General features: G+C 43.2%; 5 protein-coding genes and 1 long non-coding RNA gene across 10 annotated transcripts; 2 read left to right on the top strand and 4 right to left on the bottom strand.

Annotated features, from left to right (window-relative positions):
* Nucleotides 1-49,099: 49,099 nt before the first annotated feature.
* On the bottom strand, nucleotides 49,100-63,374 carry LOC110525361 (mevalonate kinase). The gene is made up of 11 exons (XM_021605402.3): nucleotides 63,203-63,374; nucleotides 63,005-63,101; nucleotides 60,760-60,907; nucleotides 58,612-58,759; nucleotides 57,099-57,254; nucleotides 56,432-56,535; nucleotides 56,026-56,071; nucleotides 55,523-55,613; nucleotides 54,895-55,014; nucleotides 54,282-54,435; nucleotides 49,100-53,334 (listed from the first exon to the last, which is right to left on the bottom strand). The coding sequence occupies exons 2-11, from the start codon at nucleotides 63,080-63,082 to the stop codon at nucleotides 53,183-53,185; spliced, it is 1,197 nt and encodes a 398-aa protein (XP_021461077.3). The 5' UTR covers nucleotides 63,083-63,101; nucleotides 63,203-63,374; the 3' UTR covers nucleotides 49,100-53,182.
* Nucleotides 63,375-63,501: 127 nt separating this feature from the next.
* LOC110525359 (uncharacterized) lies at nucleotides 63,502-66,340 on the top strand. Its single transcript, XR_002473742.3, has 4 exons — nucleotides 63,502-63,627; nucleotides 63,874-63,958; nucleotides 64,155-64,223; nucleotides 64,329-66,340. It is a non-coding gene; the product is annotated as an uncharacterized LOC110525359 (long non-coding RNA).
* Nucleotides 66,341-69,952: 3,612 nt separating this feature from the next.
* Nucleotides 69,953-80,579, bottom strand: aldh3b4 (aldehyde dehydrogenase 3 family, member B4). Of its 5 annotated transcripts, XM_090237086.1 has the most exons (12): nucleotides 80,002-80,128; nucleotides 79,420-79,490; nucleotides 79,110-79,204; nucleotides 77,349-77,544; nucleotides 73,182-73,292; nucleotides 72,867-72,987; nucleotides 72,648-72,733; nucleotides 72,468-72,549; nucleotides 71,955-72,347; nucleotides 71,531-71,697; nucleotides 71,345-71,444; nucleotides 69,953-70,850 (listed from the first exon to the last, which is right to left on the bottom strand). In XM_090237086.1, exons 4-12 carry the CDS (start codon nucleotides 77,520-77,522, stop codon nucleotides 70,651-70,653), a joined length of 1,434 nt encoding a protein of 477 aa, XP_090093212.1. In that variant the 5' UTR covers nucleotides 77,523-77,544; nucleotides 79,110-79,204; nucleotides 79,420-79,490; nucleotides 80,002-80,128; the 3' UTR covers nucleotides 69,953-70,650. The 5 variants fall into 5 exon arrangements, with proteins under 5 accessions (XP_090093212.1, XP_090093211.1, XP_090093210.1 ...); XM_090237085.1 differs by lacking the exon at nucleotides 79,110-79,204 and having other exon boundaries at nucleotides 80,002-80,141; XM_090237084.1 differs by lacking the exons at nucleotides 79,110-79,204; nucleotides 79,420-79,490 and having other exon boundaries at nucleotides 80,117-80,579.
* Nucleotides 80,580-81,915: 1,336 nt separating this feature from the next.
* Nucleotides 81,916-96,237, bottom strand: LOC110525357 (ubiquitin-protein ligase E3B). The gene is made up of 28 exons (XM_021605394.3): nucleotides 95,870-96,237; nucleotides 95,280-95,436; nucleotides 94,876-95,045; nucleotides 94,669-94,780; nucleotides 94,386-94,445; nucleotides 94,190-94,294; nucleotides 93,968-94,064; nucleotides 93,758-93,843; nucleotides 93,413-93,495; nucleotides 93,025-93,130; nucleotides 92,720-92,840; nucleotides 92,118-92,295; nucleotides 91,755-91,918; nucleotides 91,365-91,532; nucleotides 91,110-91,281; nucleotides 90,732-90,850; nucleotides 90,462-90,576; nucleotides 90,015-90,114; nucleotides 89,768-89,887; nucleotides 89,411-89,587; nucleotides 89,174-89,284; nucleotides 88,826-88,963; nucleotides 88,423-88,488; nucleotides 88,279-88,337; nucleotides 86,186-86,368; nucleotides 85,820-85,931; nucleotides 85,593-85,685; nucleotides 81,916-85,132 (listed from the first exon to the last, which is right to left on the bottom strand). The coding sequence occupies exons 3-28, from the start codon at nucleotides 95,034-95,036 to the stop codon at nucleotides 84,941-84,943; spliced, it is 3,198 nt and encodes a 1,065-aa protein (XP_021461069.1). The 5' UTR covers nucleotides 95,037-95,045; nucleotides 95,280-95,436; nucleotides 95,870-96,237; the 3' UTR covers nucleotides 81,916-84,940.
* Nucleotides 96,238-99,072: 2,835 nt separating this feature from the next.
* On the top strand, nucleotides 99,073-105,925 carry kctd10 (potassium channel tetramerization domain containing 10). The gene is made up of 7 exons (XM_021605393.3): nucleotides 99,073-99,363; nucleotides 101,037-101,250; nucleotides 103,061-103,230; nucleotides 103,621-103,707; nucleotides 103,823-103,875; nucleotides 104,187-104,382; nucleotides 104,682-105,925. The coding sequence occupies exons 1-7, from the start codon at nucleotides 99,361-99,363 to the stop codon at nucleotides 104,892-104,894; spliced, it is 936 nt and encodes a 311-aa protein (XP_021461068.1). The 5' UTR covers nucleotides 99,073-99,360; the 3' UTR covers nucleotides 104,895-105,925.
* Nucleotides 105,926-105,930: 5 nt separating this feature from the next.
* On the bottom strand, nucleotides 105,931-127,948 carry LOC110525354 (unconventional myosin-Ih). Its single transcript, XM_090237083.1, has 30 exons — nucleotides 127,811-127,948; nucleotides 127,469-127,584; nucleotides 126,962-127,160; nucleotides 123,868-123,948; nucleotides 123,567-123,746; nucleotides 123,381-123,479; nucleotides 123,057-123,170; nucleotides 122,854-122,925; nucleotides 122,555-122,674; nucleotides 122,388-122,455; nucleotides 120,311-120,416; nucleotides 120,006-120,086; nucleotides 119,761-119,852; nucleotides 115,549-115,643; nucleotides 115,360-115,406; nucleotides 115,041-115,121; nucleotides 114,300-114,709; nucleotides 113,905-114,018; nucleotides 113,747-113,823; nucleotides 113,597-113,665; nucleotides 110,888-110,972; nucleotides 110,513-110,675; nucleotides 110,318-110,401; nucleotides 108,805-108,898; nucleotides 108,647-108,702; nucleotides 108,410-108,545; nucleotides 108,121-108,191; nucleotides 107,827-107,924; nucleotides 107,544-107,643; nucleotides 105,931-106,586 (listed from the first exon to the last, which is right to left on the bottom strand). Exons 1-30 carry the CDS (start codon nucleotides 127,934-127,936, stop codon nucleotides 106,560-106,562), a joined length of 3,261 nt encoding a protein of 1,086 aa, XP_090093209.1. The 5' UTR covers nucleotides 127,937-127,948; the 3' UTR covers nucleotides 105,931-106,559.
* Nucleotides 127,949-144,179: the final 16,231 nt, after the last annotated feature.

The raw sequence follows: 144,179 nt of genomic DNA, 5'->3' as shown, positions 1-144,179 counted from the left end.
CGTGTGTGTATTTATTCGAGGTACTCCTCGCTCTTTTGTTTGGGTTTCAACCCTGTGTTTTGTGTTCTTGTTTGTTGGGTCTTCGTCCCTGTGCCTTTACACGGCACGCCGTAAAAAAAACCTATTACGCATTCCTGCGGCAGTCTCTCGAATCTCTTCATGTGAATGTGACAATAGACATATCTGATATGGGCAGAAAGCTTAAATTCTTGTTAATCTAACAGCACTGTCCAATTTACAGTAGCTATTACAGTGAAATAATACCATGCTATTGTTTGATGAGAGTGCACAATTCTGAACTTGACCATGTATTAATAAACCAATTAGGCACAATTGGGGAGTCTTGATACAACATTTTGAACAGAAATACAATGGTTCATTGGATCAGTCTAAAACTTTGCACATATACTGCTGCCATCTAGTGGACAACATTTAAATTGCGACTGGGCTGGAATAATACACTCAGGAAAAAAGAAACATCCTCTCGCTGTCAACTGCGTTTATTTTCAGCAAACTTAACATGTGTAAATATTTGTATGAACATAACAAGATTCAACAACTGAGAGATAAACTCAACAAGTTCCACAGACATGTGACTAACAGAAATTGAATCAATGTGTACCTGAACAAAGGGGGGGGGGTGGTCAAAATCAAAAGTAACATCAGCTGCATTAAGTACTGCAGTGCATCTCCTCCTCATGGACTGTACCAGATTTGCCAGTTCTTGCTGTGAGATGTTAACCCACTCTTCCACCAAGGCACCTGCAAGTTCCCAGAAATTTCTGGGGGGAATGGCCCTAGCCCTCACCCTCCAACCCAACAGGTCCCAGACATGCTCAATGGGATTGAGATCAGGGCTCTTCGCTGGCCATGGCAGAACACTGACATTGCTGTCTTACAGGAAATCATGCACAGAACGAGCAGTATGACTGGTGGCATTGTCATGCTGGAGGGTCAAGTCAGGATGAGCCAGCAGGAAGGGTACCACGTGAGGGAGGAGGATATCTTCCCCGTAATGCACAGCGTTGAGATTGCCTGCAATGACAAGCTCAGTCCGATGATGGAGGTACACCACCCCAGACCATGATGGACCCTCCACAAGCTACTCAATACTGCCCCTGCAGCCATAAGAAGTTAAATGAGGATCATATCACCTCTACCTTTAATATTTTTTTATTTTACCTTTATTTAACTAAGCAAGTCAGTTAAGAACACATTCTTATTTACAATGACAGACTAGAAACAGTGGGTTAACTGCCTTGTTCAGGGGCAGAACGACAGATTTTTACCTTGTCAGCTCAGGGATTTGATCTAACAACCTTTCGGTTACTGGCCCAACGCTCTAACCACTACCTTACCTGACACCCTAAACCCACTTCAATTTGCATACCCTCCCAATAGATCCACAGACGATGTAATCGACAACTTACTGCACACTGCCCTATCCCATCAGGACAAGAGGAATACCTATGTAAGAATGCTGTTCATTGACTATAGCTCAGCATTCAACACCATAGTGCCCTCGAAGCTCATCAGTAAGCTCGGGGTCCCAGGGTCTGAACCCCAGCCTGTGCAACTGGGTCCTGGACTTTCTGACGGGCTGCCCCCCAGATGGTGAAGATAGGAAACAACACCTCCACTTCGCTGATCCTCAACACAGGGGCCCCACAAGGGTGCATGCTCTGTCCCCTGCTGTACTCCTTGTTCACCCATTACTCAGTGGCCACGCATGCCTCCAACTCAATCATCAAGTTTGCAGACGTCAGAACAGTAATAGGACTGATTACCAACAATGGCGAGACAGCATACAGGGAGGAGGTGAGGGCCCTGGCAGAGTGGTGCCAGGAAAATAACCTCTCCCTCAACGTCAGAAAAACAAAGGAATTCATTGTGGACTTCAGGAATCAGCAGAGGGAGCTCGCCCCTACCCACATCGACGGGACCGCAATGGAGAAGGTGGAAAGCTTCAAGTTCCTCTGTGTATTTTTCACTGACAATCTTAAATGGTCTACCCATACAAACAGTGTGGTGAAGAACAGAGCCTCTTCAACCTCAGGAGGCTGAAGAAATTCGGCTTGGCCTCTAAGACCCTTCCAAACTTTTACAGATGCACAATTGAGAGCATCCTGCCGGGCTGTATCACCGCCTGGTACGGCAACTCCACCGGCCGCAACCGCAGGGCTCTCCAGTGGGTGGTGCGGTCTGACCAACACATCACCGGGGCAAGCTACCTGCCCTCCAGGACACCTACAGCGCCCGATGTCACAGGAAGGCCAAAAAGATCATCAAGGACATGAACCAACCGAGCCAAGGCCTGTTCACCCCACTACCATCCAGAAGGCAAGGTCCGTACAGGTGCATCAAAGCTGAAAAACAGCTTCTATCTGAAGGCCACCAGACTGTTAAATAGCCATCACTAGTCGGCTACTACCCAGTTACTCAACCCTGCACCTTCGAGGCTGCTGACCTATATACTGTACATAGACATGAGATCACTGGCCACTTTAATAATGGAACACTAGACACTTTAATAATGTTTACATACTGCTTTACTCATCTCATATGTATATAGTGTATTCTATTCTACTGTATTTGAGTCAATGCCACTCCGACATTGCTTGTCCTAATATTAATATATTTCTTAATTCCATTCTTTTACTTTTAGATTTGTGTGTATTGTTGTGAATTGTTAGATACTACTGCACTGTTGGAGCTAGGAACACAAGCATTTCGCTACACCTGCAATAACATCGGCTAAATATGTGTATGTGACCAATAAAATTTGATTTGATTTGAAATTTGATTTGATTTGATTTGAGTATAATGGCATATTGTCGGAAATGGGGCTCATGAGACTGTATCAGATGCAATACAATTCTCACAAATACCTATTGGAAAAATCTAATTGCCCCCATATAGAATCTACAAATAAACACTTGCCAAGAGGAGGATGACATTCAACAAAAAGCTCTGAGAAACAAATGGACAAGAAAAACACAGTTCCTCCTTTTTTCTGTGGTATGGAACAACATTCCAATATTGACTGTCAACGTAGTGTTAACTAGAGATCCATAAGCCTGTAGGAACCTGGGCCCGCATTCACAAAGAATCTCAGAGGAGTGCTGTTCTAGGATCAGGTCCCCTGTGTCCATATAATCTTATTAATTATGATCCTAGATCATAAACTGATCTTAGATCGGGACTCCAGTGCTTTATTACTGATTACTGTATTGTAGGGTTTAAAGCTTGCAAGAAAGGCATTTCACTGTACTTGTGCACATGACATTAAAACTTGAAAGTTATGAATACAGGCACTGAACTCAGAAACCCAGCAACTGCCATGTCACCTGGTTGGCGTGTGAGAACCCGTGTGGTACGCCTCATTTCCTCTGTGTCTTCATGCCTGTTGGCAGTCAAATGACTCGGGCACACGATCAGCCTCTACGCCGGAGGCTGCGTGTCATTTCCACCCCTGCATGTGGAGCATGAGAACAGTTCTCTTTCTCTCTCTCTCTCTATTAATCAGAAGGGCTTCACATGGAAATGTTTCTCTCTTTGAGTCCAAGAGGAACCCTAGCCTTGGCTTATTTCTAGTGGACGTGGTATCCAGTACATAATGGCACTGACCTCTGTGAGATGAAGTTTGAGATACTCTCAGCATTTTGATCTATTTTCAATATATTGGAAGAGGTACCTTCCGAATAATTTGTTAGTAAAACTGATGGCCAAACCACAAAGCCCAGAGAATACATAACATCTAGGAACGGCCTGGGTTAGAAGTACAAGATTAGTAGTTCAGACGCCACCACTGAGGGGGATTGAAGTCTACCGACTAGCTTAAATCCTGCAGCTCTCACATCAAATAAAATGGATGGAGCAAGACAAAGTTCTTTGTAAAAATGTCTTCAGTAACTACCACAGAGATAAACGGCAGAGGCATTAAAAGTGTGTTGTAAATACGTCACAGTCTGCAGCGCACTGTTTGCTTTGCAAAAAATCTATATGGGGGCTTTGTCAGCGTTGAGTGATCAAGGAGCACACAGAACCCAACAGTGAATAACTTAACCGCTGCAGCATCATGGAGGAAGAGCTAACAAACAGACTTGTGTGATGAGAAAAGGACCACATTGCTAACATTGTTTATGAAATTATTCTATATCTGACTGAGTTTATAGTTTATTTTGATATTTTCCTTCTATGAGGCTGGTACTGTCTCCTCAGCACGTGTTGTCTCCGTGTTTCATCATTGGGCTGTAAGCACGACAGTAACTTGATGCAGGGGCCAATAAGGAATAAGGGAGGGGGGGGCTGAAATGCCACTTTTCAGGCAGGAGCTCCTCTTCCTCCTCGCCATTCTGACAGCAGGGTAGAGAGTCTCCCAAACCTTCCCCCTTGACTCCCCCTACCCCAAAACTGTCCTCCCTCCCTATGAGAGATCAGAAGATAGGGCCTTTGTCCCGGCTCACCTTACCTAACTGCACCCCCCAACTTCCCCCTCCACCACAACATCCTACAGCTGTGAACTCAGAACACTGCCCGCTCTACAGGGTGTGAAAGAGGTTAGAGGGAGGGGAGTCTCGATGACGGTGGTCTCTGCTCTCACCGCCCTGGCTATAGCTTCAGTCTCAACCGGCAAGGCTGGATTGATACCAAACAGAAGCCCTCAACTGAACTGCTCCACCCAGCCGTATCAAAACATTCCCATTGTTTTGTAGAGAGCCGACTTCAATGCAGAAGCCACAGGGTGTAGAATGTGATAGCCCTCATCTGTTTTTAGGGTCAGAAACCAAAGATTTCATGCTTGCTTTGACAGAAACTCAAATCCAGACAGCCCATCAAAGGCAGCATGACTTTCCCCCATATATTTGAGGGATTCCGCAGTGGCACAAAGGGCTCTGTAAATCATTACTAATCAGACATCAGAAACCAAATTAAATGGGCTGAGCAATCAATGGAATCCAATTGATCCAGTCTAATGGACAGCTGATTCCCCTCAGAGAGCACTGGAATTCCAATGGCAATTCTATAGAATGCCATGGATCTATTTCCACTTTATAGCCGCAGCTGTCAGACTCAATTTTGATCAATCCCAGACCTTTGCGTCTGAGCGTGGCTTGCTCGTGCTTTTAAATATATATATATATTTCACCTTTATTTAACCAGATAGGCTAGTTGAGAACAAGTTCTCATTTACAACTGCGACCTGGCCAAGATAGAGCAAAGCAGTGCGACACAAACAACACAGAGTTACACATAGGATAAACAAACGTACAGTCAATAACACAATAGAAAAGTATATATACAGTGTGTGCAAATGTAGTAAGATTAGGGAGGTAAGGCAATAAATAGGCCATAGTGGTGAAATATTTACAATTTAGCAATTAAGCACTGGAGTGATAGATGTGCAGCAGATGAATTTGGCAAGTAGAGATACTGGGGTGAAAAGGAGCAAAAAATAAAAACAAATATGGGGATGAGGTAGTTGGGTGGGCTATTTACAGATGGGCTATGTACAGGTAAGCTGTTCTGACAGCTGATGCTTAAAGTTAGGAGATATAAGACTCCAGCTTCAGTGATTTTTGCAATTCGTTCCAGTCATTGGCAGCAGAGAACTGGAAGGAAAGGCGGCCAAGGTAGGGGTTGGCTTTGGGGGTGACCAGTGAAATATACCTGCTGGAGCGCATGCTATGGGTGGGTGCTGCTATGGTGACCAGTGAGATGAGATAAGGCGGGGCTTTACCTAGCATAGAGTTATAGATGACCTGGAGCCAGTGGGTTTGGCGACGAATATGAAGCGATGGCCAGCCAACGAGAGTATACAGGTCGCAGTGGCGGGTAGTATATGGGGCTTTGGCGCCAAAACGGATGGCACTGTGATAGACTACATCCGATTTGCTGAGTAGAGTGTTGGAGGCTATTCTGTAAATGACAGCGCCGAAGTCAAGGATCGGTAGGATAGTCAATTTTACAAGGGTATGTTTGGCAGCATGGGATGCTTTGTTGCGAAATAGGGAGCCGATTCTAGATTTAATTTTGGATTGGAGATGCTTAATGTGAGTCTGGAATGAGAGATTACAGTCTAACCAGACACCTAGGTATTTGTAGTTGTCCACATATTCTAAGTCAGAACCGTCTAGAGTAGTGATGCTAGACGGGCGGGTGCGGGCAGCGATCGGTTGAAGAGCATGAATTTAGTTTTGCTTGCAGTTTGTTTTAGTGCTTAACTAAAACAAAAGCTGGGAGTGCAGTAGGAATATTGGGAACAAACCAGTCTCATGGAATCATGCTGACCAGCTAGATAACGTTCCCTCGTTCTCTCCCTGGAAGTCGATGACGTTTCCGACGTTCCTGTCTGTCCTGCAGATGAGAGACAGATGGCTCCTGGTTCAATGATGGAGGGTTTTGAACTTCTTTAAGATCAGACGAAGACAACGTTTTGACCAAAAGACAGTGAAAACACCACACACACATGACCACTATAGATAGGTCAGGATAAGATAGAGCATTTCACAATTCACCTTGAATGTTGTCATGGTGTTTTGAATTTACCCGGTGAAGAACTTGGTCATCTGTTTACACAAGCTCTTCATTGATTGCCACTAGCTATGGAAACAGTGAGAACACATTTATTCTACTGTAGGTCAGCAGGAGATCAATTGGGCAATGAACAGGGTTTAGGGGACTGCTCACAGGAAGAACATTAATCAGAAGGATAACAGGGTGTGTTCTCATTCCCCCCATGCAGTACATGAATAAACAACTAGCTAAAACACTTTTCACCAGTAAAATGAGCAACTTCCAAAAACTAGTCAGCTAAGTGGAAGAAAACATCTCTAACTCAAGAAGATTTGGAAATCGACAAGGGAAGTTGGTATCTGCTACCTACTGGATCCATATTCATCTATAGTTATGCTCAGTTGATTAAATTATGTTTATCAACATTACAAAATAGTAATGAGTGTTAATCATGAATTAATCATGTCAATACTGTGTGCACTTCTGCTTTGAATATTCACTGTAAAAGGTTGCTGTAAATTCTACCAATGTTCACCTTGTTAGATGCCTACAACTATGGTAGACCCCTGAGGCATACAAGTCCAGTAACCCAATCTGAAAGTGAGAAGAAATCTCCTATCATATCAAGTGAAATTACTCTGAGCATTTCTCAGCCTATTCCGATAAGATATGGATCAGCAGAATAGATTGGCTTTTTTTTCATTATCGGTTAGGAGATCTTGGAACACATTGGGTAGATAATTTGTTAATGTTTCTTGTGACCTCCCCGGATTTAAATGATGTCTTTGGCTACGCGTCAACCCAACCCTTATACTTAGCAGAGAGCATGCACTCCTCAGCACAGTGTACATTTTAGGTTATCCTCAGCTTCAAGCCTCAATCCTCCTTGAGTCAATCGTGCAAGGCTTGAGGCTGAGGATATCCTAAAATGTACACCGTATCACAGAGCCATATTTTCCTGCAACATATAGTAACTGTCCTATATTCATTTGCTGTTATGAGAGACTGTAAGGAGAGTTTTGCATTCCACATGAAGGGTATGAATTGACTCTGTACCGGTTGTATATAGCCGCGTTACTGTTATTTTATTGTTGCTCTTTAATTATTTTTCTATTTTCTTCTCTAATTTTTTTTACTTCAGTTTATTTTAGCAAATACTTTCTAACCACTTATTTTTCTTGAAACTGCATTGTTGGTTAAGGGCTTGTAAGTAAGCATTTCACTGTAAGGTGAATATATTTGGCTCATGTGACAAATAAAATTAGAATTTAATTGAATTGAACCGGGAGAGTGACCTCTGTGGTCACTGTGGTGTGTTCGAAGGGATGGGGAAAGGAGGAGGCGGAGGAGGAGGTTGAAAATGGAACGAACATATAAAAATGGAAATTCACCTTCAGCTGAGTGAAATGTCAAGGCAAATTATTTAAAAAACTTGATTCACTGATTGTTTAAATTTTTTAAGTAATGTTCACATTTTATCGAAGTCGGTAACACTGTAGATGCTCCATAGACTATCTACAGACTATCAGTAACATTTCAATTAACTATCTACTAACCCTAACCCTAGCTCTAAACCTAACCTAACCTTATCCTAACCCTAAATGTAACCCTAACCCTAGCCCCAACCTTAACCCTTACCCTAAGCCTTATTCTAAACCTAACCCTAACCATAACCTTAGCAAGCAGTTGCTTATCAACAGATAGTTTGTTGATAGTAGGACGATCTGCAAAGAATCTACAGATGGAAAATCCAGACTATCCAAATAAAGTGTGACCTCGAAGTGTAATTAGTTCCATTTAATAGGCTTTTTTAATCTGGGAATATATGGAAAGGAAATATATATATATTCTAATACAAAAACATTTTATTTATATTAATACATGCCGTCGCTATTTCTTTCCTCCTCAGACTGTGTTTTTCTGCAGCATACTACTTTATGAACTATTTAGGCTGAACTAAGTAACTTTGACACTGCAATTAAACTGTTCATTGTTTCAAACAAGTGAGCAAAAGACAAATAAATGCACAAAGAGTGATCTGTTTTGGTCTGACATTATTCTTTGATTATTTCACATTTCATCTAAGTACAGTACCAGTCAAAAGTTTGGACACACTTACTCATTCAAGGGTTTTTCTTTATTTTTTACTATTCTCTATATTGTAGAATAATAGTGAAGACATATAAACTATGAAATAACACATAGGGAATCATGTAGTAACCAAAAAAAGTGTTAAACAAATCTAAATATTTTGTATATTTTAGAGTCTTCAAAGTAGCCACCCTTTGCCTTGATGACAGCTTTGCACACTCTTGGCATTGTCTCAATCTGCTTCATGAGGAATGCTTTTCCAACAGTCTTGAAGGAGTTCCCACATATGCTGAGCACTTGTTGGCTGCTTTTCCTTCACTCTGCGGTCCAACTCATCCCAAACCATCTAAATTGGTTTGAGGTTGGGTGATTGTGGAGGCCAGGTCATGTGATGCAGCACTCCATCACTCTCTTTGGTCAAATAGGTTGGGTGATTATGGAGGCCAGGTCGTCTGATGCAGCACTCCATCACCCTCCTTGGTCAAACAGCCCTTACACATCCTGAGATCCCGATTTACAATTCTCAGTTGGATAAAAGTTCAAAACGTATTTTCTCAGTCGTAGCTAGTTCCCAGTTGTCTTGAACTCACTAAAGTCCGATTTTGCAGTTCCGAGTTTCGAGTTAACAGTTGTTTTGAGCGTGGGCACACGTCATGCTTCATTGACAGCATGGCCAATGTTGAATGTTTACACTAGGAAAAGGGACCCTTGATCTTAGACTTGGGACTACACAGCCACAGCCACTCCACTGAATAGCAGGATAATGATTGCTTTGCAATGCCAAACCACTCATTGTTGAATTTGCGATTTCCAACTTGTGTCATGTTTATCTCCGATGGTCGATGAGCACCGATACGTTTTATCTATAACTTCTCTTCATTATTTCTCTTCATATGGCAAGGATTAAAAAGGATTTGACAGTAGATTGTCGACTTGATTCAGGATGATGACTGCTAGCTAAGATTTTGAAAGTAAGATGTTGACAGTCCAGTCAAAGCTACTGTAGATATAACGTGATTTGACGTAATTTTATCTGTGGCCAATGACCTTGAGCCTTCTTGGATGGGCACTTCTAATGTAACTCTATGGCAGCACCGAAGAGGATATAATTTTCTGTCTACCCTTAGACTTGGCGGTGACGTAGTGTCCCCATGAGTGACAGAACACTGAGCCAATCACGGCGCAACGCTCCTTATTTTCTGCTGGCTTGCCCCACCACCACAGAAAGCACTGAGCTAGGCTGAAACACCTGCATTTTGGAGCCGCCTTACTCAAGAAAACAAAAAAGAGAAGTGTGTTTTCAGCTTTATTAACTCAATGACATATATATATATTTTTTACATTGTTTGAAAACTGATATGTGACACATATTAATGCCAAAATAACAGTGCATTCAGTACAGTGCATTCAGAAAGTATTCAGACCCCTTTACTTTTTCAAAATGTTCTTACATTACAGCCTTATTTTAAAATGGAAAATGGATTTTCCCTCATCAATCTACACAAAATTCCCCATAATGACAAAGCGAAAACAGTATTCTTTGCAAAAATGTCCAAATCCCTTTTTTCGATTTGTCATTATGGGGAATTGTGTGTAGATTGATGAGGAAAAATAACTATTTAATCCATTTTAGAATAAGGATGTAATGTAACAAAATGTGGAAAAAGTGATGGGGTCTGAATACTTTCCAAATGCACTGTACGTTTCATTTCAACATCTACTTTTGATTTGCGTTTGGTTTAGTTGTCAACTAACGTGAATTTAACAAAAAAATTCACCATGTCTTTGGATTTGGGTCAGGTGAAAAAAAGAAAAAAAATCCTTTATGTTATTAATAACTTTTTTCAAATCATATTAGTTTTCCACACTGATTCAACGGCATCACATTGAATCTTTCTGTTGAAATGGCATGGATTCAACCAGTTGTTGCCCAGGATGAAAATGCCCCCATCCACAGGACACTAGTGGTCACTGAATGGTTTGATGAGCATGAAAACGATGTAAACCACATGCCATGGCTGTCTCAGTCACCAGATCTCAACCCACTCATGGGAAATTCTGGAGTGGCTGGCACAGACAGCTCCAATCAATGTGGGAAACTGATTGGATTTGAAAAGTAATCACCGTAGGGAATTGTTTTGTCTTTTTTTCACCTGATCCCTCAAAGAGGACCTGAATTCCCTTTGCTCCCAGCATTAACAACTAGGGTTGCAAAATCTGTGAACTTTCAATAAAAAATCCATCTGGGATTTTGGGGAAACCAGGGAATTTATTGAAAGTTCACAGAATTTTGCAACCCTAGTAACAACCAATGAGAATATAGAAAAAACTAGAGAGAAGCAGGCAGATGCATTCCGAGCACACAATACAGTAGGTCAGGGGTTCCCAAACTTTTTTACTCAGGTCCCTCCTTCCATCATTGGGGAACATCTCGAAATTGCACCTTGTACATTCTAGTATTACAACATTCAAAAGTAAATTGAAAGCTGGACTGAGTTCCTTAAAAAAAGGGGGGCGCACCCCAGGTTGGGAACCACTGCAGTAGAGGCATCACTACACCAGGTTTGATAAAAATGGGCCTGACATTGATTGAGTGACAGCCAAAAATTGTGCTCAAATGTTAATTTAGCCCCCCCACCCCACCCAGTGCAGCTCTGTCACATGCCGTATTACAATGCCAACCCCCTCCCATTACCAGGTGCAGTGCCTGTGACTTAAACCTTTGATTCTGTTTAAATGACAACAAAGGTGAGCCTAGAGCTGACGCTACCAATTCATCATTTCCTGCATGATAAGAGCCGGGATTAATGACCCTGACGCGGGCAATCATCCATTCCAGCCCATTGATGGTCCCCCGGGGCAGCTGCTAAAAAGCGAAAACACCTGAAACACCAAGCTGGGGAAGGGCAGAGTCAGGCTGTGTCTGAAATGGCATCATATTACCGAAATTGTGCACTGCTTTTAACAAGGGCCCGCTTAGGGGATATTTCAGACACACCGGGACTGGGCTAATCTGATGTGAGCTCCATGGTGTGTCTCTCTCTCTCTCTCATATTGCAGCCTTCTCCCTGGGATGCATGGTGGCGTCCTCCTCCAGAGTGCCAGAGCAATGCCCGCCTGCCCTGTGGCCTTTCCTGCATGCCGGTCCTGTGGCCCTTCCTGCCTGCCAGCCCTTTCTGCCTGCACTGTGGCCCATCGTGCCTGCCTGTCGGTCCTGTGGCCCTTCCTGCCTACCAGCCTGCACTGTGGCTCTTCCTGCCTGCCTGCCCTGTGGCTCTTCCTGCCTGGCTGCCCTGTGGCCCTTCCTGCCTGGCTGCCCTGTGGCCCTTCCTGCCTGCCCTGTGGCTCTTCCTGCCTGGTTGCCCTGTGGCTCTTCCTGCCTGGCTGCCCTGTGGCCCTTCCTGCCTGCCAGCCCTTCCTGCCTGCACTGTGGCTCTTCCTGCCTGGCTGCCCTGTGGCTCTTCCTGCCTGGCTGCCCTGTGGCTCTTCCTGCTGCCTGCCCTGTGGCTCTTCCTGCTGCCTGCCCTGTGGCTCTTCCTGCCTGGCTACCCTGTGGCTCTTCCTGCCTGGCTGCCCTGTGGCTCTTCCTGCCTGGCTGCCCTGTGGCTCTTCCTGCCTGGCAGCCCTGTGGCTCTTCCTGCCTGGCAGCCCTGTGGCTCTTCCTGCCTGGCAGCCCTGTGGCTCTTCCTGCCTGGCAGCCCTGTGGCTCTTCCTGCCTGGCAGCCCTGTGGCCCTCCTGCCTGGCAGCCCTATGGCTCTTCCTGCCTGGCTGCCCTGTGGCTCTTCCTGCCTGGCAGCCCTGTGGCTCTTCCTGCCTGGCAGCCCTGTGGCTCTTCCTGCCTGGCAGCCCTGTGGCTCTTCCTGCCTGGCAGCCCTGTGGCTCTTCCTGCCTGGCAGCCCTGTGGCCCTCCTGCCTGGCAGCCCTATGGCTCTTCCTGCCTGGCTGCCCTGTGGCTCTTCCTGCCTGGCTGCCCTGTGGCTCTTCCTGCCTGGCTGCCCTGTGGCTCTTCCTGCTGCCTGCCCTGTGGCTCTTCCTGCTGCCTGCCCTGTGGCTCTTCCTGCCTGGCTGCCCTGTGGCTCTTCCTGCTGCCTGCCCTGTGGCTCTTCCTGCTGCCTGCCCTGTGGCTCTTCCTGCCTGGCTGCCCTGTGGCTCTTCCTGCTGCCTGCCCTGTGGCTCTTCCTGCTGCCTGCCCTGTGGCTCTTCCTGCCTGGCTGCCCTGTGGCTCTTCCTTAAGTTATTTGACCACTATACCAGAAGCAAATGGTCCAAGGACCTGGGGCGTGGTTGACCCTCTATAACCACTGTGATTACTACTGTACCCTGCAGGTCATCTATGAACGTTTGAACATCTTGAACAGTTTGAACATCCCACACGCAAACCCTCGGTCTCAACAGGACCTCTCTGAAGAGGGAAAGCCTTTTGTGGAATAACCCTTTTGGTTGACCAAGTAGCTTTGTAAGTGATCAAAATGCATCATGTGCAGTAATTTTTTATAGACGCTTTCCCCCATTCCTTAATAGCTAATTTTGCATTCACTCCACACTTAACATATCCTGCCCCCATGCACAATTTCAAGTGTCGGCTGGAGTGGTGTAAAGCTCGCCGCGATTGGACTCTGGAGCAGTGGAAACGCGTTCTCTGGAGTGATGAATCATGCTTCACCATCTGGCAGTCTGAAGGACAAATCTGGGTTTGGCGGATGCCAGGAGAACACTACCTGCCTCAATGCATAGTGCCAACTGTAAAGTTTGGTGGAGGAGGAATAATGGTCTGGGGCTGTTTTTCATGGTTCGGGTTAGGCCCCTTAGTTCCAGTGAAGGGAAATCTTAACGCTACGGCATACAATGACATTCTAGACAATTCTGTGCTTCCAACTTTGGGGAAGGCCCTTTCCCGTTTCAGCATGGCAATGCCCCTGTGCACAAAGCGAGGTCCATACAGAAATGGTTTGTCAAGATTGGTGTGGAAGAACTTGATTGGCCTGCACAGAGCCCTGACCTCAACCCCATCTAACACCTTTGGGATGAATTGGAACGCCGACTGTGAGCCAGGCCTAATCGCCCAACATCAGTGTCCGACCTCACTAATACTCTTGTGGCTGAATGGAATTCCCTGCAGCGGAGTGGAACGCCTTCCCAGAAAATTGGAGGTTGTTATAGCATCAAAGTGGGGACAAACTCCATATTAATGCCCATGATTTTGAAATGAGATTTTTGACGAGCAGGTGTCAACATACTTTTGGTCATGTAGTGTATGTGGTGAAAAGGTGTGTTTTTATACAGATGTGGGGAACCTAAGTGTGGACTCTTTCAGTTCCCCACAGTCCACATTGGCTTGCTCAGCTGCTCAAGCTGGAAAATAATTCACATGCACTCCAAAGCCGACAGTATTCTATTGTTCATGAGTTCTGACTAAAAGGTACAGCGCTTTGGGCTGTGCTTTGAGGGGCAGATCCAGCCTCCATGGTCGATTGTACGTGAGTCTGTGGGTATCTGTGTCTGTGTGCGTGTGAGTCTGCATGCTTCGACCTCCCAGGACAGCTGACCTCTCAGTGGCCCCACTCCAAAATAGACATGGCTGGGTCATTCACTAACTAACAAGATCCAGCAATAAGTCAGGCGGTTTCATCCCAAAGCCAGGTTAACCTCTCAGTCCAACCTGCCTCCTTATCTTTAGTGGCCTTTGGAATGATGTAGAATTCCTATCTGTGTAAAGCATAAGTACGTCTGGTGATTCTCTATGGTGCACTTGTTTCCACTCACAAACCCCCTCAAAGTTACAGCTTCCCCAATTCCCTCTCATCTATTCTCTGTTCTGCTGTGTATTGTATTTGCTAGCGTTTTTGCAACATACAGTAAATAGAAAATGTATGGTGTAGCAGATGTTGAGAGCGTCAGACAACACTCAGTCGGTTAGGATAGGTCGTTGCATGGGAACTAGGTCCCTATCCAAGCCCACCAGGATGTGTTGGCTGTTTCAAGTGACTATTGATTTTCTGACTAAAGCAATGACTTCATTAATATCAGCATTTGTCTGCCATCTGACGCTGATGGCTGGGAGGGGGAGCATGCAGACAACAACACAGTTGAGTAGACTCAAAGACATTATTGGACATAAGAAAATCCAACAGACATTTTACATTGTAAAGATTTATGCACATAAGATTTGGAATGGCAGTTGGGCTGATATCCACTTCTTCTGATGCAGCACGGTGTTCAAAATTAAATCCATCCAAAAAATGAAATCGACTAACCTGAGCCAAAAAGGAGATTTCCAAATAAATGCAAAACCTAAAACCCGGAAAGTAAAACAATGTCAACATTACCCCTGCCTAAGCACCCACAAACATAAACAGACATTAGCCTCAAATTCTCCTTTCATCGTTCAATTTAAACTTAATCTGTGAAATAGGAGAGAAAAATCAACAGATCGCTTTTCAGCGGGCTTTCAAAACAAAACCAACAATGAAAGAAATATTATTTTCCTTTTAATCTGGGGGCACCAGTTTAGCAAAAACAAAAGCACGATCATGGGAACACTGAGGAATGAGACCGCATACTCTATCCACCGAAGCCAGCTCTCCATAAAACTACAAAAGAAGAACAAAGAGAGATAGGGGGAGAAAAGAGAGAGAGGTAGAGGAAAGGGGGATTTGAGATCTATATTAAAACTGCAAATAGCTTTGAAAAAGATTAGTGATGGGCAGACTGCAGTGACAGCAGTGGGATATGTGAAATGTGGATTGTCACTCCCTTCTGTGTGCATGTTTTTGATAGCAGTACGTTTGACAAGCATCAACTTGACTGAAAGTATGCAACGCATGCTGAAAAGCCTTGACAAGTTTCTTTGAGGCGTGTATTCATCTTTTGGTGACTGAATAGAACACAAATCGGGATTATGAATTACACACTGCAACTCAAACAGCTGGCATTTGGGAGCTGATGTATATTTTGGCAAGAACTTCAAGAATGGATGTCTCTATGACTATGTAATTACTGAGATCTGTGCCTTTGGAAAATGCCACCTTGCTTAAAGAAAAGGTCGAATAGGGGGTGCTTATATTTGTTCTGTTCACACATGTAAAAGTGTGGTGAAATGGAAGTGTTTTTTGCATATCCCACTCAAATACCCTCGGAGAGTGGGGTCACAGCATCAGCCATTATTGATGGCAACCGGAAAACAATTAGGGTTAAGTGCCTTGCTCAAGGGCAGATTGACATATTTGTTTACCTAGTCGGCTGTGGGATTTGAAGGAGCAACCTTTCGGTTACTGGCCTAACACTGTAACCGCTAGTCTACCTGCCACCCCTATAAACCTTTTGCTTTTGTTTTTCACTAATGTCCCACTGACGGACTATATAGTAAACCCCAAAAAATTCAGAATCTAAAATGAATCATTCATTAAGTCTATTTCATGACTCTGTCATTACAATGTGGGATTTTTTTTACACAAAAAATTCAAAATACATATTATTTTCAGCCTAGCGTGCAAAGCCGAAGCATCCTGTCACGCCCTGACCTGAGTATTCTTTGTTTTCTTTATATATTTTGGTTAGGTCAGGGTGTGATGAGGGTGGTATGTGTGTTTTTGTCTCATCTAGGGTGTTTCGACTGTCTAGGGGTTTTGTAGATTTATTGGGTTGTTTCCATCTAGGTGTTTATGTAAGTCTATGGTTGCCTAGATTGGTTCTTCGTGTTCTTCATTAATAAACAAGAATGTATTCTAACCACGCTGGGCTTTGGTATACTCCATACGACGATCGTGACACATCCAGAGATTTGCGTGGGCAAGTGTACGTCCTGTGCCCTGCACTTGTTTAAACCGATCACCATGGTCATCACAGTCTCTGCAGTTTTCTCTGTAGTCAGAGACGCGTCTCACTCGGCAGCATTTGTCAGGATTAGACAGAGGTAATCCCCAACCAAACTCTAGAGGATGTCATTTGGAGACGTGCGCTGGCACCGAAACTGTGTCGGTTTACCCCCCCAAAACCCCATCTTCCATCCCATCTCAGTCTAGATACGTACCCCTTGTCTGTCACATGCGCCAAATACAACAGGTGTAAACTTTACAATTGTCACGACTTCCGCCGAAGTTAGTGCCTCTCCTTGTTCGGGTGGCGTTCAGCAGTCGTCGTCACCGGCTTTCTAGCTGCCACCGATCTACGTTTCTTGTTCCATTTGTTTTGTCTTGATTGTATACACCTGGTTCCCATTGCGTTAATATTATTTCCTTATTTAACCCTCTGGTTCCCATGATGTTTCTTGCGTGATTGTTCCTTGTCTTGTGTATTCAGTCTTCTGTGTTATGGCGTGCTTTCCCTGCGTTGATTATTTTCAGAGTAAAGTACGTTATTTTACTCAGTTCTGTGTCCTGCGCCTGACTCCATACTCACCTCTGCATACTGATACATGACAGTGAAATGCCTACTTACGAGTCCTTTCCCAACAATGCAGAGTTAAAAAGTAAGATATATATATATATATATTTTTTTTAAAGGAAATAGTAACACAATAAAATAACAATAACGAGACTATATCCAAGGAGTATCAGTACTGAATCAATGTGGAGGGGTACGAGGCAGTTGAGGTAACTGAGTAACACAGTATGTACACAGTATGTACAGGTAGTGGTAAAAGTGACAATCAGGATATACTGTATAATAAACAGAGTAGCAGCAGTGTATGTAAAGAGTGTGAAAGTGTATCTACAGTTTACATACACTTAGGTTGCCGTCATTAAAAATAGTTTTTCAACCACTCCACAAATTATTGTTTTGGCAAGTCAGTTAGGACATCTACTTTGTGCGTGACATGGGTCATTTTTCCAGTAATTGTTTACAGACAGATTTAACTTATAATTCACTGTATGACAATTCGAGTGGGTAAGAAGTTTACATACACTAAGTTGACTGTGCCTTTAAAAAGCTTGGAAAATTACAGAAAATGATGTCATGGCTTTAGAAGCTTTGGAGAAATGTCTTCTGGTCTGATGACACAAAAATAGAACTGTTTGGCCATAATGACCATTGTTATGTTTGGAGGGAAAAGGGGGAGGCTTGCAAGCCCGAAGAACACCATCCCAACCGTGAAGCATGGGGGTGGCAGCATCATGTTGTGGGGGTGCTTTGAGGGGAGGGGACTGGTGCACTTCACAAAATAGATGGCATCATGAGGAGGTAAAATTATGTGGATATATTGAAGCAACATCTCAAGACATCAGTCAGGAAGTTATAGCTTGGTCGCAAATGGGTCTTCCAAATGGACAATGACCACAAGCATACTTCCAAAGTTGTGGCAAAATGGCTTAAGGACAACGAAGTCAAGGTATTGGAGTGGCCATCACAAAGCCCTGACCGCAATCCTATAGAAAATGTGTGGGCAGAACTGAAAAAGCGTGTGCGAGCAAGGAGGCCTACAAACCTGACTCAGTTACACCAGCTCTGTCAGGAGGAATGGGTCAAAATTCATTCACCCAACTTATTGTGGGAAGCTTGTGGAAGGCTACCCGAAACGTTTGACCCAAGTTAAACAATTTAAAGCCAATGCTACCAAATACTAATTGAGTGTATGTAAACTTCTGACACGCTGGGAATGTGATGAAAGAAATAAAAGCTGAAATAAATCATTCTCTCTACTATTTTTCTGACATTTCACATTTTTTAAATAAAGTGGTGATCGTAACTGACCTAAGACAGGGAATTTTTACTAGGATTAAATGTCAGGAATTGTGAAAAGCTGAGTTGAAATGTATTTGGCTAAAGTGTATGTAAACTTCTGACTTCAACTGTAAGTGTGAGGTGTCAATATGCATGTGTGTGTTTTGTGTGTGTTTATTTTTTTTCGTGTGAGCATATGTAGTGTGTGTGTGTGTGTGTGTGTTTTTTTTTGTTGTTGTATCAGTGTAGTATATTAGTATGGGTAGAGTCCGGTGTGTGTGCATAGAGCCGGTGTCTGATTTCTTGAAGTGATAAAAAATGTTAAACATTGAAAAAGACATGTCACAAATGGCACTATCAACTGCCCTTCAACCTACTCTCTCATCCCTCTCTCGCAGTCTCCCTCCCACCCCACTCCCATACACTGCCTCCTCCAGGGAAATAGGCAGGAGGGAAGGAGAGACGCTCATGGAGGGGGGGGGGGGGGGGCGAGAGGCCCTGTCGCTGACATCCATTACAATAATTCTTAACACTCCACCGCTGTCACATCACCACCCGGCATTAAGTCATCACATGTGTCCCACACAGGGGATACTCTGTGGTCCCAACCCCTGCCCCTCTCACAGGCAGCCTTGTGCCCTGTGCCTTCCCTGCAGCACTCCTCTCTCTCTCTGCCAGTAAGAGGACAGCCATTGGAAAAAATCCCCCCAGGGCCCTCTGAGGATGGGCTCATAAATCAAACATGTGCCTGAAGCCTCCCTTCTTATCGCCACGGTCAGTGCAGGCATTAATACACCGCGGTCAGTGCAGGCATTAATACACCGTGGTCAGTGCAGGCATTAATACACCGCGGTCAGTGCAGGCATTAATACACCGTGGTCAGTGTAGGCATTAATACGCCGCTGTCAGTGCAGGCATTAATACACCGTGGTCAGTGCAGGCATTAATACACCGCGGTCAGTGCAGGCATTAATACACCGCGGTCAGTGCAGGCATTAATACACCGCGGTCAGTGCAGGCATTAATACACCGTGGCTCGGGGAAGCTACCTACTGTGACCTCCCGAGCAGAAGGGCACGGTCCTCAGGAGCCAGAGTCAGCCCTGAGAGGGCCTACCTCCACCAGTCACTTTATATTACATCCACACAGAGTGAGAGAGAGGTAGGGAGGGAGAGGATGAGAGGGGGGAGAAAGAGAGAAGAGGCATGGGGAGAAGAGTTATAGGTAGAGAGAGTGGAGAGAGATCCAGAATATACAGAAATACTAAAGAAAGAAAAGCAGCAGCAGCAGTCCAGTGCAGCAGTCCAGTGCAGCAGTCCAGTGCAGCAGACAGTGAAGCAGTCCAGTGCAGCAGGCAATGCAGCAGACAGTTCAGCAGGCAATGCAGCAGTCCAGTGCAGCAGGCAGTTCAGCAGGCAATACAGCAGTCCAGTGCAGCAGGCAGTGCAGCATGGGTAAAATCCACTGTGTACACAGACCTTTCAAACACCACCAATCTTCATCGGCCAGACGGGAAGTGATATATGTGACTGTCTGCCAGCGTAAATTAGGCAGTCCAGCCCGCTGTGTGGTAAAGCATGACTGGGGCCGGAGAGTGCACTAACTCAGGCAGCCCGGTGCCATGCGCACCGGATTCTCCCGGTGCTTTTTGCTGGCCCATAAATCACCAGCCTAGGAAAATTAATCGGCGGCCGTCAGCGCTGGACGCACCAGCTGGCACCGCCATCACCTGACCAGCAGGAAGCCCGTACCGAGGAGCATCCATGCCGACATGGCGGAGAGGCTGGAATCAAGAAAAATGAGGCGAAGAGACCGACGGAGCCGAGCCTCTGTGGTCTCTCATTAGACTCCTCTGGGCCTCCTCCTGCTACTCCTTCTGCTCCTCCTCCTGCTCCTCCTCCTCCTTCTTGCAACTCGGGCTGCTCGCTTCTCGCATTTCCTAAGAAAAATGGGCTCCCAGATTGTATTTCACGAGTAACTCAAGGGAAGGAGGAAAAATTTACAGAAATGATCCCCCCTGGGCTCCTCACACGTCTAAAGTCAGACGTCTGGAGAGACCGCAGGCTTGAGGCAAAGCACAGGGCCTTTGAGGGGGGACAGTTTTGTATTCACAGGGATTAAAATGGGGTTATTTTACAGATAGTAATGACTCGACTAAACTGTGGATTCCACTCGGCATTCAGATGTGGTCAACAAAAAACATGTTGATGAATAGATTTTTTCGCAATGTAGCCGAGTTGCTGGTGGAGAGCCCACTTATATGCTGACCGCTGTGAATATGAGGAGCCGAGTGGGCGTCAGAGGCGAGGCACAAATGGGAGGAAATTACATCAATATACAGCCCTACAGAGAGAGTAACATGACCCTGAAACAACACTAACGTTATCCTCTTCGACGGGTGAAGATGCCACGTTAAAGAAACCCAAATGATCAGAGAAGATAGCTCTACCTAGCAGCATACCACCCTGCATCCAGCTGCTGGCTTGCTTCTGAAACTAAGCAGGGTTGGTCCAGGATGGAGAGACCAGATGCTGCAGGAAGTGGTGTTGGGGGGCCAATAGGAGGCACCCTTTCCTCTGGTCTAAATAAAAAATCCCAATGCCCCAGGGCAGTGATTGGGGACATTTCCCTGTGTAGGGTGCCATCTTTCAGATGGGATGTTAAACAGGTGTCCTGACTCTCTGTGGTCACTAAAGATCCAATGGCACTTATTGTAAGAGTAGGGGTGGTAACCCCAGTGTCCTGGCTAAATTCCCAATCTGGCCCTCACACCATCACGGTCACCTAATCATCCCAATCTTACAATTGGCTCATTCATCCCCTCTCCTCTGTAACTATCCCCCAGGTTGTTGCTGTAAATGACAGTGTGTTCTCAGTCAACTGACCTGGTAAAATAAGGTAAATAAAAATGGTAAAAATATACACAGCCAGAATTGTTTTCCCTCTGCTCTGGGATGGAGACGACTAGCTGACAAACAGCAATGAAACTGGGTTTAAAATAAAATATATTTTGCCTGATTCGTCTAAAATTGCCATTAACGTGAGACTGGTGCTACTGCACGTCACTCATCTTGACTGACACAGAAACTTTTCTGTAGTCACCCCCCACACACCACCAGCAGGTTTAGCTTAAATTATTTCCTGCTGCATCCGTCCTCTAGAGCGCCCTGTCTATCACTGTCTGAAGAGAGGATTAGTTAGCCTAGCCACCTCTCTTTTCCTGCTCAAATGAATACTGTATGTCATGGCCACCTGGTGATGAATGGTAGGAAAGACAATGTAAATAGGTTCTGGGATCAGTCAGGGTGGCAAGGTGAAGTCTGGCCGGGCAGACTGCCCCTGTCTCTCACCTCCCCTCTTCATCCTCCCATGCCACTGGTCCAGGCAGTGATCCCCTGTTGTGCTTCCAGGTGCACATCTACTCCACACACCTGTAGCCAGCCAGCCAGCCTACCTACATCATCAGCCCAGCATCTGTTTTGACAAGGTGTCCAATTCGATCATCACGTCTCAAGATCCTTGCTTGGACACAGTGGATATTGTCAGGCTAGTGTCTATTGCTCTTGTGTCCATATCCAAGAGGTGAGTTTCTTTGAGGGGTAAGATGACCTAACACAAAGTATCCTGCACCTACCTCAAGATGAAAGAAATGCACATGATCTTATATCGGCTGTATTTCATCCCACCTAAAGATAAGTTATATGAAACCACAATGTATGTCTTTCAGGAAGTACAAAGAATAGAAACTGTAGCTTAATACAGTCCAGATTATCTATTCTAGACTGTAGAAAGTTGCACAACTCCACTCTCTCCTTCCCCTCTCAACTTGCCTGTATTAGACGAGGCTCAGCGGCAACCAAAACAACTGCTCTCTAATTTCTTGTGGGTCCCTGGTCTCTGCAGCTGTTGCTGTCACCGCCACCCCCTTCCATTTCAACTGTAATCATGTAACCATGCAAATGCCGTGCGGTGAGAGGTTCGTGCTCCCCTCTCCGGGACATTATTCCCAGCTGTCAGAGCCCTTGACTTGACCACCCAGGGGAGGGGAGAAGGGGAAGTCATCAGCGCTATCACAGCCCAGGCTGGTGCACTCTGTATGCCGCAAGGCAGCTGCTCCAACTCGTAGTCCTTGACGACTTCACTAAAATATCCCATTTACAGTCAGACCCCATTTGGAAATGAAAATTGAAATCAATCAGTTGTTTTTTTCTAAATCTTCTTGTTTGGCTGACCGAAATGGCACCGGAGAAAAGGGAACCTTTTACTCCCATGGCGCTGCTATTCTACCCACATCTCCAGGATATTCATAATTCATCATCTTCCATTCCTGACATCTGCCGCTGATTGTGCTGTTAGGGCTGGCTGGAATTAGCCACTCCTGGGAGCAGGCGCTAATGTGCCAGTGGGCATGCCATAAGGAAGGTAGGGGGTTGGGGGAGCCTTTCACAATCCTAACGTGTAATTAGGAGCCATTTTGGAGCGCTGCCTTCCCCCACCAAAATTAGCTGTCTTTTATTAATCAGGCAGACCAGCACAATGGCATACTGTGTCCCCATATACTCTAACACCAAATGTTGTTCTTAATTACAGGGCTGGGGGTTAGGCAGCCCTGTTAGTAAGGAAAGGGCTGGAGCTCTTATGTGTATGACCCACCCCTGAATATATTCTGCTTTCCAAATCCATGCAGAACACACAAACATCAGACAAACTGAACACACACTCAACGCTCACACACACATACTCAGACATACAGTATAGAACGCAAAATGAACCTCACAAATGCATGGTCCATTAAATACATTAGCATATGTTGAATGGCAGCTCCACTAGTGAATGAGATTATCATATATGTGATTACAAGTACTGGCCCTCCATGTTTAGTGTAAGTGCTGTGACCCTGACTGTATGTGCCCATCAATGCTAATGCACTCATTACTAGTGATGAGGATGAACGTGTGTGTGTGTGCGTGTGTGTGTCTTCTAGGCTCATGTGGAATACATAGTATGTTGCTGTAGCAACAGGGCACACTGAATAATGGACATGGCAAAACATTACTATTCCAAAAAGTGGAGAGTACTTTTACATCCATGGGGGGAGAGCTAGGGCAATGATGAATCTCAGAATCTCTGAGTGACATGTGTTTTTTCTAAATCCCTAACACCTACAAAAGCTCCTTCCAATCTCTCCCAAATGTCCTTCATCGCTCTGCATCAGAAAAACTTTATCCTCACTTTCATTCCAAAAAGATATTCTGATTCCTTTAAACGGGCTGTGGATGACACTGGCCCTTCCTGTGTCCACTAGCTGCACTGCAGTGGGAGGTGTCACATCACAGAGGTCATTACCTCCTGTAAAACCTATAGTCTGCATCTCACATGGCACCCCATTCCCTACGTAGTGCACTATATAGGAAATAGGGTTTCATTTGGGAAACACCCATAGTCTGCTTTGGGATTCATCAGACAGCTCGCTTGACAAGAGAGCCTGTCAGTCAAAGCATTATTGACTGGATGTATACTAGTTGACAGAAGTGGGAGCAATGTGTCAATAAGGGTCATAGGTGCCTCTGGTGTTATGATCACAATGGAGTGCCAATGGAGCAGCTGCAGTCACAGAGAGCATTGGGACTAGGAGGCCCCTGGTGTAAGGACATTATACACTAAGCATATTATTAAAGGTATAGGATGACCAATTTGATAATAATTATAGATCTGGGTCCATTTTCACAAAAGGTTTCAGAGGGTCATGGCTAGAAGGGGTCCAGCTTTTGTCAGAATAGATTTGTCGTAGCAGGTTTAGGAGAACTTATGCAGCAGGTTAGGAGAATAAATGTGGCAGGTTAGGATAATTAGGTTAAGATTAGGAAAAGGGTTGGCTAAAATACTAAAGAAATAAAATAATTGTGACGTATATTTGACAAAAGCTGGATTCCATTTAGACATGACCGTCTCAGATTAGAGGAGTGCTGATATAGGATCAGATTTTCCTTTAGATCATAATGAATAAGAGGAGATGTATTGTCCCATGTAGCTCAGTTGGTAGAGCATGGCGCTTGCAAAGCCAGGGATTTGGGTTCGATTCCCCTGGGGGACTAGTAAGAAAAAAACGATGAAAATGTATGCACTCTGGATAAGAGTCTTCTCAATTACTTAAATAAAAAAAGATATGGACCTGATTCAAATCAGCACTCTTACTCAGAGCCCCTTTGTGAATACAGGCCCTGCTATTTAACCTTTTGCTGTAGTGGGCTAAATCAGGGTCTCACAGAGTGATTCTTGGTCGTCTAAGACGAATCTACTTTGAAACAAAATTATACACCGAGCACACATGGTTATGGGCTTAAAAAAGAAGGCATGTCAGTGTTGACATTTATTCAATTTTGAGTTTGCATCCCAATATTACACTTTATATTAATCACAGAAGACTGAAATATAACAAAACTGTTTGATATAGAAACTGTATTTTTGGGGTAAAACATTTTATAAAAATGTTTTTGTTTGTTTTGAAATTATGAAAAATATGAATAACATTCCACCCATGATGCCAAAGAAAGTACTTTTGGTCATTAACTGCAGGAAAGGAATACCCTCTCCCTCACCAAGACAGAAAACAGTTAGTTACTTTCTAAAATGGTCAAAACCCATAGTTTATTAGTATATTGTGCAGGTCTATATAGCTTTGCTGCAGTGATCAGGGTAGACTTTCCAGCATGTTTTAAAATGGCATTGACTGTAGTGCTCCCAAGTGCGCCCCCTCATTGTCACCCACCTCAGGTCTCCTCAGGGTTCCCCTGGGAGGGCGGAGAGGGCGGGTAGGGGAGCGAAGGAGCTGTGCTGTCTCTGACGGTGAGCCACTGGGGATTGGAGGCGACCGACGGCGCGCTGAAGCCTGAGTGTGCACCTGCGCTGTCTGTCACAGGGCTACAAACACAGACTTATGTGACACATGACAGGACAGCAGTTGAGGCTGCAGCACTGGAAGACCCGGGTGACAGTGTGGATGAGGTGCACGCAGCTAAACTCCATAACATCCCTCCCTCGACCACTGGAATCCCAGCCTCTCTCTCTCTCCTTCTGTCTCTCTCTCGCCTGCTCTACTTCTCTCCTTTAAAATATGTCAGGGTCCTGCTGGGTTCAAGCCCGCAGCCATAGGATGTCTGAAGAGACTGCCTGTGAAGTGTGACTGGCTCAGAGGAGGGGAGCTGATGTGCTGCAGTCTGACAGAGAGAGCTTCACGAGGAAACCGAAACGAACAGGCTCTTAAGATGAATTTCCCACTCTGCATTACTAAACTAAACTGATATCCAATTATGTTCCCCACATTGACAGGCTAACCTAGTGGTGGCGAGCCGCACCATAGCTCTGCAGCGCGGCAGTGTGGGCCTGGAGTGTCAGAATTGGCCAGGCATGAGGCAGGCTGAGAAACCCCAAGACCTTGAAGGAGATGTCATGAGGAGGCCGGAGTAAGTCTGCCGCTTGACCGAGCGATGGTCCACACGCTTGCCTGAAATCATGACATTGCTGAAGGGGGAAAAACACAATTTTATCATTCAGTGCCATTCGCACCCTCTCTCCCTGTCAAACATGCCATATGTCCCCATCACAGGTTGCCCTGCTGGCTTATCGAGTGTGACAGGGCTATTCACACACTGCTCCCAATCAGACAGCATCTCCTGCAGAAATAAGGGTGTGGGGGTTATGAAAACGCTGCCACCTTGGCACAGTGACGGGCTGTCAGACAGCGAGCACCAACCTCCACAGGGTTCTGGCTGAGGACCTGCCAGCCGGAGGAGAGGGGCAAAGGTCCGGGGTCAAGATTTGGAGACACAAAGTACACACACATACGTCACTAATGCAATGAAAGTATAACAACTGGGTTCTGGGTTCATGTGAGGGCATGCTTGTGGGTGTGTACAAAGATCGCAATCTAACCACTAGTCCATTTTCCTAACCACCAGTGATTTCTGGCACTAATTAGCATAATATTTACAAGACATTAAGATATTAATACATTTTCACACAGTAAGATGCATACGCGACCGTTTGAAAGATGGGGATCTTCCATTAAAGGCCAGTGCCTGCCCACCCACAACCTCCTTCTGAGGCTGAAAAAGATGACAGCTAGATAGGGACATGGGGAGAGTCCTCTGAGACATGTAGCCCAGAGGGAAAAAGTTACAACGATAGAAGTGACGCATGGAGAGGCCAGAGATAGCCAGACTGGTAAATTGGGATAAGGAACAGAAGTTGGGTTTTGGAGAGACGCCATCAGTGCATGCTTTGCACGGATAGACGTGGTAATGGACAGCGAGGAAGAAGGAGAAGAGCCGAGTGCAGTGGGAAGATGTGGGTTGAGGAAGAGTAGTGCCAAGTACAAACCATATTCTGCTGTCACTGATGGCTCAGAAATTGAACCTCATGAGAGTGAGGATGAATTACCTGTGGTGGGATGTGTGGTGAAGATATGAGCAAAGGATAATTCGGGCCCAGTGTGAGTGACATTTTTTGAGAAAGTAGACACGGTTTATTGGCTGATCCACATATAGTCTCAGGCTGGGTAGAAAATAAGTTGGGTACTAATAAATCGGTGAGGGTAGTGCGAAGTGGACTTGTGATTATTTTCCATGTTTCTTCGCACCACGCGAAGGTGATGCGAACACCCACTAAGGTGTTTCAGATGCCAAGCTTATGGTCATGTTGCAGCAGTGTGTAGGAGGGAGATTCTGAGATGTGAGAAGTGTACAGGAGGGCATGGGACAAAGGAATGTGTAGTATCGGTGGACAAAAACTGTGTGTGAGTTGTGGGGGTATCCATGTTGCTGGGGATCAGAAGAGCTCGGTGCGAGAGAGGTTAAGGTTGCCGGGGTCGGAGTAGAACAGAAGATGTCGTATGTTAAGGCAGTGAAGAGAGTAGAGAATGATGGGTCGATGGTGAGTAGTAGGCTTAGGCCAATACAGATTGATACTCATTTTTGTTTCAGTAAGGCTGGCTTCTTAGCATTCATTGCCATGGTAGGCCTGGTTTAGGATCAGTTAGGGTCAATGTAGTGGAATGGGGTGGTGATTTTTATTTGTTTGAAATAGTGGTAGGTCTATATAGGTGTAGGGTTAGTTAGTTGGGCAATTTTTTCCTTTTCCCCCTTTTTCATATCACAAAATGTGACGTGATTGACCACACACTACCATACGGTAGGTGGCGGCACACACAGACAAAATGTGTGAACACCATAAAACCAAATAAGAAGAATAAGAACCTCCTTAAATGGTGACGAGTTACACTTCATTCGTGGCGGAGAACAGAAAACATCCCAAACTTGTCATATTCTGAAAGCTGATAGTCTACTGATTTAGATTTCACCCCCCAAAAAGTATTTTATCATATGAGTTGTGCACTTGTCTGTGATTGATGAAAAGCTACAAATGGGGTATTAAATTAATTGTTAGGTTGTTCCAAACATAACCCGCCGGTTTGCTGAACAAACCGGACGCTTAGCTTGTGCAGGCGTTGCAAAATAAATGTACACATACATGTTATTCAATAATTTAATCGAAACTGTTTGCACGCGTCTGCATAGGCAGGCTCTAAAATAGAACTTGGTTCTACTATTTGGACTTGCTGCAAGTCCCACCTCTCCCATCTACTCATTGGTTTTTAAGAGCAAACTAATCCACATGTGCGATTGAAAGATGAACAAGGTCCACACTCCAGTTGGTGGCGGTATTGCACATTAAAGTTGGTTGCCAACTGTCCTGTAATATCCATAGAAGAAGACAAATGAAGCGGAGACCTTAACCAAAGACAACTAACTAAAAACTAACTAGGTTTCTCATTTTTATCTGTGGATTAATAGTCCGAGTAGAGAACACATGATTTTCTGTGACTAAAAATGGGTCAACATTATACAAAAATCCAACAAAAAAAGGACTATGCGCATTTCAGGTAAAATAACAACCCAATGTTGATCTCCCATGACAAATTAGCTAGCAACAGCAAGCAAGCAAAATGTCCATCAATGTTTCACGTGTGTTTTCGACCTGTCCCCAAATTGATATAGTTGGTTCACAGTTGGTTTTGGTATTTTAAACTGCGTGTTATGAAAGCGTCTGGTGGGGATAGACAAAATCAACATGTGCATGATGGCACACGCGCAGAGACAGTTTAGTCAGCATGGAAGCTTCAGGGCCAACTGTACGTGTGCCAAATAGCCTACACACCAATCACCAAATACTTTTGGGAACAAACAGAAAAAGTTAACGTCAATCCACGGAGACAGAAAGTAAATTGTTGAAGTTCAATTCAAAAAGAGAAAAGCTGAGAAATGGAGAGTTGAATATAAAGAGGGCCATAAAAGTAATGTTTGGAGAAGTGCTAAAAGAGGATGATATCAGTCTGTTATGTGATGATTGTGAGGCGCTATACAAATTCGACAGTAACACGACAGTGACTTCAAATGGGGAAGTTCAAGGGAACTGTAGCCTAGGCCTACTGATAAGATGGGTTAAATGGAAACTGAAAAGTATATAACAGGGGTCTCCAACAGGTCAACCTATGAGTAGCTCGATCATTTCTTCCCCATATGTTCCAACACAAACTGTCATAAACAAATCTCAAAAGTATCAGACAGAGCCAGCTCCTAGCTATTATCTATTCAAAGCAAGATGGTGCCGACAGAGATAGCCGCCTCGCTTTGAGTCCTTAGGAAACGATGTATTATTTCTTACATTGTTACCCCAGGAAATCTTAAGTCTTATTACATACAGCCGGGAAGAACTATCGAATATAAAAATGACATCAACTTACCAACATTACGACCAGGAATACGACTTTCCCGAAGCGGATCCTCTGTTTGGACCACCACCCAGGACAATGGACCTAATCCCAGAAGCCGACCCAAAACAATGGAGCATGCAGAAGGGACAGACGGAGCGGCCTCCTGGTCAGGCTCTGTAGACGTGCACATCGCCCATCGCTCCCGAGTATGCTACTCGCCAATGTCCAGTCTCTTGACAACAAGGTAGATGAAATTCGAGCAAGGGTTGCCTTCCAGAGAGACAATCGAGATTGTAACATCCTTTGTTTCACAGAAACATGGCTCTCTCAGGATATGTTGTTGGAATCGGTTCAGCCTCTGGGCTTCTCCATGCATCGCGCCGATAGAGATAAACTTCTCTCTTGGAAGAGGAAGGGCAGGGGTGTATGCTTCATGTTTAACGACTCATGGTGTAATCATAACAACATACAGGAACGCAAGTCCTTCTGCTCACCAGACCTAGAATTCCTTACAATCAAATGCATGTCATATTATCTCCCAAGATAATTCTAATCAGTAATCGCCACAGAGGTGTACATTCCCCCTCAAGCAGACACCAAGATGGCCCTCAAGGAACTTCATTGGCCTCTATGTAAACTGGAAACCATATATCCTGAGGTTGCATTTGTTGTAGCTGGGGTTTTTAACAAAGCAAATTTGAGAACAAGGCTACCTAAATTCTACCAGCATATTGACTGCACTACACGCGGGTGTAATAACCTCGATCACTGCTACTCTAACTTCCGCGATGCATACAAAGCCCTCCCCCGCCCTCCCTTCGGCAAATCTGACCACAATGCCATCTTGCTCCTAACGTCTTATAGGCAGAAACTCAAACAGGATGTACCAGTGACTAGAACCATTCAACGCTGGTCTGACCAATCGGAATCCATGCTTCAAGATTGTTTTGGTTACGTGGAATGGGATATGTTCCGGTCTGCCACAGATAACAACATTGATCTATACACTGACTTGGTGAGTGAGTTAATAAAGAAGTGCATTGGAGATGTTGTACCCACTGTACCCACTGACTATTAAAACCTACCCTAACCAGAAACCGTGCATGGATGGCGGCATTTGCGCAAAACTGAAAGAGCGAACCACTGCATTTAACCATGGAAAGAGGTCTGGGAATATGGCTGAATATAAACAGTGTAGTTATTCCCTCTGCAAGGCAATCAAATTAAATAAATGCCGGTACAAGGACAAAGTGGAGTCGCAATTCAACGGCTCAGACACGAGACGTATGTGGCAGGGTCTACAAGAAATCAGACTACAAAAAATTAACCAGCCACGTCACGGACACCAACGTCAAGCTTCCAGACAAACTTAACACCTTCTTTGCCCGCTTTGAGGATAGTACAGTGCCACTGTAGCGGCCAACTAACAAGGACTGTGACCCCCTCTCCTTCTCTGTGACCTACATGAGTAAAACATTTAAAACGTGTTAACTTCTTGACACTACCCATCCCTTTAGCGGGATAATTGTCATCAACAACCGCTGAATTGTAGAGCGCCACATTCAAATAATATTACTACAAATATTTATACACTGCTCAAAAAAATAAAGGGAACACTTCAACAACACAATGCAACTCCAAGTCAATCACACTTCTGTGAAATCAAACTGTCCACTTAGGAAGCAACATTGATTGACAATAAATTTCACATGCTGTTGTGAAAATGGAATAGACAACAGGTGGAAATTATAGGCAATTAGCAAGACACCCCCAATAAAGGAGTGGTTTTGCAGGTGGTGACCACAGACCACTTCTCAGTTCCTATGCTTCCTGGCTGATGTTTTGGTCACTTTTGAATGCTGGCGGTGCTTTCACTCTAGTGGTAGCATGAGACGGAGTCTACAACACACACAAGTGGCTCAGGTAGTGCAGCTCATCCAGGATGGCACATCAATGCGAGCTGTGGCAAGAAGGTTTGCTGTGTCTGTCAGCGTAGTGTCCAGAGCATGGAGGTGCTACCAGGAGACAGGCCAGTACATCAGGAGACGTGGACGAGGCCGTAGGAGGGCAACAACCCAGCAGCAGACCGCTACCTCCGCCTTTGTGCAAGGAGGAGCACTGCCAGAGCCCTGCAAAATGACCTCCAGCAGGCCACAAATGTGCATGTGTCTGCTCAAACGGTCAGAAACAGACTCCATGAGGGGGATATGAGGGCCCGATGTCCACAGCTGGGGGTTGTGCTTACAGCCCAACACTGTGCAGGACGTTTGGCATTTGCCAGAGAACACCAAGATTGGCAAATTCGCCACTGGCGCCCTGTGCTCTTCACAGATGAAAACACGTTCACACTGAGCACGTGACAGACGTGACAATCTGGAGACGCCGTGGAGAACATTCTGCTGCCTGCAACATCCTCCAGCATGACCGGTTTGGCAGTGGGTCAGTCATGGTGTGTGGTGGCATTTCTTTGGGGGGGCCGCACAGCCCTCCATGTGCTTGCCAGAGGTAGCCTGACTGCCATTAGGTACCGAGATGAGATCCTCAGACCACTTGTGAGACCACATGCTGGTGCGGTTGGCCCTGGGTTCCTCCTAACGCAAGACAATGCTAGACCTCATGTGGCTGGAGTGTGTCAGCAGTTCCTGCAAGAGGAAGGCATTGATGCTATGGAATGGCCCGCCCGTTCCCCAGACCTGAATCGAATTGAGCACATCTGGGACAATATGTCTCGCTCCATCCACCAACAGACTGTCCAGGAGTTGGCGGATGCTTTAGTCCAGGTCTGGGAGGAGATCCCTCAGGAGACCATCCGCCACCTCATCAGGAGCATGCCCAGGCGTTGTAGGGAGGTCATACAGGCACGCGGAGGCCACACACACTACTAAGCCTCATTTTGACTTGTTTTAAGGACATTACATCAAAGTTGGATCAGCCTGTAGTGTGGTTTTCCACTTTAATTTTGAGTGTGACTCCAAATCCAGACCTCCATGGGTTGATAAAGTTGATTTTCATTGATCATTTGTGTGTGATTTTGTTGTCAGCACATTCAACTATGTAAAGAAAAAAGTATTTAATAAGAATATTTCAGTCATTCAGATCTAGGATGTGTTATTTTAGTGTTCCCTTCATTTTTTTTTTGAGCAGTGTATTCATGAAATCACAAGTGCAATATAGCAAAACACAGCTGTTAATCCACCTGTCGTGTCAGATTTAGAAAATATGCTTTACAGCGAAAGCAATCCAAGCGTATGTGTAAGTTTATTGACCGCTCGAAAAAACATTATGAACACCTAGCATCAAGTAGCTTGGTCACGAAAATCAGAAAAGCAATCAAATTAATCGTTTACCTTTGATGATCTTCGGATGTTTTCACTCACGAGACTCCCAGTTACATAATAAAATGTTCCATAAAGATTATTTTATATCCAAAATACCTCAGTTTGTTTGGCGCGTTATGTTCAGAAATCCACAGGAAAGAGCGGTCACGATAACGCAGACAAATTCCAAATAGTATCTGTAATGTCCACAGAAACATGTCAAACGTTTTTTATTATCCATCCTCAGGTTGTTTTTAAAATATATAAATCGATAATATATCAACCACAACTGTCTTTTTCAGTGGGAGAGGGGAAAGGCAATGGCTGCCCAAACTTTGTTGCGCGAGCAAAACTCATGCGAACACCTGACGCAATGTTAGCTTTCTCGCTCATTTTTCAAAATAAAAACCTGAAACTATGTCTGAAGACTGTTGACACCTTGAGGAAGCGATAGGAAAAGGAATCTGGTTGATATCCCTTTAAATGGAGCAAAGGCAGGCTATGGAACATGGAGTTTAAAATAGAAGCCACTTCCTGGTTTGATTTTCCTCAGGTTTCGCCTGCAGTATCAGTTCTGTTATACTCACAATATTTTGACAGTTTTGGAAACTTGAGTGTTTTCTATCCTAATCTGTCAATTATATGCATATTCTAGCATCTGGTCTTGAGAAATAGCCCGTTTACTTTGGGAACGTTATTTTTCCAAATAAAAATAATGCCCCCTAGCTTCAAGAGGTTAATTAACCCTCGCAAGGCTGCTGGCCCAGATGGCATCCCTAGCCCCGTCCTCAGTGCATGTGCAGACCAGCTGGCTGATGTGTTTAAGGGCATATTCAATCGCTCCCTATCCCAGTCTGCTGTCCCCACAAGCTTCAAGATGGCCACCATTGTTCCTGAAGGCAAAGAACTAAATGACTACAGCCCCGTAGCCCTCACTTCTGTCATCATGAAATGCTTTGAGAAACTAGTCAAGGATAGTATCACCTCCACCTTATTGGCCACCCATGACCCACTTCAGTTTGCATACCGCCCCAACAGGTCCACAGACGATGCAATCGCCATCACACAGCACACTGCCCTGTCCCATCTGGACAAGAGGAATACCTATGTAAGAATGCTGTTCATTGACTACAGCTCAACATTCAACACCATAGTACCCTCCAAGCTACAGGGAGGAGGTGAAGGCACTTGGAGTGTCAGGAAAACAACTTTTCACTCAACGTCAACAAAACAAAAGAGATGATCATGGACTTCAGGAAATAGCAGAGGGAGCACCCCCCGATCCACCTCAGGAGGCTGAAGAAATGTGGCTTGTCACCCAAAACCCTGACAAACTTTTACAGATGCACAGTCGAAAGCATCCTGTCGGGCTGTATCACTGCCTGGTATGGCAACTGCACCGCCCTCAACCGCAAGGCTCTCCAGAGGGTGGTGCGGTCTGCACAACGCATCACCAAGGGCAAACTAGCTGCCCTCCAGGACACCTCAAACCACTACCATCCAGAAGGCGAGGTCAGTACAGGTGCATCAAAGCTGGGACCGAGAGACTGAAAATCAGCTTCTATCTCAAGGCCATCAGACCCAATCACTGGTTACTTTAATAAATGGATCGCTTGTCACATTAAACAATGCCACTTTAAATAATGTCACTTTAATAATGTTTACACATCTTACATTAATCATATCATATGTACAGTTGAAGTCGGAAGTTTACATACACATTTCAACTCAGTTTTTCACAAATCCTGACATTTAATCATAGAATAAATTCCCTGTCTTAGGTCAGTTACGATCACCACTTTATTTTAAGAATGTGAAATGTCAGAATAATAGTAGAGAGAATAATTTATTTCAGCTTTTATTTCTTTCATCACATTCCCAGTGGGTCAGAAGTTTACATACACTACATTAGTATTTGGTAGCATTGCTTTTAAATTGTTTAACTTGGGTCAAAAGACTCGGGTAGTCTTCCACAAGCTTCCCACAATAAGTTGGGTGAATTTTGGCTCATTCCTCCTGACAGAGCTGGTGTAACTGAGTCAGGTTTGTTGGCCTCCTTGCTCGCACACACTTGTTCAGTTCTGCCCACACATTTTCTATAGGATTGAGGTCAGGTCTTTGTGATGGCCACTCCAATACCTTGACTTCGTTGTCCTTAAGCCATTTTGCCACAACTTTGGAAGTATGCTTGGGGTCATTGTCCATTTGGAAGACCCATTTGCGACCAACCTTTAACTTCCTGACTGATGTCTTGAGATGTTGCTTCAATATATCCACAAAATGTTTCTTCCTCGTGATGCCATCTATTTTGTGAAGTGCACCAGTCCTTCCTGCAGCAAAGCACCCCCACAACATGATGCTGCCACCCCCGTGCTTCACGGTTGGGATGGTGTTCTTTGGCCTCCAAACATAACTAATGGTCATTATGGCCAAACAGTTCATTTTTTGTTTCATCAGACCAGAGGACATTTCTCCAAAAAGTATGATCTTTGTCCCCGATGTTCAGTTGCAAAACGTAGTCTGGCATTTTTTGAGCAGTGGCTTCTTCCTTGCTGAGTGGCCTTTCAGGGTATGTCGATATAGTACTCGTTTTACTGTGGATATAGATTTGTTTGTACCGGTTTCCTCCAGCATCTTCACAAGGTCCTTTGCTGTTGTTCTGGGATTGATTTGCACTTTTCTCACCAAAGTACGTTCATCTCTAGGAGACAGAATGTGTCTCTTTCCTGAGCGGTATGACGGCTGTTTGATCCCATGGTGTTTATACTTACGTAATATTGTTTGTACAGATGAACGTGGTACCTTCAGGTGTTTGGAAATTGCTCCCAAGGATGACCATTGTTTTTTGTCTACCATTGTTTTTCCTGAGGTCTTGGCTGATTTCTTTTCATTTTCCCATGATGTCAAGCAAAGAGGCACTGAGTTTGAAGGTAGGCCTTGAAATACATCCACAGGTACACCTCCAACTGACTCAAATGATGCCAATTAACCTATCAGAAGCTTCTAAAGCCATGACATAATCTTCTGGAATTTTCCAAGTTGTTTAAAGGCACAGTCAAGTTAGTGTATGCAAACTTCTGACCCACTGGAATTGTGATACAGTGAATTATAAGTGAAATAATCTGTCTGTAAACAATTGTTGGAAAAATTACTTGTGTCATGCACAAAGTAGATGTCATAACCGACTTGCCAAAACTGTAGTTTGTTATCAAGAAATTTGTGGAGTGGTTGAAAAACAAGTTTTAATGACTCCAACCTAAGTGTCTAAACTTCCGACTTCAACTGTATTTTATACTATCTATTGCTCCTTGCCTATGCCGCTCGGCCATCCATAAATGTATATGTACTGTACATATTCCTTTAGATGTGTGTATTAGGTAGTTGTGAAATTGTTACATATTACTACGCTATAGCCATCCAGCTACATTACATGCAACTAGCTAAACGAAAAGACAAGATCTTACATTTTCTGAGATGTTGGAGTCTGTTTCCCGGTGCTTGACATAGGAGCTCAGCTAAGATAGCATAAAGTAAAAAGACTGTACTGTTTTCCAACCTGCATCTCCATTCCAAATCTCCTAAATGCCCCAGTAAAATGTGCCTACATTTAGGCTATTGTCTCTATGTGTATTCCACCCTATGTTGAGGTAAACATCTCAGTATAATGCTTGTATGGATGTCAACCACAATATATGTTCATGTCAGCGTCAATCAACCAACTGCATTACAGTCCCCGATCTCTTTCCATTTGTGTCTTTCAAATCCTACCCGAGGTACCATAAATATGTTTTTTTTATTTGTGAACTTGTTCTGATATCCTTTTGTTAAAGTTCTCCATGTTTGTTGTCAAGTAAGTGAGTGTGTTTATACAGGATGTACCGCCCCTACCTACCGTCCACTAATCATGTCAATGCGGAGCTATACGGAGCCTTCCACATGGTTAATAAATGAGACGTGTACAGAGCTCGATTTCGCCGTATAGAGCTTGATTTGGCCTCTGGAGGCTTCGCAATTGCGTCACACCCTCTGTACGGACCTCCAGACAGCATTTCTAGATCAAGCATAAATTGGTTTTTAAAGGCTCTGCATGGTCAATACATTGGCTGTTCACAGTGGCGATTTTAGCACGTACATCTTGGTGGGGCAAATAGAAAAAGATGCATGCCAGCAAAGACAATCTACAACACTAAACAATACATTAATTGCACTATAACGGCAACAAGCAGTGCCCACAAACTGTTAGGGCTGACATAAAGCTGTCCCAACAGCAGAGCTTTCTTTCCAGCACAATGGAGTGAAGCCCTACGACCGCTACACCTGGCTATCAGCGGAGCCTTGTTTGGCAGCGAAACAATTAATTTAGCCTCATTTACTGCCTTTTAAAAAAACATAGCTGATATGGCCGACTTGCTTAAACAAATGTGGTTTCCACTGAAAATTGAGATGTACAAACTATGGCATAAGGGAACAATGAGCGTAAAAGAGACATTCCGTAATTTCGATTAAGATATTAATGAGCGAGCGACAACGGACATAGTCAATATAACTATGTGTTCAGCACTTTTGAAATGTACAGCGACAGAATGGAGAACATGGGCTGCTCTTACAGTATTTTCCCTGTATACCAAGTCAGAACCGTAGGATAAATGAAGGGGACATATAAGCAGACAATGAAACCCTTTACAATATTAGATGACATGTGCAGCACCACCAAGTCAGTTAGGTGAAATTAAGAGGTGAAAATAGACCACATTTTTGTGGTTACTAACAGCTTACACACAACATACACTTAGTATTACTTACTTAGCTACAGTATACATATCTCCCTTGCATATTACATCATGTATGCAGCAGCATACAAGACATTTTCGGACTCACCTTGGCTTGTGATGTGCTCACTTAAACTTGAAGGTAGCACGGCGGTCCTTTGAGGGCAAATTTTGTCATCAGTCTGGCATTTTCTGGATTTATGGTGGGAACTCGGGATAAAAACACATAGCCACTGCATTGCGGAGCGGCAGGTAGCCGAGTGGTTAGAACATAGGACTAGTAACCAGAAGGTTGCAATATCGAATCCCCTAGCCGACAAGGTAAAAATCTGTCGTTCTGCCCCTGAACAAGGCAGTTAACCCACAGTTCATAGGCCGTCATTGAAAACAAGAATTTGTTCTTAACTGACTTGCCTAGTTATTAAATAAAAGGTACAATGAAATGTAAAAGCTGGCTACTGTTTGCTTTGCAATGCTTGCAGTTAGCCACTGATTCCTTCCAAACTGTTGAATTTGCAATTTCCAACTTGTGTAATCTTTATGTCGAATGGCCAATGAGCACTGATACATTTTGTCTATAATTTCTCTCCATTATTTATCTCCATATGACAAGGATGAAAAGGATTTGCCAGTAGATTGTCGACTTGATTCATGATGATGACGGCTAGCTAAGACTTTGAAAGTAAGATGTTGACATGATCAGTCCAAGCAAAGCTACTAGATATAACGTGATTTTACGTTATTTTATCTGTGGCCAATGACCTTGAGCCTTCTTGGAAGGGCACTTGTAATATAACTATGGCAGGACTCAAATTTTGGATGTCTACCCTTACTAAGGACTTAAACTTGGCGATGACGTAGTGTCCCCATGAGTGACAGAACACTGAGCCAATCACGGCGCAATGCTCCTATTTTTTGCTGGTTCCCCCACCACCACAGAAAGCACTGCGCTAGGCTGAAACACCTGCATTTTGGAGCTGCCTTACTCAAGAAAACAAAAAAGAGACCATGTGGGTATGCGGCTTTATTAACTCAATGACATATTAGTTTTTTTACATTCTTTGCAAACTGATATGTGACGCGTATTAATGCCAAAATAACATGCAATCCCCTCAAAAATATATATAGCAAAAAGTAGATATATTTTTGCAAAGAATGTGGGACTCTGGACCACTGCCTCCGGACAACATTGCTGGATCAAGCATAAATCGGCTATTAGGGTCGGGCCTCAGATTTTCACTTGATCAAATATAGTCGGATGGGTTATTAGCAATTGAAGGCAGGTGCAGGTGAACAAAACAGTTGACCCGTGCACCACTACTTTACAGGGTTGTAGCAAATAAGATAAGCTTTTGAGACCATATCCACATCACAGGGGTGGAGTTGTCCCCTCTTTGCAAGAGGAGTGCTCAAAGCCGCATGTGAGTTATTTCCTCTTGCAGTTAGCCGTCGAACCCACGCACAGAGTAGCAGACACAGTTTTGACGCAAAAATATATTTGTACGCACTTTTGTACATATTTGGATAGCTAGCTAGTGTATTCCTATAGCTAGCTAGTGTAGGTAGTATCGATATGGCTAGTGGCAAAAATAAGTAATGGACTACGGCTACAACACAACAGTGGTAGGCTTGATTACCAACAACGATGAGACAGCCTTCAGGGAGGAGGTGAGAGCACAGGCAGAGTAGTGCCAGGAAAATAACCTCTCCCTGAAGCAGCTGATCGTGGACAACATGAGACTGCAAAGAGAACACACTCACATCCACAGGGCCGCAGTGGAGAGGGTCAAAAGCTTCAAGTTAGGCCTCCCATGTAGCGTAGCAGTCTAAGGCACTGCATTGCAGTGCTTGAGGCGTCACTACAGATTCGGGTTCGATCCCAAGCTGTCACAGCCAGCCGTGACAGGGAAACCCATGAGGCGGTGCCCAATGACTTGGGTGGCTAGAGTCTTAACAATTTTGACTGCCTTCCTCTGACACCACCTGGAACATTATGAAGGTCCTGGATGGCAGAGGTCAGCCCCAGTGATGTACTGTGCCATACGCACTACCCTCTGTAGCGCCATGCGGATAACAAGCCGTTGCCATACCAAGCAGTGATGCAGCCCATGAAGATGCTCTCAATGGTGCAACTGTAGAACTTTTTGAAATTCTGAGGGCCCATGCGAAATCTTTTCAGACTCCTGAAGGGGAAGAGGCATTGTCGTGCCCACTTCACTGTGTTGCTGTGTGTGGACCCTGATGCGTGCTCAGCCCCCCGTTTCCTGTAGTCCACGATCTGCTCCTTTGTCTTGCTGACGTTGAGGGAGAGGCTGATGTTGTTGTTCTGGCACCCCACTTAGTCAGTATATACTGTATTCCTATATAACTACTGCTGTACACACATGTTCTATTCATATACTTTCCATACTGTCTTTAAACACCATTATATAAATATATTTATACTCCGGTCTGACATTGCTCATTCTGATATACAGTAAAATAACATCCTAGATCTGAATGACTGAAATATTCTTATTAAAACCAACTTTGATGTAATGTCCTTAAAACAAGTCAAAATGAGGCTCAGTAGTGTGTGTGGCCTCCACGTGCCTGTATGACCTCCCTACAATGTCTGGGCATGCTCCTGATGAGGTGGCGGATGGTCTCCTGAGGGATCTCCTCCCAGACCTGGACTAAAGCATCCGCCAACTCCTGGACAGTCTGTGGTGCAACGTGGCGTTGGTGGATGGAGCGAGACATGATGTCCCAGATGTGCTCAATTGGATTCAGGTCTGGGGAACGGGCGGCCAGTCCATAGCATCAATGCCTTCCTCTTCCAGGAACTGCTGATACACTCCAGCCACATGAGGTATAGCATTGTCTTGCATTAGGATGAACCCAGGGCCAACCGCACCAGCATATGGTCTCACAAGGGGTCTGAGGATCTCATCTCGGTACCTAATGGCAGTCAGGCTACCTCTAGCGAGCACATGGAGGGCTGTGCGGCCCCCCAAAGAAATGCCACCCCACACCATGACTGACCCACCGCCAAACCGGTCATGCTGGAGGATGTTGCAGGCAGCAGAACGTTCTCCACGGCATCTCCAGACTCTGTCACGTCTGTCACATGTGCTCAGTGTGAACGTGTTTTCATCTGTGAAGAGCACAGGACGCCAGTGGCGAATTTGCCAATCTTGGTGTTCTCTGGCAAATGCCAAACGTCCTGCACGGTGTTGGGCTGTAAGCACAACCCGCACCTGTGGACGTCGGGCCCTCATACCACCCTCATGGAGTCTGTTTCTGACCGTTTGAGCAGACACATGCACATTTGTGGCCTGCTGGAGGTCATTTTGCAGGGAGTGCTACTCCTGCTCCTCCTTGCAAAGGCGGAGGTAGCGGTCCTGCTGCTGGGTTGTTGCCCTCCTACGGCCTCCTCCACGTCTCCTGATGTACTGGCCTGTCTCCTGGTAGCGCCTCCATGCTCTGGAAACTACGCTGACAGACACAGCAAACCTTCTTGCCACAGCTCGCATTGATGTGCCATCCTGGATGAGCTGCACTACCTGAGCCACTTGTGTGGGTTGTAGACTCCGTCTCAAGCTACCACTAGAGTGAAAGCACCGCCAGCATTCAAAAGTGACCAAAACATCAGCCAGGAAGCATAGGAACTGAGAAGTGGTCTGTGGTCACCCCCTGCAGAACCACTCCTTTATTGGGGGTGTCTTGCTAATTGCCTATAATTTCCACCTGTTGTCTATTCCATTTGCACAACAGCATGTGAAATTTATTGTCAATCAGTGTTGCTTCCTAAGTGGACAGTTTGATTTCACAGAAGTGTAATTAACTTGGAGTTACATTGTGTTGTTGAAGTGTTCCCTTTATTTTTTTGAGCAGTGTATATACAGTTGAAGTCGGAAGTTTACATACACTTAGGTTGGAGTCATTAAAACTTGTTTTTCAACCACTCCACAAATTTCTTGTTAACAAACTATAGTTTTGACAAGTCGGTTAGGACAGCTACTTGGATGCATGACTCAAGTAATTTTTCCAACAATTGTTTACAGACAGATTATTTCACATATAAAATCACTGTATCACAATTCCAGTGGGTCAGAAGTTTACATACACTAAGTTGACTGACTTTAAACAGCTTAGAAAATTCCAGAAAATGATGTCATGGCTTTAGAAGCTTCTGATACGTTAATTGATATAATTTGAGTCAGTTGGAGGTGTACCTGTGGATATATTTCAAGGCCTACCTTCAAACTCAGTGCCTCTTTGCTTGACATCATGGGAAAATCAAAAGAAATCAGCCAAGACCACAGAAAAGCAATTGTAGACCCACCCCACAAGTCTGATTCATCCTTGGGAGCAATTTCCAAATGCCTGAAACGTACCATGTTCATCTGTACAAACAATATTACGCAAGTATAAACACCATGGGATCAAACAGCCGTCACACCGCTCAGGAAGGAGACGTGTTTTGTCTCCAGGAGATTAACGTACTTTGGTGCGAAAAGTGCAAATCAATCCCAGAACAACAGCAAAGGACCTTGTGAAGATGCTGGAGGAAACAGGTACAAAAGTATCTATATTCACAGTAAAACAAGTCCTATATTGACATAACCTGAAAGGCTGCTCAGCAAGGAAGAAGCCACTGCTCCAAAACCGCCATAAAAAAGCCAGACTACGGTTTGCAACTGCACATGGGGACAAAGATCGTACTTTTTGGACAAATGTCCTCTGGTCTGATGAAACAAAAATAGAACTGTTAGGCCATAATGATGCCATTATGTTTGGAGAATAAAGGGGGAGGCTTGCAAGCCGAAGAACACCATCCCAACCGTGAAGCACGGAGGTGGCAGCATCATGTTGTGGGGGTGCTTTGCTGCAGGAGGGACTGGTGCACTTCACAAAATAGAAGGATGGCATCATGAGGCAGGAAAATTTTGTGGATATATTGAAGCAAAATCTCAAGACATCAGTCAGGAAGTTAAAGGTTGGTCGCAAATGGGTCTTCCAAATGGACAATGACCCCCAAGCAAACATCCAAAGTTGTGGCAAAATGGCTTAAGGACAACAAAGTCAAGGTATTGGATTGGCCATCACATAGCCCTGACCTCAATCCTATAGAAAATGTGTGGGCAGAACTGAACAAGCGTGTGAAAGCAAAGAGGCCTACAAGCCTGACTCAGTTACACCAGCTCTGTCAGGAGGAATCGGCCAAAATTCACCCAATTTATTGTGGGAAGCTTGTGGAAGGCTACCCGAAACATTTGACCCAAGTTAAACAATTTAAGAGCAATGCTACCAATTACTAATTGGAGTGTATGTAAACTTCTGACCCATTGGGAATGTGATGAAATAAATAAAAGCTGAAATAATTCATCCTCTACTATTATTCTGACATTTCACATTCTTAAAATAAAGTGGTGATCCTAACTGACCTAAGACAGGTAATTTTTAAAATGTCAGGAATTGTGAAAAACTGAGTTTAAATCTATTTGGCTAAGGTGTATGTAAACTTCCGACTTCAACTGTACATACACACACTACCGTTCAAAAGTTTGGGGTAAATTAGAAAAATCTTTTGTTTTTGAAAGAAAAGCACATTTTTTTGTCCATTTAAAATAACATAAAATTGATCAGAAATAGTGTAGACATTGTTAATGTTTAAATGACTATTGTAGCTGGAAATGGCTGGTTTTTAATGGAATATCGACAGGCGTACAGAGGCCCATTATCAGCAACCGTCACTCCTGTGTTCCAATGGCACGTTGTGTTAGCTAATCCAAGTGTCATTTTAAAAAGGCTAATTGATCATTAGAAAAAACTTTTGCAATTATGTTAGCACAGCTGAAAACTGTTGCTCTGATTAAAGAAGCAAAAAAACTGGCCTTCTTTAGACTAGTTGTGTATCTGGAGCATCAGCATTTGTGGGTTCGATTACAGGCTCAAAATGGCCAGAAACAAAGAACTTCCTTCTGAAATTCGTCAGTCTATTCTTGTTCTGAGAAATGAAGGCTATTCCATGCAAGAAATTGCCAAGAAACTGAAGATCTCATACAACGCTGTGTCCTACTCCCTTCACGGAACAGCGCAAACTGGCTCTAACCAGAATAGAAAGAGTGGGAGGCCCCGTTGCACAACTGAGCAAGAGGACAAGTACATTAGTGTGTCTAGTTTTAGAAACAAACGACTCACCTGGCAGCTTCATTAAATAGTACCTGCAAAACACCAGTCTCAACGTCAACAGTGAAGAGGCGACTCTGGGATGCTGTAAAGAAAAAGAGTTAAAGAAAAAGCCATATCTCAGACTGGCCAATAAAAAGAAAAGATTAAGATGGACAAAAGAACACAGACACTGGACAGAGATTTGTCTTTTTCTTTGCAACTCTTGCCTAGAAGGCCTGGAGTGATGGTTGCTGATAATGGGCCTCTGTACGCCTAAGGAGATTTTCCATTAAAATCAGCTGTTTCCAGCTACAATTGTTAATGTTGTAAATGACAGTCTACACTGTATTTTTGATCAATTTGATGGACAAAAAAAAAAAAGTGCTTTTCTTTCAAAAACAAGGACATTTCTAAGTGACCCCAAACTGTTGAACGGTAGTGTATATTGTGTAGTTTTTTTTTGCACCTGCAATAACATCTGCAAATCTGTGCACATGACCAATAAACTTTGATTTGATTTATGATTCTGGAGGATAGGGCAGCGGACACGTAACATATGGAGGATAATAGCGGCAACTTGGACAGCTGCATTTTTGCAGCGATTACATTTTTTTTAAAGGGCTCCCTGCATCCTCTTTTGGATTCTTGTAAGTACATTTGATTTGGATTTGTTCTGCATGTAGATCTTGTGTCTGCTTGTTTTTGGATTTGTATTTTTTTTTTAGAACAAGTCCCGAATTGCATTCTATTCCCCCTATACAGTGCACTACTTTTGTCCATGATACTATGTGCCCTGGTCAAAATTAGTGCACAAAAATTAGGTCCAGGCTCAAAGGATTACTTTTGTTTTGGTTTAGATAACTAGCAATCTTTATATTGTCACAGTAGGCTGTTTTGACCTTAGTTTGAAAAATGTGTAAGTGTACCACTGGGCAATACTGCCCAATGCTTCCGTGCCTTTGTACATATTTATATATATTTTTTAAGTGCACCTCTGTGTGTTTCAAATCAAATACATATTTCAGGCTTTCTATTTTGCACCGGTTTTCACTGTAATGTCGCTTCCAATATGATAATTTCTCCCCAAGTCAGGACACTGATGATGAATGGGAGCCAATAACCAGGCTGGGGGCCCAGTCAACTGTCCCTCCCTACTGCCACCCCTAGCACCCCCCATCCCCTTGGCCAACATCTCCAGCTTGATTGCTGCCAGCATTATTGATTGTTTTGTGTGAGTGCACCTAAGCTTGGCCCAAATCAAATACACTTCGATATGTCCCCAGGACACTGACTTATAGTGTATTGTTGAAAACATTGCCCTGCACCTCTGATATGTTGGATGTTTTAGGCCTCAGTTTTGAAAACGGTTAAACCATTTCAGTTTTTCTGTGAAGAAATGTTTGCAATTGTATAACTAACTGTATGTCATACTTTGAGTACATTTTGGGCCACAACTCCAAAACAATGCTCAGCACTACTTCTTCATGTGATGTGGAAAATAAACCTTATCTTGCGTAATTCCTATCTATGATATGACATTTCTATACAAACTACAATGTGTTTCCTTTCAAACGATACTATCCATATGCATGTGCAGGAAATAATTCCTAAGTTATACACTTTTTAGTTTGGGTATAACATTTTAGGTGGAAATTCACATTTTTGCCTGTCAGCTGAAGAGGTTTTAAAGGATGGTCACGGTGCCATCTTCCTCTTCCTAGGTTGTGGCAAATGTTTAATTTGATAATAGAACATCCCTGCTGAGCTTAGCCACGCTGCCCCAGACAACACTGCAGATGCAAAAATATTCAGCAAGTGAGCAATCACTTTAAAAGCAGGTTGAAAATTACATATATTCCCCCTATGATGATGATATGCATGGAGAAATAAATCAGAGCGCAAGAGGGAGAATAGAAGAGAAATGGGGAGAGACAGTATCACCTGATCTGTCATATCTTAAAAAGCGCAGGGATGTGTCACCTCACGTCTTCAAAAAAAGAGATAGAACCCTCCTGGCACATTTTGATATGAAAGGTTTCTGTGATTGCTAATCTATGCAAAACAGTGACTCATTCATAATGCATGAGCAAGAAGAGATAGCAATTTTGCAACGCTTTCAGATTATTAGATATTATCGTGAATGCAGCGGATGAAATATGAACTCTCCTACCTGTCCCATAGTAATTACATGAGTGGAGTGGTCTAAACAGCAGTGGTGGAAAAAAAGTACTCAATTGTCATACTTGGAGTATAAGTAAAGATACTATAAAATGATGGTGTATGGTCCCCAGTGGGGCACAGACCAACGGGATATAATCACAGAACTCCTAATAGGGATGAATGTGTTTTCCCCCCATTTTGTGAATCCCGTTGTTCACCTTGATTTATTCACTTTAATGCTGAATCTTTAAGTATGAGCGGTTGACTGAGCTTTAACAGGCCGTCAATCACACTGTGATGACGTGATTAAATAGGAAGATCTTCATCCTCTCAAAACCTCGGCGACACACAGCAGGATTAAATTGGCAGGTATCCCAAGGACAATGAGTGTATTTTCTATTCAAAAGGCAGTTCAAAGTATGCAAGTTAGATTAGCATTCATTTAATAATAGCCAGCTTATCAAATTTCTGCTTGGATATTTGGGTTCTTTAGAAAGCCAAGTGTAATTGCATTGAGTTCTATGCCAGGTTCTTAACGTGGGTGGTAGCATGATTAAAGATTTGGCATCAATGTTTGCGTCGCTAGATTTACAATAGATGAAATTAATTGTACATATTTCTGATTGAAGCTTCATAACCGAGAGACATCAAGAGAAACCACTTCAATATCAATATTTACTAGCATATTCACCCAAATGCCACAGTAGATAGCATTAATTCCAAAGAAGACAACTACACAACCTGAGAAATCATTATTGCCAAAGTTTTGGTGGGGATTTTTGACAGGTTCAGTCCATTTAACCATAACAACAGGAGCATAGCTGCTTTAGAGTTGGGGTGCACTTGACTCATTCAGTAGAAAATATACATATTTTTTAACAGAGTTGGCGATGAGCTAGCCCTTGAGCTGACCCATCTACGAGACAGACCGCAGGAATAAAATACAACCTCAATACTTCCTCACTCTTTTTAAAAAGCAGAGGAGCCCAATTTTTCAAAACTTCAATGTCAAAACGTCTCGATTGCACATCAGTCTTGCGAAAAATTATTTAAAAAAAATTGCTGACAATTTTATGCTTTTACATTCCTGGTAACTTTGCCATAAGGGATTTGCTCTTAAACCGAGCAGAGCAGAGATGAGGGGTGGTATAAAAAAATCAACAAGGCTCTTCAAAGGCAACAAGAAAAAGAGAAACCTTAGCCTGCAATTAAAACAAGAGCTGCCAGCACAAAGGGGATGACATACTACTGTGCAGGTTTCTTCCGCTACTTCACACAACCAGTTACCTGATCGATGTAATGACATGATTATGGTATGTGGAGTGGACACTAGTCATGTGCTGTGGTGGTCAACGCTCTCTATGTTGATGTAGTTCTGGTAACTCTGTCTAGTTATGTTAGTGCTCACGTGAGTCACAAGTGACCCATTGTTTTTCCAAAGTGGCACCAATGTTTCAGTCCTCTTCAAATGAAGCATGGACTCTGGGGAATTCTGTCACAGATTCCACCACACCCCCGCTGGCTTTAATAGGGTCAGCAGATGCCTGCTTTCACCACAGCCAGTTGCCCCTGGCCCTCTCCGCCCCGTCACTTCCCCAAAAGGGCAACCTCCCCACAGGAGGGTCACAGAGCCCTAATGAGTGTGTGTGTGTGTGTGTGTGGGGGGGGGGGGGGGGGGGGGGGGGCTGATGTTAGTCAGCCGTCTGTCTGTGCCTGGAGGCTGGGAGAGGTTGGACATGCACGCACGCGCACACACTGCTGCCTTGGCAACAGCTAATGGGGATCCTAAGAAACGACTAAATGTTAATGACCACATACTGTACTCAAAATCTCCAACTGACATAGATACCGATATAATGACCTGCAAGGAAAAACATGTATAGGCAAACAGTCATGGCCGAGAACAAAGTGATATATTGTCTGCCAGTTCCAATTGTGTGTTGAAAGTGAATGGGTCATGACAACATTTCACCAGCTCATTGAGACCAGAGGGATGGTGGTGCCATAGTGATCATGATCACAACATTTCCATAGCAAAATTAACCATTGCGTTACTCTTGCTTGAGCAGTACGATTTCTGCATCCCTTATTATTCTCCCATAATGACTCAAACACTGCACACTTTGTGAAAACAAAACCACAAAAAAATAGAATAGAAAAAAATATATAGATAATTTACACATATTCTCTCTTTTGGCTTTTCATGTCATCTCCAGTGCTGTCATTCTCCCTCTATCCTTGACCCCCTTTCATTGCTCCTTCTGTTATCTGAAATAATGGCAGGGCCTTCTTAGAATCTATTCATCAGAGCAAAAAGAAGCTGGCACTGACATTGATAAAAAAAATACATCTGTGCCTCGCAGGGGTAAAAGGAGAGAGAGAGTAGAGAAGAGAGAAAGTAGAGAAGAAAGAGGAGCTTAAAATGAAACGGGCACGGCTGGGCTGCTGTCTCCCTCTTGTCCCCCCTCGTCAATGCCATTTCAATTGAAAAGTGCAGTGGTAATTAAATTGCAGCGGGGGTTAGGGGAGACTGTGCAGAGCAGTGACGGGGGCAGCACTGACATAAAGATGACACAATTCAGGGGGATGAGAGGGGCGACAGGCGGAAAGGGATGGAGGGGGGTGGGGGGGCATGTGACAAATGCCGTTCATTCATACACACTACCAGGTCCACACTACTCAATCTTCATGACATTTAAAATTAAATAAAAATTGAGATTTAAGACTCAGATATCCCCAACTGACCTTTTCCCGAAATGAGAAGTTTTCTAAATTAGGCTAATCCATATCTTATATGAATGCAGCATAGGCAGACATTTATGTTATGCTTAGAGGATGAGCAGTTAAGTAAAACATAATTTGAAGATGCCCGTGTGTGTGTGTGTGTGTCAGCACAAAAGTAAGCGTGAGTCACTGCACGCCACGAGCTGTTGATCCACATTAGAGGACATTAATCCAGGCTCACTGATAAGCCTTGGAGAGCCAGCCTCCCATTCCTCATGTGCTACACCACCTTTCTCACACAACATTAACACTGATCAAAAACAAATGCTTTTCCTGATTTTGAAAATAAATCAATAGAAATACGGGATGCATATGTACCAGAGGAAGCTGGTGGAAGGAGCTATAGGATGACAGGATCATTGTAATGGCTGGAATGGAATTAATGGAACAGCATCAAACGCATGGAAACCACGTTTGACTCCATTCCATTTATTCCATCCATTACAATGAGCCTATCCTCCTTTAGGTCCTCCAACCAACCTCCTCTGATATGTACTGAAATACATTGATTCAAGATTTGATTCCCCCCCCCCCCCCCCCCCCCCCCCTTATACATGCCCTAGCATATCATGGTCAATATAAATAACAAACATGAAAACCAATGTGAAAGGCAGAGATGTAGCCTACCTACCAATAGTTATTTAAGGCCTTGCATTTCTTGGTCTGCGGCATGATGTCTCAGACATATTTGATGACCAAAGAAATCAGATAAAGGCTGTCATTTTCAATTTCATACTCAGCTCTTGGAAAGAAGAGCTTGAGGGGCTGTCTTCAAAAAAACATTGTCTCACCACAAAAAAAAGTATGGAGAAATACAATTTTTGCTTTGGACCTTGAAAAAACAATTACCGTGCTATGCTTCTTGAGGAAGTGATTTATGTAAAAAAATCTATTTTTAATTTTTAGTCAATGAATTCAACATAACTAGTCTTGGATGGTGTCCAAGTGTGCAATAGCTCCTTTAAAAAAGACATCCACACACAATTTGTGACACATAGAACTAGAAGGTTTTCAGTTTTAAAAAGGTTAGTTTAACAAATAGTGCATCAGCCATGGCATTGTATTGACACCTGAAGCAAACACTGAATGACAATCTATCGCTCTGACTCACTCAATCCCTGTAGAGGTTAGTGAATTCTTACATTTTGCTGCCATCTATTGGACAAACAGATCACGGCACCCTCTTTTGAAATTAACAAGACGTCAACGAAGGTACTGATATTCAAAAACAAGACTAAAAACCGCACACTGAAAAATAACAGATGGACCAATCTTGAGTTGAAAACAAATAAGCACTAAAGTCAAGGTTGGTCATCTGTCTTAAAAAATATTTTTTTAAATCCCAGTGGGTTCGTTTTGACTCGTTTTTTAATACTATTTCTCTCTGCCAAAACCAGCAGCTAGACACACTGCTGAGCACAGTGTTTCTTGCTCTTTTGCAGCATCCGCTTTAGACATCTAATGAAAAGCTCATGAAAAACCTAGAAAAACGGTTCAAACCCACATCTATTAATATTATTCCTAATATTCAGGGGAGGCTCATACTCCTATAGTGAAAATTAGAAAACCACATTTCAAAGTGATGTGTGATCACCTGCCTTGTTCACCTACAATATTAGTTTCATGACCTCATGAAATGGCATGATTTCAGAGTTAGAAAAATAAGTGATGTGTGTGTGATGAGCTATTGTCCTCCCCTGACACAAAGAGTCTTAACTGTTGGTAGTCTAATAGACAAGTGCTATTAACATTTACGCGTCAACCCATACTGTAGCCAACTCTATTGTTCGCTGTTACTCCTTAACTTCTTGGTGACAGTGGGGCAGTATTGAGTAGCTTGGATGAATAAGGGGCCCAGAGTAAACTGCCTGCTACTCTGTCCCAGATGCTAATATATGCATATTATTAGTAGTATTGGATAGAAAACACTGAAGTTTCTAAAACTGTTTGAATGATGTCTGAGTATAACAAAACTCATATGGCAGACTAAAACCTGAGAAAAAGCCAACCAGGAAGTGGGAAAGTAGTTTTGTAGTTTTTTCAACTCTTTGCCATTCCAATATACAGTGTAAATGGGGTCATATTGCACTTCCTAAGGCTTCCACTAGATGTCAACAATCTTTAGAACTTTTTTTGAAGCTTCTACTGTGAAGTGGGGGTGAAAGAGGGGATTGAGCCAGGTGTCTGGCAGAGTGCCACAGGCTCGTATCGTGCGGCCACGAGAGAGTTTGCTCTCGTTCCATTGCTTTTCTACAGACAATGGAATTCTACGGTTGGAACATTATTGAAGGTTTATGTTAAAAACATCCTAAAGACTGATTCTATACTTAGTTTGACAATTTTCTACGACCTGTAATATAACTTCTTGAACTTTTCGGCCCGACGTTCGACTGGACCTGAACACGCGTTTGGATTTGTTTACCAAACGCCCTAACAAAAGAAGCTATTTGGAGATAAATTATGAACTTTATCGAACAAATCAAACATTTATTGTGGAACTGGGATTCCTGGGAGTGCATTCTGATGAAGATAAAAGGTAAGTGAATATTTACAGTGCCTTGCGAAAGTATTCGGCCCCCTTGAACTTTGCAACCTTTTGCCACATTTCAGGCTTCTAACAAAGATATAAAACTGTATTTTTTTTTGTGAAGAATCAACAACAAGTGGGACACAATCATGAAGTGGAACGACATTTATTGGATATTTCAAACTTTTTTAACAAATCAAAAACTGAAAAATTGGGCGTGCAAAATTATTCAGCCCCTAAACTTTCAGTGCAGCAAACTCTCTCCAGAAGTTCAGTGAGGATCTCTGAATGATCCAATGTTGACCTAAATGACTAATGATGATAAATACAATCCACCTGTGTGTAATCAAGTCTCCGTATAAATGCACCTGCTCTGTGATAGTCTCAGAGGTCCGTTAAAAGCGCAGAGAGCATCATGAAGAACAAGGAACACACCAGGCAGGTCCGAGATACTGTTGTGAAGAAGTTTAAAGCCGGATTTGGATACAAAAATATTTCCCAAGCTTTAAACATCCCAAGGAGCACTGTGCAAGCGATAATATTGAAATGGAAGGAGTATCAGACCACTGCAAATCTACCAAGACCTGGCTGTCCCTCTAAACTTTCAGCTCATACAAGGAGAAGACTGATCAGAGATGCAGCCAAGAGGCCCATGATCACTCTGGATGAACTGCAGAGATCTACAGCTGAGGTGGGAGACTCTGTCCATAGGACAACAATCAGTATGTTGCACAAATCTGGCCTTTATGGAAGAGAGGCAAGAAGAAAGCCATTTCTTAAAGACATCCATAAAAAGTGTCGTTTAAAGTTTGCCACAAGCCACCTGGGAGACACACCAAACATGTGGAAGAAGGTGCTCTGGTCAGATGAAACCAAAAATGAACTTTTTGGCAACAATGCAAAACGTTATGTTTGGCGTAAAAGCAACACAGCTCATCACCCTGAACACACCATCCCCACTGTCAAACATGGTGGTGCCAGCATCATGGTTTGGGCCTGCTTTTCTTCAGCAGGGACAGGGAAGATGGTTAAAATTGATGGGAAGATGGATGGAACCAAATACAGGACCATTCTGGAAGAAAACCTGATGGAGTCTGCAAAAGACCTGGGATTGAGATTTGTCTTCCAACAAGACAATGATCCAAAACATAAAGCAAAATCTACAATGGAATGGTTCAAAAATAAACATATCCAGGTGTTAGAATGGCCAAGTCAAAGTCCAGACCTGAATCCAATCGAGAATCTGTGGAAAGAACTGAAAACTGCTGTTCACAAATGCTCTCCATCCAACCTCACTGAGCTCGAGCTGTTTTGCAAGGAGGAATGGGAAAAATGTCAGTCTCTCGATGTGCAAAACTGATAGAGACATACCCCAAGCGACTTACAGCTGTAATCGCAGCAAAAGGTGGCGCTACAAACTATTAACTTAAGGGGGCTGAATAATTTTGCACGCCCAATTTTTCAGTTTTTGAATTGTTAAAAAAGTTTGAAATATCCAATAAATGTCGTTCCACTTCATGATTGTGTCCCACTTGTTGTTGATTCTTCACAAAAAAATACAGTTTTATATCTTTATGTTTGAAGCCTGAAATGTGGCAAAAGGTTGCAAAGTTCAAGGGGGCCGAATACTTTCGCAAGGCACTGTATAATGCTATTTCCGACTAATGATGACTACACAATATGGTGGATATCTTTTTGGCTGCTTTGTTGTGTGAACGCTGTACTCAGATTATTGCATGGTTTGCTTTTTCCGTAACATTTAAAAAAAATCTGACACAGCGGTTGCATTAAGGAGAAGTATATCTCTAATTCCATGTATAACACTTGTATTTTTAATCAACATTTATGATGAGCATTTCTGTAAATTGATGTGGCTCTCTGTACAATCACTGCATGTTTTAGAACTACTGAACATAACGCGCCAATGTAAAATGAGATATTTTTAAATATAAATATGCACGTCAGCGAACAAAACATGCATGTATTGTGTAACATGAAGTCCTATGAGTGTCATCTGATGAAGAGCAAAGGTTAGTGATTCATTTTATCTCTATTTGTGCTTTTTGTGACTCCTCTCTTTGGCTGGAAAAATGGCTGTTTTTCTGTGACTTGGTGGTGACCTAACATAATCATTTGTGGTGCTTTCGCTGTAAATCCTTTTTGAAATCGGACACTGTGGCTGGATTAACAAGAATTGTATCTTTAAAATGGTGTAAAATACGTGTATGCTTGAGGAATTTTAATTATGAGATTTTTGTTGTTTCGTATTTGGCGCCCTGCACTTTCACTGGATGTTGGCGAGGTGGGACGCTACCGTCCCACATATCCCAGAAAGGTTTACAATAGAAGACTTGGTAGGCCAGAGTCATGGAGCGAAGCTCCCCGCTACACTGTAGGGAGGGCATTGGGCACACCCATGGCCAGTGAGTCTCAGTAGCGTGCCAAAACCTCCAGGACCTGCTCTTTCACAGCGAGGGGAGAGTGCTGCTGCACACCTGCTGCCCCGATACGGGTCTCCCAGCAGTCATAGCCACAGTCTCTCAAGTCCTGGATCGTGTTCTGTATCACCGAGCACTCCGTTTCTACGAGAGGAAATCACAAAGAAAAACAAACCATCACACATAGTGAACTACATTTAACACCCAACTTGTTTTTGACCCTCCGTTCCTGCTTACTGCACCGGAGGATTCATTTACATCTGTAGAGCTTGGGAGAAGGACTAGGTTTGCTACTGAAATGGCACCCCTCGGAGTCCGCACCCTAGGGTTCTGTGATGCGAGACTCCCACTAGGAGGTGGAGTCTGACAGCCGCTGTGAGAGCTGAACCCACAAAGCCCTCTCTAGCAAACACCAGGGTGCCCAATAACTGGATAATAATGTGTAAACATAGGCTAGGGCTAAAATGCTTGGGGTGAAAATGTGTCAAATAGGGGAGCAATTTCTGAAAGTAAAAGTAGAAAGCCTCCCACCATGCAGCAAAGGAAATGTTTGCGTGGGATTTGTATTTCAGACTGACCTTGAGGGCATTTAACCTGAACCGCTTCTGTGGTGCTGTGTGGCTCAGTGTGTGTGGCTCAGCTGCAAAGGTGGCAGTGGATTTTTGTGGAAGATAAGCATGAAACACGGGATCCTCCTGGCTAACGCAACCAGCTCTCCTTCTCTATGCCGTCAGTTTGAGACAACATAACTATTACCTCAAAAGAGGATGACATTTTGGCACACAACCCATATCTTGGCTCACCGTCAAATCAATATAATGAGCCAAATCTACTGATGTGTCGACATACAATAAGCATGCAGATGTCATTTCACAGATCTCGCTCACCGTTAAGAGGTCACACTATTCATAAAAATATAGACAAGGCAACAAGGCTCTCAGCAACTCTCTGCCCCAAAATTAAAGGCCAGCGCCATAGATGGTGGCAATGCCAATGCAGTGTAAGAACACATAACATACAGACGCCCCCACTTGATTACTGTGAGCCAGATGAAAGTGTAGGGAGGCGTTACCAGCAGTCAGCTACAGTACCTGGTCTAAGCAAGGTAATGCCACAGCCCCCTCCTCCGGCACCAGTCAGCTTGCTGTGTAGACCTCTGGCCAGGGTGACCTGGCACAGGGTGTCCAGGGTCGTGTGTCCGACACCAATCACATTCAGGTGGTGCTGGTTGATGTCAATAAGCTCCTATGGGAAACATAATAGCAGCTGTGGGTTTTTACATAATTTCATTTTCAATCTGTTTTGTATGAAAACACAATTTAGTTCTGTATTTTGGCTTTTCATGCAGCTGTAGTTTTTACCAGGGGTGCAACTTTGGTTTTAGAAGTGAGGGGGGGTATAATTATTTTTATAAATTAAGATAAACACTCCAAACAGCCTACCCAAACGCTCGCAGGCATCCGCATGGTCCTAAAGCACACCGTTGCCTCATTTTGTATCACATTCCAATGATAAAACTGGGGGGGACAACAAATGCAATTTCAACATGTTAAGGGGACATGTCCCCCGTCCCTAGTGAAAGTTGCACCCCTGGCTTTTACCATGTGTAAGAGTAAGTCAATAATTTCTACGTTGTGTCAGACTGGTAGTGTCTGCCCCACCAGAACACACCGTCTATAGGCAACATGTGTTTCCATACTCTACCTCCAGGACATTGTAGTGCTCTGGTGTGGGGGTGTCGCTGGCCATCTCTGTTAAGGTCTGCTCACAGGTGCAGGAGACTGCATCCACAGACTCCAGTACAGGGTTTATAATAGAGGGAAACTGGCGGGGGGGAGGAAGAGAACACCAAATAAAATATAGAATGAATACTTTTTACAAATAATTGGGAATTCAAAGTAAAGGAATTTAACAACACTAAATATACTTTTAAAAAGTCAGTGCAGACTAAAGCAGCAAATGTCCATAATAACGTCTCATCTAGCGGTCATATCATTAATTAAAACAGTCAGTACATATTGCATAGCAGCACAAAAAGCCAGTCACTCGGTGCTGAGCAAAAAAAAAATGTAGCTCTTTCCCATAATCACAACACTGCCAGTAACGTCACCTATGACAATCTAACAGAACAGAAGTGCTCACACCTGTGGATGTCACCTAGGCAACGGCACACAGGGGTGCTAGCTTAGCGCTTCTTCTCCATGTTTTATGAAGGCAGTCAATGCCAGGCCCAAGAGTGTCTTTCCCGTGCAAATTAAAGCCCTGGTGATTACACTAATTACAGGGCTGGGGAGGAGAACACAGTGTAGACGAGACCACAGCCATTTAGTACCTTGTTCATTTTGTCCTTCACTCCAGCAACAAGTACCTTGGTGCTGCGAGGGACCTTGGTGTTCGTGAGTAGGATCCTTAACATTGGGACCCTACAAGTGGGAAAATATTAAAGGAAAGTTAGCAATATCATACCACATTATGTACCTGTATTTATTCAGGTGATGCTATTGTCAATGTTTCTCATGAGTGGCAATAGCAGAGTGGAGTCCATAGAATCCAAAGAGAAGGAGCACAGACTATATTTTCCATTCATTGTTTGTGACAGCATGGGCAGTGTCACGGAGGTATGTCCTTATTCTAAAGTAGTCCATTGTAACTGCATTGGGGATTTAATCCATTAACACACTGACCTGGATGACATTCATTAATCCCTCCACAACACAGTCGACTACTTTAAAATAAGGCATGCTATCACACTCTGTAAAACTGGCAATGTAAATTAGGCCCATTGACCATATTCACTGCAGTGACATGGAAAGGGATTGGTTTAGTGTACAGTACCTGCTTAAGGCTGTTATCTTCCCAGAACGGTATCTCAATATGCCACCTTCAAGAGTCAAAGCAAAGTGATAGGCCATCAATCAGATACCATAATAGAGTAATTTAAGCAAAATAGTATTTTCTGGCTGCAAAACAGCCCTCACACCACACAAAGGAATACTGCAGCTGGTGACTGCATTACATGCAGCACATTTCCCCACTGCTAACTGTAACATCAGCCTGCTCACAGAGAACACACACAAGAAAAGTAACTCCCGCTACAATACCGTTCAGTGCCGTTCTGCAGACAGAACATGCTGCCAGATTGTATCACACCATTCATTGTACCACACACACACCACAAAGCTGTGTGCTACCGTGGGGTCTGTGCTGTTGAGTGCACAAGGCAGAGGGATCCGGGTCTTACCCCATGTCCCCACAGCATTGTCTACCCCTGAGGGGTTCCCATGGATGATCCTCTCTCCCTGAAACGCCCACCTGTTGATCAGCTCCATCTCCACCTCACCCCACCTGTTGAAACACATTGAAATACAGAAGAGATGATTACAATGAGGATTTACATTGGGCATTCAACCCCTATCTAACAGAGCCCTCTTGTCCCCCACTCTGTGCTTGTGATGAGTCCAGCCCCGCCCATACTGACATGTGAGGACATCAGAAACAAAGTCCGATCTGACTTCCAGAATTTATAACGAACAAGCATCCTCCACTTGTGGAAATAGATTTAAGAAAAATGGGGATCTGAAAACTATCAAAATCTTTACAGACGACTGAAAAACAATATGTAGGTTGCTGGAGAAACTGCAGCCAAACGGAAGCAAATAGTTCACACTGTGGGCAGAATATATTTGTATTGACTGACTGTCTGGAGGGTGGAATAGCATATCCAAGGACTCAGCTAGTGGTGCTGCAGCCGCTACTCTAAATTAACTCGAGTAACTATAAATTAAGACAAATATGACTTACAATGTTTTATCGGTTTGTTCCAATAAAAAAAAAACAGCTACTGAGAGATTTCTTTAAATAATTCAATGTTAATAGATCCAGTAGGGTATTTGGTGTTAGGTCATTACCTGGCTGTGTTTTCCTGGTCACTCAGTGGAGAAGGGATGGTCCCACTGGCAGAAAGCATGGCTGCAGCCAGGCACACAGAGTAGGCAGCGCTGGACCCCAGACCCGCTCCAGTTGGCAACTCTGACCACACAGACACCGTCAGACTGGGCAACTCCCTGAGATGGACGAGAACTATTAACCACATTCAATCAATTACTGCAAACATTATCAGCATGGCTTTCTTACATCTAGGAATGTGACTGTAGTAGGATTTCTTCAGCCTAGTTGGGTATGGCTGAGTGAAAAACGATTAAATGTGGATGAAAAAGCTAAAAATAGCAAAAAAAAATGTAGTGTTTAAACACTAGCTACACTAGTGTTTGTAATAGGTTTTAGGGCACTCAATCCCACACAAAAACATCACACTTTGCAACAGCTCCTACAGCAAAAACATCCCAAAAAAGCACATTTCCTTTGATCTTAACCCAACTGGCCAAAGGGTCTAGACACAGCAGTCCTTTTTATTGTTAACGACTAGTGTGGCGTACATATGTGCATGGGTGTGACTGCAGTAGACTTGCCCTTTCTGGGCAGACAAGACAGGCACTGTCAATGCCCACGACAGCCGGGCTCTTTCTGGGCAGACAGGACAGACACTGTCAATGCCCACGACAGCCAGGCTCTTTCTGGGCAGACAGGACAGGCACTGTCAATGCCCATGACAGCCAGGCTCTTTCTGGGCAGAAAGGACAGGCACTGGTCAATGCCCATGACAGCCAGGCTCTTTCTGGGCAGACAGGACAGGCACTGTCAATGCCCATGACAGCCAGGCTCTTTCTGGGCAGACAGGACAGGCACTGTCAATGCCCATGACAGCCAGGCTATTTCTGGGCAGACAGGACAGGCACTGTCAATGCCCATGACAGCCAGGCTCTTTCTGGGCAGACAGGACAGGCACTGTCAATGCCCATGACAGCCAGGCTCTTTCTGGGCAGACAGGACAGGCACTGTCAATGCCCATGACAGCCAGGCTCTTTCTGGGCAGACAGGACAGGCACTGTCAATGCCCATGACAGCCAGGCTCTTTCTGGGCAGACAGGACAGGCACAGTCAATGCCCATGACAGCCAGGCTCTTTCTGGGCAGACAGGACAGGCACAGTCAATGCCCATGACAGCCAGGCTCTTTCTGGGCAGACAGGACAGGAGGACGCTCAAAACTAATTAAGGAGCTGCTTTCCCTAGGGACAAGGGCATCCATACTTGTTAAGGCTGCAGCGTGAGCCCAGTGCCAGCCTATCATTAGTGGCTGACCGTCCTGTCAGAGACCGTCCACCACGATCTCAGACATGCTAGCATGCTAACTCACGATTAGGCCTACTCCTTAGCATCTACCCAGCTCCTATCTGTCCAAGTCTTTCTCACTAAGATGGGGTCTGTGGTGTTCATTTGGGCATTAGAGGTTTGGTTCTTGGGTACCAAGATTAGCATTACCCTATGTTAACAGGCCTATATAAATCAGTTGACACTCTTACCATGACTTGGCAAAGACACAGAGGTAGATGTAGAGGAAGGCTAGGATGGCCATGCTGCGAGTATCCAAGGTTCCATTTGATACACCAACAAAGTTTCGCAGCATCCTGACAAGCTCTGCATCAAGCTCATTCACATTCCCCAGCTCAGCTGTGAGACAGAATGACACAAAGACAACGTTACAATAAGAGAATAAAACAAAAACAACCACAACGATACTTTCAGCTGTTATTTTACAACTTTGCCAATCGTTTCTGGGTTCAAGTCCAGCTCATCTCCAAAATGTGCTACATTGGCGTCTTGTGCTGATTCATTAACTGAATTTTTTTATTTTACTTATTAAATTTGTTACGTTTTTTGGGGGGGGATTGAGCTCAATGAGCACATATATTGCACAGTTTTTCTAGAAATAAATCAGATCAAGCCTGAACTATGCGATGTAGTAGGGAGTTGTAGATTCAAACAGGCCAATATTCTACATATTTTAGTGCATAAAACATGGCAATTAACTACAATGACCATAATGGAGAGACGGAAGAGGAAGCGGGACGTCGGGACGATTTGCAAGAACATATGGCGGAAGGTTGGACATGGCGGAGAGTAGTGCGGACCAAGTCGAGAAAATGGCTGTGCTGGAATGTGATCAATATGGGTGACAGTTCTGATGATGTGGATCAGGAGGATTAGGGTCAAGGATCTGAATGGTCTGTAGTGGAGAGACATAGGAAGAAGAGCGATCATGAAACAGAAAGCAGTGGAGCATCTAGTAAAGAAGGCATAAAGAGGGTCAAGGTAGGAAGCAAGACTAATAATGTGTCGGAGTGGAAAGTTCTGATGGTGTTTGAGACCACAGGGCCTCGTTCACACCCTATCCGATTAACCAATGCCGTAGAGAAAGAGATAGGCGAATTCAAACTAGCCCGGTTCATTGGAAATGGAAGACTGCTAATACTTTGTGGTAGCCAGGCTCAGCAAGGGAATATTCTGCTAATGGAAAAGCTTAATGGGAAGAAGATTAAAAGCCATGTCCCTGGTGCTTATGCTAGATTGAGGGGAGTCATCACTGGGGTTCCATTATCTATGTCCATAGATGATATTATAGAAAATGTGAAGAGAGGCAGAGTGATTGAGACCAAAGGATTGATCAGTAGGAAAGAAGGTCAAAGATGTGAAAGCTTATCAGTGCTGCTCAGTACAGATAGGATTCCTTTTTTCAATGCAAGAAATGGAAAGCAGATGTTACTGTCGAACATGCTGAATAATCCTGAGGGTGGATTGTTTCAGCATGATATCAAGTGTAATAGGGTAGGGGTGCTTGATTGGGGAGGGTGATAGAAATTAGTATGGATAGATGTCTTTTTTCTTAGTAGCACAGAATTCGGCAGACTATAATTGATCGCACACTCCAGCACAGTAGGTGTTTGGTCTGTTCTTCTTTTATGCCTGCTACAGAAGCAGAAGAATGCATGATCGTGATGCGATATAGAGAGCAGCTGTTGCTTCGAGAGGTATCACTACCTGAAAAAACATGATCTAAGTGATTGATAGTTGGTATTCAGCAGTCATAAAAGTATGCTTTATTTACTTTGAAGAACTACAAAACAGTAATTTTGTCAGAAATCATAGGCAGCAGCTCTATAGAGATGAGATAACTTGGAATTAAATAAAGTTGTTAAATAAAACAAATGTAATACACACAATAACTGAAATATTTTATTAAAGTAATGTGCATAAATGGTTAATAAGTGATAAGCAGTAATGGGTAGTCACTACCATCATGGGACTTTTATTCATTGTTTTATTCTGTGTGGTTACAGCATTTAACCTTACCCAAATAATCAAAACCCAAATCCATGAATATTTAACCGAAACTACCACAAAAACACTAATAGCTCAGCACTATCAGAAGTGGAATACAGCTACTGGGAGGCCATTATGTACCACAGCATGGATGCCAGGAACGTGAAGAGAAGGGACAAGCTTTCAGAAGGGGGGGAGGGGGGGGGTGTAATGTAGCAACCTTTGTACAACACCTACCTGGTCAAGAGGTTCAAGCCTCTTTGTGTAATGACTAAGGTGTTGGACTGACAGGGACCAGGGTTCAAATCCCACTCCAGTTACCAATCTGTCAGCCCTACAACATCACTCACCTCCAGAGTCAGGGAGGAGCTGCTTCAACACGGCCACATCCCAGCTGAGGAAAGTGTTGATGTTGGGGAGATTGATGCAGACTTTACTGGTGGATGTGGCCTGCAACCGTAGGTATGTGCGCAGGTTCAAACTTACAGCCAGAGCCACCTAGCACGGGTGGGAGCAAAAATACCTCTGAATTATTGTTGTGGTTAATGTCAAATCAATTTAATTTCAACAACTGCTTGTCCTGGGGGTCATATGACAAACAAATCTCATGAATACATAAAGATGATGGACTGGCATGGACAACTATCTTCAATAAGATATTCATACAATAAAGTAAATCAGGCTCAAAATATACTTAACAAAAGTATAAAACGTAAAATGTAAAGTGTTAGTGTCCCATAGTTCATGAGCTTAAATAAATGATCCCAGAATTTTTCCATACACAAAAAAAAAATGCTTATTTCTCTCAAATGTTGTGCACAAATTAGTTTAAATCCCAGTTAGTTAACATGTCTCCTTTGCCACGATAGTCCATCCACAGGTGTGGTATATCAAGAAGCTGATTAAAGAGCATGATCATTACACAGATGCACTTTGTGCTGGGGACAATAAACAGCAAATAAAATGTGCAGTTGTGTCACACAACAATGCCATATACGTCTCAAGTTGAGAGGAAGTGTGCAATTGGCATGCTGACTGCAGCAATGTCCACCAGAGATGATGCCATATAATTTTATGTTCATTTCTCTACTATAAGCCACCTCCCAATGTCGTTTTATAGAATTTGGCAGTCCAACCGGCCTCACAATCGAAGACCACATGGAACCACGCCAGTCCAGGACCTCCACATCCAGTTTCTTCACCGGTGGGATCGTCTGAGACCAGCCACCCAGACAGCTGATGAAACTGAGAAGTATCTCTGTCTGTAATAAAGCCCTTTTGTGGGGAAAAACTCATTGTGAGTGGGTGGGCCTGACTCCCCAGCAGGTAGGCCTATGTCCTCCCCGGCCCACCCATGGCTACGCCCCTGCCCAGTTATGTGAAATCCATTGATGGGGCCTAATTAAATGTATTTCAATTGACTGATTTCCTTATGAACTGTAAATTAGTAAAATCGTTAATTGTTGCATTTATAATATTGTTCAGTACATGTCTGTTTTTTATTTTCACCTTGATTTAACCAGGTAAGCTAGTTGAGAACAAGTTCTCATTTACAACTGACCTGGCCAAGATAAAGCAAAGCAGTGCGACACAAAGCAAAGCAGTGCGACACACAACACAGTTACACATGGAATAAACAAACATACAGTCAATAATACAATAGAGAAAGTCTATATACAGTGTGTGCAAATGAGGTAGGATAAGGGGGGGGTGAGGCAATAAATAGGCCATAGTGGCAAAATTATTACAGTATGGAAAATTAAACACTGGGGTGATAGATGTGTAGGAGATGAGTGTGCAAGTAGCAATACTGGGCAAAATAAATAACAATATGGTGATGATAGTTGGATGGGCTATTTACAGATTGGTTATGTACAGGTGCAGTGATCTGTGAGCTGCTCTCACAGCTGGTGCTTAAAGCTAGTGAGGGAGATATGAGTCTCCAGTTTCAGTGATTTTTGAAGTTCGTTCCAGTCATTGGCAGCAGAGAACTGGAAGGAAAGTCAGCCGAAGGATGAATTGGCTTTGTGGGTGACCTGCTGGAGCGTGTGCTGCGGGTGGGTGCTGCTATGGTGACCAGTGTTGAGATAAGGCGGGGCTTTACCTAGCATAGACTTATAGATGACCTGGAGCCATTGGGTTTGGCGACTAATATGTAGTGAGGGCCAGCCAATGAGAGCATACAGGTCGCAGTGGTGGGTAGTATATGGGGCGGTGGTGACAAACTGGATGGCACTGTGATAGACTACATCCAATTTGCTGAGTAGAGTGTTGGAGGCTATTTTGTAAATGACATCGCCGAAGTCAAGGATCGGTAGGATGGTCAGTTTTACAAGGGAATGTTTGGCAGTATGAGGTTAGGATGCTTTGTTGTGAAATAGGAAATCCTCATGCCATTTGCACACACTGTATATAGACTTTATTTTTATATATTGTGTTACTGACTGCACGCTTGTTTATTCCATGTGTAACTCTGTGTTGTTGTTTGTGTCGCACTGCTTTGCTTCATCTTGGCCAGGTCGCAGTTGAAAATGAGAACTTGTTCTCAACTAGCTTACCTGGTTAAATAAAGGTGAAATATAAAAAAATACTTACCTTGCCATGCACGACCGCGTGTTCTCCATGGAGGATAGCTTTCCCTGGTGCAGACACTATACATTCCTTGATTTGCATTCTGATAGCAAAATGAAGCCTGCCAAGTAAATGTTGAATTGTTAGTAAAATAGATAACGTTAGCTAGCTTCTTCCAGTTAATTAATCGGGAAAACGTCCTGTAGCTATATATAGTAATACCTCCAAACCACTCCGTACGATGAGAGGTGGTCTTTACAAACACCCGTGGTAGTTTTAGAAGAGATAAAGCGTCCTTATGAAGCTGTCGGCACTCTTAAATACCACAATCTTGAAAACATCAAGCGACAGTCAACACAGCCAGCGGGACATGCCTCTGGCTTCATGTCCAATCAGCGCTAGAGGTGAGATGTACAGATATTTTGATAGCCAATCAAAATCCTACTCTCACCCTCGTGCCATTGGTCGTGTGATCAGATTGGTTCAGCCCACTAACATACGGATGCCACCAATAGACAAGAGGCACAAGGAGCGTTTTTATTTGGTTTAAACATGATTACAAAGACATCTCACCTACGGTGTATCCTAACAATAGTAACATGTTTAACTGTGAATTGGACAAAGATATAATTTGGATCAAAAATAAGGTAGTTAGCTGTATAGTATAACTCGCTTTTAATGCTACAATATTGTATCTTGTTTGGTAACAAGTTAGCTAGATTTGACACACATTTAACACCACTGTCAGCACAAAGCTAGACAGCAGCATACCCAAAATATACACAAAAACGGGCAATAAAGGTGGATATTCAAGCAAGTCAGTGCACATCATATGGTAATTTCATCAAAGAAAGCTTTGCTCATCATCTTGTCATTGCCAAATGTTTCTTTAGCACTTACACTGGAAAGAGAAGACCCAAGGAAGATCATGTGTTTGAAGCATTGGGAACAACAGATGAGCTGTCGATCAGCAATAGGGTAATGTGATGTCCTTTCCTTCTATTGAGTATTATGCTTTGTGAGTATTCACGGTCTTGTGTTTTGCATCAACAAAGGTCATACTTCACAGATCAGCTGGACAAGATCTGAGTTTGAACTTATTCAGTTAATTTTTGGAGAGTAACGATGAACATATGTTATATTTTACTCAGTGATTACCTGTCTAAACCTACAGATTCAGTGTGTCTTACAAGATGTGGGATCCAACATTACCACACTTCTGTCATCTGCAAGAGAAAGATAAGTAAATATATTTCTGCAAATCCTTTTGTAGAATCATTACACACAGCTCACCCCAGCCAGTGGCCTTCTCATTCTACTCATACTCTTATCTCACTCTATCCAACAGAGAAAAGCAAGTTCAGTTCCCAGCCAGTGGCAGACCTGGAAAGCTGTCTCGACGCATTCAGAGGAGCTGCCACCACTGACAAACTTTATATTACCTTTAAGCACCCACTCTGGATGAAACTTTTCTTTCATTTCTTTATTTCTATTTTTTTATTTCACCGTTATTTTACCAGATAGGCCAGTTGAGAACAAGTTCTCATTTACAACTGCGACCTGGCCAAGATAAAGCAAAGCAGTGCGACAAAAACAACAGAGTTACACATACAGTCAATAACACAAAAGAAAAGAAAGATTTTTCTATTTATGTACAGTGTGTGCAAATGTAGACGAGTAGGGAGGTAGGCAATAAATAGGCCATAGAGGTGAAAATAATTACAACTTAGCATTAATACTGGAGTGATAGATGTGCAGATGATGATGTGCAAGTAGAGATACTGGGGTGCAAGAGGGTAAGTAATAATATGGGGATGAGGTAGTTGGGTGTACTATTTACAGAATGTCTGTGTACAGAATACAGTGATCGGTAAGCTGCTCTGACAGCTGATGCTTAAAGTTAGAGAGGGAGATATAAGACTCCAGCTTCAGAGATTTTTGCAATTCGTTCCAGTTACTGGCAGCAGATCATCAATACTTCCACATCACCAAAGGAAGTGTTGGCTTTGGGGATGACCAGTGCAATATACCTGCTGGAGCGCATGCTACGGGTGGGTGTTGCTATGTTGACCAGTGAGCTGAGATAAGGCGGGGCTTTACCTAGCGAAGACTTATAGATGACCTGGAGCCAGTGGGTTTGGCGACGGATATGTAGTGAGGGCCAGCCAACAAGAGCATACAGGTCGCAGTGATGGGTAATATATGGGGCTTTGGTGATAAAACGGATGGCACTGTGATAACTGGATGTAGTCTGAGTAGAGTGTTGGGGGCTATTTAGTAAATGACATCGCCAAAGTCAAGGATCAGTAGGATAGTCAGTTTTACGAGGGTGTTTGGCGGCGTGAGTGAAGGAGGCTTTGTTGCGAAATAGGAAGCAGATTCTAGATTTAGTTTTGGAATGGAGATGCTTAATGTGAGTCTGGAAGGAGAGTTTACAGTCTAACCAGACACCTAGGTATTTGTAGTTATCCACATATTCTAAGTCAGAACCGTCCAGAGTAGTGATGCTAGTCGGGCGGGAGGGTGCGGGCAGCAATCAGTTGAAGAGCATGCACTTACTTTTACCTGCATTTAAAATCAGTTGGAGGCCACGAAGGAGTGTTGTATGGCGTTGAAGCTCGTTTGAAGGTCTGTTAGCACAGTGTCCAAAGATGGCCCAGAAGTATACAGAATGGTGTCGTCTGCGTACAGGTGGATCAGATAATTACCAGCAGCAAAAGCGACATCATTGATATATACAGAGAAAAGAGTAGGCCCGAGAATTGAACATTTATAAAGTGATGTGGAAGTATTGATGATCAGTTTACAGGTTCAAATTCCAAATAGTCTTAGTGTACTTCCAGGTAACACATCAGATGAGGTTTTGCATATGTTAATCCATGTTTATAGCACCTGTATATTGACATATTGTATATTGACATTTAATATCCATTGATGCATTAGTTATTAGGTCCCTCTGTGGGTGAATACATTTCTGCATATTGGTTTGATGTGCTCTCTTTTTAACTTGTGTCCCCGGTTACATAGTCCGTAGGAAAGAGCAGCGCAGCCCTCCACATAGCACGGACAGTGTGTCGCCGAGCAGAATACAGGTCAATTTGAGGTAATCATATGGTTCAGACCAACCACTGATCCTGAACATTGTCCCAGAAACAGTCATATTAACTATAACACTGTCTTATTTGTTCAGTGTTTCCCTTATAGTGCAGTCAGGTGAGGCTGATCCTGATGTTGCCACATTTTTGAACAGGTACAGTGCCTTGCAAAAGTATTCATCCCCTTGGCGTTTTCCCAATTTTTTTTTGCATTGCAACCTGTAATTTAAAATGATTCTACAAAATAAAAACGGAAAAGTGGTGCGTGAATATGTATTCGCCCCCTTTGCTATGAAGCTTCTAAATATGATCTGGTGCAACCAATTACCTTCAGAAGCCATATAATCAGTTAAATAGTCCACCAGTGTGCAATCTGTGTCACATGATCTGAGTGTATATATACAGTGCCTTGCGAAAGTATTCGGCCCCCTTGAACTTTGCGACCTTTTGCCACATTTCAGGCTTCAAACATAAAGATATAAAACTGTATTTTTTTGTGAAGAATCAACAACAAGTGGGACACAATCATGAAGTGGAACGACATTTATTGGATATTTCAAACTTTTTTAACAAATCAAAAACTGAAAAATTGGGCGTGCAAAATTATTCAGCCCCCTTAAGTTAATAGTTTGTAGCGCCACCTTTTGCTGCGATTACAGCTGTAAGTCGCTTGGGGTATGTCTCTATCAGTTTTGCACATCGAGAGACTGAAATTTTTTCCCATTCCTCCTTGCAAAACAGCTCGAGCTCAGTGAGGTTGGATGGAGAGCATTTGTGAACAGCAGTTTTCAGTTCTTTCTACAGATTCTCGATTGGATTCGGGTCTGGACTTTGACTTGGCCATTCTAACACCTGGATATGTTTATTTTTGAACCATTCCATTGTAGATTTTGCTTTATGTTTTGGATCATTGTCTTTTTGGAAGACAAATCTCCGTCCCAGTCTCAGGTCTTTTGCAGACTCCATCAGGTTTTCTTCCAGAATGGTCCTGTATTTGGCTCCATCCATCTTCCCATCAATTTTAACCATCTTCCCTGTCCCTGCTGAAGAAAAGCAGGCCCAAACCATGATGCTGCCACCACCATGTTTGACAGTGGGGATGGTGTGTTCAGCTGTGTTGCTTTTACGCCAAACATAACGTTTTGCATTGTTGCCAAAAAGTTCAATTTTGGTTTCATCTGACCAGAGCACCTTCTTCCACATGTTTGGTGTGTCTCCCAGGTGGCTTGTGGCAAACTTTAAACAACACTTTTTATGGATATCTTTAAGAAATGGCTTTCTTCTTGCCTCTCTTCCATAAAGGCCAGATTTGTGCAATATACGACTGATTGTTGTCCTATGGACAGAGTCTCCCACCTCAGCTGTAGATCTCTGCAGTTCATCCAGAGTGATCATGGGCCTCTTGGCTGCATCTCTGATCAGTCTTCTCCTTGTATGAGCTGAAAGTTTAGAGGGACGGCCAGGTCTTGGTAGATTTGCAGTGGTCTGATACTCCTTCCATTTCAATATTATCGCTTGCACAGTGCTCCTTGGGATGTTTAAAGCTTGGGAAATCTTTTTGTATCCAAATCCGGCTTTAAACTTCTTCACAACAGTATCTCGGACCTGCCTGGTGTGTTCCTTGTTCTTCATGATGCTCTCTGCGCTTTTAACGGACCTCTGAGACTATCACAGTGCAGGTGCATTCATACGGAGACTTGATTACACACAGGTGGATTGTATTTATCATCATTAGTCATTTAGGTCAACATTGGATCATTCAGAGATCCTCACTGAACTTCTGGAGAGAGTTTGCTGCACTGAAAGTAAAGGGGCTGAATAATTTTGCACGCCCAATTTTTCAGTTTTTGATTTGTTAAAAAAGTTTGAAATATCCAATAAATGTCGTTCCACTTCATGATTGCGTCCCACTTGTTGTTGATTCTTCACAAAAAAATACAGTTTTATATCTTTATGTTTGAAGCCTGAAATGTGGCAAAAGGTCGCAAAGTTCAAGGGGGCCGAATACTTTCGCAAGGCACTGTGTATATATATATATATATACACACATATACACACACACACACACACACACATATACACACACGTATAGAGTTGAAGTCAGAAGTTTACATACACCTTAGCCAAATCAATTTAAACTTAGTTTTTCACAATTCCTGACATTTAATCCAAGTAAAAATTCCCGGTCTTAGGTCAGTTAGGATCACCACTTTATTTTAAGAATGTGAAATGTCAGAATAATAGTAGAGAGAATGATTTATTTCAGCTTTTATTTATTTCATCACATTCCCAGTGGGTCATAAGTTTACATACACTACATTAGTATTTGGTAGCATTGCCTTTAAATTGGTTAACTTGGGTCAAACGTTTCAGGCATCCTTCCACAAGCTTCCCACAATAAGTTGAGTGAATTTTGGCCCATTCCTCCTGACAGAGCTGGTGTAACTGAGTCAGGTTTGTAGGCCTCCTTTCTCGCACATGCTTTTTCAGTTCTGCCCACACATTTTCTATAGGATTGAGGTCAGGGCTTTGTGATGGCCACTAATACCTTGACTTTGTTGTCCTTAAGCCATTTTGCCACAACTTTGGAAGTATGCTTGGGGTCATTGTCTGTTTGAAAGACCCATTTGCGACCAAGCTTTAACTTCATGACTGATGTCTTGAGATGTTGCTTCAATATATCCATATAATTTTCCTGCCTCATGATGCCATCCATCTATTTTGTGAAGTGCACCAGACCCTCCTGCAGCAAAGCACCCCCACGGGTACTGCCACCCTGTGCTTCACGGTTGGGATGGTGTTCTTTGGCTTGCAAGCCTCCCCGCTTATTCTCCAAATATAACGATGGTCATTATGGTCAAACAGTTCTATTTTTGTTTCATCAGACCAGAGGACATTTCTCCAAAAAGTATGATCTTTGTCCCCATGTGCAGTTGCAAACCGTAGTCTGGCTTTTTTATGGCGGTTTTGGAACAGTGGCTTCTTCCTTGCTGAGCAGCCTTTCAGGTTATCTCGATATAGGACTCGTTTTACTGTGGATATAGATACGTTTGTACCAGTTTCCTCCAGCATCTTCACATGGTCCTTTGCTGTCGTTCTGGGATTGATTTGCACTTTTTGCACCAAAGTACGTTCAATTCTAGGAGACAGAACACCACTCCTTCCTGAGCGGTATGACAGCTGCGTGGTCCCATAGTGTTTATACTTGCGTACTATTGTTTGTACAGATGAACGTGGTACCTTCAGGCATTTGGAAATTGCTCCCAAGGATGAACCAGACTTGTGGAGGTCTACCATTGTTTTTCCTGAGGTCTTGGCTGATTTCTTTTGAATTTCCCATGACGTCAAGCAAAGAGGCACTGAGTTTGAAGGTCGGCCTTGAAATACATCCACAGGTACACCTCCAACTGACTCAAATGATGTCAATTAATGTATCAGAAGCTTCTAAAGCCATTACATTTTCTGGAATTTTCCAAGCTGTTTAAAGCCACAGTCAACTTAGCGTATGTAAACTTCTGACCCACTGGAATTGGGATACAGTGAAATAATCTGTCCATAAACAATTGTTGGAAAAATTACTTGTGTCATGCAAAGTAGATGTCCTAACCGACTTGCCAAAACTATGGTTTGTTACAACAAAATAGGAAAAATGCCAAGGGGGTGAATACTTTCGCAATCCACTATGTTCCTGGTATAAATGTGCACATTTTAGATTGTGGTGTGCCCTAGCTGATGAACAGTCACCTCACGTCTTCCCACAGATTGAGCAACTACCTGTTTCCAGTGGCCAGGTACACAGCCATGAAATAAGGTAATGAGGAGAAAATCTACAAAAGACCTGAATGACACATCTACACATGAATGAACAGACTGGGGAACTTTGAAACAACATTTATTCTGTTTAAGGATTGAATTCATCATTGGCATATGTAAAAGACAGATTGACGCTTGAATATCTCGTAATGGAACTGCCCCTACTTTTCAAATAAAGACTTGAATCAAGTTTGACTTTGCTAGAGTCTAAACCTTAACATACTGAGTGGCACATTGCTTTTAATGAAATTTGGAAAAACTGCTACAACAATAACCTGTGACACTAGGACAATACCGAATAAAGAATTCAAATTTTGTAATGAAGTTAGCAAGTTATAATCCTGTGTTGGAAGCACGCAATGTACATTGTGTTTAAATGTCACAGGTTGGATCACAAGAAGCTTCTTTATAAAGTATTTCAGAGAACACTGGACGAATAGCTTAAAATATCCCATAGATACAATATTTATACTGATGGGCTATCATGCCATGCTGCAGTAAATACACAGCAAATACGCTGATCAGTCACTGCATTAGCGTCATGTTCTACATCAAAAATGTTTTGTGCTGAATATATTGTCATATTGGAGAACTATCACAACTGGTCCTCAGAATGTACTGTAGGTTCAGATATCCTCTTTTCACACTGGGATTTACAGCATGGTTTCAATAACTATGGTGGATGTGTAATCAAGCCAGTACAGTAGAGCTCAGCCCGGCTTAGTGTTGTAAAAAGGTCTCCGTCTTCCAACTCGCACACAGTCACAGTATCTGGCACCAGCCCTGGCTCTTCTGGGAAAGGCTACTTGCCCAGGTCATAAGTGACAGATTGCGGTCCTCATATGGTGGGTAGCGCAGGTAGGTGACACACTCGATGCAAGTGTTTCTGAGCAGGCATGATTTCCGGTGCGAGAAGGTGTCAAAGCTGTAGCGCCCATGGTAGGAACCCATCCCACTGGCACCTGTCAAGTAGAGTTAAACTAAATATGGGAGGGTTAATATAATATATTTATTCATTCACTATGGTGCGGCCTGTCAGACCTTATTATGGAATATTTGTTATTTTTTTAAAAGGGAGATGCAGTTCGACACAAACCGGTGCGCCTGGCAAGTACTGTACTACCATACTGTTACATTTTTTGTCTTGCCCCTTCACCCTCTGAATTGCACACAATCCTATTACCAAGGGTTAAAGAAGGATTATTAAGCTGCCCCCTCCTTCATCCAATGATTTAAGTGAATTTAACAAGTGACATCGATAGCGGATATTAGCTTTCACCTGATCAGTCTGTCAATACCATGTTTGTTTTTAATACTTTGTTCAAGAAGAACAGATTTCTGCTGCAAAACATTTTATTACTGTATGCCCTACTGAACATGACCCAGGTCTCTGTACTGAGAAGGGTTGAAGACCTGAGGCAGTAATCTGACCCAGGCAGACCTTTCTCCAACCTACCTACTCCCCCAAAAGGCAGGACCACCATCAGGCTCTGCAGGACACTGTCATTGGAGCAGAAGCTCCCACTTGAGGTCTCATTCATTAGCCTTGAGATTACCTGCACGGGAAGCAGAAAGAGGCATGACAGCCAGCATATATTGTATGTGTACACATGAATTGTGTGTGTAAGCTTGTGGCAGTCACCTTGCTGTTGCTAGAGTAAGCGTACACACAGAGAGGCTTCTCTCGACGACTGATGAAGGAGATTGCCTCATCTATGCTGTTGACGGTCAGAATGGGCAGAACGGGTCCGAAAACCTCCTGCTGCATGATAGGGTCCGAGTCTCTCACATCGCACAGAACGGTTGGTGCTTCACATAAACAAATATATATACAAAAGTCATTATGTACAAATACTGTGGTGTAGTACAGACTGTAAATCAGGTGCATATACATGTAGGAATAGTTTCCTGGACAGCAATTAAGCCTAATCCCAGTGAAAAGACTGAAAAGCACTTTCAATGGAGATTCTCTGTTGAGCATGCTATTTGTGCAGGACTAGGCTTAATCTTCGTCAAGGAAACCAGGCATTAGAATCTCTTCAAAACGTCCTTCCTCGTTCATTTACCAATGTATTTATCTGCTTCATTCACTTGGCCTCCTACAGCCACCTTGCCAGACCTCCGCAGCAGGTCCGTGGTGCGGTGTACGTTCTCCAGGTTCACGATGCGGCCAAAGCTCCTGGACTCCTGGGGGTCTGAACCATAGAACTGCAGGAGGCAGCAGCGCAAGGCCTGGAGCAGCTGTGCTTTGGCCTCAGCATGGCACAGGACGTAGTCAGGTGCTACCATACTCTGCCCAGCATTATGGAAGCGGGCCCAGGTGATGCGTCGTGCCGTGGTGGTGATGTCACACTGCTGGTCCACGTAGCAGGGGTTCTTACCACCGCCCAAGACCAGGGTGACGGGTGTGAAGGTGCGGGCTGCTGCCTGTGCCACTCTACCCCCGTCCTCACGGTTTCCTAGGGGAACCATTATTACCTCATACACAGAGCACACATTACGTCTGATACAACAAAGATTAGGGAGCAAAATTCAGATAAAGCAATGGTGACATTTTAAATATGAACCTTTTTTTTTACCAGTGAAGAAGACATGGTCAAATTTGAGGTCCACTATTTCAGCCAGGTCATTCACCCCTGCAAGGGTCACATGGTAACACTCCTTTGAAAAGAGCAGGAATGTTTGTAGGTTAAAAGGTATACTCACTTATATGACAAGTCACCAAAACAGCCACCTGTGTAACATTGAATTCAACTCACATTGTCCAGGTATGACGGTATGAGGTGGTGTAGCAGCTCCGATGTGTGAGAACTACATTCTGAGGGGTTGAGGATCACACAGTTTCCTAAAGAACAAACAGATACAACAGTACAACGATTGGCAAGCAACTTTCAGTATTGAATGCAAATGAATGAGCATTGTGTTTGAGTGTGTGACACTTAAGTGCCCTAAAGCCTATAGTTACAGTGTATTGTTACCTGCGGCAATGGCCCCAACCAGGGGTACCAGACAGAGCTGAACAGGGCTACACCAGGCCCCCACAATCAGCACAACCCCCAGTGGCTCACACACCACCAGGCACTCATCCAACGTGGTGGTCTGCACCAATCAGAAGAAGGCAGAGGGGAGGAGCTCACATTACCTCATACATAGCAAACAAAAACCGGTGTTTTTACTGGACAAATTCAGGTAGTAGTAACCTCCCCGTTTCACTCCATTTCAAAATGTTTCTCCCAACTGAAGACGACCCAGTATTCAGAAAACACACACGGGGCACCCTGCAACAGTCTTACCAGGTTCCTCTCCATCGGTTGCGGCTCCATCCACTTCTTGAGGTTGTTGATGGCATGAAGAGCCTCGTTCTTCACCAGTATCAGTTCAGACACTACCGTCTCAAACCGCGGCTGGCAAAACAGCACAAACGCTCAGGTCTCGGACAGAACATTTGAAATAAGGCCTTGATGGTAGCCGGTTTGTTTACACTACTGATTACCTTGAAGATAAACATTATAAAATGCCACACAGTGATTTATTGGGGAACCAATGTGTGCCTTCAGGAATGTGGATTCCCTAATAAAATCACTGTTAGTAATAAAGAAGCTTTAGAACACCTACTCAGGGGTTTTTATTTGTACTATTTTCTACATTGTAGAATAATAGTGAAGACATTAAAACTATGAAATAACACTTGGAATCATGTAGTAACTAAATTAAGAACAACTCAAATAAGCAAAGAAAAATGACAGTTCATTACTTTAAGTCAGTAAATACGAAAAATGTGAAGAATTTGTCGCAAAAACCATCAAGCGTTATGAAACTGGCTCTCATGAGGACTGCCACAGGAATGGAAAACCCAGAGTTCATTATAGTTACCAGCCTCAGAAATTTCAGCCCAAATAAATGCTTCAGAGTTCAAGTAACAGCCACATCTCAAATTCAACTGTTCAGAATCAGGCCTTCATGGTCAAATTTCTACAAAGAAACCACTACTAAAGGGACACCAATAAGAAGAGACTTGCTTGGGCCAAGAAACACGAGCAATGGACATTAGACTGGTGGAAATCCAAATTGGAGATTTTTGGTTCCACCGCCGTGTCTTTGTGAGACACAAAGTAGGTGAACAGATGATCTCTGCGTGTGGTTCCCACCGTGAAGCATGGAGGAAAAGGTGTGATGGTGTGGGGATGCTTTGCTGGTGACACAGTCAGTGATTTATTTAAAATTCAAGGCCCACTTAACCAGCATGCATTCTGTAGCGGTACCCCATCCCATCTGGTTTGGGCTTAGTGTGACTATCGTTGGTTTTTCAACAGGACAATGACCCAACACACCTCCAGGCTGTGTAAGGGCTATTTTACCAAGGAGAGTGATGGAGTTCTGCATCAGATGACCTGGCCCCCACAATCCCCCGACCGCAACCCAATTGAGATGGTTTGGGATGAGTCGGACAGGCAGAGTGAAGGAAAAGCAACCAACAAGTGCTCAGCAAGACCGTTGGAAAAGCATTCCAGGTGAAGCTGGTTGTGAGAATGCCAAGTGTGCAACGCTGTCATCAAGGAAAAGGCTATTTGAAGAAACTCAAATAGAAGACATATTTAGATTTGTTTGCCATTTTTTTGGTTACTACAAGATTCCATGTGTGTTATTTCATAGTTTTGATATCTTCACTATTATTCTAATAGTAAAATAAAAACCCTTGAACGAGTAGGTGTTCTAAAACTTTTAACCGGTAGTGTATATACAAACATATACATTATATAGAACAAAATGCAACAATTTCAAAGATTTTACTGAGTTACAGTTCATATGAGGGAAATCAGACAATTTCAATAAATTCCTTACACCCTAATCTATGGATTTCACATGACTCGGAATACAGACATGCATTTGTTAGTCACAGATACCTTAAAATAGGTATTCCCAGGGGTATGCGCAATGCCGTCGGGGGTACGCCAAATAAAAAATGTGATTCACAATAAAAATATATATTTTTCTTCACATTTTCAAACAGTCCATTTATATTTTCCAACGGGCTATATATTTGGGTGAGGTTTCCCCCCCTTGCCCGATTAGCCTAGTTTCACTGCCAAAAATAAAATTAAACCATCTAGTGATCAGCAAAATAACAATGTAAAATTACAGGTAGCCCAGCTAGCATGGACACTGACAGTTGGGAATCTGATGCAGCCAAAGAGAATTAAGACAACTTTCGAGTAGTAAGACATGTATAAATGCAACAGATACCATTAATAAGAAGGGGATAGAAGTGTCTTATATGGTGGTGAGCTACCGAGTGGCTCGGACAGGAAAGCCCCATACTATTGTGGAGTGCTTAAATTCTTCCTTCTGCCGCAAATATGGCAGGGACAATGCTGGGGGAAAAGACCCCCTCCCCAAATAATATGGGTACACTGCAGCATCCACAGAGAGGCTCTTGCAGCCAAGGGAATGCCTGACTGCTTGAAATACGTTTTGGACACTACAGTGAAAATGGTTAACTTGTTAAAGCAAGGCCCCTGAACGCGTGTGTATTTTCTGCACTATGCAATGATATGGGCAGCGACCATGTAAAGATTTTTACAATATACGGTAGTGTGCTGGTTATCAAGGGGCAAAGTATTGACATTTTTTTTTTAAATGAACTTAAAGTTATTTTTACTAACCATTATTTTCACTTGTCTGACCACTTGCATGAAGACGAGTTTCACACGACTGGCCTATCTGGGTGATGTTTTTTCTCGCCTGAATGATCTGAATCTAGGATTACAGGGACTCTCCGCAACTATATTCAATGTGCGGGACTAAATTGAGGCTGTTTAAGAAGTTTGAGTTCTTCTCTGTCTGCATTAACAAGGACAACACACAGGTCTTTCCATCATCGTATGATTTTGTGTGCAAACGAGTGAGTTTGATGCGCAATTACGCAGGTACTTTCCCGAAACGGATGACACAAACAACTGGATTCGTTATCCCTTTCATGCCATGCCTCCAGCCCACTTACCGATTTCTGAACAAGAGAGCCTCATCGAAATTGCATCAAGCGGTTCTGTGAAAATGTAATTTAATCAGAAGCCACTGCCTGATTTCTGGATTGGGCTGCGCTCAGAGTATCCTGCCTTGGAAAGTCGCACTGTTAAGACACTGATGCCCTATGTGAGAGTGGATTCTCGGCCATCACTAGCATGAAAAGTAAATACAGACACAGACTGTGGAAAATGATTTAAGACTGAGACACTCTCCAATACGATCCAACATTGCAGAGTTATGTGCATCCTTTCAAGCACACCCTTCTCATTAACCTGTGGTGAGCTATTCACAATTTTCAATGAACAAAAAGGTTTTATATGTAAGATGGTTAAATTATAGAGCAAAATGTATTATTTGTGTCCTCGTCCTACTTCCCACGAGCAGGGTTGTGACAGAAACGTATGTTTAATAAATGTATAGTATAGTGTGTGTGTGGCAGGCTTACAATGATGGCAAAAAACTATATTTGACAGTGCGCTGACCCTGGTGGTAGAGGGGTTATGCAGCTGGAGGTTGAATGTTTGAAGGGGTACGGGACTATAAAAAGTGGGAACCACTGCCTTAAAAGAAATGGTCTCACAGGGGGCCTCAGGATCTAGTCACGGTATTTCTGTGCATTCAAATTGCCATCAATTAAATGCTATTGTGTCCTTTGTCTGTAGCTTATGCCTGCCCATACCATAACCCCATCGCCACCATGGGGGACTACGTTCACAACCTTGACATCAGATAACCGCTCGCCCACATGGCGTCATACACGTGGTCTGTGGTTGTGAGGCCGGTTGGACGTACTGCCAAATTCTCTAAAACAATGTTGGAGGTGACTTATGGTAATGAAATAAACAAATAATCTGGCAACAGCTCTGGTGGAAATTCCTGCAGTCAGCATGCCAATTACACGCTCCCTCAAAACATCTGTAGCATTGTGTTGTGTGGCAAAACTGCACATTTTAGAGTGACCTTTGACTGCGCCCAGCACAAGGTGCACCTGTGTAATGATCATGCTGTCTAATCAGATCCTTGATATGCCACACCTGTCAGGTGGATGGATTGTCATGGATAGAAGAAATGCTCAATAACAGGGATGTAAACAAATGTTTGAAAACATTTGAGAGAAAGAATCTTTTTCTGGGACATTTTATTTCAGCTCAAGAAACATGGGACAAACACTTTAAATGTTGCATTTATATTTTTGTTAAGTGTATATAAACCTGTTTTTGCTTTGTCATTATGGGGTATTGTGTGTAGATTGATGAGGGAAAAAACTATTTAGTCAATTTTAGAATAAGGAAAAAGTGAAGGGGTATGAATACTTTCCGAATACATTGTATATTGTTATTATGTACTGGTCTGCATCTTGTCAACCTCTTCAGCTCCTACTAAAATATGGAGAAATGATTAGACATTCTCCATCTGGAGAATAACTGCTGTACCTTATGGAGGTCCCTCCCAAGTGCATCCACAAAGTCACACTCGTGTTCCACCAGCATGCGCACTAGGGCTTCCAGTTGGACCTGTCTGAAGCTCTCGTCAAATGCGCGGCCAGCTTGGAGGGCAGCTCTGGCCCTTTTCAGCAGCTCCATACACTCTAAAAGACGGGTCTTCATGCAGGGCTCCTCCAGCCTGTTCCTGAAACACATGTCAGACAAAAGCCAGTGTATTCCTATGTGTAAAGGAAACAAGTCTTGTAGTTAGTATTCTAGATCAAATCATATTCAGTACACCTTCTGCAGGTTAGGCTGCCATTCTTCTTGCATGCTTAACATGCTCTTGCTTTTCCGCGCATGCTTCCTTCTACACTGTCATGTTAATCTCGAACAGGCTTACAGATACACTACATGGCCAAAAGTATAGTCGAACATCTCATTCCAAAATCATTTAAATGGAGTTGGTCCCCACTTCTGGGAAGGCTTTCCACGAGATGTTGGAACATTGCTTCCATTCAGCCACAAGAGTATTAGTGAGATTGGGCACGGATGTTGGGCGATTAGGCCTGGCTCGCAGTCGCCGTTCCAATTCCTCCCAAAGGTGTTACATGGAGTTGAGGTCAGGGCTCTGTGCATGCCAGTCAAGTTCTTTCACACAGATCTTGACAAGACTATTATTCCTCCACCAATCTTTACAAATGGCACTCTGCATTGGGGCAGGTAACGTTCTCCTGGCATCCACCAAACACAGATTTGTCGATCGGACTGCCAGATGGTGAAGCGTGACTCATCACTCCAGAGAACGCGTTTCCATTGCTCCAGAGTCCAATAGCGGCAAGCTTTACACCACTCCACCCGACGCTTGGCATTGCGCATGGTGATCTTAGGCTTGTGTGCAGCTACTCGGCCACGGAAACCCATTTCATGAAGCTCCCAACGAACAGTTCTTGTGCCGATGTTGCTTCCAGCAGCAGTTTGGAACTCGGTAGTGAGTGTTGCAACCGAGGACAGATGATTTGTATGCGCTTCAGAACTCGGCGGTTCCATACTTTGAGCTTGTGTGGCCTACCACTTCGCGGCTGAGCCATAGTTGCTCCTAGACATTTCCACTTCACAATAACAGCACTTACAGTTGACCAGGGCAGCTCTTGCAGGACAGAAATTTCACAAACTGACTTGTTGAAAAGGTGGCATTCGATGACAGTGCCACGTTAAAAAAAGTCACTGAGCTCTACAGTAAGGCCATTCTACTGGCAATATTTGTCTATTGAGATTGCATGGCTTTGTGCTCGGTTTTATACAGGGCGGCAGATAGTCTAGTGGTTAGTGTTAGACTAGTAACCGAAAGGTTGCAAGATCGTATCCCTGAGGTGACAATGTAAAAATATGTTGTTCTGCCCCTGAACAAGGCAGTTAACCCACTGTTCCTAGGGAGTCTTGCCTAGTTAAATAAAAGGTACAAAAAATAAATAAAAAAAATACCTGTCAGTGACTAATTTGAAGGGGTGTCCACATACGTTTGGCCATATAATGTATAAGCCTGGTGAAAATGTGTGTGCCAAACAGAGGACAGCCCATGGGCAGTATCCATACCATTAAAACCCCAGTATCAAAGGAAAATGACAGCCAATCAGGTTGCCTGGAAACCTGTTGAATTGCATTTAACTCTACATCGGGCAGAAATTAGTGTTTGAATCAGTAAAGTTTCCTCTCATGACCGCAACAAGTCAGAATGGTGAATAAAATTATATTTGAAATGTACTTTACCGGTTGTCCTTGCAGTTGGTCTTTTGGGCGGTAGGAATGTGAGACAATGTATCCACAGGAAAGTTTTCAAAGCGCTTGTAGAGCGTTTCGATCACCTGAAGCATGTGATACAAATACATGCTGGAGAAGGATGGATACTTGCTGGAGAGGCATGCATACTTGCCAAGCTGGTACACATGTTCATGTTTACATGGTTCTGTGCATGCTTCAGGTGATTGAAATCCAAATGCACCATCAGCATGTAATTATACTTTTCTGCCACCAAAAGGACCAACCACACAGACAACCAGTAAAGTACCTTAAAATATACCTTTATAACATTCTGGCTTGTAGAGGTGGTGAGAGGGACATTTCCTGACTCAAACACTCATCTCTGCCCACCTAGACGTCGGGTTTCCAGGCAACCAATCAGGCAACGCAAAAGAGAATCAATGAAAGATATGAGTAATGAAGTTGTTCAAACCTGTCACATTAACTTTCTAAAAGATAAGTAATATTGATCTCAAAGATGAACAAAGTTTAACAAAATACATTAAGTTTGCGCAACAAACGTAAATCAATAAAACATGAATGCGTGTTACTACCAACGTGATTCAAGTGAATTTAGACAGCGATTTGGGATGTGTCTGACTAGTTTTAATCGGCTCCCGAGTGGCACAGCTGTACTGCATCTCTGTGCTAGAGGCGTCACTACAAACCCTGGTTGGATTCCTGGATGTATCACAACCGACCGTGATTGCGAGTCCCATAGGGCGGCGTACAATTGGCCCAGCGTCGTCTGGGTTAGGCCCGGGTAGGCCTTCATTGTAAATAAGAATGTGTTCTTAACTGGCTTGCCTAGTCAAATAAAAATACAATAATAAGAAGAATAATAACAATGTAGGCAACTTACCTCCGCAATGCTTTGAACCGGTGTGTTGGAGGAGTACTCATGGTTTTTGAGATGCAATGATCGTTAAACTACTTTTTGAAGTGTATGAAGGGGACGCATTGAAATTCAGGCTCACCTGACCCAAACTTGAGTCTTCTGACATATGTCTTCGGGCGTGCGCAGTAGCCTATAAACCGCTATAGCCTAGGCAGGGAGGGTTAGTGCTATCTGGAATCAGTGGGATGTCCCCCCCACCCTAAACAATAACCATGGTTACAAAATTCCGCTAATTTCAATATATTCCCTGATTTTCCCGAAATCCCGGTTGGAATACTCCCGGAATCAGGAGGAAATAAACACGAAATCTGTAATTCTTCAACCAGGTTAACCATTTTACATTTCAACGGGGTAGGGAAGTCCCAAGGTCCATTCAGCGAGTTTGGTCCTTTGGGCGGTAGGAATATGAGCAAATAAATCCACAGGAAAGTATAAATTACATTTTTTCCCAAAGCGCTGGTAGAGCGCTTAGATTTATATCACCTGAAGCATGCGATACAAATACATGCTGGAGAGGGTGGGTATAATTTGTGGAACGATCCAACAGGAAACTGTTCCAAAAACTTCGTGAAGTACAAGGTAACATGAGCAATCCACCTAGCTGCCGAATAGGCATCAACTCACCATGTAGCTTATTCTTAATGTTTGTCGAATGGCTACCAGAGTGAGTACAGACATTTTTCGGAATAAACATAATTTTAAAGTAATTAAATAGCCCACTCCCTAACCCGTTATTTTATTCTGCTGCTATACAACTTTGTAAGTGTTTGTTGGCAACCTTGTAAGTGTTTGTTGGCAACCTTGTTATTTACGAAGTTTTTGGAACAGATTCCTGTTGGAATGTTCCACAAATTATACCCACCCTTGCAAGAGAGGCATGCATACATGCCAAACTGACGCACATGGTTATGTGCATGCTTCAGGTGATAGAAATCTGAGTGCACTACCAACATGTAATTATACTTCCCTGTGGATATATTGTCTCACATACCAACCGGTAAAGTACCTTAATATACTTTTATAACATTCTGGCTTGTAGAGGTGGCGAGACGAACAGTTCCCGATTCAAACACTCATCTCTGCCCACCTAGACGTCGGGTTTCCAGGCAACCAATCAGGAAACGCAAAATATAATCAAAGATAAGAGCGATGAAGAAATCAAGTTGTTCAAACCTGTCACACGAACTTTCTGAAAGATAAGTAATATTGATCTCAAAGATGAACCATTTAACAATATACATTAAGTTTGAAATCAATAAAACAATGCGTGTTACTACCAAAGTGATTCAAGTACATTTAGACAGCGATCTGGGATGCGTCTGACTAGTTTTAATGTAGCCAATTTACCTCCGCAATGCTTTGAACCAGCGCGTTGGAGGAGTCCTCATTGTTTTAGATATGCAATGATCGTTAAACTACTTTTTAAAAAGTGTATGAAGGGGAAGCATTGAAATTCAGGCTCACCTGACCCAAACTTGAGTCGACTGACATACGTCGCTATAGCCTAGGTAAAGGAGGGTTAGTGATATCTGGAATCATTGGGCTGTCCCCCACCCTAAACCATAACCAGGGTTACAAAATTCCGCTAATTTCAATATATTCCCTGGAGTATTCCCGGAATCAGGACGGAATAAGCAGGAAATCTGGAATCCTCCAACCAGGTTAACCATTTTACATTTCAACGGGGTAGGGACGTCCCAAGGATCCCAGATAGCAAGGAAACGATCTGCAAATGTAATAAATAGAGAACTGACACGAATCCATGACATAACCTGTTCTACACAGCTGCTATTTCATTATTTAATATATAAATACCTCTCTGCACTATACAACCTCTCCTGAAGAAAAGCATGGCTTGATTCCTGAAGAAAGACACACTTTAGTTAAGTCAAGTTTAGAATAAATATGGTTAACATGACTCAACAATTGTTAATGTTTTACAGCAGAAATATCTTACACAGACATGTTTTACATTGAAATAACCTTTAACAACCTGTATTTCACATAGTGCAACCAGTTTCAAAAACACTTAAAAAGGAGGGAGAGGACAGTACTTTCATAGGAGTATGTTGCACATTTCCTGGATTTCCTTTTCTTCTAATAAAAAGATAGCAAGATCTCATGACATCATTTAAAAGTGAGGAATGACCTCATCAAACACAACAGACAGAGTGTGTGGGATATCTTCCATTCTCTCTTGGACACTGAACATTTGTCTCACTACAGCTCCATTTCCAAACCTCATTTCTAATCCGCATCAGGCTGTTGAAACAATTGATTGAAAGAATGTATGGGTAACATTTAGTCAGACACCACTGAGGACATTGACCACTGACTTGTCAGAGAGGCCACAGTCAGAGGCTCTTGGGAATTAAATATATCGCAGTCACAACAGACAAAATTGAGGTAAGATCTTCCCATACTATAGTCTCTAATAGTTATTTCAATGTTTCAATTAAATTGATGGCATTCATAACTGGGGGAAATGCCTGTACATGTAGGTAGTACCCCTTAATATTACTATACACAAACAAATAGATCACAGATTTCGGTTCATTGGTCAATATAAGATAGCGAAGCAATATAAAACCATACAGAACCTTGTTTAATGGCCCATATAATCCCCATAACATCATCAGAAAGGTGTTTTTCTGTTAGCTAGTGATTAATGACATGAGGTGTTGGGGTGCATTACGCCTTCAACTAGAAATTATCACAACCAGAGCCGGATCTCTGGCTGACCACAACCAGAGCCGCATCTCTGGCTGACCACAACCAGAGCCGGATCTCTGGCTGACCACAACCAGAGCCGCATCTATGGCTGCCCACAACCAGAGCCGCATCTATGGCTGACCACAACCAGAGCCGCATCTATGGCTGACCACAACCAGAGCCGCATCTATGGCTGACCACAACCAGAGCCGCATCTATGGCTGACCACAACCAGAGCCGTATCAATTGCTGACAACAACCACGCAGTGCACACGTACACCCCTCAGGAAAAAGTTCTGCATAAAATACAGAATCAACAAACAGGCTATTGCTTTTTATCAGCCTGTTTATCTTTCATTTCCAATTAAGACCCTAAACTGCCTTGTCTCCCACCACCAAGTTACTAACAACTGCCCCACATAGTCTATTTTTATTTAACCCTGTTAATGCAACATTTTGCATGGTATTTTGCAGGGTTTTCTGTGCAAGAGGGTCTGAAGGAGGGTAGATGGATACAAAAGAAATGCTTTCAGATTCAGGTGATCAACCAACCCATGACATCATGTTGTAGTATGGTTTGCTCCCTGTGTAACCCCTTTCCATGTGGCTGTAAGGTCTTCAGACAAGGGAGCATCCTTACAGGGTTGGCATGCACAGCCAGTGACAAATGACACCAAACTTTCCTGATTTGGTTGGTTGGTTTGTTCAGTGGCGGACACGGTAGAGGGAGCGTTGAATTTGAATTGTCTCTAAGCAGGCTCAAGTCCTTATAAATACCTTGTCCTGTGTGTTTATGGCTTGATTCCATTTCGAAGAGACATGGTCAGTCACAAACGCGATCAAACGCCACACTTAGACATATGAGGTGGGGACATATGAGGCACTCAGCATTTTTCAGAGCTGTAGTGAGAATTATTCAGTGAAATCCTAGTGTATAGAGAAACGTTCATGATTGACTTCACTGTAACAAATTTGTTTGGGAAGGTCACAATCAGCGACATGCAATGTGGAAAAAACAACAGTTGCCTGCTGTAGTTATAGGACCCAGATATTTCACAGCAAATCATAAAAAACATTCAAGAGCCACTAATTCATTATCAAAAGCAACCAAAAAAAAAAAAAAAAACTCTGGGACCACGACAAGATAATGGGACATCATTTGTCTGTATCAAACAACCGCATGATCAGTGAAAGTATTGACATGACCGACAGGCATCACTTTGGGTTACAAATGCATTGCGGTGTAACATGAGTTCTAATTTCAGTACATTAGAGAACAGAGATACAAGGTCTAATGCTTTTGTCAGGTGACTGACTGTAGTGTATGTATATGGGGAGAGAAAGAGACAGATCGTCAGGATTTAATTCCTTAATTAATCCATGAGAGCCAATATAAATATGACACAGGCGTGGTGACCACCTCTCCGTGATTAGAACTTGTTGTTGAACATGAGGCAGTGATTTGTCGTCTCTTTATAAAAAGGTGCTTTCGTCATGTTCAACAAGGCTATTAAGACTCATCGAATGACAGCTGAAAGTTGCATGGATAACATTATATTCCAATAGATAGGAAACTATGTTCTATGGTTTTGCTCCAGTGAGAAGTCTATCACGTGTCTAATGGCTTGCATTGCATCTATATTGCTTTCCAGTTAATTTGACGTGGGAGTATCTTTCTATTAAGCCTGAGAAGAAATGGTAAGACATGGAGCCATTTTAGTTTGGCAATGTGTTAGGTAACACATTCTTCTCCTTGTTACGATTATTAGCATGGGGTTAAAGTTGAGAGAGCAGAAAGTAACTGTTCCAAATGTGTTGCTCCCAGAGCACTTGTTTCTTTAGCTACTTGTCTATTTGAAGAAAAAAAATCTAACGTAGTCAAAGACTACAACTGGTCAGAAAATAGGTTACCGTGGTTACACAGGCAGCAAATGGGCTTGAGAGCCCTTGGGGTGGGTATCTTCCAGAATCCAGACTGATTGGGATAAGAGAGGGTGGAGCTCTTCTGGTTTCCAAGGCTGCGATAAAGGTAAAAGGGGGCGGGGGGGATCTAATGTGTTTTGCCTTCCGCTTTGGTAAAGCTCCACTGACTTAACGGACTCCCGCCTCTAGCCTGGGTAAGGAGGACGCTCTTCAGTCGTTCTCCCATTAGTTTTGCTGTCAGCAGGCCACGAGCAGGGGGTAGTTTATTTTATGAGAGCTCGAAACCTGTGTTCATACTGATGGCGTAGCGGAGCTTGTCACGCAGGATGCTCTTCTTGCTGTAGTTAGGCAGCTTGAGCAGGTTGAAGCAGGTGGACGAGGTGGGGAGGCGACCGCCTGGTTCCTTCTTCCGGATGGTGAAGAAACCCCGGAGGACGCTGCCTAGGGTGTCCCCAGTGTCCTAGAGAGAGACAAGCGACAGGAGCACACATAAACACACAGTAGTCCCAAGGGACTGACTTCTCAAAGCTATTTTCTTTTTCAACAAAAAGGTCAAAGTTCAATGGAGAGTAGCAGGGGTGCTGGTGTCTGTGTGCTGTCGTAGAGCTGGGACGATAAACCAAAAATGATCGACACCGACCACTTATAGCAGGCATTTTGCGGATATTGTTCATCACGATTAGTTACATTACAGAAATGTAAAGTTTGAAATGAAATAAGTCCGCTAATATGGGTTATTGTTAATGGGACAATTGATGGCTATAACTTTTTAAATGTTAAACTGTGGTCCACATTGTTATAAACTTAGTTTAATTTATCGTTATCGCATCATATCAGGCTATACATTATCATGGTATGGATTTTTTCCATATCACTGAGCTCTATGTATAAACATCTGACTATGATTACAGTGTTCTCACCTGATCGTCAGACACCTCCACACAGCGGATGGAGAAAGGGGGCTTGAGGTAGGCAAAACCTAGGAGGGGGGGTCTTGAACAACTGGTGACAAACTGTAAACCAAGAACAACAATGGATGATCAAATAACAGTTACAAGTCTCAAACGGGCCCCGCAAGTCGATTTAATGCAGCTAAATGAATGAATGGTAAAATAGCATTTTTGTAACATTTGGGGCTGGTTATTACCTTGAGGAACATGGCTCTTTCCTCAGAGGAGAAGTCACTGGACAGGATGTCCCACAGCCAGATGATGACCCGATGGCTGCTGTGGAAACCTCCATAGTAAACTGTGTGTTTCCTGACAACAGAAAGAGAGACATGCAGAGAGAGACCATGTCAGCGAGCACCTTCAACTTGGCTTCATAACCTTCTTACAAGGTCAGCTCATTGTCAGCGAAACAATCAAATGGGAGATTCACACCATTTGAACACTGTGGAATTCAGGATTTCCCTAAAATGTTTGACAATTGGCACGTTGAAGAGCTGTCGAGTGACAACAGTAATGACATGTGGAGGGGCTGGTCAGGGTGAAAGGGGTCGAAGGTTACGCACTTGAGGTCGTCCAGGTCAATCTCGGCGTTGTCCCCGGAGACGAGGCGCTGGACCTCGGGGGTGGAGAACATGTGCAGCCACTCGGGGTTGATGATGCTGCGGTATCCTCGGATAAAAGCTGCCGTCTGCTCCTTGATCTGCGTGTGCATGCGGAAGTGCGCCATCAGGTGGATGTAGCTGATCCTGCAGCACAGAGAAGGTCAAAGGTGAAGTTACGTCAGACTCAGAACACCATGGCAGAGTTTCTAAACCCAGAGGAGCAAACATCAGGTGCACAATTAAGATCATCCTGTCGGGCTTGTATCACCGCCTTGTACGGTAACTGCACCGCCCACAACCGCAGGGCTCTCCAGAAGGTAGTGCAGTCTGCACAACACATCATCGGGGGCAAACTACCTGCCCTCCAGGACACCTACACCACCCGATGCCAAAAAGATAATCAAAGACAACAACCACCCAAGCCACTGCCTGTTCACCCCGCTAACATCCAGAAGGTGAGGTCAGTACAGGTGCATCAAAGCTGGGACCGAGAGACTGAAAAACAGTTTCTATCTCAAGGCCATCAGACTGTTAAACAGCCATCACTAGCACAGAGTGGCTGCTGCCTACATACAGACTTGAAATTGGCCACTAGTCTAAATGGATCACTAGTCACTTTAATAATGTTTACATATCTTCCATTACTCATCTCGTATGTACTGTATTTTATACCATCCATTGCATCTTGCATTTGCCATGCTGTCATTGCTTATCCATATATTTATATATTATTATTCCATTCCTTTACTTAAATTTGTGGGTATTAGGTAGTTGTTGTGGAATTGTTAAAATTACTTGTTAGATATTGCTGCACTGTCGGAACTAGAAGCACAAGCATTTCACTACACTCGCAATAACATCTGCTAACCATTTGATTTGATCTCAAGACTTCCGGGAACGCTTGTGAAGCAGACCAGGGTTTAAGAAGTCAATGAGAAAAGGGAAAAATTATTTCTTGGTTGTTAATCTTCTGAAACTCTAAAGGCACAACCTAGATTTGAGCCGATGTCTTAAGTAGCTGAACATGTTATTACTCCAACCTTGTGAAAGTGACAAACTGACACGTTTTCATTTGTCAAAAACAACTTTATAGCAAAGGAGTGCCTTTGATTTGACGACCTGCACATTGCGCAGTTCAGTGAGAGAGGACTGTTAGACCCGATGACGTGTTTCTATGCATGAGCTTTGCTAGCCAACGTCGCCATGGCATCACCTACAAGCGTAATCAGAATTTCTATTTCTATTATTCTATTGCAGAAGCAGTTTCCCATCTTCATACTGTACCGGTCTTTGACCATGGGCCTGTCTAGAAACAACCCCCAGCCCTTCCCTCCTGGGCACTTGTGAAATCAACTCAAACTATTGGTCACAAACGCTGAATACAACAAGTGTAGACGTTACCATGAAATGCTTACTTTACAAGCCATTAACCAACAGTGCAGTTCAAGAAGAGTAGAGAAAATATTTACCAAGTAGACTAAAATAAAAAGTATTAATAAAAAAGAAACAGTGAAGATATGAATGGATTTGACCGGTATAATAAGCAATGCATGTACATCTACTATGCCCTGGCTTGGTAGGACATTCACCTTATTGCTTATACCTATCAGATCCTTTTAGATCTTCACAAGTGTCTGGGGGGAGGGGGACAATAAATACATATTGTATTAGACGAACAATGGTGTGAACATCAAGTGGAATTAACAACTAACATCTGTAAGTTTGGTTCTACAGTACATCAGTGGTTCTCAAACCTCCCAGACTCCCACCCATTCCATGTATTTGATCTATTCCACAGCTAGCACACCTGATTCAACTTGTCAACTAATCATCAAACCCTTGACTAGGTGAATCATGTGAGCTGGTTCAGAGCTACAATGAAATTGTGAAACATCTAGGGGTCCCAGAGGAGAGGTTTGAGAACCACTAATGTACTGTAGAACCAAACTTACAGATGTTAGTTGTTAATTCCACTTGATGTTCACACCATTGTTCGTCTAATACAATATGTATTTATTGAGAACCACTAGATGGTGGATCTGCATCTTGCTCACTTGTTTTCGTTGGTGACTTGCATCGTCTTTCCTCCAGGAATCAGCTCGTGACAGACCAGCTGCCAGGAAACATGAAGAGAGTATTAAGAGATTAAAAGAGCAGTTCTGTTTTCCTGAATCCAGAGAAAAAAATATAGTTTCTACCTGTCCCATAACATCCTCGTCATACGATAGTGTCAGACCCAAATCACCAACATCCCCGTCATAGCGCTGGAAAAGGACAAAACCAAGATCAACCACCTATTTGGAGTCAACTTCCACAACTTTAAGTAAAATTGATCACAAAAAGTAGCGACAAAGTAAAACAAACGTCTCAAATCAAAAGAGCGCAATTATAACCATAAACCGAGGTCGTGTTCAACAGGCACCAAGCGGGAGAAAACAGACTGAAACAGGGAGGGACCACCTGGACTAATCCAATCAGAAACGCTAATTTTCAGTTGCAATTTTTTTTAAAAGTTTTTGTAATAAACACGGTTTATATTGTAATACACACAATACCAGGGAATGTAGGACTATGATAGTTGGGGCGGGGGATCTTTCTGACCTTGATGGAGGTGAGGTTCTTGTAGAACTCAGAGTCCAGGGAGGGCAGCTCGTCGATGGAGCTGTAGAAGGTGCTGTGGTGGTGACCCATGACCTGGCTGAGGAAGAAGGAGGCGAAGGGTACGTCCACCACGATGCCCTGAAAAACACACATACACGTTGATCTCATGGACTATCAGGCATTGCATCCATAGCTCCAGCTATGAACCGTTGTTACATTTCTCTAGATCCATCCCTCAGTTTTATAAGGGGGAAAGTGGTGGGCAGGGCTTGTGGCTTTAAAAGGAGTCATTCTTGTAAATATATGGCAATTTCACATGACTAACATCCTCTGTGAGTGCAGACACACCTCATACATTGCTTTGCCAAGCATCTTCCCCACAAACTCAAAAAGCTGCAGGTGGTTCTCGTGGATGTAGGATGTAGGGGAGGGGTACAACCTCTCGTTGCCACTGGTGGTCTATGGGGGAAAATACATCATCAGCAGCAGCAGCATGGTTGACAGAAAATGGCTAAAAGCATCTTGTGAGAGTGAATCTTTCAAAATTATTCCAAAAGTATTTGAAACGAGGTCTGGCGAGCAAACCTTAAAGAGGTTGAGTGCTGGGTTGAAGACTTTCTTGATGATCTCTTCCAGGAACTCCTTGAAGACGCCGTCCTGGTCGATTCCGGCCTCGTCCACACCCAGGTCGTTGACAAACTTCACACGGATCACGCCTTTGATGGAGTTGACAGGCAACCGGCGGAGTTGGTCATAACCATCCTGAAGAGTGTTCAGGCACAGAGTTTGGGTGATCAGTTTGGGCTGAAGTCACAGCCACCATACTGGACTGTATTTGACAACTAGACTGTCTCAATCTGTACACTTGAATACAAAATTAATCCTAAGTGGTATTCCAGTGTGGGGGAAAACATGCAACAGATCGATACATCAATTTCATACCTCTAACATCCGTGAGCGGCGAATGGTGATATGGGTGACATGCGGAGACGCGGAGCTTGTTTCCACCAATCCCAAGGTTTCCTTCTCCTTGGTAATAATGTTCCGGAACAGCAGGACCCTCTAAAGTGGGTAGGACAGGATTACGAATGGGGGCGAGACACCATGTACATATTGATAAGGACACGGTACAGTGAAACTACAACTACAGATGCCCCAGAGGGACAATATTCTTTCTGTGCAGACTCACGTTTTTGTGGGGAATGACATGTGGTATGTACTGCAGTAACAGCTGAGCTCTCCTCTTGCCCTTCTCCAGCTCTTGGAACAAAAGGCTCGGCTTCAGATCCCTGGACATAAGGGTTGAAAGTGTGTGTGTTTGTGTGTGTGTGTGCCTTTTTCCAACATCACAATGGTCTCTTACAGATCACACCTGGAACAAATACATAAGTCAAATACTTGAGATGGGCCCAATATTTCCCCAGGGGGACAGGGTGGACAAAGTTGGCGCTTTTGGCACTAACATTCCATTGGTTCCATTATGGTGGGCAAGCTTCATCAAGCGCACCTCAAGCTTTGAGAGTATTTGACTGCTACTGATCACAAGGATCACCTTTTAAGGATTTGGGAAGTGCAGAATAACAAACATGGGAAGTATTGGGGATTAGGATCAGTATGTTTCCAGAGGGGCACTTACTTGCGCAGCCAGTTATCATCAGGGGAGAACCTCCTCCTGCAGTCCCGCTCATAGAGCACCATCAGCCAGCCGTGAACACTGTGGAACAGGTCCAGCTTCTCCCCCTTGGCATTCTCTGTCACAACACACTAAATGAATGCACCCACTCACTAACCCTATCCCCAAACTATTTCTCATGGTGCCGGAACCAGGGATTGGCAATTCTGTCACAGTCAATCAGCTTGACCCTTGAGTTTGACAAGAGTTCAACAGGGGTAAGAGGCGACTCACCTAAAATGCCGTCCCAGACCATCTTGTACACAAATGTGTTGAGAAACGAGGAGATGGTGACAAGCTCTTCTGTCTTAAATGAGATCTGCTCCTCGTAAACCTCGATATCATCCAGGATCCTGTGGAAAACATACATTATAACGTGTCAGTAACTACAGACATCTAGGATCCTGTGGAAGACATACAGTATAACGTGTCAGTAACTACAGACATCCAGTGGGTCTGGGATACTGCATTTATGGACAGTTTTCCAGACACAGATTAGTATTGAAAGTGCTTCTTAGTCCAGGACTAGATGTAATCTATATGTGGGAAACCCTCCCATACAGGATGTGTCTATCACATGTCTGTTATATAGTAGCAATTCATGGAGCTCACGTGATGAGGTGTCTGGAGCAGTCACAGAACAGCATGAGCATGGCCAGCAGCTGCTTAGACTCCTCTGTGTCGTTGTTCAGGCACTCCATGAACAGCTTGAGGCCTCCCTGGGGGCCTAGCTCGCATATGAAGGCCCACAGCTTAGGCAGAAGGTCATCCAGGTAGGTTAGGCCTGAGGGTGACACCGCCAGAGAAAACATGAGAGAACATATGTTGTGTGTGTGTGTGTGTGTGTCTCAAATCGCAGGGACTCACCAGTGAGGATTTGCAGTCGTATCTGAGTGAGCGTGGTGAGGGCTGTCTGGTACAGCACACAGATACTGCACACCTTCTGCACCTCAGCGGAGTCCACTCGTCTCCCGCCGACCGGCTTCAAGATGTTGCGCACCGAGGCAGACTTCTGAAACGCCCGCTTAAAGAGGCCTAAGAGAAACCCACGTCAATCAGAAACCACTCTGACAAAGTTACTTCATTGATACGGTTTAGTTCATTGTTTTAAAACACAACCTTTAATACAGTGTTGTATCGACAAAAACCCAGGTAAGTGGGGGAAAAAAATGACAATAGTGTCTAAATAATTAACCCTTGAAATTGATTGATTAAGTGCCTGGGAGAAAAACAACAAACAAACCAAATTCAACTTACTCTTGACTGGCAGGTTGTTCTGCGACGTGGTAGGCTGTGGTGGAGGCGTGGGCTCTTGGGTCTCAAGCTTTTTGCTGAGCACGTCACTGAAGAGAGTCCGGATCACAGGCATGCCCCACAGGTACTGCAGCTGCTTGGTGACCAGTGGCATAGACTCATTCAGACTGGAGAGAAGGACAGGGTGAGGGAGTTAAGATCCACTTTAAATCCATGACATTCAATGATTGAGATCCCATTTCATAGCCCGGTCCCATATCTTTTTGTGCCATTTTGCTCCTATGGTCATTGTCATGAGTTTGGCATGACAATAAGAGTCAACAAGAGAGCAGAAACATATCTGGGTTCTGAGGATGTCCCACTGACCCGTAGTCTACAGTTTGGGAAAACCAGCCTAGGACCGGGTGCCAGTGGGTGAGGTTGGATTTCTTCTGGGACACGTATCTCTGGCAGTAGGACAGCATGTCCGTCAGGTCTTTCACAAAGTGGTTGGCCTCCTCCTCCAGGACTTTCTCGTTGAGGTAGCCCAGGTGAATCAGGTTACCTACAGTACAACAGGATGAAACAGAGGCCCCCACAGAGCAGCAACCCCAAAGAGCTGATTAAGTATGCTTCCCACAGCACGGCACAGAGAAAAACAAGAAAGAGTCATGCAAAAAAAACTCAAACTTGTACACTCACACAAACAGTAGCCTATAGCAGGTTTCCCAAAATCGGCCCTGTCCTGTCCCCATCCCCCATCCACTGGGTGCAGGATTTGTTTTTCCCCTTGCACTACACAGCTGATTCAAATAACCAACTCATCATGAAGCTTTGATTATTTGAGTCAGCTGTGTAGTGCTAGGACAAAAACCAAAATGTGCACCAGAGTGGGCCCCAGGACCGAGTTTGGGAAATCCTGCAATAGGGAAGAGAATTTAAAATTATTGCCATAGAATAGCTATGTGAGGCAGTGTAAAGGACCGTACCCAGCAAGCACAGTGTGTGGCTCCCCTCCAGGCAGACACAGATGTCAACACACTGCTCCTCACGGCTCAGGAACAGGGTGAACTTCCTCAGCAGGTCGTGGGTCTGTATGGTGGCCATGCACTGCACAGACAAGCGCACACTCAGAGGCTCTCTCATTGTACAAGTTATGATGTCCACACAATAAAGGGTGCGTTTGAAATGGCACCCTATACCTTACGTAGTGCACTACTTTCGAGCACCCTATTCCCTACATACAGTGCACGAGGTAGAGAATAGGGTGCCATTTCTTCATGTGAGTGTCTACCTCTGGGGTGATGGTGTTGATGTGGGAGACGACAGCTGGGACAGACATGATGTGGATGAGAAGAGACCTCAGCAGGTTGTCAGAGAAGTGAGCAGCAATGACAGGTCTATAAAATAAAGACAAGTTACACTAATGGCTCCCAAAGCTTCTTCGGCTCCGAGCATTCTAAAACGGTAACCAAGCACTATGATAAGATAGGACTTAATTCTCCATGAAGCTAAAAACACAGGATTATTTTCTTCCTACAAACCCTGTTACTGAGAGGGAACGTGAGCTAGCTGAACCCTGGGAATCCACTGCAATAGATCTGCTCCAGGCTCTAGTGATGCAGAGACAATTGATCCATTGTGGTTAAATGGGGATTAGAACACTCCCAACAACCGCTCACCTTAATGCCAACGTGAATACTGCTGTGAGTGTGCCCTTGGTAAGAGAGGGTCTGGAGCGCGCCAATCCGTTGGTGAGTAGAATCTACCAGGGAATCCAAAGGTGACAGTTCACACATTTTATTTTTGATTTATATTGCATAAACAACCAATACACGTCAACAACCATGGTTGGGGTCAATTCCATTTCAGTTCCAGTCAATTCAAAAAGTAAGCCAAAATTCTAATTCTTCCTAATTGAAAAGCATTAAAGATAATATTAATTAGAATGTGTACTTCCTGAATTGACTGGAATTTAAATTGAATTGACCCCAACCCTGTTAACATCATAATAATCGTAACTGTACCTGCAGTATTGAATAAAATCCCTTTTGATTGAGATGCCCCATGATGTTCTCACAGATCCGGGTCAATGCTGGTCTGAGGGCCTCTCCTAGAACAGAGGAGGGGGAAAAAAATGTCAGATTCCACTTTGTCTTTTTTTCTTTCAATATCAAGACACTTGTGATAATAGAGGATGTGTGTGCACTGCAGCAGTGGTTTGACCTGAGACTGACCTTTCCCTCTCACTATCTTCCAGGTTGACGTGTCTGTGAAGGTCACCAGCATGGTAAGGTACAAAGTCACCAGCTTATTGTCCTGCAGGATGTCAGGCTACAGCAGAAGGAAGGGAGGGGTAAAGTTACAATTTTGACATTTCAAAATTATACACATTTCAATATTTAAAATTATACACCTGTTATTTTATAAAGGTTATTATCCTAAGTATTAATACTTACCTTTAATTTTTTCAAAAAATTACAGGAGACCCACAGAACATCTTTGATCTGCTTTATCCATGGGATGGTGAGGTCTTTGGAAAGGGCCAGTGACACATACCAAACCTGATAACCAAGAACACAATCACAGAGTCAATCACACTCTGGGTTCATAAAACATCTGTAATCACTGATGATCATTAATAATCATACTCACTTTGGGCTCATTTTCAACCTCCATGCTACCAAGAATGGAGCGACAAAGCTTCTCAAACCTCTGTGTAGAAAAAAACATCTTAGTTCATTAGTTAAATGTACACTAAGCAATCTCAAGTACTATATTGATACATAATTATTGAAATGGCTTTCAGCTCGTAAGTAAATAAGAGACATCCTCCAGTAAGAGACAATTAAAACATTCAAATCAGTTATAACAATGTACAAAACATATTTTTATATATTATCAGTGAGGGTAAAGTGTAGGGGTTAAAAAAACTAACCAGCTTATCCTCTTGACAAAAAATGAATAACAACTTCCGAGCAATTTTAAAAATTGATAGTGCATTTCTTTTTGTTGTTCCGACATCTTGAAAGAAGTCATCAACCTCTTTCCTGGTCAGAAAGAGAGAGAATTCACACATTGAGTCTCAAGAAAGATGATATGTCCTCCTAAAGCATAATGGCAAGTATTGTTTGTAAAAGCTAACCTTATTTGCTTCTGGAGTTTGCAGCGACAGAGGAATCTCCTGACCAGCGCTTGAATCAGAGTGGCTGCTCTCTCCCTCTCTTTGTACCCCTTCCTCTCCTCACGTGCCTGCCTGGCTTTGTCCAGGAACTCAGACTTGGAACTCTGAGTTGCACTAAACATTGTGCACCCCTAAGGTCAGGCAAAATTGACAGATTTAGTTTCTGCAGAAACACAATAGTGATTAATATTCAAGGCCAAATTCACTTATCGGTATTCTCTGTGGGTAAAGGGGAAGGGGGGAAAACAATAACATGACTTTGATCTAGCCGTACACTGCAATAGAATAAGAATACATTCAAATGAAGGTAATGACATCACACACAGAAAACAATAGCACAAAAAACAGGACATGGTGTGTTATACCTGTGTTTTTCTCTGGTGATCTTGGCTTGACCTTTGCAACTATGCGCTATGTTTCTGCAGTCATTTGAACATCCTCGAGATCCAAGTTTCCAGAAACCCTTCGAGAGCTATAGCTGCGCATTGGTTAGCCCAGCAAAAGCGGATCAATTTGTCATCTCTATGAAAATAACATATAAAGAACATATGTAACGAGTTAGCCCATCATTACAACTTTGAGACCATTTAAGCTAGCTAGCCAACGTTAGCCAAATTGTGGATGGTCTGTCTGGTCTCAAACGATGACACGTTCCTAATTTAGTTACAGTAGAAAGCAAGCAAGCTAACTACACAAACAACATTTTAATCCATGACAAACTAACATTGTGGTACAAGTCAAGAATAACAGTTAGCTATACTAGCTAGATAACTACTAGACCCGACAAATAACTCGCTAGCTTGTTGTAGCCAACAATCTACTGTATTATGGTTTACGTTAGCTAGCCGCTGATTAGCATAGCAGGCTAACGTTAGCTAGCTACTTCGTCACCACCAATTGACTTAGTTACTTCTCAACGCATTTTACGAACATGAAAAGCTAGGTAAAACATTACCCAACAAGAACTTTCCGTTCACTGTCAATGACACCCTCATAAAGTAGAGGCCTTCGGCTGTTTCAAAATGTAAACAATAACAAGAGATCCGTGATTGCAGCCATTAATCCTTGTACTTTCGCACTGAAAACATTCCAAGTGGGATGTATTTTTCTGAGTAAACAATTTACATGATCTTTTCCATATTGATACACTGTATGTACACTGAAATTATGTTTGTTATAATTAGTATTTTGTCTAATCTGGATCTATTCAATTGAAGCTTTGATCCAATTCATAGAACTAGGGATATTAATTTAAATCTAAAGAAAATGGGGGAGCTATTATTGGTTACCCATTTCCGGGGTGGAAGCTAATTAATGACGTATGGCCACAGATAGTTAGAAATGGGCTTGTTCGCTGTTACAGCCGACAATGCAGGCGACTGCCGACTGACTGATCTACAAATCACCTTGCATCTACAAATAATACTGACTCGTTATTTAAGATCAGTCAGTCTGTCGCAGATTACCCCTGATAAAATCACGGTTTGATGCTCTTGAACACTGCCAATCGCATTGGTATGGCCCAATACCAAATGGATCCCTACACCTACTTGTGGCGATCTGAGATTTGACAGGTGCACCCAATATGGTAATACCTCAACCTTGCCCTCTGATAGACTATGCTGCCTTGCTATCTTAGGTCTCGCTTTATGTAGTGTTGTCTCCCATGCCATGATGTGTGTTTTGTCCTATATTTATATATTATTTATTTTTTAGTCCCAGCCCCGTCCCAGCAGGAGAACTCTTGGTAGGCCATCAATGTAAATAAGAATGTGTTCTTAACTGACTTGCCTAGTTAAATAAAGGTTAAAATACAAAAAAAAAATCTTTCAGCTCTCCACAAGTGCATAGGGTCCAGGGGTTCATTTGGGATTGGGCCTGTTGACTGTCCAACATGCTCTTTTCTTGATTACCGCCCTATAAAGAATTAACTTGTTCGACATTGCAGTCAACTGACTGATCTACAAAGATCAAAACTGACTGATCTACAAAGATCAAAAATAACTACTCATAACTAGTCAGTCGGTCACAATTTACATACTCCAACCAGAAGCCATGGATTACAGGCAACATCCGCACTGAGCTAAAGGGTAGAGCTGCCGCTTTCAAGGAGCGGGACTCTAACCTGGAAGCTGCTAAGAAATCCTGCTATGCCCTCCAACAAACCATCAAACAGGCAAAGCGTCAATACAGGACTAAGATAAAATATTACTACAATGGCTCCGACACTCGTCGGATGTGGCAGGGCTTGCAAACTATTACAGACTACAAAGGGAAGCATAGCTGTGAGCTGCCCAGTGACACAAGCCTACCAGACGAGCTAAATTACTTCTATGCTCGCTTCAAGGCAAGTAACACTGAAACATGCATGAGAGAATCAGCTGTTCCGGATGACTGTGTGATCACGCTCTCCCTAGCCGATGTGAGTAAGACCTTTAAACAGGTCAGCACTCACAAGGCCACAGTGCCAGATGGATTACCAGGACGTGTACTCCGAGAATGCTCTGACCAACTGGAAAGTGTCTTCACTGACATTGTAACACCAACATGTTTCAAGCAGACCACCATAGTCCCTGTGCCCAAGAACACTAAGGTAACCTGCCTAAATGATTACCGACCCGTAGCACTCACGTCTGTAGCCTGTAGTGCTTTAAAAGGCTGGTCATGGCTAATAACACCATTATCCCAGAAACCATAGACCCACTCCAATTTGCATACCACCCCAACAGATCCACAGATGATGCAATCTCTGTTGCACTCCACACTGCCTGTTCCCACCTGGACAAAAGGAACACCTATGTGAGAATGCTATTCATTGACTACAGCTCAGCATTCAACACCATAGTTCCCTCACTAAGCTAAGAACCCTGGGACTAAATACCTCCCTCTGCAACTGGATCCTGGACTTCCTGACGGGCCGCCCCCAGGTGGTAAGGGTAGGTAACAACACATCCGCCACGCTGATCCTCAACACGGGGGACGCTCAGGGATGCGTGCTCAGCTGACCTCCTGTACTCTCATGACTGCATGGCCAGGCACGACTTCAACACCATAATTAAGTTTGCCGATGACACAACAGTGGTAGGCCTGATCACCGACAACGATGAGACAGCCTATAGGGAGGAAGTCAGAGACCTGGCCGTGTGGTGCCAGGATAACAACCTCTCCCTCAACGTGATCAAGACAATGGAGATGATTGTGGACTACAGGAAAAGGAGGACCGAGCAAGCCCCCATTCTCATTGACGGGGCTGTAGTGGAGCAGGTTGAGAACTTCAAGTTCCTTGGTGTCCACATCACCAACAAAATATCATGGTCCAAACACACCAAGACAGTCGTGAAGAGGGCACGACAAAGCCTATTCCCCCTCAGGAGACTTAAAATATTTGGCATGGGTCCTCAGATCCTCAAAAAGTTCTACAGCTGCATCATCGAGAGCATCCTGGCTGGTTGCATCACTGCCTGGTATGGCAACTGCTCGGCCTCCGACTGCAAGGCATTACAGACGGTAGTGCGTACGGCCCAGTACATCACTGGGGCCAAGCTTCCTGCCATCCAGGACCTCTATACCAGGCAGTGTCAGACGAAGGCCCTAAAAATTGTCCATTTTTGTCAAAAATTGTCCATTTTTAGTCATAGACCGATCTCTCTGCTACCGCACGGCAAGTGGTACCGGAGCACTATGTCTAGGTCCAAAAGGCTTCTACCCTTAACAGCTTCTACCCCCAAGCCATACGACTCCTGAACAGCTAATCAAAAATCAAATGACTACCCAGACTATCTGCAAATCCCCCCCTATATTACACAGCTGCTACTCTCTGTTTATTATCTATGCTTAGTCACTTTAACTCAGCCTACACGTACAGTACATATTACCTCAATTACCTTGACTAACCAGAGCCCCCGCACATTGATTGACTCTGTACCGGTACCCCCTGTATATAGCCTCACTACTGTTATTTTACTGCTGTTATTTGTTACTTTTATTTCTTATTTTTTACTTAACATTTATTTTTCTTACAACTGCATTGTTGGTTAAGGGTTTGTAAGTAAGCATTTCACTGTAAGGTTGTTGTATTCGGCGCATGTGACATAAACAATTTGATTTGAATTTACCATGAATTTGATCCTCTCGAACATGGCAAATGACCTGGTGAATATTCTACTTTGTGTTGAAGAAGTGTTTCAGTGTATTAAGAATAATACATTTGATAAACTTTAGAGAAAATAAGCAAAATGGGCCATTGCACCATTTTAACCAATTCTGTCAACTAATTTAGTAATGAATGATGAGACAAAATGCAGGGTACACTAAAAGGGAAAATTATTAATTTGTTGGTGCACACAGTCCCTACCTGTATTGACGTCATCAATTGTTTGCTGGTCCGGAAGCAGGTGATTCTTGGGGCTGGTGCTCGTCGAATTCCGAAGTCTGTTGGGGGGTTCTATGGTAAATATGACTGAACAATGTTGTCTTAAAAGACACTTTCGGAATAGAAAACAATTGAATCAATGATCATTCATTTGTGAAATGTCGACGTACTTTTCGATTTGGCCTAAGTTAGCTAGCTAACGTTTAGCCGTCTTGGTTCAGGTCTCCTAGCTAGCTAACGTTAGCTAGCTAACCGGAACTCTTAGCAAACGTTACGTCTACTTTAGCGCAATAATGTAGGCGAGCATACCGTTTCTCCAAGACCTTATTGCTTATTTTGGACTGTACCACTAGTATGCACTATTATGTTATACTAGGGATACTGTGTTTACATAACTCGGGCTGACAGGAGGATTTTTGAACAGGGCCTGTATTAACTTATCATAAACCCCGGGGCTTTGTTTTTTTTTAATGCCGACGACAACGACTCAGTCAGGGTTTCAACTTAATCTTGAGAGTTAGAATAGTAGGGTACACAAGGTGCAATTACGATTTTTTTTGTGTGTGTGCATCAGCAGTTTATCTTATGTCAGTCACTTAATTAGCCATGTCAACTAACAATTTTTAGATTGGTAAATTAGTCTAGCCGGCTATCCAAACTTGTAGTAATGGCAGAATACTGACTGTGCTCAGGGGCCCTGACCTCCATTGATTTTGTTAGTCACTCTCACTCAGATCATTAAAATGGCATAAGCAATGGCAAAATCTGAATAGTAGGTAATTAGCTTTAAAATGGCAAAAATTACTCTGCCCCATAGCAAAATGTTTATAATTGCAGGACATTAACTTTCTCTCTGCTGTCAAGGGGGGGGGGGGTGAAAAGTGTTTTGCCCGCGCGGTGGGGTGCCCAACCAAATCTTGCTTAGGGCCCCCAAGAGGCTAGGGCCGGCCCAGAATCAGTTACCCAACCAAGACAGGGACCCCTAGTTACCCACATGAGCCCCCTACCTCCTCTCCTCCTCCCATCTGATGATTACCAGAGCGGGCTCATGAGGCCACCTGTGGTTGGTGGTGAGAAGGAGTTACAGTTCACAGTAATCCATTGTTATGTAAATTCCAACTGAAAAGTAGGAATCGACGCCTTTGCAGCCTGAAGGGAGAATGTTTTATGTCTGAACCGGTCCACTGGGGTACGAGTGTATAGCCGGCTGCATAGATTCCCTTTGGACGGTAAGATTAAACGACTCAATATCGCCATCAGCCGGCCTTTGGGCTAGTTCAGACCGAGCATTTGGGCAGTTAACAGTCCCCTGAGAAGAAAATACCTTAATCAATAAACGCTAACGGTAGTTAGCGTATATGAATGGAGTAGTCTAGTTATGCTTTAGTTAGATCACTGTAAAGGATATCATGGGAGTTTTGAAGAATATAAAGTGCTGGTTTTGTCAGTCTTTGTCCGTGTGAACTCACCAGAACAAAAGTTAACTGCCATTCGGGGTGTGTAAGTGGCAGGGCAACTAACTGGGCAAGACAAGTCATAGTTGTAAGAATTGATAATCATATTGGTCCTACCTATCTAGCTAGCTAATCCTTTCCAATCCCAAATACTTAAGGGCAATTTAGAATTAAAAGCTTGGTGTCAATTTGGGATTGAATGGACTAGTTTTCCAAAGCTGACCTGTCCATGCGGCTCATTGTCCTGTTTGCCATCTTGACACCTGACTTGGGGTTGTTTTGTGCCCCCGTCACAGGAAGAGATGTCAGGAGAGAGCGTGGTGAGCTCGGCAGTGCCGGCGGCTACAACCCGGACCACCTCCTTCAAGGGCTCCAGTCCCAGCTCCAAGTATGTGAAGCTAAACGTGGGCGGGGCGCTTTACTACACCACCATGCAGACCCTCACCAAGCAGGACACCATGCTCAAGGCCATGTTCAGCGGCAGGATGGAAGTCCTCACAGACAGTGAAGGTACTTTATCTGTCAGACCTCCATGGCACCACTCACTCCTCTGAGTGAGGAGTCTTTAACACCTATTATTACACCTGTATTTTTCTAGCCTGGTCCGAGATCTATTTGTAAATGGTCATTGTCAAGAGTCATGAGTAGGGCTGTTGCGGTGACCACACCAGCGGTCACGAGTCATGAAGGCAGTCAAATTCCACTTGATCGGTTAGTCACGGTAATTAGGCTTCTCCAAGCTCTTATGCCGCTGGTGATCCTTAGTAGCATACCAAACTTGCTAACTGCCTGGTACTCAGCACTCTATTGTCCCTCTAATCACTTTGACATCAATGCAAATGTATGCGAAAATCTAATTAAACACTTCATGAGAACCCATAAGCTCATATTGTGCAACATTTCTATAGGCTATGCAATTGTACAACAAAACACAGTGATAGCCTCTAATCAAAGGAGGAGGATCCGATCAGCTTTCTATAGGCTAGGCCTACTATATTTATTTCTCAACTTTCCTAATATTAAGCACATTGTTTATCTTTACAACAGGAGTATAGCCTACCTGGCTGACATGAAAATGAACCACGGGAAAAGCGTCCTCAATTCGTTATTTAAGTGCATAGATGACATGTATTTTTTCCTGCTGCCCCTGTTTCTAGACAGGTGCATGATAATGGTCCATTCTAAATCAAAACAAATTTCTTACATATTATTTAGTATATGTAAATCAAGAATAGTCTGATGGGTGACAATATTAGCCTATCACTTGAGTTATATATCATCACGGAATAAGAAACTGCCTTTTTTTGCAACTTTCTAATCATAGTCGCACACCTCATGTAGTCTAGCCCATAGGCATATATGTTTTGAAAAGGTTTGTATCACATCTAAAGTGGCCAAATAAGTTCTTAAAATTAAGCACATTAATCCGCTTTACAAGGGGTGTAGAGGCTAACTGGCATACATAAGCAGCGCATGAGTTTTAAGTTTGGGGAAGATAATTTTCACCATAAAAATGCATCTTTATAATAAAAGCATTACATGCATAATCGCAGGGTGCATTACAGCCACAAAGGGGATGCCACCGTGAAATTCGAGGCATTATCAAGTGCTTGTCAAATTGTGAATGAGAGACTAATGAAGTGTGTACAGCTTTTGATGTCATCATCATTAATCGCATCATGCAGCCTTACCATGTATTAAAAATCAAAACATATCGCCCAACATTTGTATCATAACTAAAGTTACATAAATAACTCTAAATGAAGCACATAGGAGTACCTGTTTCTTTGTTAACCGCTCAACACAGAATAGCCGCATGTGCACACTCCCTCAAATCTTTTGGAGAAACATGTTATTTTCTGAGATTTTATTCAGCTTTGTTCAATTGTATTTGTCATACTATAAAATAATGCCATGGAATTCTAGGCAAATCTTCTGTTCTTCTGAAAAGGACTACATTTTCTTCATATCATGCTTCTTTAGACCTGTCTAAAATAAGTAATGGATTAATTTTGAAGGTGTAGGCTATATTACATGGATTTATTAGACTTTCTAAAACAGATATTTCAAAGGTCTGCATCAATGGCTTATAGGCTGTGTGTGGAAGCCAGGAGATGCTAAATGTGTTTGTTAATTAACAGGGAATTACCGTAAGACCGACAGTTATTTGCTTGACAATCACCGGCTGACAAAATTCGACATGACAACGAGCATAGGAGTTACACACAGTATAAACAGAACTGGGAGCAGCCTAGTATTTTGTTAGCGGTCTAAAAATGAAAATGGCCACTAAGTTGATCTGGTGGTTGTCCCTGTCCAGGCTGGATCCTGATTGACCGGTGTGGGAAACACTTTGGGACGATTCTGAACTACCTTAGAGACGGGGCTGTGCCGCTCCCAGAGAGTCGTCGGGAGACTGAGGAGCTGATGGCTGAGGCCAAATACTATCTGGTCCAAGGCCTGGCTGATGAGTGTCAGGCTGCCCTGCAGGTACCGTCACCCTCGGGACTGCTTGTTTCTCCTCTCACTCTTTACCCCTTTTCACACTACTGAGCTGAGCCAAACTTCACTGCACAGGCTTGGTTATGCATCGACCATAGTTGCTTGAACCGTGCTGGAAAGGACATGTCAAAAGGAAAATATAAGAGCCAATACTGTTTGGGTCGGCACAATGGTGTGAAATAATCAGTCTCATCCCCCACTCTTCATCTAGCTCTACCTCCCACTGCCTCTACATTCTACACATACACCGTTACGGGCCCAGCCAACTCACTCAATCTGCATCTATCTGTTAGAGGACTTATGTAAAAAATCATCCATTCTAGCTAAAATATGTCTTTACCTTTCAAGTATTTTTTTACATCTTTATTGGTGTTCTAGAACAAAGAGTCATATGAGCCGTTCTGTAAAGTTCCTCTGGTGACATCGTTGAAGGAAGAACAGAGACTCATCGCCACCTCTAATAAGGTATTGTTGACCGAGTCACGCATCAGAGTGAAGGACACGCCCAGTATTTACTAAAGCTCTAGTCTCACGTATTCAATTCTGACCGACGTTTTCCTGTTGTTTTGGGTCTGCATAGCCCACTGTCAAACTCTTATACAACAGAAGCAACAACAAATACTCCTATACCAGGTGAGAGATTCTTACATCTATTAAAGACATGAAAATGATGAATGTAAAGTGAAAAATGTATGGTTTAAGTGCAGTCCACATTCCAGGCTGACTACATTGTAGCCAGCTTCCAGATCTCACAACGCCTGGATAAGTGTTTAACATCACCTAATCACATATGATATAGCAATCTGATGTCCAACTGCATAGTCAATGACGTGGCACACAATAGGTGGTTACTGTCCGACAGCAATTACGTGGCTGCAGTCTAGTTGGCGTGGAACGCAACCTCTTATCACTAACCAGGCTTCCTCATCCTTCCCTCCATGCAGTAACTCTGACGACAACATGCTGAAGAACATTGAGCTGTTTGACAAGCTGTCGCTGCGCTTCAACAACCGTGTGCTCTTCATCAAGGATGTGATCGGCGACGAGATCTGCTGCTGGTCCTTCTACGGCCAGGGACGCAAGATCGCTGAGGTGTGCTGCACCTCAATCGTCTACGCCACAGAGAAGAAGCAGACCAAGGTAATGCAAAAAAATAAAAAATAGCACTGCAATGGCATATAGTATCATCTTAAAATATTTTATTGAACACAGACTCAGAAACTACATGTCTCTGGCTTCAAGGCTTTGAAGGTAGAACACCTCTAGTAAACTACCCCAATTTGGGAGTTTGTTGTTGCTAGCCTGCTGTTAGATTACTGTAGAAAAGTCTACTTTAATATACCATTGGGACATTTTCTTTGCTACAAAGTACAGGCATTCTTGGCATTCAGATAACAATGACCAGGCAGACCTAAATACATAAACCCCTTCCCCTCCAGGTGGAATTCCCTGAGGCACGAATCTACGAGGAGACCCTCAACATCCTGCTGTATGAGTCCCAGGATGGGAGGGGTCCTGACAACGCTCTGCTGGAGGCTACGGGGGGTGCCGCTGGCCGCTCGCACCACCTGGACGAGGACGAGGAGCGCATTGACAGGGTCCGTAGGATCCACGTCAAGCGGCCCGATGATCGCACACACCACCACCAGTAACCCCTGACTGACCGCCCCCCCCCTTGACCATCCAAAGCCCAGCCCATCCCTGGATGTCTGATCCTGGACTCTCAGTGGACCATGTGTGTGCCTTACTTCCAACACCCAGCGCCTCGCTCTCTCTTCTTCCCCCACTTTTACTCTCACCAGTCCCCCACAGCGGGAGCCCACTGCTGAGGAGAGACGAGTGGAGACTTTGTGTGTAGTGGTTTCATGTAGACCATCTTGTTTTGTTTAGTACTGAGGAAGAATGCCTGAGTCATCCAACATTTTGGGGTGTTTAGTGTCTCAGAGGTAGGTGGATGCCGAGTTAGGTGATTGGATTTTCTACTATGTGTGAATGTGAATTGGATTATGAATGGGACGTCAATTGTGTGGAATGGAATTGTGCCAGTGGTTATACTGGAGGGAATTAAAATGTCAGCATCATGCATTTTTCTTTGGTGCTTGCTTTGTTGCAGCAAGAAGAACAAGAATCATTACGCCTGTCTGAAGTGTATGGAGACACTAATGGCAGTCAATCAGGTGTTCTACAAAAACAGTCCACCAGGGGGCATTATTGAATCAAACAAACAGACAGGCAGCGATGCTATCAATATTCAATTAAATCGTTGCATCTTCCTTTTGCCCCATTCTGTGAATATCGGTTGAATCAAAATATCATACAATCGAGTACCTCCACAGTCCCACAACCTCTTTTTAAATTTATTTTTTATGAATAGGATTTCCCATTTAACGCAATGTCCCTTCATGCCATGTAAGTGATTGTTTAAAAGGAGACAACTTGAGCTGTGGTGTGAAGTGTTATCTGGGCTGAAAGAGCTCCAAGGCTGAAATTAATGTCTGAAACCAGAGCTCAACTCAAGGACGGCTTTTAACAGGCAGAGAAATTAGACCTGTTAACCGTACATCTACACACTGTGTCCCCTTTTAACAAACAGTGTTTGTAGATTCATCTGTACAATTGTACAACCAAATGTTTTACATATATTTATACATACCTTATCACAAATAAAAAAAATCTACAAGAATGTTGTTTGCGTTTACTCTTATATTTTACAAAATGATGGTACATTGTTGCAAAATCAATCAGTGATTCCTATACAAGAGTAGCCTGATGGTTTGGTATAGTGCAAATAAATGTAATCGACTCTTTTAGAGAGCGATGCATCCTGCTCTAGGTCAACAGTGCAGTAATGTTTGTTTACAACTGGAAAAACTAAACCAGCATACACATGCCTCCCTTAGCCTTGAATTCACGAAAGATCCTTATAGGTTTGGGCTGTTTTGGTCCCTTAAATGAACACTTGTCTCCAGTCAATTCTCTTAGACAGAATGGGTGCATGAGGGGGATTTATTTTCTTATGAGCTCTGCCTAGAGAATGTCATTAAATACATTGAGCCATTGGTTTGTAGCTTTCATGGTTTCCTGAAAACAACTGCTGTAGTTCTGTTTTAGGGTTCATCTCTATAAAACTCAGCCTGATTCAATATCTGTTTGTGGTGTCTTGCCAACTGGCTATTGAGTTAAATATATGCACAACACAAACAGATCTGGAATCAGGCTATACAGGAGCAGAATTCTAGGTCTAATCCAGATGTCCACAGGTTCTAATGTGCCTGGTCAGTCTCCTGAGTGTGTCTATCTGCTGGGCACTGAGCAGTTCATCGAGCCTTGGTCCGAGTGGATACCTAGAGTGACAAATATGTTATTTGTTCAGATTGCCCATATTGATCACCTAAGTCAAGTTCATTAGGGAACATAACAGAAACCATTTGCAATGAAATGAGATATTTGTATTGGACACCCATGTAATCCCTCTCTTTCAGACTCTTTTTTTAAAAATGGTTGATTATGTCCATAACAAGGTAGTGCATGCCTGTCAGACCACCATACAATCACTATCTTACTCCAAACATTTGTTAAAGGCCCAGTGCAGTCAAACATGTTATATTCTTGTGTTTTATATGTACTTCCACACTATGAGATTGGAATAATACTGTGGAAATGTTGATAATGCCCTTTTAGTGTAAAAGTTGTTTGAAAAGACTGCCTGAAATTTCAGCCTGTTTGGGTGGGATGAAGTTTTGGCCTACCTGGTGTAATCACCAGGCAGTAAATTAGTTAGACCCATAAGAGTTCCAAAGCTCTCTGCCAATAACATCTAGTTTTCCCCTCCCCACTCAGACCACTCGCAGACAGTCCAAGCGAAATTCTTGCTTGAGAAATTGCTTGTTGCTTTTTTTTCTTTGAAAACAATCACAATAAGGTACTTAATTGTTTCCCAGAAATTATTTGAAATTGAGAAAAAACAGCTCCATTGGACGTTTAACATTTCATACAGTATGTATGATATCATATCAACGTGATCACAGTGGTTTCAATATTTGTTTGTCTGTTCTGTGTATAATGCCACGAGGAAGCCAAAGGAAGCATTCCACTTTGTGTGGACAATACAGGACTTGTTATTCTTCTAGCAGCTAAAGTCAGCAGAAAGCATGTGATACTAGCCAAACTGTACACAAGATTGATCCTAGATCTGAGGCAAAGGATGGTGGGCAATGGCCATAGGAGTTGGCTAGACAGCACAAGCAGGTCTGGGACCAGGCTTCCAGGCTCCTCTCAGCAGCAGCAATAGCATTACTCACCACCATGAGGTGTCCATTCTTGTCCTTGTACACCATGGACTCCTGGCCACTGCTGAAGTCCACAATACCCTCTTTCCCCGCCTGTATCTGAAACGAGATGCTGAAAAACAACAGCATATTCATATTCATCCAGGACTCCATGGAAAACAGTGGCACGTGTTACGGAGAGGACTATCCTGGCTAAATAAATAACGATGAAATAAACATAAGCCAGCTCATCTGGCTACTTGATCCATCGGACTAGAACTCCCAGAATCCATCCTGTTGTCAGCCACAGCCTCACCTGCCCTGGACCACGTTGATAGCGCTCTGCTTGTTGGCAACCACACTGAGTTTGGTCAACACTTCAAACAGGTGGTCACACTGGATGACCAGGTCCCCCTGAACATGAGGTCAGGATACATTGGGTAGCATTAGGGGTGTGTCTGAAAGGGCACCATGTTCCAAGGCATGTAGTGCACTGTAGGATGGATTTCATTCTAAACATATCCTGGTTAGAATCACTTGAAAAACAGAGGCACTACACTCACTTTACCAAGCTATTACACTATGCTGTGTGACGACATTGTCCTCCTACCTTCTGTTTAACGTCTTCACTTGAAATATGGAAAATGATGATGGTGTCACTCAAGGTACTGACAGACACACCTGCAATGGAGTAAGCAGCACTCACACAGATCAGTACACTTTGAAACAAACTGTATATTATATATATTACCAGTATTTTCCTAACTTACATTTCAGTTGAATTTTCAACTAATAATCCATTGTGAAAATTTGATGCAGATGGAAATTAGGATTCGCCCCACTGAAACCAGACAAGCTCAAACCTTATGCATCACATCCATACCATGTTGTAGGCTCACCTTTCAGAGTAGTGTACTGCACTTTCTGTTTGATCTTGGCCTCGTCCACCACATAGGCAGCCGTCTGCGTGAGGATGAGCTGCCGAGGTCGGGGTTTAAACCCATTCCTGTCATACTTCACCACTGGTACGCTATACTGCAGAGAGGAGAGAAAAAGAGAGAGAGATAGTGTTAAGGGTTTTAAAATAAGAGAGTTTAAGGATTAAGGACATACTGCAATGCAAATGTCTTGATTACCTTGATGCGTTCATGGCGAATTATCTGCAGGACCTTCATATTGATGTCCTGTTCACCTGAAAATATAACATAGTGCAAAAGATGGCATTTGATCCTAAAACACGAGTGTGAGTAAGATGCCACATGTAATTAGCAGATATCTGCTACTATATACTGACTGATCCTGGTGTCCACAAAGGGTTGGGAGACACTCTGAGGGTAGCTGTCCTTCTTGTCCTTGAAGATAACACTGGTGATCCCCTTGAGTTGAAGCTGGGAGGGTGAGACAAGGAATGAACATCACCAACATAGAACTAGCTAAAGAATTCTGATTTATAGGATCTTTGTGATCACAAATATGTTACACAGCATAGGCTATCCAGGGCACTAAAAAGGTAGGTTATACAACACAAGTATGTTGTCTACTATGTCCATGATGTAAGTCTGTCACACCCTGATCTGTCTCACCTGTCTTTGTGATTGTCTCCACCCCTCTCCAGGTATCACCCATCTTCTCCATTATCACCTGTGTAGTTATACCTGTTTTCTCTGTCTGTTGCCAGTTAGTTTTGTTCATCAAACCTACCAGCAGTTTTCCCCTTGCGCCTGTATTGTCTATAGTTTCTGTTTTCTAGTTTTGACCTTTCTGCCTGCCCTGAGCCTGCCTGCCCTGAGCATGCCTGCCCTGAGCCTGCCTGCCCTGAGCCTGCCTGCCCTGAGCCTGCCTGCCCTGAGCCTGCCCGCCATCCTGTACCTTTGCCCCACTACTCTGGATTACCTGCCCTGAGCCTGCCTGCCGTCCTGTACCTTTGCCTCACTACTCTGGATTACCTGCCTGCCTGCCGTCCGGTACCTTTGCCCCACTATTCTGGCTTACCGACCTCTGCCTGACCTGACCCTAAGCCTGCATGCCGTCCGGTACCTGTGCCCCACTACTCTGGTTTACCGACCTCCGCCTGACCTGACCCTGCCTGCCGTCCTGTACCTTTGCCCCACTACTCTGGATGCCTGACCTGACCCTGAGCCTGCCTGCCGTCCTGTACCTTTGCCCCACTACTCTGGATGCCTGACCTGACCCTGAGCCTGCCTGCCGTCCTGTACCTTTGCCCCACTACTCTGGATGCCTGACCTGACCCTGAGCCTGCCTGCCGTCCTGTACCTTTGCCCCACTACTCTGGATGCCTGACCTGACCCTGAGCCTGCCTGCCGTCCTGTACCTTTGCCCCATTACTCTGGATGCCTGACCTGACCCTGAGCCTGCCTGCCGTCCTGTACCTTTTCCCCACTACTCTGGATGCCTGACCTGACCCTGAGCCTGCCTGCCGTCCGGTACCTTTGCCCCACTACTCTGGATGCCTGACCTGACCCTGAGCCTGCCTGCCGTCCGGTACCTTTGCCCCACTACTCTGGATGCCTGACCTGACCCTGAGCCCGCCTGCCGTCCTGTACCTTTGCCCCACTACTCTGGATGCCTGACCTGACCCTGAGCCCGCCTGCCGTCCTGTACCTTTGCCCCACTACTCTGGATGCCTGACCTGACCCTGAGCCTGCCTGCCGTCCTGTACCTTTGCCTGCCCGTGCTCGATTTAATACACTTTTGTTACTTCGACACTGTCTGCACCTGGATCTTACCTTCAAACCTGATAAACTCATGATTTAAAAGGGACAATTCTGGAGTAGTTCTGGCCTTACCTGTGCTTTCTGTTGTGCAGTGATCCCTCTGACGTACCTCGTCACCATGACACGCATGTGGAGCTGACGCAGGATCGCTGAGGCCTGTACAAGAAGAGCAAGCACAGTCCAACAGACGTTTCACTGAGCTTCCCCTTTAACACCAAAATAGCTGTCCTCAATTCAATGTAATTGAATTACAATGTGAATAAATACCTCAGTCAATACAGGTGGAGGGGTTAGCCAGCTGATTTTATCCAGAACTGTTTTTGGGAGATTGTCTTTCAGCCTGTTGAGGTAGTTCTGTCTGACAAAGGCCAGGTATTCAGAGTTATCAGTAGTCTTTGCCTCCCCTCTGGTCATGTATCCTTTAATAAACCTGGAATGAAAAAGTAAATAATTGGTCATCTACAGTATGAATAATAATACTGCCCTCTGGGAATGTGTTGAACATTATAGGCTTTAATCCACTATGGATCTGTAGTTTGTGGCAAACTTCAGAGTATAAATGTATAATATGTCATTTTGGTTGATGGATCAACATTGCAGTGCTAGAGCCTGAAGATGTGATCTCGTTCTCCCTCCTCTTACTTCTTGATGACCTTGACAGCCCATTGTCTCCTCTCTTTCTCTTTCCTGGCTTGAACTCCTCTCCAGCAAGTCTCAATCTTGGTGGCTAAAGAACACATTACACAACAGGTATCAAATCAAGATGGAGAAAAATGTGAATTTATTGAATATCTGTAGAGGTTTGCATGGCCAGTGACATAATTATATACTGTATCTTGCCTACAATGTTTCTCCTCTCCAAAAAGACACATTGTTTATCCTGTCATGTTACACATTATGATATATAATAGATCTATGCCATTTAGCAGATGATTTTATCCAAAGCGACTTAGACATGCAGCCAAACATTTGTCTACATACAGTGCCTATGGAAAGTATTCAGACCCCTTGACTTTTTCCACATTTTCTTACATTACAGCTTTATTCTACTAAATAGTTGTTTTCCTCAATCTACACACAATAACCCATAATGACAAAGCAAAAACAGGTTAAGAAATGTTATGTAATTTATAAGAAATAAACCAACTGAAATATGATTTTCATATAAGTATTCAGACCCTTTACTCAGTACTTTGTTGAAGCACCTTTGGCAGCGATTACAGCATTGAGTCTTCCTGGGTATGACGCTACAAACTTGGCACACCTATATTTGAGGAGTTTCCCCCATTCTTCATTGTCATTGTCTTGTTGGATGTGGAACCTTCACCCCAGTCTGAGGTCCCGAGTGCTCTGGAGCAGGTTTTCATCAAATATCTTTCTAGTGGAGTGGAGAAGGTGGAAAGTTAAGTTCCTTGGCATACACATCACTGACAAACTGAAATGGTCCACCCACACAGACAGAGTGGTGAAGAAGGCACAACAGCTCCTCGAACGTCAGGAGGCTTAAGAAATATGGCTTGTCACCTAAAACACTCACAAACTTTTACAGATGCACAATCGAGAGCATCCTATTGGGCTGTATCACCGCCTGGTACAACAACTGTTCTGCCCACAACCGCAAGACTCTCCAGAGGGTAATGCGTTCTGCACAACGCATCACCGGGGGCAAACTACCTGCCCTCCAGGACACCTACAGCACCTGATGTCACAGGAAGGCCGAAAAGATCATCAAGGACAACAACCACCCGAACCACTGCCTGTTCACCCCGCTATCATCCAAAAGGCGAGGTCAGTACAGGTGCATCAAAGCTGGGACCGAGAGACTGAAAAACAGCTTCTATCTCAAGGCCATCAGACTGTTCAACAGCCATCACTAACATAGAGTGGATGCTGCCAACATACAGACTCAAATCTCTGGCCACTTTAATACATTTAATAAATGGATTTAATAAAGGTATCACTAGTCACTTTAAATAACGGCACTTTAATAATGTCAAAATATCCTACATTTCTCATATGTACTGTGTATACTATATTCTATACCATCTACTGCATCTTGCCTATGCCGCACGGCCATTGCTCATCCATAACTTTATTTGTATATATTCTTATTCATCCCTTCACAATTGTGTATAAGGTAGTTGTTGTGAATTTGTTAGATTTCTTGTTAGATATTACTGCACTGTCAGAACTAGAACCACAAGCATTCCGCTACACTGCTAACCATGTGTATGTGACCAATGAAATTTGATTTGATTTGACTTGATTATACTTTGCTCCGTTAATCTTTCCTTAGATCCTGACTAGTCTCCCAGTCCCTGCCGCTGAAAAACATGCTGACACCACCATGCTTCACCGTAGGGAAGGTGCCACGTTTCCTCTAGATGTGACGCTTGGCATTCAGGCCAAAAAGTTCAATCTTTGTTTCATCACACCAGACAATCTTTCTTCTCATGGTCTGAGAGTCTTTTGGTGCCTTTTGGCAAACTCCAAGCGGGCTGTCGTGCCTTTTACTGAGAAGTGGCTTCCATCTGGCCACTCTACCTTAAAAGGCCTGATTGGTGGAGTGCTGCAGAGATGGTTGCCCTTCTGGAAGGTTCTCCCAAATCCACAGAGGAAATCTAGAGCTCTATCAGTGTGACCATCGGGTTCTTGGTCACTCCCCTGACCAAGGCCCTTCTCCCCCGATTGTTCAGTTTGGCCGGCAAGCCAGCTCTAAGAAGAGTCTTGGTGGTTCCAAACTTCTTCCATTTAAGAATGATGGAGGCCACTGTGTTCTTGGGGACCTTCAATGCTGTAGACATTTTTTGGTACTCTTCTCCAGATCTGTGCCTCGACATAATCCTGTCTCGGAGCTCGACGGACAATTCCTTGGACCTCATGGCTTGGTTTTCGCTCTGACATGCACTGTCACATGTGGGATCTTATATTGACTGGTGTGCCTTTCCAAATCATGTCCAATCAATTGAATTTACCACAGGTGGACTCCAAGTTGTAGAAACATCTCAAGGATGATCAATGGAAACAGGATGCATCAGAGTTCAATTTCAAGTCTCAAAGCAAAGGGTAATTTTTTTTTATACATTTACAGAAAATTCTAAAAACTTGTTTTCGCTTTGTCAATATGGGGCATTGTGTGTAGATTGCCTAGGATTTTTATGTATTTAATACATTTTAGAATAAGGCTGTAACGTAACAAAATGTGTGAAAAAGTCAAGGGGTCTGAACGCTTTCTGAAGGCACTGTATCAGTGGTCCTGGAAATCGAACCCACTATCCTGGTGTTGCAAGTGCCATGCTCTTCCAACTGAGCTACAGAGGACCACATCCATGTAGCTTTGCTGTCACTTACCAGCTTCTTTCTGTCTTCTGAATTCTCCTTTTTGCCGGTATCCCTTGTACTGGGCCTGAATCCTTGATGCTGTAATATACATTAATAATATTGAAATCTCGATGCAAATAAATACAATCTCTTGATTTCTCCTAGCTTTCATGCCCTTACCAAGTTTATGTTTGCAGACCTCGAAGGCATCTTCTGTGGCAAAAAGTGTCCTGGGGTGGCGGATAAATATCTTGGTTCTAGAGGGAAATTGAAAAGTAACAGAGATTTGTAAGAACCAATCTATTGGAGGAGAAATTAGTTGCCCAAACTGCTCTCACCTGCCCATTTTGTACTCATCTGGCAGGTATCCCAGGTGCTGCACCAGCACTTCCACTCCTTCTGCAGCCACTCCTCTCCAATGGGGCCAGGTGGCTGGGCATAGGGGCTTGTATCTGGAGGTGGATCACACATCACCTCATTGTCCTAGATGTACAGTATTTGGAATGCCTGTAATGCCTGTGCTTGTTTGTGTTAAAATGCAACACAACGTTCCCCAAGGGGACAGAATAAAGACATTAATTAATTATTTAATATCAACAGCTCAAGTAAAGGCAAAATCTCTCAAAGATTCTAGTCGAATAATTTGCCGATGAAGCCTAATGTTATTAGGAAAATATTGTTTCTACAAAGTAGTCAATGTGGTCTACTAAAGCAACAAGTTCTGTTGTCCTACCTCTGCAGAAACAACTCATAGCGGCGTCGGTATGCAAAACCTGCCCGTCTGACCCTAAGGTGTTCCATCAGCCCCAGGTACTTCACTTGGTGCCGAACCAGCACGTCGTCAAAACGACCTGTAGCATGTGTGTTTGTGTACGTGCCAAAAAAAAGAGGGGGAGAGAAAGACACAAAGGGGAAAAAGAGAGAGAGAGACTGAAGGAGAAATTGCTTCATAAAACACAGTTGACAGATTGAAGTTTGGAAGTACCACCAGCTGGTGATGATATTGTGCACGTGGTGGAGGTCAGAGGGTCTCTCACCTGGCTGTTTGGACTCGTTGGATTTGAGGCAGCGCACATACCAGGGCTCCTTAGACATGAGGATGTCTGTCAGTCCCAGCAGACTGCTCTTAAACTGGCTAGCAACCTACAGAGAAACAGGTCTGGGATCAGTTGTAGAGTCCCCCGACAGTTTATCTGTCAAATACACATGGATGATGGACCACAACAGGCTGCCAGTGACAGAGGTAAATGACGATCAAATGCTGCTTAGGGGGACAATAAATAATCCAATATAAACACAGAGACATCTATTACTTTTCTCAGTTGTCCGTCATTCTGAAAACGGTGTGTTCCTATCCAGCTATACTGTACAATATGTTATACTATTGAGGCAGTGTACAAGTTAAAAAAAACTGTCATTGTGACTTCAGGGGGACTGATGGAAAAGTGGTGGGGAAAACTTGGTGAGCTCTCACCGTCTCTGGTCGCCGCCTGCTATCTGACTCTGTGGAAGCAAAGCACTCTCTGACTATGGCATTTTTTGACTGCCGCATCACCTGTGTACAGACATACACACACACACACACACACACACACACACACAGTGGATACTCAAAACCAATTGGGCAAATTCACTGCATTCCCCTCCTCTTGTATTATTTACAGAACTTCAACAGGAGTAAATAATTAAGGTACCAATTGAAAAGAGTCCCATTCTCTACCCCCCTTCCTTCCTCCCCTCCTTCCTTCCTCCCCTGTCTCACATAATCCATCAGTAGAAACCTGCAGACTTACATCTTTGATGTTTCTGTATAACATGTCATTGTTTTTGTCGATGAACCCTGGGATGACACAAACAACAACATGCGAGAAAGAGTGGTGAGTGAGAAGGGACATGTGAGAGTGGCAGTGAATTCTACTAGTAGGACATGTAGGGACATTGAGGAGCAGGGTAATGCCACCATTGGGCCTGAGATACCTTACCCACAACGCCATAGGTGACCTCCCCAGCATAATGCAAAAGGCGAAAGTCGCCCCGATCGAGCGTCTTACGTATCTTCTTGTCAGACAACTTGTGCCTGCAGTCAATGGGACAGAGAGAGAGAGAGAGAGAGAGAGAGAGGAGGGGGGGGGGGAGAGGGATGAAGAGTGAGAGGCAAATAAAGACAGAGCCTAAGCCTTTTTACTGTGTCGACTCACAGGTTGGGAATAGGACAAGAGGTCCATCCTGGGCCGGCTTCAGGCATAAGTGACAAGCGGTTGCTTAGGGCCCTAGGACGCTATAGGGGGCCCCAGACCCACAAAAATAATATACTGCATATACAGTTGAAGTCGGAAGCTTACATACACCTTATGTAAGCCAAATACTTTTTTGCCCCACTGTATTTAGTCAGCGAACAATTGTGCAAGTTCTCCCACTTAAAAAGATGAGAGAGGCATGTAATTTTCAACATTACAGACAAAATGAGAAGAAAAAAATCCAGAAAATCACGTTGTAAGATTTTTAATGAATTTATTTGCAAATTATGGTGGAAAATAAGTATTTGGTGACCTACAAACAAGCAAGATTTCTGGCTCTCACAGACCTGTAACAACTTATTTAAGAGGCTCCTCTGTCCTCCACTCGTTACCTGTATTAATGGCACCTGTTTGAACTTGTTATCAGTATAAAAGACCCCTGTCCACAACCTCAAACAGTCACACTCCAAACTCCACTATGGCCAAGACCACAGAGCTGTCAAAGGACACCAGAAACAAAATTGTAGACCTGCACCAGGCTGGGAAGACTGAATCTGTAATAGGTAAGCAGCTTGGTTTGAAGAAATCAACTGTGGGAGCAATTATTAGGAAATGGAAGACATACAAGAGCACTAATAATCTCCCTCGATCTGGGGCTCCACGCAAGATCTCACCCCGTGGGGTCAAAATGATCACAAGAACGGTGAGCAAAAATCCCAGAACCACACGGGGGGACCTAGTGAATGATCTGCAGAGAGCTGGGACCAAAGTAACAAAGCCTACCATCAGTAACACACTACACCGCCAGGGACTCAAATCCTGCAGTGCCAGACGTGTCCCCCTGCTTAAGCCAGTACATGTCCAGGCCCGTCTGAAGTTTGCTAGAGAGCATTTGGAGGATCCAGAAGAAGACTGGGAGAATGTCATATGGTCAGATGAAACCAAAATATAACTTTTTTGGTAAAAACTCAACTCGTTGTGTTTGGAGGACAAAGAATGCTGAGTTGCATCCAAAGAACACCATACCTACTGTGAAGCATGGGGGTGGAAACATCATGCTTTGGGGCTGTTTTTCTGCAAAGGGACCAGGACGACTGATCCGTGCAAAGGAAAGAATGAATGGGGCCATGTATCGTGAGATTTTGAGTGAAAACCTCCTTCCATCAGCAAGGGCATTGAAGATGAAACGTGGCTGGGTCTTTCAGCATGACAATGATCCCAAACACGCCGCCCGGGCAACGAAGGAGTGGCTTCGTAAGAAGCATTTCAAGGTCCTGGAGTGGCCTAGCCAGTCTCCAGATCTCAACCCCATAGAAAATCTTTGGAGGGAGTTGAAAGTCCGTGTTGCCCAGCAACAGCCCCAAAACATCACTGCTCTAGAGGAGATCTGCATGGAGGAATGGGCCAAAATACCAGCAACAGTGTGTGAACACCTTGTGAAGACTTACAGAAAACGTTTGACCTTTGTCATTGCCAACAAAGGGTATATAACAAAGTATTGAGATAAACTTTTGTTATTGACCAAATACTTATTTTCCACCATAATTTGCAAATACATTCATTAAAAATCCTACAATGTCATAGTTGAAGTGTACCTATGATGAAAATTACAGGCCTCTCATCTTTTTAAGTGGGAGAACTTTCACAATTGGTGGCTGACTGAATACTTTTTTGCCCCACTGTACATTTAAAACTCAGTTTTTCTGACATTCAATCCTAGTAAAAATGCCCTGTTTTAGGCCAGTTAGATCACCACTTTGTTTTAAGAATGTGAAATGTCAGAATAATAGTAGAGGGAATGATTTATTGCAGCTTTTATTTCTTTCATCACATTCCCAGTAGGTCAGAAGTTTGCATACACTCAATTAGTATTTCCTTTAAAATTGTTTAACTTGGGTCAAATGTTTCGGGCAGCCTTCCACAAGCTTCCAACAATAAGTTGGGTGAATTTTGGCCCATTCTTCCTGACAGAGCTGGTGTAACTGAGTCAGGTTTGTAGGCCTCCTTGCTCGCACACGCTTTATCAGTTCTGCCCACAAATGTTATATGGGATTGAGGTCAGGGCTTTGTGATTGCCACTCCAATACCTTGACTTTGTTGTCCTTAAGCCATTTTGCCACAACTTTGGAAGTATCCTTTGGGTCATTTGCAACCAAGCTTTAACTTCCTGACTGATGTCTTGAGATGTTGCTTCAATATATCCACATAATTTTCCTCCTCATGATGCCATCTATTTTGTGAAGTGCACCAGTCCCTAATGCAGCAAAGCACCCCCACAACATGATGCTGCCACCTTCACGGTTGGGATGGTTTTCTTCGGCCTGCAAGCCTCCCCATTTTTCCTCCAAACTTAACAATGGTCATTATGGCCAAACATTTTCTTTTTTTTTTTTCTCCAAAAATTACGATCTTTGCCCCATGTGCAGTTGCAAATCGTAGTCTGGCTTTTTCATGGCGGTTTGGAGCAGTGGCTTCTTCCTTGCTGAGCAGCCTTTCAGGTTATATCAATATAGGACTAGTTTTACTTTGGATATAGATAATTTTGTACCCGTTTCCTCCAGCATCTTCACAAATCTTCCTTTGCTGTTGTTCTGGGATTGATTTGCACTTTTCGCACCAAAGTACGTTCATCTCTAGGAGACAGAATGCATCTCCTTCCTGAGCAGTATGACGGCTGCGTGGTTCCATGGTGTTTATAATTGCGTACTATTGATCGTACAAATGAACGTGGTACCTTCAGGCGTTTGGAAATTGCTTCCAAGGATGAACCCATTTTTTTCTGAGATCTTGGCTGATTTTTTTTTAAATTTCACATGATGTCAAGCAAAGAGGCACTGAGTTTGAAGGTAGGCCTTGAAATACATCCACAGGTACACCTCCAATTGACTCAAATGATGTCAATTAGTCTATCAGAAGCTTCTAAAGCCATAACATAATTTTCTGGAATTTTCCAAGCTGTTGAAAGGCACAGTCAACTTAGTGTATGTAAACTTCTGACTCACTGGAATTGTGATACAGTGAATTATATGTGAAATAATCTGTCTGTTGGAAATTGTTGGAAAAATTACTTGTGTCATGCACAAAGTAGATGTCCTAACCAACTTGCCAAAACTATAGTTTGTTAACAAGAAATGTGTGGAGTGGTTGAAAAATTATTTTTAATGACTCCAACCTAAGTGTATGTAAACTTCCAACTTCAACTGTATATTTTGGTCTCAAGGTGCAACTTCGAAATTTGTTTTAAATTTGTTTTGTGCATCAGCCATTTTTATTTTGTATGTCAGTCACTCAATTAGCCATGTCAGCTAGCAATCTTTAGATCGGTAAGTTAGTCTAGCTAGTTCTTGGCCGAATAGTGACCGGGCACACAGGGCACGTGCCCAGGGCCCCTGACCTCTAGGGGGCCCCCAATGATTTTGTTAGTCACTCTCACTCAGATATCATTAACATGGCATACTGTCATGTGAATGGCATACTGGCAAAATGTGAATAATTGCAGGAAATTTGCTGTAAAACTAAAAACATTCTCTCCACCTGTTGGCAAAATGGTTAGAATTTCTGGAAATTAGCTGTGAAACAGATGTATTTTTTTGCACCATGGCAAAATGAGTAGAATTATATGAAATTTTGTTGTGAAAATTAAAAAATGTTCTCTACCCCATGGCAAAGTGTACAACTGCAGAAAACTTTAAAAGAGCAACATTTTCTATCCACCCCGTGGCAAAGTGTGTGGAATTTCAGGAAATGAACTTTAAAATGAAATGTTCTCTCTCTGCCGTCAAGACGGGAGCCACCAAAATGTTTTGCCCGTGAGGTGGGGGTGGTTAGGGATTTGAACTTAAGTGATAATGGAGGTTGAAGTAACACTGTTGTATATCCGTGAGAAAGGTTGTGTGTGGTCAACATGTACATATGCAGGACTGCGGTTCGGGGAGCGAGGGAGATAGCTGAACTCACGTGATGAAATGAGGGTGACTGCCCATTTTCTCCTCAAGCTTCTCCAGAAATGTGAAGTCAGTGGCCTCTCCAGGCCTCAGGCATTCTTCATCCTGAGAAAGCAACAAGATCATCCCTTTCATTTCAGCCTATGTCCTTCCCAAGAGCAATGTGATGCATCATGTTACTAATTTACTCTATGGGTTGAGTCCTGATCAAAAGTAGTGCACTAGATAGGGAATAGGGTCCCATTTGTGTGTCCTCACCAGTACTGAAATGATGCCCAGGTGTTTCTCCTCCACTAAGTCACAGATAATCTTATTGTTGAAGAACTGGACAGGCTCCCACTGAAGACGAAAGGAAATAGGTGATGGGAAGATATGTGAGTTACGGGAATACTACCTAAGCTAAACTCAGCATAAACACACAAGGCATTTCAGGATGCAACAGTAACTATAACACCAAAGTAATACTATGACAAGGTACAAATGCCAATATTACACATGTTGACTAAATAGAACCGGATAGAATAGGATAGATAAATATCCGTGTGTGGAAAAATTATGTGTACCCCAATGCCCTCTGCCTCGTATTCCTCCTGCTCCGACTTCAAGGTCAGCTGGATAAAAAGCTGCTGCAGTTTCTCGTTGCAGTAGTTTATACAGAACTGCTCAAAACTGGAATGGACATACAACAGATAACAATTGATGTGCACCTTAAAATGTAGCCCACCAGTTTTCTACAATTTACTGCACAACCTAGTTCCACCCAGAGCTATACAGTGCATTCGGGAAGTATTCAGACCCATTCCCCTTTTCCACATTTTGTTATGTAACAGACTTATTCTAAAATGGATTAAAGAAAACAATGTTCTCATCAATCTACACAAAATATCCTGTAATGACAAAGCAAAACCAGGTTTTTAGACATTTTTGAAAATGTATTAAAAATTAAAAACAGAAATACCTTAACTTATTAATTCAGACGCTTTGATAAGAGACTCGAAATTGAGCTCAGGTGCATCCTGTTTCCATTGATCATCCTTGAGCTGTTTCTACAAGTTTATTGGAGCCCACCTGTGGTAAATTCAATTGATTGGACATGATTTGGAAAGGCACACACCTGTCTATATAAGGTCCCACAGTTGATAGTGCATGTCAGAGCCAAAAACAAGCAATGAGGTTGAAGGAATTGTCCGTAGAGCTCCAAGACAGGATAGTGTCGAGGCACAGAACTGGAGAAGGGTACCAGAACATGTCTGCAGCATTGAAGATCCCCAAGAACACAGTGGCCTCCATAATTTTTAAATAGAAGAAGTTTGGAACCACCAAGATTATTCCTAGAGCTGGCCGTCTGCCTAAACTGAGCAATCGGGGGAGAAGGGCCTTGGTCAGGGAGGTGACCAAGAACCCAAGTCACTCTGACAGAGCTCTAGAGTTCCTCTGTGGAGATGGGAGAACCTTCCAGAAGGACAACCATCTATGCAGCACTCCACCAATCAGGCCTTTATGGTAGAGTGGCCAGACGGAAGCCACTTCTCAGTGAAATGGCACATGACAGCCCACTTGGAGTTTACCAAAAGGCACCTAAAGACTCTCAACAAGATTGTCTGGTCTGATGAAACCAAGATTGGCCTGAATGCCAAGCGTCACGTCTGGAGGAAACCTGGCACCATCCCTACGGTAAAGCATGGTGGTGGCAGAATCATGCTGTGGGGATGTTTTTCAGCGGCAGGGACTGGGAGACTAGTCAGGATCTAGGGAAAGATGAAAGGAGCAAAGTACAGAGAGGTCCTTGATAAAAACCTGCTCCAGAGCGCTCAGGACCTCCGACTGGGGGCGAAGGTTCAACGACCCTAAGCACACAGCCAAGACAACGCAGGAGTGGCTTCGGGACAAGTTTCGTAAGGTCCTTGAGTGGCCCAGCCAGAGCTGGGACTTGAACCCGAACCCGAACATCTCTGGAGAGACCTGAAAATAGCTGTGCAGTGATACTCCCCATCCAACCTGACAGAGCTTGAGAGTATCTGCAGAGAAGAGTGGGAGAAACTCCCCAAATACAGGTGTGCCAACCTTGTAGTGTCATACCCAAGAAGACTCAAGGCTGTAATCACTTCCAAAGGTTCTTCAACAAAGTACAGAGAAGGGTCTGAAAACTTATGTAAATGTCATATTTCAGTTTTTAATTTTTAATTAATTTGCAAAAATGTCTAAAACCCTGTTTTTGCTTTGTCATTATGGGGCATTGTGTGTAGATTGAGGAGGGGAAAAAAATATTTAATCAATTTTAGAATAAGGCTGTAAAGTAACAAAATGTGGAAAAAGTCAAGCGGACTGAATACTTACCAAATGCACTGTATATATAGAGTTCGGACAACTTTTAAAACAGACGCAATGTTGATGCCATTGAGCTTTCAATTGATCCATTCATGACAAGTATTTGGATTCTACTTTTAATTCTAGATGTTCAGTTACATAGCTTTGTTCAAAATTAAGAAAATTCCAGAAACTGCTATTGGTCATATTGCCCATGGGGAGCTAACATAGCTGCCATATGGAATTCTTTGATTATACTGTGTAACGTAAATGCATAAAAATGTGGAAACCACAATGTACTAACTCTAAATATATGGCTCTAGTTTCACCTACCTGTTGACATAGAAAACCTCAAAGCCATATATGTCAAGGAGACCAATAACCGTCTTCCTTGACGGTTCCTGTCAAAAAAGTTTTCAGGAAACAGTGGTCAGTCACACAGATCATCAGGGCTCCTGTTTCATCTTGACATGAGCTTGTCACTTACAGTATCTGCTAACCTTATTCTCCATGGAATCATTGATCTTATTGACCAGCCAGGTAAAGGTGCGTCCATAGATGGCTTTGGCCAGGGCATTTCTGGCATAGATGGCATGGTCCACTGTGAACGGGCTGAGCACCTGGATGGTGATTAAAAAAGGAAAACATTACATAATACCAAACCTGACAAGAGTATGCACATTCACATCTGATTGAAACAGCTGAAATCATGAATGAGAAAGAGTACTGGGTTTACCACTAGTAAGTGCAGTTAATTCATAATTAATTAATTCAGTCAGTCCCCTCCTCCCTCTCTCACCTCATCTGTTTTGGCCTCAATCTTCCTGTATGTCAGCCCCTCCTGCAGTACTTGAACGTTAATTCCCAGCAACTACAGATGATCACACGCAACACAAAGTCAGCAAAGTGTAGGCAGACTGTGGTCTCCAGGGCTTTAGCATGGTGTCATTGCAGAGTGTCCAAGGAATAACAAGGCTTACTGTTGACACCCAGCGGACTTACTGTTGACACCCAGCGGAGTTCTGTGTTCTTGTTCAACGTGGCGTAGCCTTTGCTGTCAGCTTCAAACTGCACATTCCCTAAGTGGAGGACACTTGCTATGATCCCAAATAGGTGCTGCAGAGAATGCAGACATGTGAGGGTTAGGGTTAGGAATAGGGTTAGAATGGTGGCTGGCTGTGTGTAAGCAGCTCCCCTCACACACACATATACACAAAGCATTAGTATGTGCAGCCTAGTACTGCACAGTATATTTCAATAAGATATACAGCTCATTTGAATGTCATCAAAAAAGCTGTTTCCACAAACAGTGTGACAGCAACTCACTTGTATATCACTCTCGTCAAAGTCGATGACGGACAGGGCGTTTCTCACCGTCTTCCAGTCGTTCTTGTCATTGATCGAAGTCACATTGGCACACTCGTTCTGTTTGAGAGAAGGAGTTGCCATTATAGAGTGGCAGTTAGCCTAGCCCTAGATAGCCAATCAATCGACCACAGTGGTTGCCCATACTTGCACCAAGTAACTGTAGTGCTGGCAGTTGCTCTCGAGGCCTAGCTGATGCAGCAGGTCTTCCTCCCCTCCCTCCACCAGCTGGTAGAAGATGTGGAAGTTCCTCTCTCCGTGGTTCTGGTGGACCACTCGGGACTTCTCCAGCAGGTAGCTCAGGATATGGCCCCCCACGGCATCCCCCTGGAGGGTAAACATGTGATCAATTATCAATTAGCCTCAATTAACTGCTTATCAGACCTGGACCTGAATTCACAAATCGTCTCAGAGTAGGAGTGGTGACCTGGGAAACATAATTTCTTACCTGGATGTCAAACTGGATATCCATGTACTTTCCAAAGCGACTAGAGTTGTCATTCTTCAGTGTTTTGGCGTTGCCGAAAGCCTGTTGGGAAACACTGAGGCATTAATCAGAGATTTACTACTGGGTCGTTCCACGAAATGAGTCCCTTTTGGGTAGTGTAACTTGGTGAAAAAACACTTTTCATTTCATCTAACATTCAACTAAATAAAAAATAAACAATCTGATCTCAAGAGGTTATAAAAAAAAAGACTATAGTAAGTACCTATTAAGTGCCAAATAAAGTAACAGGGTTGATGATTTAATCTTAAATCAGTCATAAATCCCCTCGTGACTGGGAGAATGGAAGCTTGTTGTTTGCAACAGGGAGGGGCAATTGAATGCAAGCTTCTGAAAATTATAATTTTAAAAATAACATTCTAGCCTGTCTATGTATAGGTAACACGGTTAACGTGTAATGCTAGAACCACACCCCAAAATGTCCATAAAGAGTAGAGCCAGCTCACCTGCTTTTACATAAAGAGTAGAACCAGTTTGTTCAACTGATTTTACATAAAGAGTAGAGCCAGTTCACCTGCTTTTACATAAAGAGTAGAGCCAGTTCACCTGCTTTTACATAAAGAGTAGAACCAGTTTGTTCACCTGATTTTACATAAAGAGTAGAGCCAGTTCACCTGATTTTACATAGAGTAGAGCCAGTTTGTTCACCTGATTTTACATAAAGAGTAGAACCAGTTCATCTGATTATACATAAAGAGTAGAGCCAGTTCACCTGATTTTACATAAAGAGTAGAACCAGTTCACCTGATTTTACATAAAGAGTAGAACCAGTTCACCTGATTTTACATAAAGAGTAGAGCCAGCTCACCTGATTTTACATAAAGAGTAGAGCCAGCTCACCTGCTGTTACATAAAGAGTAGAGCCAGTTCACCTGCTTTTACATAAAGAGTAGAGCCAGTTCGTTCATCTGATTATACATAAAGAGTAGAGCCAGTTCACCTGCTTTTACATAAAGAGTAGAGCCAGTTCACCTGCTTTTACATAAAGAGTAGAGCCAGTTCACCTGCTTTTACATAAAGAGTAGAACCAGTTCACCTGCTTTTACATAAAGAGTAGAACCAGCTCACCTGCTTTTACATAAAGAGTAGAGCCAGCTCACCTGCTTTTACATAAAGAGTAGAGCCAGCTCACCTGCTTTTACATAAAGAGTAGAACCAGCTCACCTGCTTTTACATAAAGAGTAGAACCAGCTCACCTGCTTTTACATAAAGAGTAGAACCAGCTCACCTGCTTTTACATAAAGAGTAGAACCAGTTCACCTGCTTTTACATAAAGAGTAGAGCCAGCTCACCTGCTTTTACATAAAGAGTAGAACCAGCTCACCTGCTTTTACATAAAGAGTAGAACCAGCTCACCTGTTTTTACATAAAGAGTAGAACCAGCTCACCTGCTTTTACATAAAGAGTAGAGCCAGTTCACCTGTTTTTACATAAAGAGTAGAACCAGCTCACCTGCTTTTACATAAAGAGTAGAACCAGCTCACCTGCTTTTACATAAAGAGTAGAACCAGCTCACCTGCTTTTACATAAAGAGTAGAGCCAGTTCACCTGCTGTTACATAAAGAGTAGAACCAGTTCACCTGCTTTTACATAAAGAGTAGAGCCAGTTCGTTCATCTGATTTTACATAAAGAGTAGAGCCAGTTCACCTGCTTTTACATAAAGAGTAGAACCAGTTCACCTGCTTTTACATAAAGAGTAGAGCCAGTTCGTTCATCTGATTTTACATAAAGAGTAGAGCCAGTTCACCTGCTTTTACATAAAGAGTAGAGCCAGTTCACCTGCTTTTACATAAAGAGTAGAGCCAGTTCGTTCATCTGATTATACATAAAGAGTAGAACCAGTTCACCTGCTTTTACATAAAGAGTAGAGCCAGTTCGTTCATCTGATTATACATAAAGAGTAGAGCCAGTTCACCTGCTTTTACATAAAGAGTAGAGCCAGTTCGTTCATCTGATTATACATAAAGAGTAGAGCCAGTTCACCTGCTTTTACATAAAGAGTAGAACCAGTTCACCTGCTTTTACATAAAGAGTAGAACCAGCTCACCTGCTTTTACATAAAGAGTAGAACCAGCTCACCTGCTTTTACATAAAGAGTAGAACCAGCTCACCTGCTTTTACATAAAGAGTAGAGCCAGTTCACCTGATTATACATAAAGAGTAGAGCCAGTTCACCTGCTTTTACATAAAGAGTAGAACCAGTTCACCTGCTTTTACATAAAGAGTAGAGCCAGTTCACCTGATTATACATAAAGAGTAGAACCAGTTCACCTGCTTTTACATAAAGAGTAGAGCCAGTTCACCTGATTATACATAAAGAGTAGAACCAGTTCACCTGCTTTTACATAAAGAGTAGAGCCAGTTCACCTGATTTTACATAAAGAGTAGAGTCAGTTCACCTGATTTTACACTATGATTTGACTATTACGTGTTCAATGTTTCTTTTTGGAAAAAAGTTTTTAAAAAGGAACAGTTTCACCATATTAAAACAAGAGTTCAGTTAACATAACAGGGTTGACCTTAAAATGAGGGACAGGTTTTGTTTTACCTTAAAATTAATCAATAATCACATTAAATAAATAATTATCCTCAGAAATTACTTTGTAAAAGCAACAAAATAACTACGGCTTTACAGTGATGGTGAAATCTTGGAGAAATGTTGGTTGGACTTCAGAGAAGTCACAGAGTCCTGAATTTTGGTACTTTAGCAAGTCTTTATTCCTATATAGGATATTTTTTATAATTCATTTTCCATGTGGTCTATTTAAAGTGCACTTCATTTAATTTAACAGGTTTTTAAAACCCAATATTAAGGCACAGTTCTTACTTAAAATATCAAAATGACTCATTTCGTGGAACGACCCTACTATGTGATCCAGGATGTGTGATAGCCTGGTCCCAGATCTATTTGTACTAAACAGCTATGATGACAATAAACATAGCACAACACAAATAGTGAGAGAGCAGAAACAGATCTGGGACCAGATCTGACCAGATGTGTGATAATAGTGAGTGCTAAGAACAGTCCAATCAGACCTCTAGCACAGGGTTGGACACCAGCATCCGGTCCCTGACACTGTCCAGTAGGGTGGTACTGGGGCAGCTCACAGCATAGTACTGTAGGATCTTCTTGGAAGCCTCGGTCTTGCCGGCACCACTCTCCCCAGAGATGAGGATGAAGTGGTTGTTGGCCTCAGCCATCATGGTGTGGTAGGCGTTGTCCGCCAGGGCATAACTTCAGAAAAATGGATTGTGTCAAGTGATATGTACATTTTGCATTCCACAATGAATCATTTGTACACGGATGCTGGGCCAATAAGGAATGAGAATAATGAAAGAAAATCCTATATATTGTATATGCTGCTCCTGTGCTTTATTCCTGCACCCAGACAGACGTCAGACAGCGATGTTGTATAAACATTGTATAAACGTTGTACCATGTATGAGCTTATACCGTGGATTGACATCTGATCTCATGAGTGACAAACAATACGATTTCAACATGCAGATAGACATGCACAAAAAATGATGTAACACACTCACATATGTGGTGGAAGCTCAAAAAAGTTGACGCCCATGTATATATCCATCTGTTTTTTACTGTAGATATCCAACTCCTTGTAGGGGTTCACAGACACTAGCAGAGTGCCTATATAGGTCTGCACAGGAAGAAACAACAGGTTTACAGTATATATGTAAGTTGATAGTTCTTCAACATTCGCTAAAAATCCCAGAAAGTTGTTCATAATATATTTTTACTTCAACTATTGCACCAAAATAGGATCTGCTCTTGGGTCTAAAATGATGGCGTCATTATACGTGATACTACATACTGTATATCATAATGTTGGTACTATGTTGGTACTAAGCCACTTCCGAACTCACATAAATTAGGTCCTCACTGAAGCGTTTTTTCAGGTTGCCTAGGAAAGCAGTCTCGCTGGTATGGGTGTCCAACAGGACAAAGTCCTGGATCCCCACGCGGTCTCGGGCGGTCAGAGCCCCCTCCATGTCCAGCTGACCCTGGGCACCCTGTGCCTTATGCCCCTACAGCCAATCACACAGTAGCAATGCTTGATATGAAGGATACCTACTGTACATAAGGGCTTGAAGAAGAAAATTAGCATTTCATGAAGGTATTATGAGCTGTTTATGAATGTTTTACGAAGTCCTTATATAGTTCCACATTTACAGACATGCATCCAAACAAAAGTGTATGGATAAATAGGAGGACTTAAAGAGGCACAGAACTTTTGGCTTTGGGGGTCCGCTAATTAGACATTCATTGGAACTGAGCACACCGCTCCACCTCATGAGAATTTTGTTTTGGTTGTTTGCCTAAAACTAAGGATTTGAGTAGTGTCATGAGATAAAAAATGGATTAATATTATATCATATGTATGCCATTTGTATATGAACCATACAGCCAACATTTGACGTAAACAACTAGCAACTCCTCCATCGTGTATAAATCAAGTTACAAAAGGCTCTTTGGTTGAACAGAAAAAAGCACAAGTGGAGTCCCTGTTAGTTCTACTGAAACAAAGACTCTGTGGCTCTCATGGGGCTTTGGAGCAGAGCCCTCTGATTGTGTCGAGGTAGTCTACAGACAGAAGCTAATGTTGGCTACAGAGCACATAGTACGGCGGTGTTGGCCAGCAGCCCATAGGCCACCACAGCTCACACCAACCAAACACACCAACCTCACCCTGTGCAAATGGAACAGGGGAACACGAAAACAACGGCACATTTGAGAAAAGCAGAGTGGGAAAATGTTCAGTAATCTGTTTTGCATTCTCAACACCAACACTTGGACCAAAGGTTTCTTCACAGCTTTTGTAGGTTTTCTTTTTTTCTCCTTCTTTAGAAGGCAGAACTCCTTTGATTCTCAACTCTGTCTGTAAAAAAAACATTTCAAAAAGATAATCCATTGGATCTAATTGACACAAAGCCCTTAGTACCCAACCCCACCTCCCCACACACTCCCCTCCCATTCCATAGCCCTTGTTACTTCTGAGAAAGGCCAAGTGTTTTTGTCCTGTAAATACCACGGAGCAGAGACAAAAAGGAGGTTTTTAAAATGCAGTCTACAATCCATTACATATATTCCCCCAGCATATCCATTCAGTAATTATTCATTAGAAAACATTTAACGTCACAGTCAATTTCACACTGGCCAGTTGAAACACAATAGAGGAGATTTGCCCTATTTTTGGGTGAGAAGGGGAGGGTGGACGGGGGCGGTTGGACAGAGGAAGGGTGAGGGCAAAGGAGGGAGGGAATGAGGGAGGGGGCAGTATTTGTCTGATCTGAGAATCCTCTGAAACGGGGCCGTCTTGAGACAACGGGGCAGACTAAATAGTGCAGTAACGGTCTATGTCCCGCTGTTTGCTATGACACTCATTTAGTGTGCCCTGGGAGTGAACAATAGGGGCTTGTTCCAAGCAACCCTGTGCTGTAATTTGGACTTCATTACTCTTCTCACACCGGGCACCATGGATGGAAAGAGGGCTGGTCAGATGAGAGGGTTTTTTCCACCTGTCAGCCAACCTCCCATCTACCCCCACCCCCGAAATCTCACCCCCTCTCCTAAACAATACCCCTCACTCCGTGTCCCCACCAATAACCCTCACGACCACCTCCCCGCAGTCTTCCCCCACTTTAAGCCATTGAGACAGGTGAACAATATCATTGAAGGCACACCATTTGAGCTGTCAAAATCAATCTGGCAACTTGATGGTAGTGGTGTATTTTTTTTACACTGCCCTCCTTCATGGGAACAAACATTTCTCAAGGCAGTGCAAGCAGACGATGTGCAAAGCTCAGGGACGGATGGGACGGGATACTGTACAGCTCCATAACAGATCATATGTATTAAGTAATTCATAGAACTGTTAATACAGTGAGGCAGAATTTCTGTACTCGAAGAATGGCCACAGTAAAGCAATAACTGTGTACAAGACACTGACTCTGTGAGGTTACTGTACTACAGCTGTGTGGACTGGTGACATGCTCATATTACTGAACACGGCAGAATTCCATGGACAAATGCCTTTTATCCATCTAGGCTATATTGAATAACAGATAAAAGTGACTGAAATATTGTGTACCTAAAACACTCGGAGATACAAAGCCCATGAAGAACAGTGGAAACAATGGTTACGTAGGGAACCCAATCAGCCATTCATTGTCAGATCAAATGACCAATTGTCTTAAGAGATGCCCCTTCATCTTGGTCTAGAGTGTCAACCAACATCGCCTGAAACAGTGGTGACCTCATCTCATCCCTGTGAGAGATGGATGTGGAAGGGGAAAACTAACTAGGAAGACCCAGTGAAACATGGGTCATATTCATTAAGCACCAAAAGGAAGAAAATGGACTGAAACAGGGATGGACTACCTGAACTTGTCCAATAAGAAACATGCATGTTTGTTTTCTGTTGCACATTTTTTTTGTTTTTATTCCATTGTGTGCCCTAATAAACAGGACCATCATGAGACACTCAACTCCATGGCAGTCCGCTCCTCAGCCAGGAAACAAGAAAACCTGTCTCCAAAGGATGGAATGAGCCTGCCTCCATCCATTCTTCTATTCTGCCCCGCAGCATGGCGGCCAATCTCTTCACTTTATCAGCAAGATCTTGTTACACCCCACTAACAGAGTGGGCCTCCATCCCTTTCTTAAGCACTATATCTACACTCCACTGGCTGGGCCTCTATGCCCCCTTCTGAAAAACACGGTCAGATAGTGAGCCCCCAACGGGATGATATTGGTTATTTTATATTTTTTACTTGTAAAGATTTTTAACTAGTTAACTAACATCCTAGCTTTAAAAATACAAAATGGAACACAAACAGTACATTGGAACATTCAATCATACCTGCATTCTCCAAATCTGTATTGGTCAGTTCTCAGTCAAACTCAGGAATGGGATGGGGACATTCAGGTTGGCTCCAAATTCTTCATTCACCCTCGCTGGACCGGAGCTATATCACACGTGTGCTGCTTCTCCATGTCCTCCCATGCTCTATTCAGTCCCTGTAGATGAATCACTGACCATTAGTTGGCAAAAATCTAATTCTGAAGAAATCCTGTATTTACATTACAGTCCTTTCTCCTCTGCAGCCACTACAGACCCATCACTGAGGATCTACCACTGGGGTTGGTGGTCCTGTCTACCTGTGTGCTCTGCTCCTCCACACCTTAGTCATACCGACCCAGGCTCACGGCACTGCGGCCCGGCTGCTTAATCTATCATTCATGCCATGGGGGATGGAGGTGGAGGGACAGGGAGATCTTATTCAGTGCTTACTTGAGTGTCTACTAGCTCGACGGGGTGTAACACAAAGATGCAGAAACACAATCCAATCCTCCTCCGAGTCTCTCTCGTCGTGTGTGTGTGTGTGTGTGTGTGTGTGTTCGAACCAGCAGCACAGCAACCCCCGCTGGCATAGCATAGGACTGGTTACTGATCTTTGATTACGTTGCAGGCTAATTACAAACTACTCAGAGTATAGTTCCACTGGGTCACCGCTATTTCAGAAGGGTCTCTGACTGCTGCTACAAGTGCCCTGCTCGACATAATGCTTTTCTCATAATGCCAAGCTGGGTCATATTCATTCTTGCACACCATAGAAAAATGTAGCAATATGTTTTGCAACAGAATACAATAACAAGTGTTTCTTATTGGACAAGTTTAGGTAATCACTCTGTTTCAGTCCGTTTAGTGACTAATGAAAGGACCCTGATATTAAATCTTAGAGCTCTCTGATCAGATGTCAATGATCGTGGATTCAAGAAACTTTGCTTTGCGCGTTCACCATAGAAAACTACACACGCTTGACAAGAAATGTCCCAAGGTTTACGAGATAACCTCCAAAAGGCCTGGGAATACGAACAAAATGACCCTTTATATTCTCCCATCATATATTTAAGCAATAAGGCACAAGGGGGTGTGGTATATGGCCAATAAACCTCGGCTAAGGGCTGTTCTTATGCACAACGCAATGCAGAGTGCCTGGATACAGCCCGCGGCCATATACCACAAAACCCTGAGGTGCCTTATTGCCATTATAAACGGGTTACATACGCAGTAAATATAAATGTTTTGTCATACCCATGGTATATGGTCTGATACCACGGCTGTCAGCCAATCAGCATTCAGTGCTCGAACCACCCAGTTTATAATGATCAGTAAAGTTACATCTTTACACTATAAACACACAGTTGTAAGAAAAAATAAGAGACAACTTATAAAATAAAAACTTCAGCAAGAGACTGTTGGGTCGTATCAGGTTTGTGGTGTTCCCTTGCATTGGGTATTCACAGGGAAAGACCACAAGGGAGCATAAACCTGGTAACCTCAGTAACATGGTAACCTGTAGCAGCAAACACGCATGCATGAATGCAACGCAAGTACGCATGCACACACACAGACAGGGGGAAGGAGAAGCACAGGTGTCCGTTTCCACTGGCCCGATGACCTAAACGAGACAAAATATCAAATGTCCCTCTATTTGTGGCAGTTCAAGCTGCTTCCCACCATTGGAGTAAAGTTAGACATAATGGATGTTCAGATGTTGCCCACTTCAATTATCCACCCTCCACTCCGAAAAGTTGTCAGGGGGCTACTTCTGCCCGAGCACCCCGCCTCTCTCTCCCCAATCCGGCAGCCCAGCAATGCTTGTCCAATCTTAACAAGCTTTGCGCTACCCACTGGGCTCTGATTCAGCACGAGACCCGGTTAAATCCAATTACACAGGAGTCAGAGAGGTTGATTTTCCCATTAGAGAGTCCATGCTGAGAATGAAGGCTGGATGATAACACTCACATCATCAGAACATTACAGCCAAGTCCCTCCCTCTCTCGCGCCCCCCCCCCCCTCCCCACTTTCTATCTATCTCTCTCTCCCATTCCCCCTTTTCCTCTATCCCTCTCTCGCTCCCTTTTTCTCTCTTTTTCTTTCTTTCATAGTCCATCAAAGTAATTTTTCAGAGCAGCGGAACGAGGGCCGAGCTCCCGTCTTCAGTTCATGTTCCAGCCGTGGAGTACACGGTCAGCGAGGTTAATTACTCCCTGTATACATTGAAGGCAGTTCTTTACTTTCACAACATTTTGTGTCTTTGTCTGAAGCTACAGTATATGACATAAGAACCACCTGTATGTATTTCTTTCAATTTACAGTATGATTTCATATGTATGTGAACAGCATTTTTCCCTATTCTGTATGAATAAAGGTCATCAAAATAGTTAAACGGTTTTAAAAACAATTCTAATAAATGCAACAGTTGGACAATGGATTTTTTAAATCCATCAGATATTGGCTGAATTATAGCACATTAAACATTTCACTGGCACTGACAAATCATTAGTTCAATCATTAGTTCATTTATTGTGAAATTTTACTTTTTTTTTTCATAGAATGCACTCATATGCAGTGTCTTCAGAAAGTATTCATACCCCACATTTTATGTGGCAGTGATTACAGCTGTGAGTCTTTCTGGGTAAATCTCTAAGAGCTTTCCACACCTGGATTGTGCAACATTTGACCATTATTATTTTTAAAAATTATTCAAGCGCTGTCAAATTTGTTGTTAATCATTGTTAGACAACCCTTTCAGGTCTTGCCATAGATTTTCAAGCAGATTTAAGTCAAAACTGAAACTCAGCCACTGTTCTTAGTAAGCAACTGCAGTGCAGATTTGGCCTTGTGTTTTAGGTTATTGTCCTGCTGAAAGGTGACTTCATCTCCCAGTGTATGGTGGAATGCAAGCTGAACCAGGTTTTCTGCTTGGATTTTGCCTGTGCTTAACTCTATTCCATTTCTTTTTTATCCTGAAAAACTCCCCAGTCCTTAATGATTACAAACATACCCATAACATGTATGCCAACATAACATTTTTACTCCTGAACTTATTTAGGCTTGCCATAACAAAGGGTTGAATACTTATTGACGCAAGACATTTCAGTTTTTCTTTTTTTTATTAATTAGTAAACACTTTGAAAAACATAATTCCTCTTTGACAATATGGGGCATTGTGCGTAGGCCAGTGGGAAAAAAACTCAATTTGATCCATTTTAAATTCAGGCTGTAACACAACAAAATCTGAATGCTGAATGCAAAGTAAAGGAGGTGTGAATACTTTCTGAAAGCACTGTACACATTTTCTAACGGTATCAGGTATTTAAAAAATATTTTGTGTTAAAATTAAGAAAATTGTATGTGCCTGTTTGCATAAATACACTGGGTGTATTTTCATATTGTCACACCCTGATCTGTTTCACTTGTCTTTGTGATTGTCTACACCGCCCTCCAGGTGTCGCCCATGGCTGCAATCACCAAAAACTTGTTCTGTCTTGGCTGGGACTATTTGCACTCACCTGCACTGTCCAGAGACTGCCTCATGAATTACTGTTGTTGTCCTGTTCTGGTGTATAATTCAACAAGTGTGCCAAAAGCAGGACACCCTCGGATAAAACATCAACATGCTTGGCTGTAGATTACATCTATCTACAGTTGAAATCGGAAGTTTGCTGGAGTCATTAAAACTCGTTTTTCAACCACTCCACAAATTTCTTGTTAACAAACTATAGTTTTGGCACGTCGGTTAGGACATCTACTTTTTGCCTGACACAAGTAATTGTTCCAACAATTGTTTACAGACAGATTATTTCACTGTATCACAATTCCAGTGGGTCAGAAGTACATGCACTAAATTGACTGTGCCTTTCAACAGCTTGGACAATTCCATAAAATTATGTCATGGCTTTAGAAGCTTCTGATAGGCTAATTGACATAATTTGAGTCAATTGGAGGTGTACCTGTGGATGGATTTCAAGGCCTACCTTCAGACTCAGTGCCTCTTTACTTGACATCATGGGAAAATGAAAAGAAATCAGCCAAGACCTCAGAAAAAAAATTGTAGACCTCCACAAGTCTGGTTCATCCTTGGGAGCAATTTCCAAACGCCTGAAGGTACCACGTTCTTCTGTACAAACAATAGTACACAAGTATAAACACCATGAGACCACACAGCCGTCATACCGCTCCGGAAGGAGACACATTCGGTCTCCTAGAGATTAACGTACTTTGGTGCGAAAAGTGCAAATCAATCCCAGAACAGCAGCAAAGGACCTTGTGAAGATGCTGGAGGAAACAGGTATAAAAGTATCTATATTCAAAGTAAAACGATTCCTATATCAACATAACCTGAAAGACCGCTCAGCAAGGAAGAAGCCACTGCTCCAAAACCGCCATTATAAAGACAGACTACAGTTTGCAACTGCACATGGGGACAAAGATCATACTTTTTGGAGAAATGTCCTCTGGTCTGATGAAACAAAAATAGAACTGTTTGGCCATAATGACCATCTTTATGTTTGGAGGAAAAATAGGCAGGCTTGCAAGCCAAAGAACACCATCCCAACTGTGAAGCATGGGGGTGGCAGCATCATGTTGTGGGGGTGCTTTGCTGCAGGAGGGACTGGTGCACTTCACAAAATAGAGGGCATCATAAGGCAGGAAAATTATGTGGATATATTGAAGCAACATCTCAAGACATCAGTCAAGAAGTTAAAGCTTGGTCGCAAATGGGTCTTCCGAATGGCCAATGACCCCAAGCATACTTCCAAAGTTGTGACAAAATGGCTTAAGGGCAACAAAGTCAAGGTATTGGAGTGGCCATCACAAAGCCCTGACCTCAGTTACACCTTGCAAGCAAGGAGGCCTACAAACCTGACTCAGTTACACCAGCTCTGTCAGGAGGAATGGGCCAAAATGCACCCAACTTATTGTGGGAAGCTTGTGGAAGGCTACCCGAAATGTTTGACCCAAGTTAAACAATTTAAAAGCAATGCTACCAAATGCTAACTGAGTGTATGTAAACTTCTGACCCACTGGGAATGTGATGAAATAAATAAAAGCTTAAATAAATAATTCTCTCTACTATTATTCTGACATTTCACATTCTTAAAATAAAGTGGTGATCCTAACTGATCTAAGACAGGGCATTTTTACGAGGATTAAATGTCAGAAATTGTGCCAAACTGAGGTGAAATGTATTTGGCTATGGTGTAAGTAAACTTCCGACTTCAACTGTATATACACTGCTCAAAAAAATAAAGGGAACACTTAAACAACGCAATGTAACTCCAAGTCAATCACACTTCTGTGAAATCAAACTGTCCACTTAGGAAGCAACACTGATTGACAATAAATTGCACATGCTGTTGTGCAAATGGAATAGACAACAGGTGGAAATTATAGGCAATTAGCAAGACACCCCCAATAAAGGAGTGGTTCTGCAGGTGGTGACCACAGACCACTTCTCAGTTCCTATGCTTCCTGGCTGATGTTTTGGTCACTTTTGAATGCTGGCGGTGCTTTCACTCTAGTGGTAGCATGAGATGGAGTCTACAACCCACACAAGTGGCTCAGGTAGTGCAGCTCATCCAGGATGGCACATCAATGCGAGCTGTGGCAAGAAGGTTTGCTGTTTCTGTCAGCGTAGTGTCCAGAGCATGGAGGCGCTACCAGGAGACAGGCCAGTACATCAGGAGACGTGGAGGAGGCCGTAGGAGCGCAACAACCCAGCAGCAGGACCGCTACCTCCGCCTTTGTGAAAGGAGGAGCACTGCCAGAGCCCTGCAAAATGACCTCCAGCAGGCCACAAATGTGCATGTGTCTGCTCAAACGGTCAGAAACCGACTCCATGAGGGTGGTATGAGGGCCCGACGTCCACAGGTGGGGGTTGTGCTTACAGCCCAACACCGTGCAGGACGTTTGGCATTTGCCAGAGAACACCAAGATTGGCAAATTCGCCACTGGCGCCCTGTGCTCTTCACAGATGAAAGCAGGTTCACACTGAGCACATGACAGACGTGACAGAGTCTGGAGACGCCGTGGAGAACGTTCTGCTGCCTGCAACATCCTCCAGCATGACCGGTTTGGCAGTGGGTCAGTCATGATGCGGGGTGGCATTTCTTTGGGGGGGCCGCACAGCCCTCCATGTGCTCGCCAGAGGTAGCCTGACTGCCATTAGGTACCGAGATGAGATCCTCAGACCCCTTGTGAGATCATATGCTGGTGCGGTTGTCCCTGGGTTCCTCCTAATGCAAGACAATGCTAGACCTCATGTGGCTGGAGTGTGTCAGCAGTTCCTGCAAGAGGAAGGCATTGATTCTATGGACTGGCCGCCCTTTCCCCAGACCTGAATCCAATTGAGCACATCTGGGACATCATGTCTCGCTCCATCCACTAACGCCACGTTGCACCACAGACTGTCCAGGAGTTGGCGGATGCTTTAGTCCAGGTCTGGGAGGAGATCCCTCAGGAGACCATCCGCCACCTCATCAGGAGCATGCCCAGGCGTTGTAGGGAGGTCATACAGGCACATGGAGGCCACACACACTACTGAGCCTCATTTTGACTTGTTTTAAGGACATTACATCAAAGTTGGATCAGCCTGTAGTGTGGTTTTCCACTTTAATTGTGAGTGTGACTCCAAATCCAGACCTCCATGGGTTGATAAATTTGATTTCCATTGATCATTTGTGTGTGATTTTGTTGTCAGCACATTCAACTATGTAAAGAAAAAAAAATTAATAAGAATATTTCAGTCATTCAGATCTAGGATGTGTTATTTTAGTGTTCCCTTTATTTTTGGAGCAGTGTATATATATATATATATATATATATATATATATATATATATATATATATACATACTTTACAAGATCAGACATAATATCACTATAATCTGAGTGTTCATTTGCAGAAGTTGCTTTCATTTCAGGCAGTCTAATTTGTAAACACAACTGTATTAAACTATAACTTTCTTAAATTCCACAGAAAATGAACACCCATCAAAATAACGGTCTTATTCTTCTCTTTCTTGTGATGTAAGGTTCGATATGATGTGTTAAATCCCAGATGAAGATTTACTGTTCTTATGCAACAAAAATAATGCATTCAATGAGCCCATTTCCGCCATTACTGGAGTGTGTTTGATAGGACCTTACATACACTTCCGCGGGCGTGACATTCATGGGGGGGAAAAGACTGCCAGAAGCAAGGGTATGAAAGAGTAAAATGAAAATCAATCCAGCGAGATTTAAGTGACAAGCAGTAGTGATGCATGGGTAAAATCACTGGGGAAGCCAACCCTCCCCGCCCCCCTCTATAACCTGTTAATAACCTTGTGAGTACCACCGTGATATATAGGCCGAGACAATAAGAAGACACAGTAGCAGAATAAATTCAACCACACCTTTGTTTTTAATCACAAAACCGGATAGCAACCTCTGTCCAGTGAATTTCACAAAGCATACAGTAACAGACAGTTACATGACCTATGGCATGATCAAGCCAGTTAATGTTTCCTACATTTTTAAACCATGAAACAACTATTGATTTAGACCCATAGTTACCGCAAGTGGCAAAGAAAACAGGAGTTGCCTCAACTATTCCAGCACCATTTCAACATCATCAAATCACTTCTGCTTAGTCTAATACAGTGACAACTAAAAGAAAACAAAAAAAAATGTGGTCCAACCAACGTAAGCTAAATCTGATGTGGCTGTCCAATGTTCTGATTTCTGTGTGTGTGCATGCAAGTAGAAAAACATGTTGACTCACCCTACTTGTAGAGAAACGCCAATGCCATCCTCCTCTCTTTCATGTTGATAAAACGCTCTGTCACTCTGTCAAACAGTACACACATATTTTTTGTTGTCCTAGGCTACCTGTCCTAGGCTAAAATGCTTGCTCACTAGCCTAACTTCCATTCATGGGCAACATTAGCTAGTTAACGATAGACTTTTACATCTAGCTACATATTGAACTTCCATCCTCTCAGGCCAGGGGTTCAACAGAGTTTGAATTAATGGTTGGATCAGAACAGAGAATTAAGTAAAACCACAAGTCCAAATCCCTATCTCCATCCATGGCTAATTTAGAAAAGGGACAATGTTTGCTAGCTGGCTAGCTAGCCACCGGAGGACAACAACACAATGAGATTCAACAATTCTAGTTTTTCTGTCAACGACTATATGCTCTCAATGGGATTTGATAGGAGTGACGCCAAATCCAAGCTGGCTTCCCTTGACACTATTTTTTGGTGCACCAGGACCATTCACAGTTGAGCTCGCTCGGTTTAGCTCAATGCTGATTGGCACATTTTTCATATTTTTTTTGTCAAGAGATGCCAGATGCTCGCTGGCTGCAATGGTCTGCAATGCTGTGTGTGGCAACAATGTCATACTCATTTGGATCAGACAGCATCAGATAGATAGCCTACACATAGAGACAGAGGGGCGCTGTTTCACTCGCTCGGATGCTTTCTCCTGTGAGATACAGTCCGCCTCTTGTGAATTAAAGGAAAATTATGAAACACAGACAGATGAAAGATATATTATTTTAAGTTTAAAAAAAAAGATTGGTAAATTTTTTGGGGAAGTCTGGCTTTCCTTGGCATCTATGAATACACGCCACTTGACAAGTGGATTTTTCACCCATCAAACACAGGAGATAGATGGCTGAAAAATACAGGGGCATGCGAGTTGCTAGTATGAACAACCTGACTATACAGCACTGAATTCAGCTCAGCTGTGACGATATCCTTTTGTTAGTTGAGAATTATCTGTTAATTGAATGATTCAAATATTCCGCCCTGAGACATATCATTGTATGGAATTGATTGATTAGAATGTATAAAATCATAATCAATAAATGTGTAGTCCTAGTCAGAATTAGGGTAAAACAATATGCCTTTATGGTATTTTAAACACAGACTGTCTGAGCTTGGTGCCGACCTGACTAGAGATTTGGGAGAGAACGGGGAGTACCTCTCAAGGACAAGGTCACTATCTCTGTCGGCTGGGTAGTGAGACAGACAGTGTGTGCGTCTGTTTGTGTGTATGTGTGTGCGTCTTTGTGTGTATGTGTGTGCGTGTGAATGTGTGGGCGTGAGAAGTCAGTATGAAATGAAGGTCTTTGTACTGTGCATGCCAGAACGTTCCCGTGAATAAACCTTTTTGACTATTTAGCTGGGCCTCCGTCTGTTTCATTCGACCAGGATCTTACAAATTCTGGTTTGCAGACTGAGTAATATAATTAAATTGGGTTATGTACCTTAAGAACATAATTCTCTTATCACCTTTACACCACTTAAAGATCCACAGTGCAGAGAAACAGGAATGCACAAAGGATAAGAGTGAAAAACAGACCAAAAGTTATCTCCAACTTGGTCAACCCTGCACTATGCCCTTATGCCCTATGGGCCCTGGTCAAAAATACATTTTAGTAATTTAGCAGATGCTCTTTTTTAATTTTAATTTTGTGTATTACTTATTATTTTACTATTTTTTTCTCCCCAATGTTTGTGATATGCATTTGGTAGTTACAGTCTTGTCCCATCGCTGCAACACCTGTACGGACTCTGGAGAGGCGAAGGTCAAGAGCCATGTGTCCTCCGAAACACGACCCCACCAAGCCACACTGCTTCTTTGACACAATCAGTGGTGATTTTAGCATGTACAAGTTGGTGGGGCAAACTCACCCAATTTCTTTAGATACATGCCAGCAGCAAAGCCACTACACAACACTAAAAAATACATTTAATCCAATCCAACGGTGTGGTGCCCACAAACTGTTAGGGCCTACACAATGGAGTGAATCCTTACCACTGCTACACCTTGCTATCAGCGGAGCCTTGTCTGGCAACGAAACAATTCATTCGGCCTCGTTTACTATCTTTTAAAAAAACATAGTTGATATGGCTGACCATATCTCCCTGGCATATTACATCATTTATGCAGCAGAATATAAGACATTTTTAGACTCACCTAGTTGTGCGCGGCGGTCCTTCGTTGGCAAACTTTGTCTTCAAAGAAAGAGAAAGATTTACAATTCCGAGCTGGATGACCGCTCAAAACGTATTTTCCCAGTCTGAGCACGTTTATTCCGACATTGCAATGCTTGCAGTTAGCCACTGTCACTGATTCTTTCCAAACAACTCATTGTTGAATTTGCAATTTACAACTTGTGTAATATGTATGTCCAATGGCCGATGAGCAACGATACGTTTTGTCTATAATTGATCTTCATTATTTATCTTTATATGACAAAGATTAAAAATAATTTTCCAGTAGATTGTCTACTTTATTGATGATGATGACTGCTAGCTAAGATTTTGAAAGTAAGATGTTGACATGATCAGTCCAATCAAAGCTACTGTACATATAACGTGATTCGACATCCTTTTATCTGTGGCCAATGACCTTGAGCCTTCTTGGAAGGGCACTTCTAATCTAAGTCTATGGCAGGACCCAAAGACCTCACATTCTTGATGTTATCCAGTGACAGAACACTTAGCCAATCACAGTGCAATACTGAGCCAATCACAGTACAATGCTTCTATTTTCTGCTAACCTGCGACACAGCCTGGAATCGAACCAGGATCTGTAGTGACACAGCGAGCACTGCGATGTAGTGCCTTAAGACCGCTGCGCCACTCGGGAAGCTATTTAGCAGATGCTGTTCTAAAGAGCGACTGACAGTCGTGAGTGCATACATTTTCGTACTGGACCCCGTGGGAATCGAACCCACAACTCTGACATCACTGGTGAATGAGATGGAGACTTTCTCATCTTACCCTCTAAGCCAGTTGTTTTCAAACCTCTCCTCAGGGACCCCAACTGTTCAATGTATTTGAACTATTCCAGAGCTAGCACAGCTGATTTAACTTGTCAACTAATCATCAACCCTTTGACTAATCAAATCAAATTTATTTGTCACATACACATGGTTAGCAGATGTTAATGCGAGTGTAGCGAAATGCTTGTGCTTCTAGTTCCGACAATGCAGTAATAACCAACGAGTAATCTAACCTAACGATTCCAAAACTACTACCTTATATACACAAGTGTAAAGGGATAAAGAATATGTACATAAAGATATATGAATGAGTGATGGTACAGAACGGCATAGGCAAGATGCAGTAGATGGTATCGAGTACAGTATATACATATGACATGAGTAATGTAGGGTATGTAAACATTATATTAAGTAGCATTGTTTAAAGTGGCTAGTGATATATTCTACATCAATTCCCATTATTAAAGTGGCTGGAGTTGAGTCAGTATGTTGGCAGCAGCCACTCAATGTTAGTGGTGGCTGTTTAACAGTCTGATGACCTTGAGATAGAAGCTGTTTTTCAGTCAATCGGTCCCTGCTTTGATGCACCTGTACTGACCTCGCCTTGACCCGGGTCACACAAAGGTCAACGCCATTGATTTCTCTAAAGCTGAAAGATGGAGGGTGTGTGATCTCCCAATACGATAGCACTGGGACAGAGGAACTGAAGCAACTTTCAGATGTTAGGTCCATGTAACAGTCTCTCAGAGAAGCGTCATTATCTGCCATGTTAAATTGAAGAGGGATTGAATCGGCAGGAGAAAATGTAGATCAAGCCTGTCTAAGAGTCGCCCCTGCAGTTCATTGCCAGTCCTGAAGTAATCCATCTTTGCTCTCGCTGAACCATTTTAGAACAGTAGAATGGATGGACTAGTGGCTGTCACTTTTTATAACTATTTTTTGTGTCTTTGTCTTTTTCATAATTGAGTACGAATAGGAGTATAATGTCATGATAGCATCTTGTAATGTCTAGTTGGGTGTACAGATAGAGTCTAGAGATGTCCGGTCACTCACCTCTTTTTTCATCTTCAATGGTCAGAGCAGACACCGATGTCTACCTACTGGAGTGTCCAGGATTTGTAGATACTCCACAAACATCTCCATTACAACAAATGTGTAAAGATCAATATGTGTTGATGGAACCGTGGTTCAATGGTCAAATCCCACCGTTTCCCCATTATTCCTGGACAAAGGCACGAGAGGGAATGTCATCACTGTGTTCTCTGAACAGGGAGTTGTTTACTGGGACATCCTTTTCTGATGCAAACAGTGGTGACTTTACTTGTGTAGGGGGAACCAGTGATCTGGATCTATATTATTAAAGCATCTCAGACTAGGAGTGCTGATCTAGGATAAAGTCCCCCCAGTCTATGCACTCCTGCTCTAAGACCCTTTATGAATATGGGCCCTGGTTTTTTATTTTGTTTATTTATTTCACCTTTATTTAACCAGGCAGGCTACTCGAGAACAAGTTCTCATTTGCAACTGCGACCTGGCCAAGATAAAGCAAAGCAGTTCGACACATACAACAACAAAGAGTTACACATGGAATAAACAAACATACAATCAATAATAGAGTAGGAAAATCTATATACAGCATGTGCAAATGTAGGATAAGAGAGGTAAGGCAATAAATAGGCCAGGGTGGTGAAGTAATTACAATATAGCAATTAAACACGGGAATGGTAGAATGTGCAGAAGATGAATGTGCAAGTAGAGATACTGGGGTGCAAAGGAGCAAGATAAATAAATAAATACAGTATGGGGATGAGGTAGATTGGATGGGCTATTTACAGATGGGCTATGTACAGGTGCAGTGATCTGTGAGCTGCTCTGACAGCTGGTGCTTAAAGCTAGTGAGGGAGGTAAGAGTCTCCAGCTTTAGTGATTTTTGCAGTTCGTTCGTCATTGGCAGCAGAGAACTGGAAGGAGGTTGATTGCCTTGGCTGTACTTTATGTCACACACTCTAATCCTTTATCAGTATAATGTAACTAATGTAACCACTTGAGAGCCCTGTCACAGTCAAAATGACATCAGCCTGTAAACACACAATCAGAACTCTAAATGTTTTGTTACATTTACCACTGTGACACTACAGTACATTTTAGTACTTTTTTTCTCTCCATTTTCTCAAAATTATTTCTCTCAACATAATTTCTCTCCACATATTTTTTCCTCTCTCTTAACGTAATAATATGCAGTTAACATAATAAGCCGTTAACCTTGTTCCAACAACAGGATGGTCAGACTTTTTATTTTACTAAATCTTTATGGCAGTGAAGGGAGTTGTGGTCCCTCGGCAAATTATCTAAGTAGAGACATGTGAATAATACAGTGTAACACCACGGGCTCTAGGACTTAGATTTTCTGGATCTTTGGGGAAGGCCTTATTTTGTCAGTTACGTTCATGCATGTAATCATTGATTGTGTCCATTGCGGCAGGATGATTTACCATCTGTGGTGTCCCATGGGTTGACACTGCTTTCACTGGCTCTATCCCCACAGACATTTGTGTTAATTTCCGGTTGTGAATTTTTGTAAGATGTTTCTCAAATTCTAG

This window comes from Oncorhynchus mykiss, chromosome 6, assembly GCF_057628025.1.
Source record: "Oncorhynchus mykiss isolate SJ-2025 chromosome 6, ASM5762802v1, whole genome shotgun sequence".
NCBI classification, from domain to species: domain Eukaryota; kingdom Metazoa; phylum Chordata; class Actinopteri; order Salmoniformes; family Salmonidae; genus Oncorhynchus; species Oncorhynchus mykiss.
Note: the sequence above shows the minus strand (reverse complement) of the source record. Positions and strands in the feature narration are given on the sequence as shown.

What these genes read in the sequence shown, in the direction of transcription:
- aldh3b4 (XM_090237087.1), bottom strand. Translation starts at nt 79,228, where the DNA reads ATGTATTTGTATCACATGCTTCAGGTGATCGAAACGCTCTACAAGCGC. An exon ending in TACCGTCATACCTGGACAAT is followed by an intron (nt 72,550 to 72,647) that starts GTGAGTTGAATT and finishes CTCTTTTCAAAG; the next exon opens with GAGTGTTACCATGTGACCCT. An exon ending in TGACCATGTCTTCTTCACTG is followed by an intron (nt 72,348 to 72,467) that starts GTAAAAAAAAAG and finishes TGGTTCCCCTAG; the next exon opens with GAAACCGTGAGGACGGGGGT.
- kctd10 (XM_021605393.3), top strand. An exon ending in AGTCCTCACAGACAGTGAAG is followed by an intron (nt 101,251 to 103,060) that starts GTACTTTATCTG and finishes GTCCCTGTCCAG; the next exon opens with GCTGGATCCTGATTGACCGG. An exon ending in CAGAGAAGAAGCAGACCAAG is followed by an intron (nt 104,383 to 104,681) that starts GTAATGCAAAAA and finishes CTTCCCCTCCAG; the next exon opens with GTGGAATTCCCTGAGGCACG.
- LOC110525354 (XM_090237083.1), bottom strand. Translation starts at nt 127,936, where the DNA reads ATGGAGGGGGCTCTGACCGCCCGAGACCGCGTGGGGATCCAGGACTTT. An exon ending in AACTCCGCTGGGTGTCAACA is followed by an intron (nt 122,926 to 123,056) that starts GTAAGTCCGCTG and finishes GATCATCTGTAG; the next exon opens with TTGCTGGGAATTAACGTTCA. An exon ending in TGGGCATCATTTCAGTACTG is followed by an intron (nt 119,853 to 120,005) that starts GTGAGGACACAC and finishes TTGCTTTCTCAG; the next exon opens with GATGAAGAATGCCTGAGGCC.
- LOC110525361 (XM_021605402.3), bottom strand. Translation starts at nt 63,082, where the DNA reads ATGCAAATCAAGGAATGTATAGTGTCTGCACCAGGGAAAGCTATCCTC. An exon ending in AAGATAACAGCCTTAAGCAG is followed by an intron (nt 55,614 to 56,025) that starts GTACTGTACACT and finishes TCCCACTTGTAG; the next exon opens with GGTCCCAATGTTAAGGATCC. An exon ending in CATTACCTTGCTTAGACCAG is followed by an intron (nt 53,335 to 54,281) that starts GTACTGTAGCTG and finishes TTCCTCTCGTAG; the next exon opens with AAACGGAGTGCTCGGTGATA.
- LOC110525357 (XM_021605394.3), bottom strand. Translation starts at nt 95,036, where the DNA reads ATGTTTAGTGCAACTCAGAGTTCCAAGTCTGAGTTCCTGGACAAAGCC. An exon ending in AAACTCCAGAAGCAAATAAG is followed by an intron (nt 94,781 to 94,875) that starts GTTAGCTTTTAC and finishes CTTTCTGACCAG; the next exon opens with GAAAGAGGTTGATGACTTCT. An exon ending in AAAGAGCCATGTTCCTCAAG is followed by an intron (nt 85,686 to 85,819) that starts GTAATAACCAGC and finishes CTTGGTTTACAG; the next exon opens with TTTGTCACCAGTTGTTCAAG.